The following is a 121,896-nucleotide window of genomic DNA, read 5'->3' as shown; positions in this document are numbered from 1 at the left end:
CTATTGTGTGGCATAATATGAATTGGAGCCAGGGTACTACTTGCCCGTGGAAAGGGGTTGAAGCGCGTCCTAGAACAGGCTAAAATGATAGCTACACCACTTGTATGAATGTCATACCCAGGGGAGGGCTGGCAAATTTTGGCCCAGGGGGCAAGACCTGAACCAGCAGCCTATTTTAAAGGGGAAAATGCAGGTGGCCCAGTGACCCAGCCCAAGTTAACACACTATGGTACCGACCAGGGGGGGGGGGGGGGGGGGGAAGATGCCCCCTTTCCCCCCAGCACAGCCTGCCCCTGGTCATACCCATCCTGGCAGCAAGGCTTGGAGCCCCCCCTCCTCCCTCTATAAATCCCGTGTTTGCCCCTGGCATGATCCACTTCATGATAACTGTAAACGGGATAAAGCAGCAGCCGGCTACAGGCAGGCAGCACGCTGGGTACACTGATAGATCAGACCAGTGCTGGTGCCAGTTACCATGGGAACAGCCTGAAGCGCTGGACGGGTAACCAGCTTCCATCATGCTGTAACCACGCCTCCCGCACGGTGTGATTGGCTGTCCCTGCACAGACCGCCCCGCCTCTCCCTTCCACATCACGTGACTTGTCTGTATCTCGTCTGTTATCTCCCTGCCTGGAAGACAAGATGGCGGCCTGCTGAGGAGACGGACAGTGACGTTTAGCAGGTGCGAGCTGGAATCTACGTGTTTTTTTTGGGTGAGACAGCAGCATTGGATGATGTTTGGGGTGTAGGACATGATGTGGTCCTCAGTATCTGATGTACATGTTACAGGAGCCGGGATGCTGGGGGTAGATGGGTCTATGGAAGTTATCCTATAAGCTGGGGCTGGAGGAGCTGATATCTGTGCATCCCCAGCAGTGATAGATCCATGCATCATACATGTTACCTGCCAGGGACAGCTCATTGCTGGGTGCTACTGGTTACTGTTTTATAATGTCCTGTCATTGTGTACATGTAGAATGCATCCTATCTCCTATGATATCCACACTCCTTATACAGGATATATCCTTATACAAAGTGTATTGAAAGGCAGCCACTAAATCTTTGTGATTCATGCATTGAGGTATATCGACATTCCAGTTGGTCTGTTAGTCTGCCTCTGTATCATTCATTACAGCATGGATGTCCCATGGTATAATCTATCCTAGCGTCCTGTCAGTTTTGTGCTGTTAGTGTAACACAATTTATATGTATATTATCAAATAATAATCTATGTACATGTTGGGTATTGTTTATCTTGGTATGTGTGCATCACTTTTATTATAAGCCTTTAAATGCTTATACAGTATATACATACCCATGCCTATTCACTGAATGACTTGTTTTCCATTGACTTGTCCCCTCCCCTGTGTCTCATCTTGGGCGTGGTAGATTCCTGTATCCTTCATCTTGTCCTTCCTGTGCTTATGATGGATGTTTTATATGAACTGGTTATGTTTTGTAAAATCTATTTATACATCATACCAGTAATAGGTCTGTTGTTGCACAGTATTTTATTTTTTATTTTTTTATTGCTAAATCCAGATTTGTTTATGTTCAAGAATACAAATACAGAGCTGGTTTCATATAGAACTGTATCTTTGCTTTGTTTGTCAGATGTCCTTTAGTGACATGTTAGGCAAAGGCTGGGAGAATGATGTTGTGCTCTTTGTCTCTTAGGTTTACATGGCATTGCTGTTTGTACTAATCCTGTCTATGGGCTGCTTCATAGCTACCACAGGGGGCAAATCTTCACATCCCATCGTATAAAACCTTTCTAAGGGTACAGATTTAATTTAGATCAGGGTTAGAGAATGGTACTGTGAAATTGTGTTGTAAATATCCGACTTCTGTGATATACTATGGAAATCCTATGTATCGTAATTGATTAATTTTGAATTAATGTGCAAAGCAAGTTGATTACTTTTAGAATGAAATGTAACATTTTGATTTTGTTCCTGTGCTTAGGTCTCCCTAGAAGCAATTGGTATTTGTTTTTTTTTATATCCTCTCATTGTTTCCAGTGATCTAGTTTTGTGTTAAAAGATAAAAAAAAAAAGCCACATCAGTTGTGAGCTACAGTTTCCAGGAATGTTTTTTTTTTTTTTCAGATATCCCTATATATCCATCCTTATCTGGACAATCCCTCGTTGCCATGGTGCCTGTAATATGCACCCTGGTGACCAGATCATATCCCCTTCTGAACTCACCAAACTGGAAGCTGGGTGAGATTAGCAGCAGACTCTCCAGTGCATATGTTAGGAACCTGGTTCCCAGCGATTGCAGCTCATATGCACAGTCGAAAGAGCGATACAACCGTGTTTATGGGGGCACAGGATAGCACTAATGGTGGTGGGGCCACAATCTGATGAGACACAATGTAAATTTTAAGTCTTTATTGCATTCACATGAAATGTGGGCACTTCTCAGGCAGAGAGAAATGTGTCCTTGTGCAGACAAGTACAAGCTTTTATACCTTTTAATAACATCTGTTGGCTGGGTACACACTTCCTATGGTAATATTGTTAACGATATTGCAACTACTCAATGTCCCGATCAGCATGACAATTCATGTGTATACAATATACATGTTTTATAACATTTGTCTTCAGATCTGTGCTCTTCATCTGTCATAACCACCGACTGAAAAGATTGTGACTCTGTAAACTCTATGGAGGTCTGCCTACAATGCTGGTTGTGAAGGTGTACAGACTTCAGCATTTGCCCGACAGTGTTACATCATGTATAGAGATTTTTAGTTCGGATATAAAATCAAATCAAACCACACGATCTGCTTTGGTACCATAAAACATGATCGTGGGAGCGTACACACTAATGCGATATCACACCAACAGTCGTTTATGGTGTGATTGGCCTGATAATTGGGTGAAAATCCTGTTGTGTGTACCCAGCCTTACACAATGTAGTGATCTTTACTGTTGTTTACCATATTAGGGAAACTGTAAATAAGTTTCTAATTCACATTTCCTGCCATGAGATGAATAAACAATGTACATCAACATTGTTTAAAGTGTAAATCTTTGTGAATCTTACTTCACCTCATTTTACTTGACCTTTTTCATTGTCCCTTCTTAATCCTAAAAGTAAATAAATTTGTCCTTCTGCCACTCAAGCTGGGTACACACTACACAGTTTTCATCCAATAATCTGCTAAATCAGCCGACATACGACCGCTCGTTCAAAAGACTGGTCAGTGTGTGCAGTGACACGATGGTCGAAAGTCTGCCCAAATGGACGATTGTCGCCTCATTTGGTTGGTTGTACCGTTTAATATTTTCGTTCCAATCTCGTTTCCGTTGTGTATTGTGTATTGTGTATAAACCTCCGACCGATCCACAAGAGTGAGTAAGAAATTACAGTCATTGCTCACAACAACATGGCTGTAAAAAGTCGCTAACGGGACGTCCGCTCTTCCCTTTATCGTACTAAACAAGGCTAGTGTGTATGCAGTCCATGGACCGAGCGATCGGACCATCGATCGCATGTAAAATCGCTCGGCATAAAAAGTTGGTGGAAAATTCTGTAGTGTGTCCCCAGCTTAAGAATACATCTGTTCAGTACAAGTCAACTTTTTATCCCTTCCAGCTGAATTCTGAAGAAGATATAATTGAACACTCTTATTACCTGATGCAGTATTAACCATAAATAGTCAATATTGTGTCACTCGGGTTGGCTTACACACTGGCTATAAAAGTTTATTTATATGCTGGTCATTATTGAAGATGGTGCTGTCAACATGCGTCACCATCATCACCATCACCATTTATATAGCGCCACTGATTCTGCAGCGCTGTACAGAGAATTCATTCACATCAGTCCCTGTCCCATTGGAGCTTACAGTCTAAATTCCCTAACACACATACCAAGTCAGAGAGAGAGACTATGGTCAATTTTTGATAGCAGCCAATTAACCTACTAGTATGTTTTTGGAGTGTGGGAGGAAACCGGAGCACCCAGAGGACACCCACACAAACACTGAGAGAACATACAAACTCCACACAGATAAGGCTATGGTTGGGAATTGAACTCATGACCCCAGCGCTGTGAGGCAGAAGTGCTAACCACTTAGCCACCGTGCTGACTTGTTATTACTAGCTCGTAGTACGGTTACATTATATCAGTAATATATTTCTCTTTGGCAACTTTTGATCATTATAAATGTTTTACATTGTGCATTTATAGAGACAGGACAGAAACTTGTCACTGTAGTTTTTGTGTTTGAATTACATCTCCCTTTATCTATCTGCAGCAAGTGCATGGATTGGTAGTTTGTCTGCTCCTGTATTTTTTATATCGCAAAGTCTCCAATATTCTACTACTTAGCTCTTTGCTGCAAGAGTCTGTTGTTGATTTGCCAAAAAGTATAAACCTGCAGATGCAAACTGTTTAATTATGTAATATTTGCAAAGGGTTTATGAAAAATATTGGACTTTGATCTCATTTGGCCTAGTGCTTTTACCTGTTAACTATAAAATGGTAATTTATTAGTTAGCATGTGCAAGTGGCATTATTCATCTCATTTTATTTGCAGCTTATCTTTGACAATAAATGAATAACAGTGGTAGGATAGACAAGTTCCACATTGGTTATTGTGAATATAAACATGGCCTGGTGCCTGTCAATAAATCATATGTCATAAAACTTTGTTTGTGGACTACACATTCATTGGGGAATAATATTTTTTGGACATCGTTCTCACTACCACTTGCTATTAATCACTTTTAGTAGCGTACAGTTCCGCTGTGATGACATGTTTATATATTGTTCTCCAGTTCATCCTATAGTTTATTGCAGAGTTTGTGATTTGTTTGATGGCATGGCAGGTCCCCCTCTGCCTCCATATGTCTGATTTATTTCTATGTCTTTAGCGTCAGGCAACTCCTAAAATTGAATGAACACAATTTTTGCATATTTAGTGTATTTCCAATTCACATTTCTTTTATCATACAATGCAGACGTAACAGCCAGATTGCAATGACATTTTTGTCACCACTGCTAGACGCACAAGATTGTTGTAGTAGAATGTGTAAAATTGTATTTAGGCAGCTGGACTGCTTATCTATATGGGAGGGGGGGGGGGGGGTTGTCCCTACATAGTGCTCTAAATGCTGTATATTTGGAAGGGAAGGACAATGACAAAGCTGCTGGGATAGTGGTAATTGCTTTTGTAATGTGTGTATTAATTACATGGAAAATGATGCCCATGTTCAGAATGGGACACAGAGAACAGTATGATACCAAAAATGCCTCAAGACCACTATCATTATCATCACCATTTATTTATATAGCACCACTGATTCCGCAGCACTGTACAGAGAACTCACTTACATCAGTCCCTGCCCCATTGGGGCTTACAGTCTAAATTCCTTGAAATGGAGGTTTTGGTAACCACTAACACAGCGCTCTATGATCCTGACTGCAGCCAAAATCTTGGAAAAAGGGTATACAACCTAAAGCAATCAAATAACAGTAATATGCCAAGACATTCAGCGCTATCTGGTTCTCACGAAACACAAAAATAAGTGCAGATACACTCCACCCTAATCACAATGCAAACTTGTTCAGTCCTTCATTAACAAGTATTGTAAAACAGTTCATATATTCATCCCTATCTTGCAGAGATGTTAATGATGATCTTTTCACATCATAAGTGGTTTATTTCAAAGGAATAAGCACCTCCCCATCACCTTTGTGGTAGTAATATAAGATTGACTCCTACCAGATTGTAGAATAATGTGGGCTTGTAAGTATTTAGAGGACTTCTCCCAACTTAGAATTCCTGTATATCAAATATCTCGCTGTTCATCTCCTCTCCAACATGGATGACATCAGTTCCAATTTCCAAAAGAAAAATAAACAGAATCTGGCGTGATATCGTTTAAATGTTCCAAAATGTATTAAAACTACACATAAAATCACAATAATGAGTGAATACTCCTACCAGAGATATGTTCTTTATCGCATATAGGGAAAAAATCAGATGTTATTGGTCCCGGGCTACTTTTCTTCACTTCTATGCCATGCAGTCAGTCTCTAGTAAGCTATTAAAATGTTTTCATAAATCAGTCATACCGCTCCGACGCGTTTCAACCGCCTTGCGGTCTTTGTCAAGGAGATACCATCTCCTTGACAGACCGAATTCTAAGTTGGGAGAAGTCCTCTAAATACTTACTTACATCATTAACATCTCTGCAAGATAGGGATGAATATATGAACTGTTTTACAATACTTGTTAATGAAGGACTGAACAAGTTTGCATTGTGATTAGGGTGGAGTGTATCTGCACTTATTTTTGTGTTTCGTGAGAACCAGATAGCACTGAATGTCTTGGCATATTACAGTCTAAATTCCTTAACACACACACACACACAGACTAGGGTCAATTTTGTTAGCAGCCAATTAACCTACTAGTATGTTTCTGGAGTGTCGGAGGAAACCGGAGCACCCGGAGGAAACCCACGCAAACACGGGAGAACATACAAATTCTACACAGATAAGGCCATGGTCGGGAATTGAACTCATGACCACAGGGCTGTGAGGCAGAAGTGCTAACCACTAGGCCACCATATGCCTGTGTGTTACGGCTGTAATAAACAGAAGATCTTAATTTTGTCACCCACATAAGTAGCCAAAATAGACATTGATCAGGATCTGCCAGAATGTAGCCAGTTAAGTGTTCCTCCAGAAAAAAACATAAACATGATCATGGTTACCTCTAGTTGCTCCTGTCCTCTGTTCAGACGCCACCTGTACGTCTTTCCTGCATTTTGCTGTGGAAGCTTGGAGAGCATAAAGCAGGTAGAGCTGCAATCTGTTGGCTTGCCTCAGCTATACATGGCATGGAGGGGTTGGCCAATGTATTGTTTACCTCTGCCCCTACTACCTTGCAGCAGGGTAAAGCTAACTGGGGATTGACGCTTTTTCCTGGCTTGCCAGATCTTTTACGGGGAAAAAAACTCACGTGCTGATAGAATAGATTAGTGTTGGCTAACCTGTGACACTCCAGGTGTTGTGCAACTACAAGTCCCAGCATACCCTTCCAGCAGTAAACTTCTATATATTGGCAAAGCATGCTGGGATTTGTAGTTTCACAACACCTGGAGTGTCACAGGTTAGCCAACACTGGAATAGATGGTAGTTTCAAATTAAAAAACAAATTAAACAAAACACATGATTAATAGCTATACTATTTTTATTTTTATTTTTTGGTGGGTCTGTGTCTACTTAATGCTCAATTAGGTTTCCTGCCATCTTCCACTCTCCATACTGCGCCCGCCAGTTCGAAACATTTGCATTTTCGGATTGGGAGACCATGCACATTGCAATTTTCATCGCCGAGTAGTCGCTATTTGCATAAATGACAAGTGCTTTTGTACCCATCTGCAAAATTAGCCAGCCGCATGGCATAATTAAGTCTAACAACGACTGCACACCTGAGCATCCAACCACATTTTCCAGCAGTGCTGATTGACATCTGAAAGATCTGGACTGCTATTGGTGGTTGTCTTTGTACACTGAACGTTAGGACCACTTATGTCTAAAACGGTCTATTGACAGAGGAATAAGAGAATGTATGGGCAATGCAGAGTAGAGTCTACCTAAAGATCAATGAATAATCTAGTACATTCTTGGGATACAAATAATGATGAGAACAGAAATAATAATTGTTCCTAATGCATAATAATAATTGGCACATCATCAAAGAATGTAAAAATTACATAGGGAATGGATTAGTGACTATAATGCACTGTTAAAAGGGAAGGAATAAAAATGAATAACTTCATTTTAGAACTCCTGAGAAACCGTAATCAAATGTTTTTCATATGTCGTTTACTTTGGGGAAATACAGCTACTGAAATCTTGCCAGTTTAAGGGTTCTCATCGGAATTAGTTACTGTGAATAGCAGATCTGTTTACCAAATAGAATAATGGCCTAATTACTTAACAGTGATAAACCGTTGAAGTGCTTTGCCTGCTATGCACTGTTGTTGTGTCTAATAAAGGAAGAGATATGTCCAAGCCTTGATGCTGATAAAGAATGTTGAAGAGCTGTTCTTACACAAAGTGCTCCGGACTGCTGGACTGTGTGTGACCGTATCAGTGCTTGTACTCCTGTATTATAATATATATAATCGGTTGTAGATCTGGCCAATCAGTCTAGTTTTATGCTGCTGCATAGACTCTGTAAATGCAGAGGTTTAACATCTTGTTCACTAGCAGGGATAATAATTATAGGATAGGGGTAACTCTTGTATGTTGCCCACAACTGATTAGCATTTTTTCTGCTGTTTACATAGTGCTTACATACCATCAAGTCCATAAATCATCAACACAATTCTCATATTTTGGGCTCTATACACCACCACAATGGATTTGAAATGAAACAAACAAGATGTGCTTTAACTGCAGACATTCAGCTTTAATTTAAGGGTATTTACATCCAAATCAGGTGAACGGTGTAGGAATTACAACGGTTTCTATATGTGCCTCCCACTTTTTAAGGGACCAAAAGTAATGGGACAGTCGACTCAAAAGCTATTTCATGGACATGTGTGGTATATTTCCTCGGTATTTCATCATCAATTAAGCAGGTAAAAGGTCTGGAGTTGATTCTAGGTGTGACATTTACATTTGGAGTCTGTTGCTGTCGACTATCAATATGAGATCCAAAGAGCTGTCACTATCAGTGAAGCAAGCCATCATTAGGCTGAAAAATCAAAACAAACCCATCAGAGAGATAGCAAAAACATTAGGTGTGGCCAAATCAACTGATTGGAACATTCTTAAAAAGAAATAATGCAACGGAGAGCTCAGCAACACCAAAAGACCCGGAAGACCACGGAAAACAACTGTGGTGGATGACAGAAGAATTTTTTCCCTGGTGAAGAAAAACCCCTTCACAACAGTTGGCCAAATCAAGAACACTCTCCAGGAGGTAGGTGAATATGTGTTAAAGTCAACAATCAAGAGAAGACTTCACAAGAGTGAATATAGAGGGTTCAACACAAGATGTAAACCATTTGTGAGCCACAAAAACAGGAACACCAGATTAGAGTTTGCCAAACAACATCTAAAAAAGCCATTACAGTTCTGGAACAAACATCCTATGGAAATATTGTAATATGTAATATTATCAGAGAGAGAACTGTGGAGACCAAATACTGCTGCTAATTTGAACTTGTATTTAGAGAAAATTATGAGTTATTTGACAAAAGTGCTAGGGTGGCAGTATTTTTGGCCACAACCGTTTGATATTGTGAGATAAAGTTGTGATTGTAAGGGGGATTGTTTCTTCTTTGAAGCTCCTTCAGAAATATTTAGTTTTTTTTCCAGAAGTTTCTCAAGCCTGATTTCACATGAAACACAACATGAGTAAACCATTGTACAGTCATTGGGAGGATTGATCTCTCTGCCTGTTGTTCATACAGACTGCAGTATTAATCTGAAGTGTCAGGAAATCGTGCATGCGTTATACTCTGCCGCTCCCGGGGACAGCGGAGGTGTGCGAGCACAGGGATTAATGCTTTCACAGTGGTCTGCTGAAGTCACATGAGTAAGCTCTGCTGAAACCTGCTGAACAAGCGTGTACACAGCACGCTTACTGTCATTAAGATAATCTACAATTTGTGTTATATAAAAGAGCTATTGATATAATTCACAAAAATATAAATTGTATTCACTATACTGCAGATAGATAAATAGATGAAACACTCAACCAGCCAGAAGGACAAACGTTTTATTGACCTTTGACTGTTGCTTATTATGTATCCTTCATAGCAGTGTTTACATGTAAACTAGTGCCAATATTAGATTAGTGCATGTAACTATTGGTCATTCAGGGCCATCAATCATTAAACTAGCTGAATGCAGATTTTGGAAGAAGTACTTAATACAACTTACCTTCAGCAGTTACAGGGGCTATTATTATTATTTATTATTATCGTTTATTTATAAGGCGCCACAAGGTTTCCGTAGCGCCGTACACAGTACAAACAATGGACCGTACAGGGAATAACAGTACAAAACAATAAATGAGTAGTACCAAGACTTCAGAGGCTCCAGGCAAGGCAAATATATTGAAGTGGAGCAGAAGATAAGGTAGCGAGACAGGAGGGAGGAGGGCCCTGCTCATACGAGCTTACATCCTATAGGGAGGGTAGACAGACGGCAGGCACAAAGGGAGTCGGAGGAGGGGAGCAAGTGCTCCCCACTATTGAGGAGGAGCGAAGTGAAGAGAGTGAAGGTGGAGAGAGGGTTAGGTGGAAGGCTGGTAAGCTTTGAGGAAGAGATGAGTTTTGAGTGCCCGTTTGAAAGAGCACAGGTTAGGGGACAAACGGACGGAGCGTGGGAGGTCATTCCAGTGCAGGGGGGCAGCTCGGGAGAAGTCTTGAATTCTGGAATGGGTTGAGGTGATCAGAGAGGAGGAGAGGCTATGATATCGTTTATCAATGGGCTGAGACTTTGCATGGTAAAATCGGTAAAATCCTAATTTTCTCCCACGATAAACTGGATTTGAATTAGTTCCTATGTCTGTATCAAGTTTCACTTAATTGTATTCTGATCCTGTCTAGTGGTCATGTTTGGTATGTGTTGTGCACGTTGTCTCCATAGAGTGTTTTGTACACAACTCAAAAAATTTCACCAGCAAAGTGTGTCTGGTAATTCAGTAATCTCCAGCACCTATTTCTCAGGTGCTTCATCCGGCTGTTTTTACTTGTCACCCAGCTCTTGGAGCCCAAAACAGTCCTATTATTATAGAACAAACCATTGTTTCTCGTATTGGAACAGGCACCATGTGAGCACTACAGCCAGCAGTGTGTGTTACACCACTGACACCAGTCCTGCCCGGTGTGGTCAATAACCTCCTAATATTTTAATATTATTGCAAAGTATTACAACTGTCCACACTCGACTACTCCGTAATGCCACCAGGATTGCAAAATTTTCTGGGGAAAGCAGTGTAATTGTTATGGAATATTGTACATACTTTCCAAAGACTCTCTAACAATCTGTAGCCAATCAGATGATCCGAGTGCTGACAGTAGAGGTTGTTTCAGGAGATAAGTGTGCTGGTCTTGTGGGAACAGTGATTTGTTCACCCATATGACAACGCTGTATATGACTGGGGCAGTGTCATGGTAGGAGATAGAGAATGCAGGCAAGCTGGAAGCAAGAGGCTAAGAATTCGATAGGAGAAGAAGCAGGCTCCTCTCTAATACCAGACACCAGAGTAGTGATTTGGCGATCATACTTATAACCAACACACTCACTGTTTTCTTTACTGAGTTAATTTCTCCTCATGTTATTGCACTCCCTCTGCGTGATGTCCAACTTTGATTAAGAATAATAAACAAAAATGTCATTGTCTTTTCTCCTCAGCTTGTTCCGAGACTCTAGACCCAAACAGTGACCATGGCGAGCCTGGGCAATCAGAACCTCCTATCATATGTAGAAGAGGGCAATATAGCTGCGCTGAAAACTCTCCTGGAAAAATGCAAAGATGTGGATGAAAGAAATGAGGTATTTAAATCCTTATTTTGTCTGCGTAAATCTCTTCTGAGCTGCTGAAATGGTAGAAGCAGTTTAGTTAATTTGAGTTATGATTTGGGATTACTTTCTACATACAGAGCAGCTATCTTCTGTACTTTAATTAAAAACAGATCTTCATGAACAAATTATTTTTGGTAAGTGATTGATCCTCTCTGGTCCCCTCCTTGCAGATTAGAGTGTCACTATAAGTGTGCAGCACTATTCTCCAGCATTACATATTTTGGGAAGGATCATTTGTACAACTCCTCATGTTTTGTCATAGAACGACGCTCACTTGTCTGAGTATTTCGTTGGTCAAATATCAGTGCTGGAAATATTTGTTATAGGGACTCTCCATCGCCATCTAGTAAAACCGGCTTAATTTGACTCAACACAGGAAACCTCACCCGGCCCGGACACGGAAAGGATTGACAGATCTAGTAACCCCCGTGTGTTATATGATTAGTTGTGTTATATGATAACTTGACTACAAGGTGGCTGCAACATTTATCTCTTGTATAAGTAATAATTCTTAGTAGTTCTTATATGCTTCAAAAAATACAGAGAAGTCATTCTGCATATAATATGTTACATTATATGGGGCCTCAGTTAGAAGCAAAGCAAGAAAGGAGCAGATTTGAACATTGGTAAAGCCATATTACACTGCTGAGGGGACAAATTTAAAATGTGAGTAGAGATTTAGAGGTGAGAAGGGAAGTGTCAAAATAAAGCTTTTGTCACTCTTAGGGGCATATTCAATTGTCCGTGGGATTGCCGAAAATCCTGCAGTCCGCGCAGGATTGCCGTAATAACGGTCATCCTGCGCGGTAAAACCGTTAATACAGTAATTTACTCGCTGGATTTCAGCTCGCAGCTCCAGCGAGAGATTACCGTATTAACGGTAATAGTTTTTCCACGCTCGAACCCACGGACAATTGAATACCCCCCTTACATTGCAACATTTGTCCAAGTGCAAATATGCACTTTTACTTTTTATTTTATCTTTTTGTTTTGCTTTGTTTAATTCCCTCAAGGAGTATCATTATATCCATGATTTTTTTTTTTTTTTTTTTATAGCTTGTATAGAAAAATAGGTGAAACAAAGCACTACTTATTCAAAATAAGTGTGTGTGTATATATATATATATATATATATATATATATATATATATATATAATATCCAATAGTATATATAATATCCAATAGTTTGTTAAATTATACACAAACATATAGAGGTATTGTGATTTATATCTAGAATTTGATGTGGTGGTAATGATCCTTATGTATGGTTTGCCACCTACAACTTTAAATCCCAACATAGTTTGTTCCACAACAGCTGGAGCCATAACCCTTATGATAAAGTATCATGGTAACCTACAAAATTACCATGGAATTATCATCATCACAATTTATTTACATAGCGCCACTAATTCCGCAGCGCTGTACAGAGAACTCTCTCACATCAGTCCCTGCCCCATTGGAGCTTACAGTCTAAATTCCCTAACACACACATAGACAGACTGAGAGAGACTATGGGCAATTTAATAGCAGGAATTTAACCTACCAGTATGTTTTTGGAGTGTGGGAGGAAACCGGAGCACCTGGAGGAAACCCACGCAAACACGGGGAGAACATACAAACGCCACACAGATAAGTCCATGGTCGGGAATCGAACTTATGAGCCCAGGTGCTGAGAGGCAGAGGTGCTAACCACTGAGCCACCGTGCTGCCCATGGAATGCTGTGATAATTTGGTAGTTCAGCATTGTGAACCTATGCTTTGTTTTAAACATTTACCATTGTACCTCTCCATAAGCAACCGACTTCCTCCATCTACTATACTCCAGTTTTTAAATGTTTAGGATTTGGTTAGGGGACCTTTGACATAACTGTGTTCATCAGTCTCTTGGATTACGATGAAGCAGTGACCATGAATGCACCTTATTAGATCTAAGTGTAGAAGCTATGGTTAGCCTTCACAGAGCTATGATGGAGGCTGCTTTCTGTACTGTCCGTGTGACGGGCTGACACCACAAGAAGTTATTATCATGTGAGACGGACACGGAAATTCCACTCCTGTCATGTTGGCTATTGGGTAAAATTGCTCATTTCGAATAATCTGACCTTAAGTGAGTAACACTGTTTCCAAATGAATCTGGCCATTCAGTCTGAGTTATTATCATGTGAGCTGACAGTGTGGGCACACAGCTAACTATAGTGTTGTCTTGCTGTTAGCAGTAAACTGTTTTATATGTAAAAATAGTATTATTGCTGCATATATATAATATCTGCAAAAGTGGATAATTTGGTACACACTACACACATTGACTTTTGTGAAAACTGCTAAAATATGCTGTAACCCATAGCAACCTTTTGGAGTTTTGCTGTAACTTCTCAGTTATTAGTAAAGTAATAGACTCTATTGGTTCAGCCCAAAAGCATGGATGTCTAATCTGTGTTGCCGACGGTCTATTTTCGTTGACCTGCACGTCCGAAGGCAACGCTATTACAGTTTAGAGATTAAGTGAACGTGAAAAAGTTAGACATTTTTCTATAAAACAGCTTCTACTTGCACTGCTGGACAAAACTGGACACCGTACACAACACTACTGTTATTCAGGAGACTTGTCACCTCTGACACCCCCCCCAATAGCTGTTTATACAAGTCTGTGACTTCTGTAGGAAAACTTCAGCCAGTGTCCTAAGTATGCGGCAAGCTGTAACAAACAATGGGGGCTACAGCCTGCCACATTTCCCACTGGACCGGGCCTTTTTTGTTTTATATGAGCAACCTATTTATTTTTGCCCATGGGGAATAGGAGTAGTCATCGTTTAGCTGCTTTCGTCAGTGAGTATTTACATGACTTTGACACAAATGGGCTTCGTTTTAGCATTGTTTTAAATCATCATGCAGCTTGTTTGATGTCTTTCCTGTGCACTAGATGGCATCAGCTACACAGGGAAACCTTCACACTATGCGCCTCATGTAGGGTTAAGAACAATCCAGCTATATATGGCAAATGTGCACCTCCACAACCAATGTTGGGTGCAAGGGGTGCAAATGTAGTTTTTATTTTCATTTTTTTTTTTTTTTTTTTTTTTTAATTGTATGCAAAACACTGCTGGTTGTGTACACAGCACAGACATCTTAAGCAGCTCTAGGTTAACACCGCGATTTAGAGTTGAGACAGGATGTGCCCCCCTCACCTGTGAATCTGTCCTCACGTTCTATCCCCAGCATGATGTTGCCTAGCTGCACAACTGCAATTTCTAGCTTTACTTCCAACTCTTAAGTCCTGCAGGCTATTTCTATTGTTTTTGGACAAATAATGCTTTATGAGGAGGCTGGCTGTGCCTTTGTGGAAGACAGCTTGTTTTACATCCACAGGGGTGTAGTGTCTACAGACAAAGCTGCAGTTACACTTAATAATTATATTGCATTTATATCATTTTTACACTGTGTAATCTTTCTGGAATGATATAGTAACTTGAGATGTTGTACATGTTGTGTGCTCCTTCTGAGCTGGTGGTGGTGTAAGTTGTGTGGTTACTTGAGATGTAACTTCCCTGATCGTATCTGTGTCTATTAATAACAAAATTAAAGCAGATTATTTGCTTATATTGCCCATAAATGAATTTGATACTAGAACAGTTTGGTGAAGCCACAGACCGTAGCCTGATGGTGGAAGTGCCCTTTAAGTATTTTGTACCTTTAAGATTAAGGGAGAGATTTCCCAGCCATAAAATATATGTCTAGGTCTTGGCCTGAACACATCTTTTAGTTAGATCAGTGTATGTTGCTGAGAAAATATGGAGATGCACTTTTTCCATGATTCTTCCTATGGTCATTTTCAATTAATTAAAATATCTACAAAAAGACCTCCCAAATGACTTTTTCTCATAAATATAGTGATACCAAACGTGTACATTACGTAAGCTCTGACGAATTTAAAAGCCTCAGAACCAAAGTATTTAATTCCCTTTAGTTCTTTGTCCTGATGTTCGAATACTTGGCACAATAGAATGTAGATCAGTAAGGAGTTAAATATTGATCCCTTTTTTTCCCACAGGAAAAGAAAAAGTTATGTAATCAATCTATGTGTTGTCTGTCTTTCAGAATGGGCAGACAGCACTGATGCTGGCAGCAGAACAAGGCAACTTGGAAATCGTTCAGGAGCTGATCAGAAAAAGAGCCAACTGCAACCTAGAGGATGTGGTGAGTGTCTCCCAGTTCAGTACCCAGGTGTGGGCATTGGTGGTTCAGTGGTAGAATTCTCGCCTGCAACGCGGGAGGCACGGGTTCGATTTCCAGGCAATGCTTGTCCCATAGATTGTATGCTTGTGAGCAGGGTTCTCTTACCTCTCTGTCTGTCTGTATTACCCAGTATTGTTTTATTAATGTTTGTTCCCAATTGTAAAGCGCCACAGAATTTGCTGGCGCTATATAAATAAACGTTGATGAGGGACAACATGTCACTGGCAGATTCTCGCAGTTCTCTATTCAGTTTCAAAGCTTTTTTTTTTTTTGTTAATGTAATAGACCCAATGGGCCTGTTTTGTATATGCAAGTGCCTTCCTAACCGTACCCATTAGATACACACACTCCAGTGGAATATAACCAGCAGTACCTGTAATGTTATTGGTTCCAGAGGCGATCTTGCGTATTTGTGGCTTACATGCCTGGCACCACCCTGGCACTCTTGTACCAGGAGGTTTGTATTTGCTTGTGTTAATAGGTTTGTGCACAATCTCACTCCCCGTGAAAATGAGACTTTTCTGCTGCAGGTGTGTATAACAGTAACCATTCTGGTTATTTGTTTCCCTAAATAGACACAACATTAATCGCACATAAAAGCTTAACTGCAATTGCAATGTACAATTGTTAGCAAATAAACCATTCTCAATGCTATAAAGCTGGGTCCTTCCTCTTTGTAAGGGTTTTGCCTTTATTTAAATGAGCTGTTTGTCAGCTGAAGATCATGTGACCCTAATCTGATGATTTTTCAGAGCCAATCAGGAGCTTGTCCTGAAAGCTGAAAAACTTCCCAAGTTTCTCCTAGATAGTTTCTCCTTAGTACATTGAACATTCTGCTGCTGCCTGGGAAGTCCATTCTCATTAATACTCGTGTATTTCTCACCTGACCAGGAGATGGCTAATCTCTTGCGGACACGTGAAAGGTTAATTTAGGAGAAATTATACAGCTGTAGCACACAACAAATATAACCATATAAGTAATGTTTAGATATGCATTTTATTGTGTCGTTGCTGTACATGTAACATTGTCAATGTTTCTAATCTTTCTGCTGCCTGAAGATAAGTGTGACATTGCACTCTTTCATCGCTACCTTTTTAAAATTGCTGCTCCTATATACACTGCCTATTCTGATGAGCAGTATGTAATCTCATACACAACAGTGGTAACTTTCTTATTATGCCCAGCAGTAGTAGTAATGTACCCTAATGTGAATGCTACAAAGTAACGCTTATGGCTTCCCCAATACAGCAAATGACTGGAAAAAAGAACCGTTCATGTCTCTTTATCAAGTGCTGGCTGTTCCCTCAGTGGATGTCCCCAGTAATATGCCCAAAGGTACCGTATTTTTCGCTCCATAAGACGCACTTTTTCCCCCCAAAAAAGTGGGGGAAAACGTGTGTGCGTCTTATGGAGCGAATACTGCAAAAAAAAAAGCCGTCTAAACCGGAAGTTCCTTTTGTTGTGAAGCAGGGAACCCGACAGAAGTAGGAACCTTTCTAGCACACCAAGTTCCGGACCTCAGTAATAGCAGGTGCACCTGCTCTGTTATACGGCTCTGGAGTAACTTCACATGGGAGATAGAAGTGAGTGTCTCTGCTCTGTAACTGTGGATTAGATCTCTTCCTCTTGCGGAGGGTGTCCAGGACATAAGAATACCTGGTAAGGAGCCATATTTATTATTTCTGCCGGAGGATCATCTTATTAATACCTACCGTGCAGGAAAGCTTCACCTTATTATTGAAAATCTCTCATAGGAGGCACATAATATATCCATAAGGAATGTTGCCTGTCATTTTGTTGCTGGGATCAAGTCTTATATGCTTTTTTAATTAATCTGGACTTTGCATGCATTCCAACATTACATCTGGATCCAGAGTTATAATGGATGTGTGACACCCATTATCTATTCAGCATTTCTACCAATGGGGGACTGTATTGTTCATATCCATTTTTACTTACATTACTAGACAGCACTGTATGAGATTTAGTTCAGAATATTTTTTTTCCTGTTTTCCTCCTCTAAAAACTAGGTGCGTCTTATGGTCAGGTGCGTCTTATGGAGCGAAAAATACGGTACTTCTAATGTAAATCTGGAGAAACACATTGAATCTCTGTAGTTTGAAGGTGTCTTGCTGGGTTACCAGGATGTTTGTTAAGGCTATGAAGCCAAGGTCATATGTATGGATGACAATGTCCTCCATGTCTGCTACATTGAAGCAGTTTTGTATGGATACTACAAGTGTTACTTTATGCATGTGTCGCAAACAATGAGAAGTATTATGTAAATAAACCACTTCTATCCCGGTGATAAGACTTCTAGGTTCTGTCATGTATTTGGGGGGGGGGATTGAAAAAATGCCACACCTCCCTAGTTATTTGGTGAAGGAACGCCTGCCATACCCATGCTTGGTCCTATGAACAGTAATGCCTGGAGATTTATGAGAAGGAGCAGGGCTTGTGCCGATTGGTCAGGCTTCGTAATGTGGCAACATATACCATATGCGTTGCACTCTCCTAAATGGGATCACATGTACTACCCTGTATGTTACATTCTCCTACATGGGACCACATGTACTACCCTACGTGTTACACTATCCTAAATGGGACAAGATATACTACCCTGTGCGTTGCTCTCCTAAATGGGACTGCATGTACTACCCTACGCATTACACTCTACTAAATGGAACCACATGTACTACCCTACGTGTTACACTCTCCTAAATGGGACCACATATACTACCCTACGCGTTACACTCTCCTAAATGGGACCACATGTACTACGCTACGCGTTACACTTTCCTAAATGGGACCACATGTACTACCCTACGCGTTACACTCTCCTAAATGGGACCACATATACTACCCTACGCGTTACACTGTCCTAAATGGGACCACATGTACTACCCTACGCGTTACACTCTCCTAAATGGGACCACATGTACTACCCTACGTGTTACACTCTCCTATATGGGACCACATGTACTACCCTACGCGTTACACTCTCCTATATGGGACCACATGTACTTCCCTGCGCGTAACACTCTCCTAAATGGGACCACATGTCCTGTACGCATTACATGTATTAAGCAGTATACCGTACATTTAGACGGGCGTCTTTTTTTTATTGATTTCTTTTTTTGGGGGTGGGGGATAGTTTTGTGAGTGCCATATTGCATTTTTATTGAGTGTTAGAAATCAACAAAGTGAGAAGCAGAAAGTTATTTTCACATCCGATGCACAGGCAACTGTTACAGTATGAAGCTGTCACAGTGGAGGTTATGTGTCGCCGTTCAGTTTTTAGAAATTCTTTTTTACCTTGTGTAAAATACCAGCACATAAGGACGTGTTAGGGTATGGATATTTAGTGCAGCTAGTGTACTCTTATAACACTCTTTTTCAAATCCAAATAATTTGTCCATAGTTTCTAATTTTGGCTCTTCAAATTACTTACCCAGTACATTTTTTTGAGGACCATGTCCGGTTTTAGAAACATAGAAGTTGACGGCAGATAAGAACCGCTTGGCCCATCCAGTCTGCCCATTGTTACTAACCTATGGTAACCTTATACCTTATTTGATCCCTTATTCTTTATAAAGATATTCTTATGTCTATCCCAAGCATGTTTAAACTGCTTTACTGTATTAGCCTCTACCACCTCTGATGGGAGGCTATTCCACTTATCCACTACCCTTTCTGTGAAGTAGTTTTTCCTCAAATTTCCTTTGAACCTTTATCCCTCCAGTCTCCGTGCATGTCCTCGTGTTCTAATACCTCTTCCTTTGAAGAATGTTTCCCTTCTGTACCTTGTTCAATCCCTTGATCTATTTGAAAGTTTCTATCATGTCACCCTTTCGCTTCTCTGTTCCAAACTATACATATTAAGTTCTTTTAGTTTTTCCGAGTAAGTTTAGGCCATGCACCATTCTTTGTACAGTCTCTAATGTATTTATATCCTTCTGGAGATATGGCCTCCAGATTTGAACCCAGTATTCTAGATGAGGCCGTACCAATGACCTATACAGTGGTATTATTACTTCTTTCTTTCTGCTACTGATTCCTCTCCATATGCAACCAAGCATCTGACTTGCCTTCCTCATTGCTTTGTTACATTACTTACCTACCTTTAAGTCACCTGAAACAGTGACTCCTAGATCCCTTTTCTCCTCCGTAGTTTCCATTATAGTGTCATTTATATTGTATTTAGCCTTTGGGTTTTTGAGACACAGGTGTATGATTTTGCACTTTTTTCTTTGTCATTAATCTGTAGTTGTCACTCTCTTGACCATTCCTTTAGTCTACCTAGAGCATCAGTAATTTGTTTACCCCTCCTGGTGTGTCTACCCTGTTGCACATCTTTGTGTCATTTGTAAAAAGGCATACTATTCCTTCAAATCCATTTGCAATGTCTCCAATAAAGATATTAAAAAGCCCTGGTCCAAGTACAGATCCTTGGGGTACTCCATTGGTAACCATTCCCTCCTGTGAGTGCACTCCATTTACTATAACTCTCTGTTTTGTACCCTGCAACCAAGATCTTATTCATTCAACCATCTTTAAATCCAATCCCAAGCTTTAAAGTTTATTTAGCAGTCTGCCATGTGGGGCAGTGTCAAAAGCCTTGCTAAAATCTAGATAAGCTATATCTCCTTCGCTAACCTCCTTCTCTCTATCTCCCCTCTCTCCACCAGCCCCGCCTTTCTCTCCCTTACTTTAATGGCTCCCTCTTGTGCCTGTTGTTCCACCCTCCCTTAGGATGTGAGCTCGTACGAGCAGGGCCCCTCTCCCCTCCTGTCTCCATACCTGTTCTTCTGCTCAATCTTCACTCATATGTCTGCCCGGAGTTCTGAAGTATTGGTACTTTGTGTTTTTTGCTCTGTACTATGTCACCCTGTATGGTCTCCTGTTTGTATTATGTACGGCGCTGCGGAAACCTTGTGGCGCCTAACAAATAAATGATAATAATCTACAGCCCCTCCTTCATCTATCACTTTAGTCACCCAGTCAAAAAAGTCAATAAGATTTGTTTGACATGATCTCCCCCCAGTAAATCCATGCTGTTTCCTGTAAGTTACTGGATTTGAGATATTATACAGCTCTTTCTTTTAAGAGTGTTCCCATAAATTTCCCTACTACTGATGTAAGACTCACTGGTCAGTAGTTGCTCGTCTCTTCCTTGCTTCCACTTTGTGTAGTGGGACTACATTCACTCTTTTCCAGTCCTCTGGAATTACTCCTGTAGCTAGTGACTGGTTGAATAATTATGTTAATGGTGTTATCAACACCCCTTTAAGCTCTTGTATCCCATCTGGCCCCATTGATTTATCCACTTTCAGTTTTGAGAGCTCTGTTAGGACCCTATCCTCTGTAAATGTACTTGTATCTACCGCATTTTTATGAGTATTCTGCAACTTAACTGTGGTCCCTTTCCCGTTTTTTCTGTAGTGAATACTGAGCAAAAATAATTATTAAGATGATCTAGTATTACCTTGTCTTCCTCAACAAGACTCTCACTCTCTGTTTTTAGTCTTATTATTCCTCCTTATGTTTATCTTCTTTCTCTTATATACCAAAAAAAGTTTTGCCCCCTTTACCCACTGACTGGGCCATATTCTCTTCAGCTTGTGCCTTAACACATTTGTTTTCCTTTTGTCTTACCCGTAATTCCACTTACAGTATGTAACTGCAAAATACTGTGACAGAATCCTACAATTAAAATGATACAGGTTACACTCTGAGACAGATTCTTAATTACCATGTATACCCTGTTTATCATGTACTATGATAGCATCACCGTGTTCTCCGAAAACACAACGTATTCACCATTCTGGGCACTGTTTCCTCTTTATAACGTCACCTATCACAGGACGAAGTATTTCATCTGACATTGGTGAACGAAACTGCCAGATTCAGTATACAGTTTTCATGGCTGTTACATAACTTTCTTCAGAGAAAAGGAAATATTATTGAACATTGTCACAGTTTTTTCATTTATTTTTTCTTTTTTTCTTTTAAAAGGTTTTGATTTAGTATTCTATTTTGGTAAAGGTAAAAATTTGTAATCTTTTGAATGTAAAGCTATTGAATGTTCAAGTGTTTTACCAAGATGGTAAATGCCACTAGTGTCATCTGTGAGAATAGTCCTACTGGTGTCCAGTGGCGGATCCAGAAGGGGGGGGGGCGATCGGGGCAATCGCCCCGCCCCCCCTAGCAGGGGCTTGCTGCCGGCGGCTGCACAGTATGTGCAGGTCCGTTCAGCAGTGACAGTGTGCTGCCCAGCTGCTCTGATTGTGTTTTAAACACAATCAGAGCAGCGGGGCAGCACACTGTCACTGCCGAGCGGGCCTGCACATACTGTGCAGCCGCCGGCAGCCTTAGAAATTAGAAAGGGGGCGGGGCCTAAATCGCCCCGCCCCCTAAAATTACCCGGGGTATAGTAATAGTCTGGATCCGCCCCTGCTGGTGTCCAATCCTTTCCATCCAAAACCACTTGTATAGGAAGCAGTTTTATTTGATATTGGCTTGTGTATTTGTTGTAAATGTGCCTTGACAAATGTTTATGAAAACCATCAACAAGAATCTGAGATTTGCTATTTATTTTTCTATGCAATGAGAATTGTTCCATAGGTAAGACATTACTATTTAACTTCTTTCTTATAGACTCCGTTGGGAATGTGAAAAACAACACCAACGTCTTTGAGACATTAAATTATGCATGCAAAGCCATTTTATTGCTTTATAATAAGGGGAGATTCAATTCTAAAAATATCTGCACAAGGTGTCTCCGGAATGGCTGTGAGCCACCTTGGGCAGATGTTTTTTTCGCAGAAATATCCCTCATTTTTGCTCGCGCCCTATCGGGGTGCGAGCAAAAATTAGGCGATATTTTTACAAACTGTTGCCCAATTGAATTCCCCCTAAATATTTAACTCTTAAATGTTTTTTTTTTTTTTTTTAAACTTTATAGTTTTTCGTATGCAATACACTAATATTCCGCATGAACACAAGCGGGCAAGCACAAGTGATCGATATTAACATAAGGAAATTGATTTCTTTTATTTTTTTAATAAAATAAAAAATTACTGATTGGTTAAAAAAAGCAGCAGCTGTCAATCATTTATCCTATTTTATGTTGCTATACCGACATGCCGTTCTAGAGTTAGGAAGAGATCAGCAAAGCTATGATGAACATGAACAAGCAATACCTCTGTCCTATGACGTGCAGCTAATACGACTGGTAGCATATAGCCTTCCACACCAATGCAGGGAGACTTGAGCAGTACACAGCAGTCTTTAACACTATCTGCTCCACCCAGATTCATATTAATTGTGATTATTCATAGCCAATATGTATTGGTTCAGATTTCAAAGGTGCCCTCTTCTATTTGTCTTGTCGGTTTGGCCTGTAGTTGAATTCTCTTAAGGACATTGAAGCCAAGCAGATATGGGTTTAAGAATTTAGCAATGGCGCGCAAGTAGGTAATCGCAGATTTCTTGTACAGGTTTGTTTTTCTAAATCTGCCAAATGAACCGATGTCTAACGCTGGAATTGTGGTTGTTTCAAAATCAGATACTCAATGTTAAAAATAAATGTAGTACTTCTATTATTAGATTATTATTAGACATTATAATGTTTGGATGATTGCCATCAGGAACACCAATGTAATTTGTAAGTTTGGAGTTTGGCTGCAGTATCATTCTATGTGTGAACTGTGAATTCTGTTGTAGAATCTATTAGTACTTTCAAAACTTAACATACAAGCAGAGTAGCATTGTAAAAACAAGTACAAGTAGTATACTGCTAAAACATCAACTTTATCCTATTATTAGAAATGAACACAACAGCAAGTACAAAGTAATCACGTTAAAAGCAGAAATTTTCACATTTTACGGGTTCACTGCCCCAATTAATAAAACTTATTACAGGAGTGAAGTGCGTCGGGGATCCATGCTGCAATCTGCCACTGGGATGGATGAGACACTTTATTCAACTTACAATAGACTGATAATACCGACACTTGCCTAATAAGTTGGTTGTATATCAATAATGGGCAACCTGATACCCTTCAGGCCTCCAAACGGCTGGATGTTACCCTTAATATTATTAATGAAAGAATTTTTTTTTTAAAAAAGCCCCAAAATGTTGTCAGCACCCCTACATCACATCTCACATGCCAGTCACCTCCTTCTTACCTTATCGGAAGAAGGGAGATGACATGATGCAGACTGTGCTGCTCTCTGGTTGTGCTGCGTGACCTCCCTGCACTGCACTGCACATCGCTGTCACTTTCAAGCTTCATCTTTGACCCAAAGCAGATAATAGGTCTGAGTGGGGGCACTAACATTCTCTGGTGCAGAAGAAAGTAGTTCAATTTATTATATTGACATTTAAAAGTGTATAATTTTTAATGTCACTTTTTACTGTGGATCTGATCAGTTAGTCAGCCAGCATTCATCATAAATATATTGTTTTAATGTTAAACAACCTCACATTGCATCAGCATTTTATATTGTAACCTACATACACATACTCCACTGACTGGAAACTCACAGGAGGAGTAAGTAGAATTATAGGAAACTTGACCTATAGCACATGATACTGGTAAAAGTAAATACCTGTAGAAGCAAAGAATTTTGTTTTTCTACTGCGCTAGAATTTAGAATTTTAATGCCATACCCCCACTTCTCCAACTGCCTTCACTGTAACACTATCACATTACAATCGCTTATATTATCCATACCGCCACTTCTAAATTTCCACTTCAACCACTGGATACACCTGTATCTGGAGGAAAGAACGAAACATTTACTCCCTTAAACGTTTTAATCTTTCTCCTAAAATACTTCTCTGTTTAGTTTCGTTTATATCTTTAATTGTGAGTGAGGGCATATTGAGACTTTATTACAAGTTTCCCTTTACTGTTATTGATGGATTTTATTACTATGATGGAAGTGTCCCTAGATGTAGGTTCTCTTGCAGAAGGACATCTGGTGTCCCATTAAATTGATTATCCAATAGTCTGCTGCCTAGGGCGCTAGGCTTTAGAGGTGGGGGGGGGGGAGCAATTTCTGGGTGTCTAAAGTTATGACAGGGAAAGGTATAAACTAAAAATAATTTTAAAATATAGGAGATTAGTTCTCCAAAGTAAAAATAAATCGGGAAAGAAAAATGTAAGGTGTTAATCTTGGTGTATTCCCATGGTGAAGGCTGAGGACAATGAGTTGGAGAGACAAGTATGGGGACAGGAGAAGACTGACAGCCCCCTCCACCTCCACATGTTCACCCTCGCTGGAGCTTGTTCATGCCTCCGTCCTGCTATACAGTTCTGTATTTACTTAAACAAAATGAGTGACAAAAATGTCTGTGATCATTTTAAAAAGACTGGAACATAAACATTAAAGGAGGGAGTGAAGAAAGCGGAATTTTACATTAAGGGTGGGTTCATTTTTACCTACCACATAGTGGCCTGACATGAAGGGGCAGGGAACGCTACAAGCATGTTAGCCCAGGGCGGCCTAAAACCTCCATCAGGCCCTGGTTAGATCCTCTCTCCAGCACTTAGAAATGGAGGAATAATCGCATGTTCCCTCTGTCGATTTTGTTTCTCCCTTAATAATCTCATCCTACAAAACTAAATGTCAAAGCTGCTAAATAGACGCACGTTTGTACCCAAATAGTACATGGCAAACATTTGCACCCATGCAGACACCACCATCTTTGTTCGCAAATCCATGCTTGTCCTTTGACACTTAAGTAGACGTGTGACGTTGGAGGAGCGAATCTGCGCTTGGGGTTTCCACTATCGTACATGAGGTTGTTAGTAATCTAAGATGTGGGACTAGAAATAGGGCTGTGTGCAGTGAGCATCCAGGAACAGTAAGACGCAGTTCCTCCTCCCTGGCAGCATTTGAATCTCTCACTCTACCACCCTGGTTCAGTGTTGGGGATAATTCCATGAACATTATTTGTTAGGTCTCCCAATTACATTTTACAAGAATGAAGCACCAGGAGTGTCCTGTTCACTCCCAGAGCAGGAGCAGATATTGTGAAACTGCTTATGTTTTCCCCTCAGTGTGTATCACATTTGCTGTGCGCACAATTCTCATCCACCCTGTACTAAAGTATACGTACTGTTGGCCGTATTCACAGTTGGATACAAGTCCAGGTAAAGGCTGTGAATTTCCACCTGGGCAAACCATAATTTTGCATACGGAGAAGATACTGGCTGCTTGTGTGTGTGTGTAGCGCACACATACTAGGCAGCTTTATTGATTTAAAGTTATTCTACAACACACATCTATCCCAACTCTATATTTGTCCATGTGTTTTATATCTAAACCCTTACCCCCTTCCTCCTGCAGCGCAACATGATTTTATGTGATTATTTGTATCTCTGTGTGTATAAAATTGTGTGCAGCAATGGTTAGGCAGGGCACAAGTATACAGGCTCAATTTTTGCTTCCTACTTTACCTAAAAGCTGGTTTAGGGCTGGAATTGTGTAATGCCAGGTAACTGTCTAACATACTAGTTACACTGCTTCTGATTCATATATGCCCATTCTGTGCAATAACCATACTACAACTTCATTCTTTGGAATTGTTTTGATGTATTTTTTTTGTCTGTCTGTTCTTTGTAGAATAGTTTTAGGTGAGCTATGGAAGTGTGCACTAAGTTACATTGTTAGGTGATGGCCCACAGGAGAGGAGTCTTCCATCCATTCTGTTTTTTTATATCTTCTATTTTCTTGTCAGAACACTTCAGACTTGATAATACTGAATAAAGGTGAAGTTTTAGCTCTATCTAAATGCATCCTATAATTTCCCTGTGGGTGTATACTGTCATTATCTGAATACCTGCTGGTTGTAGCCAGCAGTCTCTGTTTTCACACTTCTTCCGAAGAGACGTACACATAGCTCTCTCAGTCAATGTCTACCTGGTATGACTATTTGGTAGGTGTTTATGGTGCGCTGTTGTGGCTCTGTTCAATGGATATGTTTTATTTACTAATCCCCTGCTTCCTTTCTTATAGGATAACTGGACCGCACTTATATCTGCTGCCAAGGAGGGACATGTGGAAATTGTTAGGGAACTCCTGGACTGCAATGCCAACCTGGAGCACCGTGACATGGTACAGTACTGGTGTCCTCCATGTAATTATACTGCAGTTGTATCGTTCTAGTTAGAGATGGTTATGTAGCCAGGCAATGCTTTCCGCTCAGCATGGCTTGCATACAACCATCAGTATTAACAGTGATTGACCCAGTCTAGTCTATATTCTTCTCTTTGTGATCTGGCACTTGCATAAAAATGTGTTCAATGCCAAAATAAAACTATGCACAGTTTATTGAATCTGAATGTCCAGTTACATCTGGATGATGATTTAATTCTCTGGATCGATTCCTATTTTTTATTTATTTATTTTTTGCTAACCAGCAGTGTCCTGTGCCCCTTTGTATACTTTGCGGGATCGTCATTCTTATCAGCTGACTTTAGTGCTGACAGCACTAGTAGAGTTATTAATTAATGTTGGTATTATTTTAATTCTTCTACAGCAGGTTATGAAGTGAGAGCTTGCTCCATAACCGTAAATCATGTGTAAAAATCTATAAAAATGATGTGTACAGATTTAGCAGTGTTGCGTTAAATTTTAACATTAGTCCATGTTTCGTTTTACCTCCGACAAGTATTGATTTAATGCGGGCAAATAATCTTTTAGAGCCACTATTTGCTATGATGTGTTGGATAATAGGAACATCTGTTCCAGAACTTGCTTGTTGGTGTGTCCGATCACATCATTTTCTCACCTTTATCTTCTTTCTCAGGGAGGATGGACCGCCCTTATGTGGGCTTCATACAAAGGATCCACGGAGGTTGTGGAGCTTCTTCTCGAGAAAGGAGCGAACCCAAACATAACTGGCCTGGTAAGATTCCCCTTCTTACCGGATCCCTGTTTATGGTGGTTAAAAAGGGGACCTCGCTTCTCTCCCAGTACATATATTTGTTTTGTGTGATGTACGAACCACATACACGTATAAGGAGTATGAAAAAACATCATTTTTTGTTTTCTTGGAGAATATATCTTCTTCTGCTTTTTAGTAACAAAAATAAGGAGAAAAGGAGGGTAAGTGAATACAGTCTCAATTGAACATTGATTACATTTGTCTAGAGGAGACCTGAGCTGTAAGTCAATACACTTTACAGTATGTTATAATCAAACTTGAAAACATTAAATAATTTGGGGAAGAATTCAATCTGCGGGACAGAGGTCAGACAAGGGAAGACCAGGGAAGTGTTACTAGAGGGGAAACTGCTGTGCAAAATGGCCCATCTTTGGCTAGGTGGGAGCTTGGCTATCATCACAATGTGCGGTCCAGACGAGCCATGTGTTGGAGAAGTGAATGAAGTGATTGTGTTTTATATTGATGATATGCTCCAGTTTGTGTATATCCCAAGTTCTCTTAATAAGCACTTACATGGTGCTCATGCGTGCGTGTTCCTCCTTTTTCCCAGTTAAGGGCCATGAGACACCTAGCTGCAGTGAGGATGTGCCCTATCACTTTTTGTATAGTTTTCGTCCAAAAACATAATTTTTTGTAAGTGATTTAGAGAATGTTGCACATAATTTTTGTGCATTTATAATTTTTTACCCTTTTGGCAAGTATTGTGTTTACCAATGACTCATCAGCCACACCACTTTATCTGCAGTGTATGCCGTCCTATTACCACTGCTTACTATACATAAACCAGACCGCTGTAGCTCCTGTATAAGTACATGTTGACGAGCAGGAACATATTTCTGGCCGTGCTGCTGTTTTTCTGTTATATTTCTCCATGAAGTAATTAATATGAGTATGAAAACATCATCTGTTTCCGCCTCCTGTTCTGGTTTCAGCAATACAGTGTGTACCCGATCATTTGGGCAGCTGGGCGAGGACACTCCGACATAGTCAAGCTTTTACTGCAGTATGGCGCCAAGGTCAACTGCTCGGACAAGGTGGGTACTTGTAAACCTGTTTAAAGACTTTGTATGAGTTCTGATTGGAAACTGACCTCATGTTTGGCGGTATATTGGAAAGCCGGGTGTTTGTAAAAGTAGCTATAGTTATTACCAATTCAACAGAAATTAAACTGTTTGTTTTTTTTCATTTTTGTATTTCATTTTGTCATTTAAAATGGGTAATTGCTCCTTTTAGTGGCGCTAGTGGGATTTGATGACTCATAGTAGAACAAGTATTAAAATGTTATAGTGCTGTAAGCAAATGACTTAGTCGTTAAATGTTTCTGTGGCCTCTAAAGCCAAATAATGCAGTAAAACAGCTCTCTATTCCAAACATAACAGCACTCAAACCAGAGTATAATTACATGTACATTGTATCCATAGCAAATGTTGATGTAAGTGCCCTGATTTTTAGCACAAGCCCAATGTTGTCATACCTGGATTATTACTATACTTTTACATCATTTTCATCATTTCGGTTTTCATGATCTATAAATTGCCCACGTGTACTTGGGTCATTCACGGAGAGGAAGCTAAGGGAACACAGCAGCGTAAAGCGCTCAGATGCCTGCAGCCTCCGCTGGTCACACAAGCTGCATGTTGTTCTGCAGGCACAGTCTTGTCTTGTGATCAGCAGGCACCGGGATCAGAGATTTGCTCCTTCTGTCTTCTGTTTGGAGTACGGCGTTGGCAAATTCTTCCAAAATGCTTGTCTGAGTAAAGCACTGCGCTTAGTGTGTATGTAACTCCAGCGCCCTTTTAGAGAGTTCTCCTCATTACATCTCCCAGACAGGAGAAGCGGAGATTAAACAACTTGTATGAGTAAAGCCGGGTACACGGCTATGTAATTATTGTGCTGATCACACGATTCACAAGTGTTTATTCCGATATTGTAAGAATGTGTACGCTGCCATGATCAGGTTGTATCGTAGCAAAGCACAGAGCAGCTGTGGGTTTGGTTTTCTAAACTTCCTAAAAATCGCTAGCAACGAAGGAGCAATGTCTGGCAAATGTGGAAGTGTGTACGCACTCACAGTGAGCAGTGCAGGCAGATCTCTATAGAGTGTTTTCAGCAGATGGTTGTGACACATGATGATCACAGATCTGAAGGTAGACTGTGTAGGTGTGTACAAATCACATCTGAAGTCGGACTGCATAGGTGTGTACCCAGCTTTACACATTAATAGACACCTCATATATGGGGTTAAAAGAAAAATACATTTAATGTTAAAAGCACAAGATACCCGCTGCGCAGTACAATGCCAGTTTTGGACCTCCTCTGCCCCAGGGGTCTACAGTGGACAATGGCAGTGAGTGCAGAGTATGGAGAATACATATAGACAGTGCACCTCTCTGCACACCGAGACGTACTGGTTCTTTTCTTTGTGATGAGAGCAGCCCATACCTGGAGCTATCAGATCACTTATATATTTATCCAGATCATTTTTAGACCCTGTCTATGACTGAGTGTCAATGACTAATGTAATAATTAGATGAATAACATGTTTTAAAGCCTGCATTTAATCTACAAACTTAGTAAACATATACCCACTTATCATGGCTTTCAAGGGTTTTGAGATTTGTTTGACTTTGTGGAACCTTTGAGAATTCATATTACCATTGTTCTTGTGTCTAGTATGGAACTACTGCTCTCATATGGGCTGCCAGAAAGGGCCACTTGGAGTGTGTCAAGTCTCTTCTCCAGATGGGAGCGGATGTCGATCAGGAGGGAGCTGTAAGTTTCTTTCATCTTACTTGTGTTCTATATTGTAATTAAATAGTTCTATATTGTAATTTAATAGCCATCTATTACTACTTTGGTTATACTGAGTTCACAATCACCACCTTTAAGGTTACTCTCTCATCAGCCAACTTGGAGCGTTCAGTTTAATAAGCAACCACCCAGTCAGAAAGGATCCAGTGGAGTGCATGTGGGTGTAAAGCTTGCATTCATATGATGGGTACTAGTATAATCTGGATCATCTACATATAAGCATCTAACTTGTTCCCAATTTCTGCTACAGAATTCAATGACTGCTCTGATTGTAGCGGTGAAAGGCGGCTACACAGACACTTTAAAGGAGATCTTGAAGAGGAACCCCAACGTGAATCTGACCGATAAAGATGGTAACACAGCTTTGGCTATTGCAGCTAAGGAGGGTCACACTGAGATTGTGCAAGATCTGCTGGATGCTGGAACATATGTCAATATTCCTGATCGAGTGAGTTTTACATTTACTCCTTTTTATTTATAGTTTTTTAATTTAACTTCGTAACAAATAAACATAAGCATGCTGAGCGCAATCAGCTAACGCATTTGATAGGCAAGATGGTTTTGTTACTTCGGAACAAGTGTAAAAATACATCATTGCTGGTTGCTTATAAACCATCTGTAGACTTCAAAACTTTCTGAGATGCTTAATGCATCTCCTACGGTACCTTAAGTCTACAACTGATGTTTGCCTGAACCCTTCCATACCAGTAGATGGACCATCTTTATAGCGCCTTTGAGATCTCATAAACAGACATGAAATATCTGGAAGTGTTTTGTATCCAGGGCCCCATTGGCAATGCTGTACATCATATTTCATGTGGGTCTCGCTTGAAGGCAGATCTGGAGCAGAAGGACTGGGCAAGGATTTTGTGCACCATGGTGAACTAGTTCAATCAATACCGTCTTCCTGAAGGCCAAATACAAGGTCTTTATAGGATGATACCCGGTACACTCCCACATTTAGTCCACCTCTGCTAGGTGTTAGATACTATATTATTGACAAGGCGCAATGTCACTTACATTGTAGCTGTGTTTAAAAATGTGCTGGTTTTGGGAGCACATTGTACTGCATCATTGCATTAGACAATCCATTACTCCCATAAACTTATTTCTTTTATGTTGGTAATAGTTACATTATGAAAACATCACAGCTTAGTCATTGGGGTTATAATTTGCAAACAATCAAGTATTCTATTTAGAGAAGCACAAGAAATATTTGAGAGCTGACTGTGGTTGCCCTATGTTTCCGCACTGCAGATTCATCCCATGCCCTCTATTTTGTGTCCGTCCTGTTTAACTGATATTTTGAGCCCCGTTTTACCCATCGGTCTTTGTTTGTTTTCCCCCAGTGTATATGACACTGATTTGTATTCTGGTTTAAAATGCTTTAAAGCAGCCATAATAATCTAATGAAAAAAGGGTGTTTTCTGTTGTTTTTTAAATAGGGTACAGAATACATGCATGGCTTCAGCTGTTTGTATATTCAAGGTATCATCCATCCAGCTGATGATATACAGGAATCAAGCTAGATAATTGATTCGATTTGGTTAGAAATAAATGGGAAAGGCTTCCATTGGACTGTAATAGTAGATTCTATATGGTTTTCTTTTGGCCTATAATATTTCAAGATGACGCCCTCTACTGGGGTTTTATAGGCATCAAACACTACTATGGAGTGGATGGGATTTAAAGATGATACTCACCAGGTAGAGAGTAAGATGGGAGAGCAGGCTGTCAGATGTGTCACAGATTATTAAATAAGGCGACAGCCATTTAGAATTTTAAGTCATGTCATATGGAACAAAAGACCCCTCTAAAGAAGTAACATGACATATTTTGTCCATTTGAAATAAAGTGGAATGTATCTGGTGTTTGTTTGGACTTCACTCCACTTGAACAATAATCTTTTGTCTCAGACTATTAGTGAGAAATGAAATATTAGTCCATATAAAAACTAATGTTCTTGTAGTGTTCAGAAAATGTAGAAGACTTAGTGTTCTGTTCACATTTCTGCCACATTGTGTGTGTAATTAATACTGTTTGTGTAGAGTACATACGTCATGACATTGGCCAGCATTCCAATATAAAATTAATAGAAATATTTGTTAACCAACACATCAAAGCAATCTAATTGCACGTTTCACCCATCTGCTCCTGTCCTTTAGCCAAAACGCTTGTTTGACATTACCGGGAAGAAGCAGATGGGATTATCATCAAATCCCATAGCACAAAGCTACCACCAATAGAGGTTTGATATCTGTGTGCCCCCTGGCCTGTTTCATGACAAATTGAGGCCTTTAGTTTGCAGTTAAAAATTAATTTGCTGGCAACATACAGGAAACAAGTTTTCCTTTACAATAAGGCGAGTGAAAACGGATTCCTCCAGAGACGCTTGTGCTTAAGCATGCCTCTGTAGGTTACCGGTGCCAACTGAGAAGGCGGCTTACCCAATGATCCGATAGGCTCTGGTGGTTCTATGATACACTGCTCTTTTCTATTAGCCCTCATATTTCCAAGTAGCAGCGGTGTATTTGATACTCCTCCCCAGTGATCTTTTCCATTTATGATGGGTATTTCATGATGCAGTGATAACACAGCATCAGTTTGTGTTTGGAAGAAGCCTGCCCTAGATGGAGAGTGATGTGGAGTGCTGGACCATTGGAGCCTTTGGGGGACCTGCTGAATTTTGGTGGTTGTGGTGGGGGATCCTGTATATTGAACACTAAGTAAAAAAAAAAATCTGTTTTGGAGGAGAGTTATCCTTTTTAATGCTCTATAGTGTGTTGTCTATGAAATAAACTCTTGACACTGATTATTGACTTTCATATCTTTGTAACAGAATGGAGACACTGTTCTGATTGGCGCTGTTCGTGGCGGCCATGTTGAAATTGTCCGTGCTTTATTGCACAAGTACGCGGACATAGACATCAGAGGACAGGTAATTCAATAGTTTTTTCTGTTTGCGCAGCTAATGAATTGTTATGTTTGCTACCTTATCTAAAGGCAATTTTAAAACCTGATTTATATTTTGCTTTTAAACATTGCTGACTATTCACAGAAGTTGGTAACATATTTGGCTATACTTCTATATTGTAGGATAACAAAACTGCATTGTACTGGGCTGTAGAGAAAGGAAACGCTACAATGGTTCGTGATATCTTGCAGTGTAACCCGGACACAGAATTCTGTACAAAGGTAATGGATGATGATTTATCTTTTTCTAATGGTAACTTAAGTCCTACAGTGACTTGTTCCACTAAAGACACTATTATGCTACATGCTGTATTATGCTAAATGCCTGATTTGTTTTGGCAGCAGGTTGAATGACTTCTGTGCTGCACCCATAGTTTGAATAACAAATGTAGCAGGGCATTGTATACCACACTTTAAAGCCTTAATGCTGCTCTTAAGCCGATCCAATTCCCCAATTATCCTAGTTTTGGTTGCCTAGATATTTTGGATCACTATAAACTCTGCCTGTTCTTGTCAACATGTCTACCCTCGGTTCATGACGTTTGTTCCTCACGGCACATGTGTTCTAGCATGGTGTGGTTAGCTGGACAATAGAGGCTTTAGTACATACAGATATATTGTGAATATATCTGTGGCTATCGGTAGACATACATTAAACTCTAGTACACAAGTTGCTCTCACTTTAATTTTCTTTTAAATCTACACTTTTGTCGCTATGGGCCTTATTGATGTTCGAATGTAAGTCCGTTTGCGTAGTGTCTTGCGTGAAATCTCCCAGCGCATCCCCAATAACACACCTTACACCAACATCTGAACGCAGATGACCCTTACGTCTGCTTATGACCTGAGAGGCAGAACAGGGGATGGAAGGGGAGGACTAACATAGGCCATGTGTGCTCAGGCACGGATGTGGCTGGTTCAAGTCCTGTGTGTCTCGTAAGCACGTCTGGTTGGCCCGTACAGGGCAGGTGATGACCGACACGGGATAGTCTTTGATTTAAAAGTTCCACGCATGCGTGTCAGTAGTTATCGCAGAACTAGTATATACAGCTTGTGGAGCTCATCGCACAATTTAGAAATGTTATCTGTGTGTCGTATAAATAATATTTAAAGTGGGAGACTTCCATATGTAAATGCTTAAATCAGAACTGTATGCAACTAAGATATACTAAAAAAAATGTATATTTGAAATGTAATATTTATACAAATGATTATACTGATAACAGTTGTTGTTGTTGTTTTATTTCATGATCAAATAAAAGTTTTGTGTGTTCTGAAGTGGCTTTTTTATGGTACATACACTTGTGCGATCCTGCAGTCTGTTCTGTGTGTCCATGTATGACATGTACTGTTTAGGCAGAGAGTACTTACACCAGGTTCAACGTATCTTGAAATTCGATTGGACTTGAATACAATCAGAAGTACACACAAGTTCAGTGCTCTTTTTAAACACACAACGTACGTGCAAGTTGCGTTTGGACATGAATCAGGCCAGCTATGTCCAGATGCATCCCCCCGATTTCACTTGTATGAGGCTGCAGAATATGTTTGTATCTTCCAAATAAAGATTCGAACTAAAATTTGGGGGCCACTTGGGTACAGATAATTTTGTAACACACACTTTTCTCTTTTAGGATGGAGAGACTCCATTGATTAAGGCTACAAAGATGAGAAGCATTGAAGTGGTGGAGCTCTTGCTGGACAAAGGCGCAAAGGTTTCTGCAATAGATAAGGTAAGATCATGCGGGATACAATCCTGTGTAGGTGACCCAGGTGGACATTTATGGAGTCTTCATCCTCTAATATTGACAGCAGTGGGTGGAGCTATGATGTGCTTGTGCGAGTGTAGTAGCATTATCAAAAATGTTCATGTGCATTTGACTACAGTCTGAGCCCCTTTTTTTGTTCATCTCCTGCTTGCTGGTGTTTCCCCAGTGTTGAGGTGGTGGGCAGGGATAAAACAACCATTAACCAATCCGATATCGGCATGTAAGTGAGAGGAGGGCTGCATGTCACAGGGGCAATGCCATGATGTTGGGAGGGGGGGTGGAGGTAGAAGGGAGGCTACAGACAGAGACCTGCAGACTGGAAGGAGCTCGGTACACAAGAGCACAGAATAGTGATATCTCCTGGTCTAGAAATACATGAAGGTTGCATGTGACAGGGGCAATGCCATGATGTTGGGAGGGGGGGTGGAGATAGAAAGGAAGCTACAGACAGAGACCTGCAGACTGGAAGGAGCTCGGTACACAAGAGCACAGAATAGTGATATCTCCTGTTCTAGAATTACATGAAGGTTGCGTTGACAATTGTATATCTGTATGAATGATCCATACAACAAACCTGTTACAACCTGATTAGGGCCTGCAATGAGAGAACAGATGCACTTTACATGAGTGCAATGTACATGTTGGTTGAGAGCACTTATACAATGGATATGCTTTCCAGAAAGGAGACACCCCACTTCACATTGCCATCAGGGGCAGAAGCCGGAAACTTGCAGAACTGCTGCTGAGGAACCCAAAAGATGGACGGTTACTGTACAGACCCAACAAAGCTGGAGAGACCCCGTACAACATAGACTGCAGCCACCAGAAGAGTATCCTCACCCAGATATTTGGGGCCAGTAAGTATGGAAGAGATATTTGTGACAAAGAATGATAATCCTATTTTATTTAGATTTCATTTTTGACCAATAAAGACACTCTCCTGATCTTTATCATAGAACTGTCGGCTCCACAGAGTGTAGGTATCTGTTTGTGGGGTGGACTGGTGTGCACCCTATCAATTGGGTAGGAACCAGTGACCTCATGGAGGTACGGCCTAAGTTTCACAATGTCTGAAATATAGATCATCATGAGTGTTGGTGAAACCCATAGAATGTATGCCTCAACAGTCTGTTCTAGTCACGTTCAGTTTAGTGGACCTCACATGACATGTATCCCCCCCCAACATTTGCTTTAAGAGCTACTTAAGTTTGTTGTTTTTTTTATTGGAGTGGGGGGGCTAGATTTATTTATTTATTTTAAGATCTATTGTTTATTTGAGCCACTAGTACTGAGGTTTTTTACTAGAGCATTTCTGAAGCACTAGACAGAAGTGGCTATTGTCGTCACTAGTGCCCATTAATATGCCATCACAGTTGTAGTAGATGTGCCTAGCAATCTACATTACGACCATCACTACTTCCTGCAGTTTTACAGACACCTCCTCCTTCCAGCCGCTTGCATCATGCTCACTTCCCGTCCTCTGGCTACTAATTGGCCAGTGCCGAGAGACTATCACCACTTAGGCAGCACTATTAAAGACCCTCACCCAGGTACTGCACATGCAGCAGAGAGGGCCTCAAGTGAAGAGCGGGATTTGGGCACCAATGGTCAGCTGCACACAGAAGATTCAGCCATTTTACCCAAACCATTGCGAATACAGCCTATCCATGCTGTAGGAAGAAGTGATCTCTCAGAGGATAGATCACTATCCTCTGTCACTGGTTCTTAATGAGTAGATCAACTTTATTCTCATTGATTATTGATCTATCCCACAATAATGGCTGCCTCCACTTTGTGAGCGATGACTCCACTAAATAAATGTGTAGTATTCTACTGCTTGTATTCTGGGTTTTATAAAATGTGTTGGCTGTGTGTAATCTGCCTTTTTGTCTCACACAGGGCACCTTTCTCCTACCGAGTCCGATGGGGATATGCTTGGGTATGACTTGTACAGCAGTGCCCTGGCTGATATTCTCAGTGAACCCACCATGCAGCCACCGATCTGTGTGGGGCTGTACGCTCAGTGGGGGAGTGGAAAGTCCTTTTTGCTTAAAAAGCTTGAAGGTAATGTACTTATTGGAATATACACTATTAATCTATTTCTTAAAACCGGTAGGAGGGTCTGTATTGCACACCAAGTAAAGAACTGATTGCATTCCAGATACTAGTAAGAAATTTTAACAGACATTTTCTCACATTTAAGGGGATCTACCATATGAAGTATAACCCAATGCTGCATATGTGCGTACATATGTACTGTATGTTTGTGTATATGTGTTTACAGTTATGCAATCTATATCCTGAAGTGGGGAGGGAACGGAGATTAATGTATTTGTGTAATATAAAATCTGTGTTTGGGGGAACGCTCGTCTCCTTCTTACAGGGTATCTTACTCCGCTCCAGGGCTCCTGTCCCAAAACAGGACAGAACAGAATTCTGGGGTAACAGACTATACTTTCCCAGACCTATCGTCACCCAACCCTTTTGTCTTTCCTCCACCCATTGGCAGCAGAGCTATATACATTATGTATTTGTATTAAGTTCCACTGTCAGGGTATCGGTCACCTGTCTGCTTCTAGATTTAGTACTTACAGGAATATACCCTCTGAGTGAGCCTCCGTATGTTCATTTAACTTCCATAAAACATTTTTCACTTCCTACATCTGGTTCGTATATTGCAGCGCCCTCTTTATTATTGTATTACTGGGGGTTCTCGAGATGGAAGTCTTCGGGACTCCACCATCCTCTCTTCTGCTGCCTCTCTTGTTTCTGGGATGGGACTGAATATTCTGGGGTGGTCACAGCTAGTGGGTTCCACTCCCTCCCCTAGTTTACTTTCCAGTTTCCTTCTCCCTCCATCTGTATTCCCTCCAGGTGTGTACACCTCTCTGTATGATCACGCTCATCCCTCTAGGCTACATCTCTAACTCCAGTGAGAACTCTGCCCAGCTCAAGGATCCAGCTCCCCGGGTTATATATTTTACTTTTCAATGTTACAAGGTCAAACTGCCCTCTTCCTTAACCAGCCACTTTGTACTGCTTGTGCACAACTGCAACCTGTGCTGACCTCTCCTAAGTCTACCGCTGTCCCTGCCAGACCATGAGTGTGCGTACAGTCCATGGAGGGCGTTCAGGGTCCAAACCATCCAACTCAATAACAAGCATTAGATGATTTGCAGTCGTGGTGCAAGAGATGAATCGCCCATTCCCCTTCATCACTTGTCAGGATTCTCTGTGATTGTCCACTCTCATCTGGCCGAGTTGACATCTCAAATCGCAGAGGCCAATTTCTAAACGTGTGAGGCAGTAGCTTGAGTGTTTAATCTGCGTAATCACTCAGCTGCTTTTATTGCTTCTTTCATATGCAGTGCAATAATCACTGGAGGATAGACTTCCCCCTCAGCATGGGGTACAGCAGGTATCTTGTCGAACTCAGGGCTGCTTGTCTGAAGCTAACTTGTCCACCTTAGCAGGACTACCTTCGGACCCTGTCTTTCTCCAGGATAGGCCACTTCAGATGGGGTCAGAATGTATGATTAGCCAAAACAAATGATGCCTGGGTTCTGGATTGGTCCTTCTGGGTGGTTGCTGTACCCCTGAGAGACCACAGAGAGTGTTAATGAAGGTAAGCACTGAGGGTGTTTACAGTCTTACACGGTATCCCTGTGATCCCTTATCCGGATGACCTTCCAATCAAATCTCAGCCCTAGGAGCTGTATAAGACTGGTCTTGCTCTAGCCTTGTCTGTTCTGCTGGTTTATCGGTCCTCAGAAGTCTTCCCTGATCTCTGCACAGAGAATGGAATGTGGTGCAGCCCATACCATGGTCTTTCTTCATTAAGTATTGGCATGTGTATAAATATCTGTCACAGCATTGAATAATTGATGCCTATGCTGAAACAGGCGGTTGTTGTACCCAGGTTTTAAGAAAACTTCTAGCACTACATGTATGACTTTTTATTTATTGATCAGTCGTGCATTTTCTTAACCCATGTGTGCTGTTTCTGCAGAGTATCAATGATTCCTATACTGTGCTGAGTTAGCGCTGAGGTCACATGGGCAGTAAATAGATTTTATGTAGACTGGGCTATAGGTAAGTTCATGGACAGGAAAAGATGACCACATCATTGTAATCATGGTTTCTGATTACGGGGTATACACTGTATATTTGTCTTGATTGCTTGATAGCTTGAAAGTGAATTGTTAGTTTCTGAGGCTTGTTGACCTCTCAGTTATGACTTACTATGTATGTTCTCTCCTCCCGATGTAGATGAGATGAAGACATTTGCCGGGCAGCAGATTGAACCACTCTTCCAGTTCTCCTGGCTCATTGTGTTCCTCATTCTGATGATGTGTACCACTCTAGGGCTGTTGCTGTCATTCACTGTGGATGCCAAGCTGGGCATAGCTGTATCGCTCAGCTTATTGGCGGTTCTCTACATATTCTTCAGTAAGTGTCTAGTGGGCAACAATTCTCATCATACTGATCAGCACTGAGATTAGTGATCAGATATTCCATTGTCATGTTTATTTACTGCACAGATGAACAAAGGTGAAGCTGGTAACAATGTATTTCACAATGCTATTTCATTGTGGTCTCTGCTCACTTAATAAACAGCATTTGTATCCCTTCTACGCACTATATATGATACCACCGTGTTTAGGACCTAGCTCTTTGATCTGGTAGCCACCCTAAAATATTAACTTTGGCATGTGTAATCTTATCAGTGATGAGAATACTTGCAGAGCATGATGGGGATTACAGGTGAGCAATAGCTCGGTGACAAAGATTGCCTCCTGTTCTTAACCTTTGTTCCACCCAATGGGTTTGCAGGGGTTAGGTTACTGGGAGGTCAAAAGGAGAATAATTGCATGATGTTCACAGTCAACAGTTGTCAAATCTCTTACCCTTAAGGTAATCTGACAATTAGACATTCCTGAAAGTTGGTTTACACAGTTTAAACCACTTTCTAGCATGATTTTTGAGTGTTTTTGTATGCCAATCTTCAAACGTTGCAGCCTGATTTTTAGAGATGATAGACTTTTAACACCTAGAACTGTAAGCGGAGGAGTTTCTTATGTCTAGAAAATAAGACTTCTGACCTGGGGACAGGTGTACAGTTTCTTGCTGCTGACGAAACACGGCCCCCAGAAGCTGGTAGAAGAAGTTACAGTTCTATGCTCCACGTAGCAGATTTCCTCATTAAAACATAAGGGTAACTTCATGAAATATGTATAAATGTGTTCTTCTGTTTAATACTGTACCTCTGTCCACAGCTGTAGTGTACTTTGGTGGACGACGGGAGGGAGAGAATTGGAACTGGGCTTGGGTACTTAGCACAAAGCTGGCACGACATATTGGGTACCTGGAACTACTGCTAAAATTGATGTTTGTGAACCCTCCAGAGCTCCCAGAACAGACGACCAAGGCCCTGCCAGTCAGGTGAGAGCCGGATTTATCTCATTGGTTTAAGAGATAAAAGCCCCCTGTCACGAATGCGCAGCCTGTCCCGAATACAGCAATCTTGAAACAGCTGGCCGTGACTGTAGTCACTTTAGTCACTTTACCAATGGATACAACTTTTCTGCAACCATGAAGAATTTACCATGGGGTCCTTGTGTTCACCAAAACTCCTTATTAATGTTTCACACTTAAATCACATACACATGTAGCATGGGCCTCACTTGGCTTCATAAGTTCACAAAGAATATGCTAGGTTAAATGTATTTAATCTGAAAAAAGTTTCTAAGGCTTAAGTACAAGACAGTTAATAACAAGACCTACAAAATAAGTTGCACACATAAGTTTCAGGAATAAAATAGGGAATGAAATCAGAGTCACCAACTTACTAGTTTAAGACTTGGCATGAGAGGAGTACTCTTTGGGAAAGATGGCACACTTCAACCTAGATGACAGTAGGTCTCCTCATAGAATGAACAACATCACTGGCTAAGGCAGCTGATCTAAACCTTGTTTCTAAGAATGACACATGGCTTTTGAAATGAGTTATCCATTTGAGATATAGGTCTGGCATCTCAAAGGGCAGGATTACTCACCTCTGGCTGGTCAGACTGTTTACACGCTCTGTAAAGCCTCAGAGATGTTATCTGTCTGGCCTGGTTACTTTCAAAAGACTCTTGACACTTGCATAGGTCAAACTCATGTCATTCATCAAAGAACACTTGTTACATACAAAATACACGGGCATACATGAATATTCTGAGGAATGTAGTAATCAATGATTAGGTGCCATACATAATCGCGACATTCCCATTCTGGGCCCATAGCAACTTATAAATTGCAATCATAGCACATTCTGTATAAATTTACTTTTTATATGTGTTTGCTTGTAGGACCAGTTGCTAATTATATTTAGTTTATACTGTGTTATTTACAGTTCACCCTTTGCCTGCTTATAGTGGAGGCACCCTGGGATATGACAGTGTGTTAGTGATGGGGCAATTTACTTGACTTAACAGTAGGACTTCCTTCCTGTAGAGTAGGATGTCTCATGTGGACGCAGAACGTGTCCTTATGTTCTGTATTTTCAGTCATTCCCTGTTTCTGTAGCCTTCACATTTATTTTTGTGAATGTCCCAAGTATCTGTTTGAGAATAAGAAACTAGTATGTTATGTTTTACTGGTCTCTTTTAAATACGTTAACAGCTGCCCTGTGGTACAAACTAATTTATCTGTATAGGTTTCGATGTTTCCTGTAGCTAGTGGTCTGTACTCTTTCTACCCATGTCACAGTGATCTCTTCTCTATTTGGTAAATACGTTTTGCTTTGTGCCTCTTCAGGTTCCTTTTCACAGACTACAATAGACTCTCCAGTGTCGGGGGAGAGACATCTATGGCAGAGATGATAGCCACACTGTCCGATGCGTGTGAAAGAGAGTTTGGTTTCTTAGCAACTCGACTCTTCAGAGTGTTCAAAACAGAAGAAACACAAGGTACCTTTTGTAGTACGGCTGAGAATGATGGTGTGGAAATCCATCCTTTATCAACAATGTTACAGTGGAGACCTGTCTTGTGTACATTGTGGAGAAAGCCGGTTTTGTGGTATTAACCAGTATTCATGACACTGCAGCCTATTAATTTATTTTGGACCCAGTGGCATCACTAATGTATGATTCATTAGAATGCAATCTATCCATTCAATTGGAGCCACTCACCCTGGTACAGCTCTATCTTCTCTACCGAGCTGGATCAGCCACATAGCAAACTAGGTTCCTGCATAGGGTTCTGTGGGCACTGAGGGGCCTGGATTACCCTTTACCGTTGGTCCAGCATTTTTTTTTTTTCCTTCATTGCATTTGTGCAGCCACTTATTGCTTTAAAATAGCACTGCTTTATTGCAAGGTAGGTGGGCACACAGCCAGTTCAACAAGCAACAGTGCTGTGCCGTGCCTCTCATTGCGCCTCAGTTGTCAGGGGCAGGAGTCGGAGCTAACCTGTTGCTAAAGGCACTAGCTTTGGCGTCTGTAGTAGGAGACAACTGAGGCCACACGCAATACGCACGCCCTGAAGCAGTCTGTACTGTGATTGGTAGTTTAGCAACCAATAACAGCACAGCAGCCTTCTAAAAGAGTGTGCAGAGCAGGATGGGCAGGTGCAGCATTGTGGTGGCTGCTGGCACTCTCTCCACACTACCATAAAAATAACAGAACGTTACAGACACAAGAGCATTACCAAATCAGTATCCATGGGAAAAGCATTTTGGTATGGACGATTGGGGAAGGGTGCGGGTAAAGCAATATCTTTTGTAAGGCTCTATGGGTGTTTAAATCTGGTTCTGCTCCTCTGTGTGTAGCCAGTGGTTACAATGTGGACCTCTAGGTGTCATGGCATTATGTTTCCACTAGAGGATGCTGTGCAAATCATATGTTTCTGATGCACATTATTATCGGTATGAATATTCCCAAATAACTTGCAACTGTTAACGTTGACTGATGCCTATGTACATTTCATAATGTTTAGGGATGGTAGATAAGGAAATTTGTGAACTGCAGCACTATACAACTATACATACATGGTTACTTTCATGTTCTAAACTTTGAGAGTAATCAGTACAATGTGGTTGTCATGGTTACCACACCCATACTGTTTAGTTTCTGTAAATGTTTCCTCATATTGCGGTATTAAAATACCAGAGCAGCATCATACCACTGTTTTATGTAAATTTCTATTTCTTCTGCCATTGAGCGAGTCCCTCATGGAACTACAAGACCTACCAATGACAGCCACAACCGCAAATTTAGCTGTACTCACATTGGCCCTCACTTAGCTGTCACATAACATAGTAACTTTATACGAACACTCCCAAGCTTTAAAGATTTGTCCCTGGATACGTCCCTGTTTTTCAGTGTTGGCAAATGCACAATATAAATCCACATTTTCATATCAACTGGAAACAATAATTTACAATGAAGAAAAGTGACGCTAGTATGAAAGTCTGTGCATATGACATTACAGGGATTGTATTACTCCCTAGATTGCAGAGAAATGTACCTGCTCAGCAGCTAAGTGTACCTGGAAAATATCTTTATAGTTTTGGCAACTACTTTGATATGTTTTATTCTCAATTACCTTTGTATCTTGCAGCAATGCTATTGTAAAGTCTCTTTGTTTCCTTAGGGAAAAAGAAATGGAAGAAGACGTGTTGCCTCCCATCATTTGTTATCTTCATCTTCATCATGACGTGCATCTTTACTGGTGTCATCTTACTGGCTGTCTTTAAAGTGGATGCAAAGAACATGACTGTGAACGCTATCCTGATAGCTGTGGCCTGCGTGGTCGGCCTGGTCTTAGTCCTGAACTGTCTGACGTGGTGGCAGGTGATGGATTCCATATTGAACTCCCAGCGGAAGCGTCTGCACAGTGCGGCCTCCAGACTGCACAGGTTGAAGAGCGAGGGGTTCATGAAGGTAAGGAGAGTGCTTGCATTTACTTATCCCAGTAAATGGGAACTGGACTGGGGTTGTCATGGGTATTGCTTGTAGTCCCGTGGCTGGGGGGGGGAACCACAAATTACCTCTACTGAGTTGTGTTGCACTTTCTCTTCCAGGTTCTCAAGTGTGAAGTGGAACTGATGGCTAAAATGGCAAAGACCATTGACAGCTTCACACAGAATCAAACCAGACTGGTCGTGATCATTGATGGGCTGGATGCCTGTGAGCAGGACAAGGTTCTTCATATGTTGGACACAGTACGTATACCCTGCATTAGTTATCTTCATTATTCAGCATGACCAGCTAATGATTAACATCTGTCTGATCAGGAATAACTTTTTTTTTAATATGTTAGTAAAGTAAATAGTATGTTTTTTTCTCATGAGCAGAATATGAAAATACATTCGTTTTGTTAATTTCATTCTGTCCTGGAGACACATTGAGCCTGATTCACATTTGGACACAGCATGCACGCAAGTAACGTGCATGGAACTTGAGGGTGGTTCAGACTGTATTTAAATTAAACGGGCAGCACAGTGGCCTAGTGGTTAGCACTTCTGCCTCACAGCACTGGGGTCAGGAGATCGATTCCCGACCATGGCCTTATCTGTGAGGAGTTTGTATGTTCTCCCTGTGTTTGCGTGGGTTTCCTCCGGGTGCTCCGGTTTCCTCCCTCACTCCAAAAACATACAGTAAATTGGCTGCTGGCAAAATTTACACTAGTCTGTGTGTAGTAGGGATTTTAGATTGTAAGCTCCATTGGGGCAGGGACTGATGTGAATGATAAGTATTCTCTGTGCAACGCTGCAGAATTGGTAGCGCTATATAAATAAATGATGATGATTAATATAAGCAGATCTCAATGTTTCCATTCGCATATGGGTATAAGTGCGCTCTGCCTAAACTTGCCATACGTAGACAGACAGAGCAGACTGCAGGATACTAACATGCATGTGTGCAATATAAAGTTCTATAAGAACTCATGTAAAAATATTTAAAAAAAATAAATACTCAATACTAATCATTAATAAAAAATACTTGTTTACTTTATTTTCATTTAAATACACAAATCAGGATGTTCTTAATGTGTATGGTACATACAATGTGTTTTTATAGTCCATCTTGCTTGCATGGGCATGTTTTGTGCTCTCTAGTGGTACACATATGTGTAGTGTTTAATACAAATGTGATGCCATGTCGGTTATCACTATCACACAGCACTTACACCTGTACCTGGTGCAAATGATATGGCTGAAACCAAGTATACTTAGGAGAAACCCAGGACTTGAGTTGGCAGCATCTGCGATAGATCGCCCTCTGCGTGCCCTTACTGTACATTGCCTACGTTCATCCGCCCCTTCCCACCCCTGTTGTTCCCTTCAAGTCGTAGGCGGTTGTAAATGTCATTGGCACTTGGGCATGAATTGCATCCCATTATGATCATTGGCTCACGGTCATTTTCTGAGCATGCGCAGAGCTATGTCACTCAAGATAAGGCAGAGGGACCAAAGGTGAATCAGGCCCATTGACCCTTAGTGATGTTGCTGTATCCTAGTGTATGGATAGACTGCATTCTTAGGAATACCGGTACAACCAAAAAAAACGTTGCTTCCCTATGTCTTGAGCACAACGACACTTTAGTGGGGTAGACATAGCTTATCTTTCTTAAATAATAATGATATAACACATATTCCAATTATTTTCTAGGCTACATCTTAAATCAGCAATCCCACATAGCCATTTAAATAGCAAGCGAAGTACCTTTTTAAGCATGCATCTGATTAGTCCTTTTTCTTAGCTGTCCTACTATATATCATTATCTCCATTTCAAAACCTTTGTTATGTATCTCTACCACACACCCACGGTTGTCTGCACATCATGTGATGGCAGAAGCGGGAGATGGAGGAGGAGGAGGATTTTATAGTGCACAGAGCAGACTAAGCTCACTGGGGCTTTCCAGCCTTTCTGCTCAGTACATCATGTGACTGTGGTTGCCATGGTAGTCCCATGACATTTTGCAAACCCTGTAGAGTTCTAAATCTTTGATAACTGCCTGAAGAAGCAAACCAAATAATGGTAATTACTAAGATTCTTAGCCTGCCACATTGATTTATATTAATAAAACTCACCTTATTTTTTCATGTAATTGCTGCTTTAAGTTAGGACCGGACAAATCCCAGTTGTAGTGTCAATGCTCAGCCTTTACAGCTCCCAGACACAGTGCTTACAACTCAAATCACCACTGCGATTTGTACATGTACATACACAGTGCCAAAGGACAGATATTACAGACCTAGCATTTATCTCTCTCTCTCTCCCTCTCCCCCTTAATAGTAAATTTATTCCTGAAACAACTTTTTTATCTGACATGATTTATGCAAATTGCCTCTATTACTATAATGACTTATTAATGAATGAATAAAACAGTTTCTGCCGTTCATCTTTGTCACCGCTAACAATGAATCTAGGAAATGTAATTTTCCCATTACAGCTGTAATTATTTAACATATAAAATGTATTTATTGCATTAAAGAGAGCCTGTCATATTTGAGCCAAAGTATGTTATATATAGTGGCTTCTGCACTAGTTCACAATGCTCTCTCCATTCAGGAGCGAACATGAACTACAGAATGTCAGATGTAGAGACGCTCATGTTGGTTCCCAGGCGGCTTCCTCGTACGTCATAGCACCGCTGTTACATGAGCGCATAGGAACTGTAGGAGCTAGGTACCCGGGAGCGAGCATGAAATACAGAGACGCTCATGCTGGTTCCCAGGCGGCTTCCTCATACGTCATAGCGCAGCTGTTGCATGATAGCAAAGGAACTGTAGGTGCTAGGTGCCCGGGAGCGAGCATGAAATACAGAGACGCTCATGTTGGTTCCCAGGCGGCTTCCTCGTACGTCATAGCACCGCTGTTACATGAGCGCATAGGAACTGTAGGAGCTAGGTACCTGGGAGCGAGCATGAAATACAGAGACGCTCATGCTGGTTCCCAGGTGGCTTCCTCGTACGTCATAGCGCAGCTGTTACATGATAGCAAAGGAACTGTAGGTGCTAGGTGCCCGGGAGCGAGCATGAAATACAGAGACGCTCATGCTGGTTCCCAGGTGGCTTCCTCGTACGTCATAGCGCAGCTGTTACATGATAGCAAAGGAACTGTAGGTGCTAGGTGCCCGGGAGCGAGCATGAAATACAGAGACGCTCATGCTGGTTCCCAGGTGGCTTCCTCCTACGTCATAGCACCGCTGTTACATGAGCGCATAGGAACTGTAGGACCTAGGTACCCAGGAGCGAGCATGAAATACAGAGACGCTCATGCTGGTTCCCAGGTGGCTTCCTCGTACGTCATAGCACCGCTGTTACATGAGCGCAGAGGAACTGTAGGAGCTAGGTACCTGGGAGCGAGCATGAAATACAGAGACGCTCATGCTGGTTCCCAGGCGGCTTCCTCGTACGTCATAGCACCGCTGTTACATGAGCGCATAGGAACTGTAGGAGCTAGGTACCCGGGAGCGAGCATGAAATACAGAGACGCTCATGCTGGTTCCCAGGCGGCTTCCTCATACGTCATAGCGCAGCTGTTACATGATAGCAAAGGAACTGTAGGTGCTAGGTGCCCGGGAGCGAGCATGAAATACAGAGACGCTCATGCTGGTTCCCAGGTGGCATCCTCCTACGTCATAGCACCGCTGTTACATGAGCGCAAAGGAACCATAGGAGCTAGGTACCCGGGAGCGAGCATGAAATACAGAGACGCTCATGCTGGTTCTCAGGTGGCTTCCTCATACGTCATAGCACCGCTGTTACATGAGCGCAAAAGAACCATAGGAGCTAGGTACCCGGGAGCGAGCATGAAATACAGAGACGCTCATGCTGGTTCCCAGGTGGCTTCCTCGTATGTCATAGCACCGCTGTTACATGAGCGCATAGGAACTGTAGGAGCTAGGTACCCGTAAGCGAGCATGAAATACAGAGACGCTCATGCTGGTTCCCAGGCGGCTTCCTCATACGTCATAGCACCGCTGTTACATGAGCGCAAAGGAACTCTAGGACCTAGGTACCTGGGAGCGAGCATGAAATACAGAGACGCTCATGCTGGTTCCCAGGTGGCTTCCTCGTACGTCATAGCACCGCTGTTACATGAGCGCAGAGGAACTGTAGGAGCTAGGTACCCGTAAGCGAGCATGAAATACAGAGACGCTCATGCTGGTTCCCAGGCGGCTTCCTCGTACGTCATAGCACCGCTGTTACATGAGCGCAAAGGAACTGTAGGAGCTAGGTACCCGGGAGCGAGCATGAAATACAGAGACGCTCATGCTGGTTCCCAGGCGGCTTCCTCGTACGTCATAGCACCGCTGTTACATGAGCGCAAAGGAACTGTAGGAGCTAGGTACCCGGGAGCGAGCATGAAATACAGAGACGCTCATGCTGGTTCCCAGGCGGCTTCCTCGTACGTCATAGCACCGCTGTTACATGAGCGCAAAGGAACTGTAGGAGCTAGGTACCCGGGAGCGAGCATGAAATACAGAGACGCTCATGCTGGTTCCCAGGCGGCTTCCCCATACGTCATAGCGCAGCTGTTACATGAGCGCAGAGGAACTGTAGGAGCTAGGTACCCGGCAGCGAGCATGATTCAGTCTCTGCAGTCATTCAGCACTTATATTTAACGTATGGAGATAATTCATCCTCTCTCATGGGTGGACTCTGTTCACTATGTAAACTGTCCTTCAGCTTAGATGTGACAGGTCGTCTTTTATTTGGGAGAGCACATTCTTTATATTCTACTTACAACTTGCTTGAAAACAAGAATGCACAGGGATAAGGTTGATGAAAGTAAACCTTCATGCAATCAAGGACAAATTCGTTTTCATCCGTGTCTTTCAGGTACGGATTTTGTTTTCCAAGGGTCCTTTCATTGCAGTCTTTGCGAGTGACCCACACATTATTATCAAGGCCATAAACCAGAATCTTAACAGCGTTCTGAGAGACTCCAACATCAATGGACACGACTACATGCGCAATATAGTGCACCTGCCGGTCTTCTTGAACAGCCGTGGCCTAAGCAATGCTAAAAAGCTGTGCGTGGCATCGACTACCAATGGGGATGTGCCAGGGCTGGATAATGCAGGTGAGATGTTTACTTGTGTTATGCAGTGTCCCTTTCTTATATGTGTGATTAATCATATGTTTTAGTAAGCAATGTTCTTTAATAGCGTGGATACAGAATGATGACCAATCAGTCCTGAGTGTAGAGATAAACGCATCTTGTGTTTCTGTACAGTATGTGCTTCCACTTGAATGAACACTGAATTAAATTGAATGCAGTATATAAATATTTTTTGTAGAGTTGCAATGAGAGAAAGAAAGGTTCAAACCCTGAAATAGAAATCTTAATTTGTCTTGTTGGGTTAAAGCATCAGTTGAACAGAATAATAGAACTTTTTCAAAGCAAAGTATATCCTATCACCAGTTCGCTGCTCCAAATTACCACCGCAAATATCCTGATGGATGTCTGTCTGTATCCTGCAGGGCCACATATTTACATACATGGGGGAAATTGGTTGTGTTTATTAGTACTGCCAATTTCAGGTTAGTTCATAGCAGATCTGCCAATCATATCAGTGCTCTGACATACAGGTATGGAATCTCTTATCCAGCAACCTGTTAACCTGAAAGTTTTGAAGATCAGATTGGGAAAAAGGTCAATTATTGCTGCTGTTCAGCAATAATGTAATTCAGAGACATAATCGCAGAAGTTTTTTCTTCCACAGTTACTAAGAGGAGCACTGCTAAACATTTTAGAGGAGATGACTTTCAGGGTAAGTGTGGAGATATACAGGTTTAATATAATAGATTTAAGGCATGGTGGTTAAACCACTGATCTGCCCCAAGCACTCTGGATAGAGAATTCCGTACCTGTATATCTGTAACGGTGGTAGCGAAGACCTTTTCATTGTAAGACTTAATTATAGATGTACTTGATATTATACTCTCTGGCTCATGACATCACCATTAATTGGTGATACGGATACTACTAGTCACCTTTTGACCTTGAATCCCTTTACAAAATTTAGTTACCAGCAGAAAAGCAAAAATCACCGAATATATTCAGTAGAATCCACCCCTGTAATGTCCTCTGTAGACCACTGACTCTCCTTCACTTCCAGCATAACGTAGGTTTCTTTTACTCATTGCTCTTGTACAGATCATTTTATGTAACTGCAGGGCTTATACAATTTCCATGTTTGTTCCATCAGACTGTGCGAGAGTTGAGTTGTATACAAGGTTCTGCAATGCTGCATTATTCTCCTGATTGTCTTCCCATTAATAGCCATATACGATATAGGCAAGACTGGCAACGTGATGGTTTACTGCCATAACTATGCCGACATAATTAATTTACTTTACCTGATCAGTGATCCAACGTGGATCTGGTCCATTGGGCCGACCAGCCGGATTACAATGCTTGTTGCCAGCGTCATAAATGTGTAGTTTAGGCATAAATTGTGCCCTGGGCCAACTGGTGCTTCTCTGCTGGCGATGGGGTGTTAAAGTAAGCACCTCCTCCCCTAACTTATCTTATGAAATACCCTGTCTCCCAACAGTGGGCTGGAGGATTGTAACTTAAGCATAGATCAGTATTACTTGGCTTTTTTTATGTTGTCCAAGAAATTTCACTTTTACATATGGAGACTACCTTGTATGTAACAAACCAATGTTGATGGCCGAAATGTTTACATGTGCGATTGAGCGTTCCATGTACATTTTTCCCTTCCTCCACCAGGGGGCCATGAAGATCTGGATCGACGCGTGTCACAGCACAGTCTCGCGGAGGGCACAAAACTTGGCAGCAAAACAGCCTTGAACAGACGGGTAAGAGGAAACCGATAACTCTCCCATTTAGACATTACTTTTATAAGCACTAAGATCGTGCCTTAATTTGCATGCAGCTTGCTGAGTGTTCATCTGAAAGATCTATATTCTATTTTGGATTAACCTGGCATCTAGGGTGAGATTCAGCTCAGTGCGATGTGTCTCCGAAAACGTCCGCTGAGACATTTCATGCCGGTATCATGTTAGGGCAGAAGCCTCAGCTTGTGGAGATTGCTGCCCTATTGGCTGACTGTGCGTAGCCTGACATCGCGGCGATGTCCGCATGACACAATGCCAGCAATTGAATCTTCCTTTAAAATTGCCAATGTTGCAGAATAATTATTTTCTTTAATGCCAATGGAAAACAATCCCATCCAGCTGACCAGGATGAGGGATAAGTAAGAGCGCACTTCTCTCCGTCTGTCTCACTCGTTTTCCAGCAAACTGTTTTCCTACATGACTGAGATCGCGATTTGCTTTCCGAATATGGGAAATGTAGTGTTTGGGGAAACCCTGCAGTTGGCATTACTACGAGACTGGTCCATTGGCCACGCTGGCTAGATTATAATCTGGTTTGGCACATTCAGAAATATGTCCGCCTCCTAAAAAGTAATCCTGTGAGTAGGCAGTGGGGTTTGCCCATGCCGTTTTGGTTTTCTGTGGCATTAATGAAAAGTAAATCAGATCTTGGAAAAGTTGAAAAATAAAGACAAATAATGTCTGGCTGGCTGCAGATCGTTTCTCTATTAGGGAGGTTGTCTATTTAAAAACTCACATTTATTTGTAGAAAAAATAAATCGGACAAAACGGTAAAAATGGCACTGAGGAGAGAATAACTTACACACTGTAAGGTGTTTTTTTTTTGTGTGTTTTTAGTTTTAAGCAGAAATGAAATCTATAGTATAGTGACCCATTCATCCTGGTGACTTGTTCTGTAATTCAGTAACAGGAGAATCTAGAAACTGTCTGTCTCTGGTCACCTGGATAAAGGACTATTCTTGTGGCTTAAAAAGAAAGATGGCTGCTGCCATATAGTTTTGGAAGGGATTAGAAAATGTTTTTATTGCAGATGCTTTCAGTTTTAGGGTCTGTATAACGTATGGAAATGTATGTATTTCAAAATTCAGAGGTGTTAGAGGGTGCTGATAATTCTGACAATCGGTATAGCGACAAAATAGAGCCGATTTGCAATAATCACGATATAGAGGAAATGCAGCCCTACTATAAATAAGACAGACCACATGTGTGACACGTCTGCTCCACGGCTCCTATACATTCCCAACGCAGAAAATGCCGGCACTTGGAATTGGCGTCACTTACAATGCAGAAAGTGACATTTCCTGTTTTAAAGCATCAATGCCAGGACCCGCCGTCTGGATAAATGAAGCTAAGGGATAGGGTTAGGCTTACGCTCCTGGCATTCATAGGTATTAAGTAGTAATAAGCATAACAAAATGGGAAAGGAGGTCAACAATGGAAGAGCGCTTTGTCAGGAGAATATACAACATATGGGCTAAAGTGTATATTAAATACATGAAACTGAGAGATGGCTGTTCACAAAAATATGGAAGCTTGGAATTTGTTTAAAGAATGGTTACGTACAGGGCAGTGCCGGTGTCGGTTTCATAGATGGGCTGAAAATGCCCCCACCTACTAAACACTTTAGGTCTTCCTCATTTACCCACTGTGTCATGATGATTACCCCCTCTCCAGGATACATACAGAAGGCGGCAAATGCAACGATCTGTCACTCGTCAAATGTCCTTTGATCTGACCAAGCTGCTGGTGACCGAGGACTGGTTCAGTGACATCAGTCCGCAGACGATGAGAAGATTATTAAACATCGTCTCAGTAACAGGTAATTTTCTGCTGGCTAGAACCTTAATTATTAAATATTATTTTTCTGTAAGAGTGTTAGATGCTTGAAACAGACTCTCACATATACACAATTGGTCTAAACACAGGTCTGGCCTTGGTGTGGAAACCTGTCTAAATACTCTTATCACATATAACTGATAGCGGGTTACCCCTGCTGGAGGCTGTGTACAAGGATAGAAGATTACAATCTGATCAGAATGTGACCAGTAGACCAGATTACAGCCTTTCTTTTTTCTCTTACATTTCAATAACTTTATTTTCCAAGTGTTTCAAAAACTCCTTTTTGGTTTATTTATTTATTTTTATTGTTTTCTGTAAGAACAATACAACACTGGTTCCCAAGTGCAGCTCTTTACACTCAGGTTGTTGGGATTCCTGCTACTTTGACAAAATGTATGTTGTACACAGCTATCGGTGGGATACTGTTTGCTGTTACCTTCAATTGCAACATAGTATTTTTGCGCTTATTTGGGGATTAATCATTTTGCTGTAACAGAGAAGGCCGTGGACTTCTTCCTTGTTTCTTTTTCCGGTTCATGTCTGTTTTGTTGACTGCATCTCTTTATTTGTATACTGCGGGACCAAGTGTGTTTATAATCTGCAATATTCGGTACACTACCTCTTCTATGTTTGGATTAATTTATAGAGCTGTAATGGGTCAAAATGGGTGACATTTATGCAGGCAATTTGTATTCTCCGATGTCAGAGTAAATGTTTTAACTGGGTGGTAGTAAAGCTTCCAGCACAGGAAGACCAGTCCAGTCATCTTCGCTTCAAAGTGGGCAGCACGTGTGGCTCAGTGGTTAGCACTTCTGCCTCACAGCACTGGGGTCATGAGTTTGATTCCTGACCATGGCCTTATCTGTGTGGAGTTTGTATGTTCTCCCCGTGTTTGCGTGGGTTTCATCTGGGTGCTCCGGTTTCCTCCCAAACTCTGAAAACAAACTGGTAGGTTAATTGGCTGCTTGGTATATATATGTGTGTGTGTGTGTGTGTAAGTTAGGGGATTTAGATTTTAAGCTCCAGTGGTGCAGGGACTGATGTGAGTTCTCTGTACAGCGCTGCGGAATTAGTGACTATATAAATAAATGATGATGATGACAGTACTAGAAATTGTAGGAAGCCTCTTTTCTGTTGCCACTACCCTCTGAGCTGTGTGATTCCTGAATAAATCAGGGCACACCTAGCCCTCTGTTGGCCATGTCTCTTGTCACCACTTTGCCGTTGATGTATGGCAGCTAGGTGGTGGTTTCTGCTAGCAATAATGTTGCATTAATTGGCTTGTCATGTCAGTATTAAAACATTCGAGCTGGCCTGGTTTGTGATACTGTACAATAGATAAGAATCTGTACCTATAAAGGTGTAGCTCTATTCTTCTGCCTTCTCCAAGTTAATGTGTACCTGTCGCACCCGAAACATTCCTGCGTGAAAACCAATGTATAGTACAGTATACATTGATATTCAGTGGGCGCTAGTGTTCAGTGTTATATACTTGTTGTAGTGTTTTTCTTCCTGTAATCCCTGCTGCGTACACTGAGCACTGTTAAACTATACGTCCATTTGCTGCACCTCCATCTATATTGTCTCTTTTTATATGAACAGATGAATGCTAGCTCTGTGCAACCTCATTTCTTAGCATTGTGGTCTGACATTATTCCGACATATTTTTCTTCCTTTCCATTTGTAGGAAGGTTACTGAGAGCGAACCAGATTAGTTTTAACTGGGACAGGCTGGCCTCCTGGATAAACATTACTGAGCAGTGGCCCTATAGAACATCCTGGCTTATTCTGTACCTGGAGGAGACGGAGGGTGTCCACGACCAGGCAACCCTGAAAACTATCTATGAAAGGTAGGTGTGCCTTTATAATGGCTAGTAAATCTATACAGGACAAGTGTCTCCACCTAGAGGACATTTCCGGCTCTGCACTTACTGGTCAGTGAACACTTATGACCATACTTCCTGTTCTTCTTTTCTCCTTAAAGTAAATTATTTAAATCAAACATTTCACCAGATTCCTCCACAGAAGAGGACAAGATTAGAAAACAACTACAATTAATGTTTGATAAAACAAAATATTAAAGTTTATCACTATGCTATATATATATATATATATATATATATATATATATATATATAGGAGGAAAGCAGAATTTTCACTATACAATAAAATCCTTCCTTATTTGACTGTCAAGTTTGTTTCAGACGAGTGAGGTTTTTTCGCCCTACAAAGGCTACGTGTATTGGTAACGAGTAACATTATCAGGATCCAAACAAAGTCACGTTTTCACCAGTCCTCAAGTTACACTGTAAACACGTCTAGGGCAGAGAGTATAAAGCGTATTGGAGGAGATGTGAGCTTTCATGGGTGTGTGTTATGAGAGGGCAGAGCTGCCACTCACAGCAAGTGTGTAGCGCTGCGGAATCACTGGCGCTATATAAATAAATGGTGATGATGATGTAGAGGAACAACTAAAAAGGTTTGGTAAATGAGAAAGTAGTGTATAGGAATTTCAGCTGTGTTTGCAGTGCACTAAAAGAAATGTATTTAGGTTTCCAGCAGATGGCAGTGTTGTTCCTCTCTATCTTCATATTGTACTTCTGACATATTAATGCCATGTTTACAATATTGTAAATATGCTGATCTGGATCACCCAGAAACATTGACAACAATTAGATTTTTTTTTTAAGCCGTCAAAAGTATTCCAGTGGGCAGTAGATAAATTATCTTTTTTTGTTTGATCTTTTACATGAATGAGTTATCTATAAACTAATTATATAAAAGTAGTCAAATAGATTATTTTTTTTACCAGAAATGTAAAATTCCAGTTTAAACTCTTACCTCATTGCTCGTTAAACTGTTAATTTTAATGAACTTAATCTGTTATTCAATGCTTTGTTAGTGTAACTGATGTTCAGCTATCAGACTACTAATGTGCCTATTTAAAGTGTACCTGCTGTGGGCTGGACCAGTACTCCTAGAATGCCGCCGTTATCTCTCTAAGGAGCAGAGCATTATGAATATTGTGCCCTGCGGTGTCGCACATCTGAGTGTAACAGCCAGCAGAGGTGCAGGCATCATACAGAGACTGAGGACTCTAGTATATCCAGAGTATTGTTTAGTCGCTGGTTTGTAAGGCCGGACAGTGGGGAAAACAGGACACACATAAAACAGGCTATACAAGATAGACATGAAAACAAGGGTGCTGCTCACGAGAGAGCTTACAGTCTAGTTTGAAGAGGGCACAGCTGAGAGGAGTGTGTAATATACTATACAGAAGAGCTACTGTAGCACAAATTGCTGAACAAGTTAATGCTGGCTATGCTAGAAAGGTGTCAGAACACACAGTGCATCACAGCTTGCTGTGTATGGGGCTGCAAAGCCGCAGTCTAGTCAGAGTGCCCATGCTGACCCCTGTCCACCGCTGAAATCGCCTAAAATGGGCACATGAGCGCCAGAACTGGACCATGAAGCAATGGAAGAAGGTGGCCTGGTCTGATGAATCACGTGTTCTTCTACATCTTTTGGACGGCCGGGTGCGTGTGTGTCGTTTACCTAGGGAAGAGATGGCACCCTGAATTGGTAGATGGAATTGCTGTAACCTGAATGGTTTGCGCCTTGCACGGTGTCATCTTAATAATTATTTTTCTCAGTGTTCACTACAGAAAGAGAGGGGAAGGGGCCACAGCTACATTTACAGGGAAGAAGGTCCTAACAGAACTCTCAAAACTGAAAGTGGATAAATCAATGGGGCCAGATAGGATATATCCAAGGATACTAAAGGAGCTTAAAGGGGTGCTGGTAACACCATTAACAGAATTATACAGTCAGTCACTAACTACAGGAGTAATTCCAGAGGATTGGAAAAGAGCAAATGTAGTCCCACTACACAAAGGTGGAAGCAAGGAATAGACAGGCAACTACCAACCAGTGAGTCTTACATCAGTAGTAGGGAAAGTGATGGAAACATTCTTAAAAGAAAGAGTTGTTGAAGATCTAAAATCCAGTAACTTACAGGATTGCAAACAGCATGGATTTACTGGGAGGAGATAATGTCAAACAAATCTTATTGACGCTCTTGACTGGGTGACTAAAGTAATAGATCAAGGTGGGGCCATAGATGTAGCCTATCTAAACTTTAGTAAGGCTTTTGACACTGTCCCACATTGTAGACTGTTAAAGAAAATAGTAAGCTTGGGATTGGATTCGAAAATGATGGAATGGATAAGATATTGTTGCAGGATAGAAAACAGTAAATGGAGTACATTCACAGGAGGGAAAGATTACCGGTGGAGAACCCCAAGGATCTGTACTTGGACCAGTGCTTTTTAATATCTTTATCAGTGATATTACAAATGGTATTGAAGGTATAGTATGTCTTTTTGCAGATGACACAAAGATATGTAACGGGGTAGACACACCAGGAGGGGTAAAACAAATGAATGATGATCTAGGTAGACTAGAGGAATGGTCAAGAGAGTGGTAACTACAGTTTAATGACAAAAAATGCAAAATCATACACTTGGGTCTAAAAAACCCAAAGGCTAAATACAGTATAAATGGCACTATAATGCAAACTACAGAGGAGGAAAGGGATCTAGGAGTCACTATTTCAGGTGATTTAAAGGCAGGTAAGCAATGTAACAAAGCAATGAGGAAGGCACGTCAGATGCTTGGTTGCATATGGAGAGGAATCAGTGGAAGAAAGAAAGTAGTAATAATACCACTGTAAAGGTCATTGGTACGGCCTCATCTAGAATACTGTGTTCAGTTCTAGAGGCCATATCTCCATAAGGATATAAATACATTAGAGACTGTACAAAGAAGGGCAACTAAAATGGTGCATGACCTACAGCACAAAACTTACCCAGAGAGACTAAAAGACCTTAATATGTATAGTGTGGAGCAGAGAAGGGAAATGGGGGACACGATAGAAGCTTTCAAATATATCAAGGATATAACAAGGTACAGGAGGGAAACATTCTTCAAAGGAAGAGAAGTATTAAAATATGAAGACATGCACTGACACTGGAGGGAAGTTGGTTCAGAGGAAAAACTACATCACAGAAAGGGTAGTGGATAAGTGGAATAGCCTCCTATCAGAGGTGGTAGAGAGTAATACAGTAGAGTAGTTTAAATATGCCTAGTATAGACATGATATCCTTACAAAGAATAAAGGATCAAATACGGTTTGAGTTTACCATAGGTTAAAAATTGGGCGGTTCTTATCTGCCATTAAATTCTATGTTTCTATGTCACCAGATTGGACATTTGTTATTGATCGCTGCCGCTGGGGCTCCCTGTAATTCCTTCTTCCCTTCAATTACTTTAGTGAGTAAATAACAGGTTTAACCAGGATTTTTGGCCTGCGAGGCATTAGTGAATAGTAAATAAATAAATATAAACTCTCCATCTGGGCATGTCTGCGGCTGCTTTTCCCCTTGCCCAGAGCAGATGGCAAATGACCGTGCTTAAAGTGGATGGTTATGTCCTGCAGCTCCGTCCTTGTCCTCCTCTCCTTTCACATTTATTGTACACGTTGGTTATTAACATGCAGGGATTCGTCTGTATCATCAGAATGAGCAGATGAATCCTTTAGGGAAATGTACACATGGTGCGTGGGGCTACCCCTCCAGTGGTGGAGCTGTCTATCATAATCCTATACTGGGATCCAGTGCTGGGGAGCAGCAGGAGAGAAGGTGTCTGATAGGCAGACTACAGTGACTGCAAGCTCCTGATTGGATGAGTGCTGCACCCAATCAGACTGGAGCCTTATGTAACACTACTTTCATATAGAGAGATGACGTAGCGCAGACAGAAGTTTTCCTGTATGGGCGAACAAAGGACAACTGCATTTGTATGAAATGCAAGGAAAGGACACAAATTATGTACTAGTCTGGGAAAAGATGGGTGGCTGTATATCTCCTTCATGCTACCTCCAAAATAAATACATCCACTCCCACGACACTTGTTTTATAGGACAAAAAGCTGAAATCATAAAGCTTAGGACATTGGTTATTCTTGCTGCAACTGTTCCTCCCTCTGTATGAGTCACCTAATCTGGTGCCTCTACAGAGCCCTGTTTCTTGAAAGTCTGCACGTGATTTTTGCATCCATGTGCTTTAACAGAACATTGTTTTGCTGCCCCGCCTATATCATGTTTACTTTGGTATTTTTACAATGGTAAACGCTTGTATTTTAGTAGTGAATTAATTTTGCCTTTAAGACTATGAAGAAAAAATTCAAAACCACATGACCATTATTTTGCAGTTTAAAGCGAGGAATGCTTTGAATTAATGAACTGAATACTTGTTCACAACAAAATGGCTGCCTCCACTGTGTGTTGGTGAATGGTCCACTTTAAGTCCTTTATACCTCAACTATATTAACGATAGATTTATTGTGTGTGTGTGTGTGTTTTCCTCTTTGGGCCCTATCTGTGCCCACCACGCTGTGCCCATGCCTGGTACAGAATAGATACCTACAACCCCTCCCGCTGTGCAGGCAGCTCGGCTAGAGATAACGTTATAAAACTCCCTGTAACAGCTCATTGGCTGGCTGCATCATTATGACACAAAGCACCATAATTCTGTCTGAGACATTAGCTGCCCTCTGGAGGTCCATGCAGCTCTGTTAGAGCTCTCTCATGGATTCCTGCGCCAGTTGCTGGACTGATAAGAGGAAATAACTGTATCCCAGTATCCTACAATAAATCATTGTATGCATTTAATAAAGAGGACAGCAGTGTTCTAGCCTCATACTTATAATGTTGTAACACTGGAATGTGCAGTCAGATCTGTCTGGCTCGCTGCATGTGAAAGACATTTAATATCCGACCAACATTTATGGATTGCGTTCTTACTGTATCTTTATGATGGTTAAGTGAAGTAAGGTATATCTCTATACCTTAGTAGTTACTAGAAGAGTGGGCATCTTTCTGTGTTTAGTCATTGTCTACAATACACAGAGCTTTACTGACTGTTACTAGGGATGTTGGTCCCTGACATAGATGCTCAGTATATTTTTATTTCACTTAGTGTCACTTCATATATTAGTTTCCTTAGTGGTGTGTTCACTGGGCAGGAGTTTTATATAAACATCCCGGCTGTCCAGCATGCGTACACGGTCCCCTGTTACACGATTGTTCCCCCATGATGAGGGCTGGCCGTGTTAGCCATAGACCACTGTTACTAATGATCTAATGTTATTAGAAGATTAATAAATCACTCATATTTGGTGTGAGTGTACTCATGGGTAAAACCAGATTACATTGTGGGGTACATTTCAGTGACTGCCTTAATTGTATTATTGTAACTAAGGGAACAAGTGTGGAAAACCGTATTATGTTTTGTTTTTTTTAAATAAAAATATGTTTGCTTTCCCTTGGTAATGCTTATAAAATAAATTATATATTTATATCAATTTGCTATACAACTCAGTCCCCGGCTCGCCATGCCGGGCAGCCATGCACCAGAGTCCCCGGCTCGCCATGCCGGGCAGCCATGCACCAGAGTCCCCGGCTCGCCATGCACCAGAGTCCCCCGTGTTATGTGTTCTTCTCACTTTCTGAATGCTTATGTGCTATACAGAATACACTGAGTGGTAAGTCTGTTATGCCAATGTGATGCAATCTATGTTAATACTTGTGTAATGTAGCCTGTGAGACATTGCTGAAAACAAACAAAAATGCCCTAGAAGAGAAGACTGGAGGGAACTATACAATTTTACTACATTTGTCTTAAGTTTATCCAACCAGCCAGCGTCTGCTCTGCAAAGGAACAGCTTCCTGTCTGATAAGTTGCTGCTCTATTTTATACACAGCATTAATGCAAAGATACATACTTACATTACAATTATTTGCTCAGCCCTGGGCTCTCCAGTCTACCCCCACCTCTCACCTCTCACCCTCCAGTGCTCACAGCAGAAAATTTACCCTCTACAATATTAACCATACACACATCTGAGTACCATTGTTAACACTGTGAACCCCCTCTCAGTAGTGACACCCCCATACATACATACATACATCAAATATCACCCATATATCGCTACAGTAACCCCCAACACAAACCACTAACCCCCCACATTAGGCTCCCATTGTCTGCAATAATGCACTCTCTTACTTTCAAAATTCCATTATTAATCTTTTCATTAAAAAATTAAAAATATAAAAGATGTAGAAACCCTGATTATATCTGTGTACATACAGGGTTGGGAAGGGTCAGCACTCATGTCTTGTACTGTGACAGAAAGAAGGCACCCATCCATTGACGTTCTGGCCACCGGGTTAGAATAAGGTTATTGAAAAGTTAGCGCCAAACCCAAATTTACCAATTATTGCCTATGGGTTCCCCAGTCTACAGTGTTTGAATCTTTACCAGTGTCCAGTGCAGGGACCACCCCATCACCTCTGTTCTCATGTCTTACTGGTTTATGGATTACAGAGAGCCAACTGAGCTTTGGACCTCCTCACATGAAGCTGGTTGTGTGAGGGTGTTCTAGTAATGCCATCGCAAAGCACAAGTTGCCAGGACCTTAGCCATTATCTCATCAGTGGTCAAACATGATAGAGGCCTGTATGATTCACCAAAGGATTGATTTTTACCAGGAAGTACTATAATTATTGCCTTACAAATGGAAGGATGAATTAAGAGTGTGTAAATAGTGGCTGCAGGTAGCCCTCCTGATGCACTTTATATATTTCCAGATCAGATAGATTTACAAAGTAGACACAGTGTCCACTAGAAGTTTAACTAAATTATTTGATTTGCCTTTTTTTGTATAATTTATTCTCTGCAATCTAAAGGCACAGTGATGAGACTAAAACGTGGTTGTTCGTCCCACATGTCACAATGTTTATTCAAATCATATAATTGATATTACTATATTGATGGATTAAGTTATATTGGTATAATAATGTTTGATTAAAAATGGTATATATTTTAATAACGTGTATATATAATATATATATATATATATATATATATATATATATATATTTATTTATTTACATTTTAATTCTTTCCATCTCCTGTCCTGATTAGAATTCCCAGACAGTGGATAAACTCACTGCACCAGAAATAATTTTATTATCTTAACCTTTAAGTGTACACACCTGTTTTTGATAAATATGTTTAATAAATGCAGTTGGGTTCCTCATAGTAGTAATGTTCAACCATCCAAAGAAAACATACTTTTTATATGTGACACTCCTAGGGCAATAATAAATTGTGTTCTATATGGGACCAAATACTAGATGAATTTCATTACCAACCCGGACAAAAAAAAAACACTGAGAAGATAACTTTTGTTAGGTACCCTTTAAAATAATTAAAGTTTGTTTTAAAAATGGTTGATTACAGCCTCCCAAGAATGCTTTATGAGCCATGGATTTACTGAGATATTTGACTGTAGCACATTTTTTATTTTCACATTTTATGGTGCAAAGACGGCAAATATGCAATCCTAGATCACTGCTCCTTCAGTGATCCTTTCTGGATCCACCTTTTCTCTGATTGCTATATCAGTTGGAGTACCATAAGGCTCAGGCCTAGATCCTCTATTTGTAAATTCACTCCTCTTCGTAAACCTAATACGCTCCATTGGATTTCAGTATAACCTATTTGCAGATGACATTCAGATATATCCATCCTCTGGATGTCTCACCGTCTGTGCTTTTCACCAGCTAACAGAAGCTATCCAAGACCTCTCTATTTCTGTTGCTAACACAGCAATAAAAGACTACCTCCAAACCTCACTGTCTATACATCATTCTTCACTCTTCTTTATTCCCCACATCCATTCTGTCTCCCAAATCTTGTTACATGGATCTTCAGAACATTTCCAGAATATGCACATTTACAAGAAACTTATGCAACATTTTCGTTCATGCGCCATACCAGACTGTATTCAGTTTATATTTTACACACCGCACAAAGACTAATTCTCTTACTAAATGTCCTTCTTTTGCTGTTCTGCTCTGCCAGTCCCTAGATCAGTAGGCTATACTTTCCAGAAGACAATTTCAAATCGTTCTAAGATGAAAAGCTATTAACACAAGTACAACATCCATCACTTACCCGGAATAATCTCCTAACTTGATATCCTGCTTAGCCCAAGATCTGCACCTTACATGACTTTTCTTGGCATGCACCCACTCTGTGGAATTTCCTTCCAAATATAAAAGGACTTTCCCTTAGCCTCTGAACCTTCAAGGGTTCCCTGAAAGCCCATCTCTTTTGCTAAGCTTATTAAATTCCTGAACCACCCTCATAACCACTCTAAAGTACTCTATCAAATTTCCACACACCTACTCGGGTCACTCAAAATGTGCCTTTATTTTCTTTCTATACTCAAATAGTGTAATGACCCCCAAACCTGACCAGTATGGAGCATGTGGCATCTATCCGCATATATCCAACTTCTATTTTCCGGTAGATGGTAAACTTGCAAGCAGGATCCTCTTACCTCTTTGTGTGTTTAATATCCGGCCTTGTTTTCTTATGGTGTTTAGTTCCAATTGTAAAGTGCTGTGAAGTTTGCTGGCATTATATAAAGACACGTTGATGATAATTTATAACACACGTAGAATCTTCCCAATTTGCCCATTAATGATCAATCGTATATGGAATTCAAGCCATGGGATGGATTAGTGTGCCTGACCCATGGCCTGGTTTTTGGATGACCCTACATGTTGACTGATTTGTCATGTTTCTTACCAGATTATGCTTCATGTGGACATTCTCTCCAGTGGCGCACACAGGGGGGGTTTCTGGGTCTCCAGAAACCCCTCCCCTCCGCTAAAAAAGTGCCCTATATAGCGGCACTGTACTATACAGCAGCCGCTATATAGGGCAAAGAAGCGGCGCTGTCAAAGAAGCGTCTGCGGCAGTGCTATACTGTATACAGCACCGCCGTGGACGCGTCTTTGACAGCGCCGCAGCTGCTGTACGGTACTGCCTAAACGGAGCTGCTGCGCTTTTTTTTTTTTTTCGGAGGAGGGGAAACACCCCCCCCCCCCCTTAAAAATGCTCCATGCGCCCCTGCTCTCAGAAACAGGAAATCAGATCTCAGTTAGTATTTATATCTGTCACATGATGAGGATAATTAGTGAGGTTGAGGCCGCTTCCCGGTTTTATTCCATGGATAAAAAAAAGAAATTTGCTTTCTGTAGACTCCGTGGGTCAACATTACTTAATACATAGACTAGTGTCCATAGATGTGTCCAAGCAAAATAAACAGTATTTATAAATAGCACACATTTGTCCTGCGTATTTCTGTAAAACACCAATTATGTGGTTGTGTCCTCAGTATGTCCCTGTAGTGCTGTCACTGGTCACTCTGTTTCCAAACTTACTCAGGATTGCAAATATAGAAGAACACTGTTGCATAATGAGAAACCACAATCTCCAGCTGTTCAATACCGTGGCAGTAAGTCTGAAATATGATCCTAGCTGAGTCGCTGGGGGACAATCCAAAACAAAAATTAAGGCTAAGGTAAATGCAGTTAAATATTTAAAAATATGATGAATCACATAGATGTGAAGTACCCTATAATATAGAAATGCATCATTAATACCTCCTATTTGTAAATGCAACTAAAGGATTTTGAGCCTGTTTATTACATCTAGAAATTAAAAATCAAACAAAAAGAGTCAAGAAAGGAATCCCTGCAACAATTGAATGTGAACTCTTTGCTCTCCAACAGTCTTTGTCTCCATGTTCTGAGTGCCTGCAGCAGCACCCATTTATTTTTGGGTACTATAAATGTCACAGCTTATACCCCAACAGTGAACTTATCTGAGCTTTTTGGGAGTGAGAGTAAAGCCTTCTGATCCTCTGCTCACTCCCATGAGCCTGATGCAATCTTATAAGGAGATGCTTCCTGCACCCTGGTGATATGCCGGAACCAGCTAGGAACTTTGTTCTCCCCCTGGGACAGAGATGGCCTTCTAGTCACCGGATCACTCCCCTGAGCCATAGCACCGCTGTTCTGTGTGTGTATTGCTGCTTGGAAGCAAGATACTGCCAACAGGTGGTGTGTGCCCAGGGAAAAAACAAACGTGACAATGTGGCTCTATGATAGGGAGAAAAGAGGGTCAGGGAAGCAGCACACCAACACACACATTAACTTTATTAAGCATCACCTGATTGAATGGCTATGGTCCCGGCGCAGTCATGTGCCACATCCAGTTTCTTCTGCCCGGCTTGTCAAATTTGAAATCCTGATCCTGTTCACGTCACTGTGCTGACTGCTCTGACTGTTGTAAAATTCTGTGTGTACGTGCCAATTATAAGGTCTCTTTGGGGCCCCAGTGGAAACCTTAGTTGAAGTGTTATGTGGGGTAATGGAGCACTACAAAGGGTTGTCCCAAAGTAAACAATTCTTTTTATTTGTGTGACTGCAAATGATTAGCATGCTACATATGACATAAACGTTACGAATCGGCCCCTCTCTACTGTCAGGTTCAGAAGACCAAGATATGCAAACCTGTTATGTTATCTCAAACCTTGTGTTGTACTACTGAGCTACATATTATGCCTGAAATAACTACTATGTTTATAGTTAAAGAACTTACCTAAAAATAAATATATGGTTCTAGGGGAAGTTAATATGAAAATAAAAACTGCACTTTCTGTGGTATCCCATAGCTGTAACAGTTCCACGCCATATTTCTCTCTCCTTACTGTGCCGTGTGTTTAAAGCAGGGACGCCAAGAGAAATTGGGGGGGCCCCTTTACAGCAACTCCTTGGGCCCCCTCCACAGGCGAGTGGCAAGGGTGCCATATGCTGCAGCGGTGGTGCCGCCAAAGGGGTGTGGCCACATAATGGGGGTGTGGTGAACACTCTGCACTTCTTTAGACATGACCTAATGGTGGGGGGGATTCAGTTGTCGGCGATGGGACATGCAGACATCACGCACATTGCGGCAATTACAGTAGAAATCTCTCCACTCATTTTACCTCGCACCCCATAGAGGTGTGGGGAGCAATGGGAGGAAATTTCTGTCAAATCTATGCCGCAATGTGTCCCGAGGACGTTCCAGGGACACTTTGTAGCTAATTCAATTCCCCCATTATGTATTAAAATGGTGTTACCCTCACCTACCTGTTGTTGCAGCTTTCACAACCTGGTACTGGGTTCTTGCATGGATCCTGGAATATTGGGAACTGTTGGAAAATATAAATATCGAAAACTGAGCAATAAGTGAACACAGTCGATAACACAGATCACACAGTATATAATACATACATTATAATAAAATATTACATTTATCACACCCTCCCCTGCCACATCACGCCACCCCCCCAGACACATCTTGCAACCCCCAGTTATATTATCATGCCACCCCCAAGACATATTTCACCCCCAGCCCACTGTACTTGCATATGCTGATGACAGAAGCCTTCCTGCAGAGTGAGCAGGGAAGCTGTGAGTCTCGTGAGATGTGGACCTCCTGGCTTGCTCTGCAGGTTGATGGACAGTGTGTGTGACACACTGTGGACAGCTTCTCCCTCTTTAAAAGTTAGCTATAGTGCTCCAGTGGGGCCCCCGGGCCCCCCAGGCAGGCTTGGATAATTTCTACCTGGCACCTCTGCTTTAAAGATTTAAAGAAAGACAAGCTGGTGTAGATGCTTCTCCTCTATGAATTTCTCATTTGCTTGTTTTTATACCAACAGAATGGTATGGGGAGGGAGTATGGCGTCCAACGGTTACAGGCACTGGGGGGTCCCAATGGATCTGTCAAACAGCACATCTAAAGAAAGTCCAATTTTATTTTATTTTACTTTTTTTGTTGCATTGTGCAGTAACTTAAGTAGAGTACAACTTTCTTAGGAGGGTGGTGATTCTCTGTCTTCAATCTTCAACAAAGGAATAAATGATAAAGCTGATTTTTCTCACAGGTTATAAATTCATGATCACTTTTTTTAATCCTTTGCTGTTCTCCACAGTTGTATTTTCATCTAAAACGGTTTTAATGTGCAGATTTTTAGTACTTAAAGTTTAGATCTTGTTTCCTACTTCTGAAGTATATCAGACCTTGATTTGATAACTAGCCTCTCCTTGCTTGAGGTCTTTACAATCCCTTCATTTCTGAGTTAGAGTACCAAGTGATGTTGTAATGAGTCGCACGAGTCATTGCACGTCTGTACAACTCTTCCCTTTATTACTTCTAAGAGTCCATTTTTAAATGTACTCATACAGTGAGCTCCTTGAAACATGCTAGTTAACTTGTGGTTCTTCCAAGATCCGTGCACTGTGGTTACATATTCTCTGACAGCGTGCACTTGCCATAACTAGTTTCAGACATCTACCTGTGAATCATCAACCTGCATTATGGAAAACATTTTAATGATACTATACACAGATCTTCCTTAATGTGTGCATATGGATTGCCCGACAGACCGACTAGCCCCAGTTGACCAGTTTAAATTCCGCAAAACGTGTGAAAATGTAACAAAACTTGAAAATTCAGAACCCATTTTTTACATGGGAAGCGTAACATTTTGCCCATTTCAAACTTACATTCCATTAGATGTAATGCAGATGGATGGTTAATATTTCCATTTTTGCTTGAGTGCTTTGTAATGTAAACAAATTGCCCAGCTGCATTGCAGGCCATATAGCACCATTACCTGCTTCTGTGTATAACGCATTAAATGCATCCAGTCACCATGAATTATAATCTCCTGTCTGAGTTTATCATCCTGTATCCCGTGTGTCTCTTGTATAAACGTGGGGGCAGGAAACTCTTGTATTTACAGCATGCTAATAGCGGCAGGAGATAAATGGTACACATTTTTTATTATTAAGGAATTCAGATTTGGTAAAACAATTACAAAATTGTATTTTTTTTCCCTAGCGCAAGTAGTAAAATTTATTTTTTCCATAAAAAGCCTCATTTATTTTTATAGTAATTTGATGACACATCTGCTTGCTTTATTCAGCTGAAGAGGGAAATGTTACTACTTGGTGTTTTGTAAAATTGCTTGGTTAAATTATTTTCTGAATCGTTCAACTTTTAACAAATGACATTTGATACCAACACTGGAAAGTAATTTCAGCTAATTAAGTAGATCCTTCTATAAACCATTGGAACATTAAGATGACAAACTGTTCATTCAGGATTATTTTAATTGGTACAATTATTGTAATTTTGATGCAATTATGTGTTGAGTTAAAAGCTTTTGTCTGAATTATTTCAGGGTTTTTTTTTTCGTGTTTTTTTTTAACATACAAGATAAAAAAAGTGATGTAAAAATGAAGATTATCTGATAGCGGTGGGATTGAAAAACATGCAGTAAAGTCCAATATTATGAAATAATATCCCAAATCTATGAATTTGTCATCGTCCCCCAATTACTAACAGTAATGCATATATTATACTGGTGGTTATTGTTCTGATAAATATGTTGACATTTTATTTACTGTATTCCTAATGAGTGTTTTGTTCATCTGTTAAATCTGTATTGTGCTTATTGATACGTTCAGGTATTGTAGATGTAGGTTAATTGGAACTTTAGTGTTTTTTAATTGGCAGAGTATCACTGCCAATTAATACTATATGCTCCTTCCTTATTAAATGCACTTGTTCGTCTACACACTTATTCACTGTCGACTATGAATTAACTTGAAACCAATGCATCAGTAATATTGCTGGTTCCAAATGCATTCCTAGGGGTAACCTTTTATAAAGGAAAAAGTGAACATGTTTCCCATAGCAACCAATTAGATTCCAGCTATCATTTTCTCAAATGTACTAGATAATAGCTAGAATCTGATTAGTTGATATGAACAGCGCCTCCACTTTTGCTTTTTAGAAGTTTTAGTAAATCTACCCAATAGACTTCATTTTCACGAATAGTGCATCCCACAGTATGTAGGTGATGGTGTTCTTTACCATTGTTCCTGCTATTGTATTTTGGAGTATTCTATGGCCGTATAGACTGATGATGATGATGATGATGATGATGATGATGATTTTTTATTATTATTATTATAATATATTAGTCAAATATAATTTTATGGTTAAAGGGACACTAACACTTTAATTCAATTTTTTCTTACCTTTTTTTTTTTTTTTTTTATTGGTCAGTATTTAGATCAGTTTTTGGATCTCAATAATTATGCCACCATCAAACAGGAACATGAATGTGGTATAGAAAGTCAGTGCTCTGAATAGCAATTATATTTTACACCCACCATAAGGAATGGATCACTAAACATAGAGCAATGCTCAGACGATATTTTCACGTGTGTGTGTGTGTGTGTGTGTGTGTGTGTAAACCTGCTCATACTGTGACAGGGACATGAGACCATGTATAGAGATATCTGGACAGGAACAGGAGACTGGGTGCAGGCAGCTCTGGACAGGAACAGGAGACTGGGTGCAGGCAGCTCTGGACAGGAACAGGAGACTGGGTGCAGGCAGCTCTGGACAGGAACAGGAGACTGGGTGCAGGCAGGGAGCTCTGGACAGGAACAGGAGACTGGGTGCAGGGAGCTCTGGACAGGAACAGGAGACTGGGTGCAGGGAGCTCTGGACAGGAACAGGAGGACTGGTGCAGGGAGCTCTGGACAGGCACAGGAGACTGGGTGCAGGGAGCTCTGGACAGGCACAGGAGACTGGGTGCAGGGAGCTCTGGACAGGCACAGGAGACTGGGTGCAGGGAGCTCTGGACAGGCACAGGAGACTGGGTGCAGGGAGCTCTGGACAGAAGCATAGATGCACATTGCAATGGCTTTCTTTAAAAGCAGAGAGAAAAATATATCTTTATAACATTGTTTTCTTTAGATCTCAGTCTGCATTTTATCGTTTTGCTATCCATGTAAAGGTTTAAGCTGGCCACAAATAATGCTCTATAGTCTCCTTGTCCCAATGTGCAGATTGCACAAATGCCCAGCCTTTTATGCACAGTGGCTATACCTCACTGTACATCTTTCTGCAGTAATCAGATCAACTCACACGTGTTAGTGAATGTCATTGGCTGGCTTCATTACTATCCTTCTACTTGAGCCTGCACGTGGTGCAGTGGTTGAGTAATACTAATATAACCAGCCAGTACTGTTACTATTCTGAAATGTGTTTAAGATATTTTACAGAAGTCTTTCTTTAAGAAAAAATCCCCACATTTTGTTACCATCTGTTCTGAATCCAAATATTTGAAATGTGTTTAATTGAGCCAAAACTTTGTTTTGACCGCATTCTGTAGTGTGTAGTGTGTACAGCCTCACTAGAGATCACTGAACATATTTGCTGTAGCGTTTCCATGTGCTGAGAATGCATTCAAAGTACTAAATAACGTCTCCGATGTGTACAAGGCCTGATCGTTGTTATAAGCAGTAGCACGGAATCCAGGACACTTTAATTATCTTTTTGCTTAACAATCCCCAGCAGCTGAATATTGTATAGAACAATTGTTCCAGAATTAGAGTTTGTTTCAATGTCTTTATTTTGTCTTACCGCACTGTAAGCTGTTGTCCTCTGATCCTTGGCACTGACTGGCAATATGCAGGACCCTCCACTGTACAATTGGGGGCCAGTTCAATTAGCTGCAAGAAAAAAAAAAGGGAGTATTTCATTACGGTAATTGCCGGTAATATCTGCATAAACACAGTCGCAAGGTTCCATAGTAACACCATGACTAACTGAATCACCCCCAAGGAGAAAAGTGTATGCCGGTAGCTGGAGTCTGACCTGTATTTAAGGTGAAAAGTCTAGAATGTAAATTAAGTCCTTTCCATTCCTTTGTATTTCCTAGTGACTAGGAAATATTAAATAAATCCCATTTTTGGGATGTGTGGACAGGTGTAGCAGTAGTTTTTCCCATTTACAGCAGAAACCCTCACCCTATTGTGTATCTATATTGGGTACACATTAATTGAACGTGAAGGAAGGCTGTGTTTGACAGTGACACTTATTGCTCCAGATATGGCTGTCTTATGGCCAGGGAGAACAAGCAGTTAATCCCATCTTGGAGGCACATTTCCCATTACCCAAGAATGTCCTTAATACCCTACTTTCTAAGATTCCTGTATGACCCTCCAATTTCTGTAAATGTTAACTCTGCAGAAAACACACTTGTGGGTCATACTGTGCCTTAATAAAGGTTACATTCTCTTCTCAGGCTAAAAATGTAAATGTTCTGCCAATTTGTGCAGTGCTAAAAAGAAGCCTTATTTCCCTCAAGCTGGCTGAAGTATCTGTGGTGTTTTCTGCACAGAAAGCTTTTCAGGGCCCTTTAGCCTAATAGGCTTTAGCATTTCAACAGCTGGTGAGCCCTTTCACTGCAGCCTTTGTATCAGTAAAAATGCATCGAGTGGCAATCGTTTTTGTCAAGATAGCTCTATTTATCAAAATATAGCTTTCCTTTGTTGCCCTTATTGAGATAAAACATTAATTCTTTCTATTCCTCAATCCCAGGCATATGATGGCATTCTCGCTCTTCCTGTTTCTCATGCTAAATTCTAAATCAACAACAAGCCCTCCTTGTACGCTTTCCAAAGCTGCTTGTAACAGACTTCACTGCAAACTCAAGTGTGGCCACTGAACAGTGCTGCAGTATAGTTCTTGTACTGTGTGGGAGTTGTCCCAGGCATGCGAGATACTGTGTAATACTGTTAAGGCTTGTGTGGTTAAAACACCATATCGTGAACCCAACTCGAAAAATGCTGGAGAGAATATAAATTCCTTGTTGGACTGCACAGCCATTTCTGCAATAACCCCCTCTGCAGAAATATCCAATTGCTGCAACACTATTTAATGTAGAAATAGGATGTGTTTCGTCAGTACCGTTGAAGAAACGATTCTCTCTCCACCTTTTGTTAATCAGTACCTGTGTCTAGAGGTGCTATAGAACTTGTAAGAGCAATGCTATTACCAATTTATATAAAAAAAAAAATATGTATTTCAAGAACTGTCAGATAAGGAAATTTTGGAATAACGTTTTTGTAATGTTACCATTAAGGAAACTACTTAATGTCTTAAGATTTTATCTGACACGTAGATTGCACATAATGCCGACCACGTCTGATTCCTGCATTAGATGTTGTGGGCCGGGCATGGTATCACCTATGCTGGGAATACCCCAAGGTGTTTGTCTTTTGGTGGAAAGTTTTGATGTTCATGTCAGTTCCTTCTGTTCTGATGGCCACTGGAAAGCCCCGTGCCTCCCTTTATGTACTGTCCAGAACAGAGTAAACAAGATAAGGGTCAGGGAGTCTTTGGTACAATATTTTTGGATTGGAACAGTTGTCTGGCTACAAAGTCCCATCAGGGTTTTCCCTGAATATTATTTCAGCTTTATAATCGGAATATACTGGTCTTTGTCAATACAGGGTGGCTGATGTTGATTGATGCGTCCAAGTCTAAATGACGACCAACTTGCAAACATGTTCAAAAATCTTTATGGTTCGGGTGTCCGTCATCCTCCTCATCATCCGCTACTTACACTTAATTACCAGCAAATAAATCTGCTTTTTCAGCATTTGCTGCGACTATGTCTCAGTCTGAATCTGTACGCATCTGCTCGAACATGCCCTTCTGTGCCTATGTTACAACCCCTTCCCTTCCCCGTCATGTCTTTTCAGGTGTAAGGAGTCAAACGTACCAAAAAGTTGTCTGGTCTAAATAGCTGCAGTTCTGTACGTTCATGTGCAGTGTGAAAACCGCTTAGCTACACAAACGGCTCTGCGTTTAATTTGAAGCTCATACTAGTAGTTTATTTATATTTTAATCCTCTTGTTCTATACAATAAAAAATGATCAATGTATTTTGCTTTCTTATGGAAATCTGTCACCTCCTCCAGCAATAGACTGCAGTTTTATTTTACAGACCCGATTAAATCCGTCTTTTATTTCTTTTCTGCTTATTTGTCCTATCATCCAATCGCCTCTTTTACTTACCCTCCAATTATTGGGATTTGCTGCTGCATTTGTTGCCATTTTCCTGTTTAATAAATGTATCAGGTCTGTGTGAATGCATAAACCTTTTTTTTTTTTTTTTTTTTTTTCGTGCATGCTTTAATTTTCACATTTAGCTGTCAGCCATATTTTAGCCTGACCTTCTATAAGCACAGCTTCCTGCTAGGGAATGGGCGGGTTTCCGATAAAAGATTTCAAGACCTGGTTGTTTGGCAGATAGTGCTGCTTGTGTGCAGCGTTTTAAGAGGTTTAGTGTCTTCTATGACTTGTCAATGTGAGTCCCCATTGATTACATTGTGTCTTCTCAAGTTGCAGAATGCTGCATTTTTCTGCTCAATTAACCTGAGTCAAGTTACCCAGGCCCAAAGTGAATGGAAAAAGATAGGTCTCAGTTGGTTACTAGCTGCTGTGCCAGGGTTTTGTAGAGTGACGGATTCCAAACTGCTAAAACAGGAACAAAAAACCCCATCAAGTACAGAACACACAATTTACTTGTTATAAGGGGTGTTTAGGACAGAATGAATTAGAAGCCAGGCATGAGAATGTTACAGTAGTCAAGGAGGAAGATACTGAGAAACTTGGTTTAGCGTTTTGGTATCTTCAAGGGTGAGAACATGTCTAATCCTGCTGATGCTTCAAAAGGTGGAAGCAATAGACGTGTGTGAGCGATTTGATATGGGGAGGAAAGGATGACACTCAGGCTGTGGACGTGCGGAGCAGAGTAGTGTTGGGTGTTGCCCAATGGAAGGGAATGAGAGAATCTGGACGAAAGAAGATGAGATTGATTTTAGACATGTTGAGCTTTAGGCTAGCATTGGGAAATTGGTGGAAGTAAGGCACACTTGAATGTCATCAACATTGAGGTGGTACTGGAGCCTGAAGGGAGGAGCTGTACAGTGAGCGCTCAGGAGAGAGGCTTGTGGGACCCTATCATCATCCAGTGCCACTAATTCCGCAGCGCTGTACTCCTTCACATGAGTCTCTGCCCCATTGGAGCTTACAGTCTAAATTTCCTAACATACACAGGCAGAGAGAGAGAGACTAGGATCAATTTTGATAGCAGCCAATTAACCTACCTGTATGTTTTTGGAGTGTGGGAGGAAACTGGAGCACCCGCAGGAAACCCACGCAAACACAGGGAGAACATTCCACACAGATAAGGCCATGGTCGGGAATCGAACTCATGACCCCAGTGCTGTGAGGCAGAAATGCTAACCACTAGGCCACTGTGCTGCCCTAACGGTTAGAAGAGGTGGGGCGGAAGACGTGGTGGTAGAGGTAGAGAAAGAACAGTTTGAGATGTATTACATGAACCAGGAGAGCATAAAACCAGAAAGGTCTATGAAGTAAAGGGTGTGTAGGATGTAAGGGTGGTCCATGGTGGTGCTCAATATCCCATACAGTCATTTTTCACATAGTGTTTGTTTATCTTTTCTTTGCAGTGTGTTTATTTAATTGCTCCTATATGTTTTGTTTTTTTTGTTTTTGTTTTTTTTACCTCAGACCCTCCAACATGACCCTTTCCACTCTATAGAAATGTTTTGGAACTTCCCACTTAATTTACTACTGCAGTAACCTGTGCTGAATTAAAGGTCCACTAACCCTAAAATGCACATGGCCCTAGGTAAAAAGAGCTGCTAATAATATAACTTGCAAATATGTGTAAACTTTTCCCATACCTTCATTAAACTTAAAAGTGGCTAAAAAGCCAGTCTGCTGTGTCCTTCAGTGGGATTTCTGACAGGAAGTCCGATGATTTCTGCACTCGCTGTGACAACTTTATCTCACATAAATTCATTTTTGATAGGCTCCTGATACTTTCACACCTATATATTTGGAAATGATATCGGCAATAATTTTTATATAAGCCAACTTATTTTTAAAACTTAGGTGTAGTGGCCCTTTGTTTGATAATAAACGAAAAGCAGCAGAGCATTTTGTACAGGGTGCAAGCACCAAGGTACGGCTCAGTATTGGCATGTTAGGGAAACTGGTGCTTTAAGGGAATAATTAAAAGCGTATGTTCCAGTAGTCCAAATATTAGGTGCCAAGTCTGTCATTTAAAGAGAGCAAGTGAATGGGATTCTCCTTTATGAAAGGCTGTGAATTATTCCACACTCCCTTATGACTCACTCGTAATGTTTATGGCAGATGGCAGGCAGCACTTTTATGGTCTGACTTGAACGTAGTTCATAGATACTGCAGAATATTTGGGATTTGGAACTTTCAAACTGGGATCACAGTTTAGAACAAATTGAGCCTTGAGTGCTTACCACAATTGTTTCCATTTAAAACTTATTAGTGAAAATGCCTTCTCAAATGCCTAAGATTTCCCAAACAAGGAAAAAAATGGAGACATTTGAAATTCCTCAGTCGGTCATCAGTCATTTTAGGTGCCAAGTATTCTCTGTTTGTTGTACCCTCTAATAGGGGAAACTGAAATTTTGTGTGCATAGATATCAAATCCTTCCCCCTTTTTTAAACCTTTAGAAAATAAATAAAAATTCAGCATTGCCAGTTGTTCGGTCGGTTTCACTAACAGTGTTTCCCCTTAGCGGTGAGCCTGCATGCTGAAGCTGATTAGGGTGATTTCTTTTTTCACCCTAATTGGAACTGTAGCTTTAAATGATTTCCATTTTCTTATTAAAAATAAATTGCAATCTGCCTGTTTGGTTATGTATCTTTTTCTGTGAGAATCATTTTGTTGCTATTCATTATATTTGTTGCTATTCATTCCTACGGGGGCCTCTCCTTCACCCACTCCACCAGACCGGACGAGCGTCCAGGAGGTGGAGTGGGCCTCCTCCTGTCTCCTAACTGCACTTTTCGGGTCCTTCCCACCTTACCTTCCCTCTCCTTCTCCTCCTTTGAAGTTCACTCCATCCGTCTCTTCTCCCCTATCCACCTCCGTGTCTCCGTCATCTACCGTCCCCCTGGCCCCACCTCCCTTTTCCTCGACAACTTCGCCGCCTGGCTCCCCCACTGCCTTTCCTCTGACCTCCCCTCTATCATACTTGGCGACTTTAATATCCCCATTGACAACTGTTCTGACCCCGCCACCATCAAACTTCTCGCTCTTTCCTCCTCTCTTGGCCTTACTCAGTGGACCTCCTCCCCCACCCACTGTCTTGGTCACCCTCTTGACCTTGTCTTCTCTCATCTCTGTGATCTCTCTGACTTCTCCAACTCTCCCTTCCCACTCTCTGACCACCATCTCCTCTCCTTCACTCTATCCTCTTCCCCTTCTCCCGCCCCACCTAAGGCCACCCTCACTAGGCGCAACCTTGACGCTATCGACCCCACCTCTTTCTCCTCCTCTATTGAAACTCTCCTATCACCCCTTCCCTCTCTGGCCTGTCCAGACCAGGCGTCCTCCCTCTATAACCTCTCCCTCACTACTGCCCTTGACGCGGTCACCCCGGCCTCCTCTATCCGCCGACGCCGCCTTATCCCCCAACCATGGCACTCCAAACTCACCCGCTTCCTCCAAAAGTGCTCTTGCATTGCCGAACGCCTCTGGAGAAAATCTTGTTCCCTGGCTGACTTCCTTCACTTCAAATTCATCCTCTCCTCTTTCTGCTCTGCCCTCTCCCTCGCTAAACAAACCTTCTTCAAGTCCCTCATTTCTTCTCAGTCCTCCCATCCTCGTCGCCTCTTTGCCACCTTTAACTCCCTACTCTCTCCCCTCCCCCCTCTGTCCCGCCTTCCCTCTCCGCTTCTGACTTCGCCACCTTTTTCTCGTCCAAAATTGAGGCCATCAGACTTAACACCTCCTCCTCCCCTTCCCCCGCCACCCTCATTGCTTCACCTCCCCCCAACAACCAACTCTGGTGCTCCTTTTACCCCATTACAGGTGAAGAAGTCCACTCCCTTATTCTCTCCTCCTCACCCTCTACCTGTCCTCTCGACCCCATCCCCTCGCACCTCCTTCGCTCTCTCTCCCACTGCCTGTTCTTACCTCGCTCACCTCTTCCACTTATCACTCTCCTCTGGTATAGTCCCCTCCTCTTTTAAACACGCTCTTATCTCCCCTATCCTCAAAAAACCCAATCTCGACCCCACCTCTCTTGCTAACTATCGCCCTATCTCACTACTCTCCTACGCCTCCAAATTTCTTGAGCGGATTGTCTGCAGCCGCCTCGCCAAACATCTCTCTGACTATTCCCTCCTTGACCCTCTCCAATCCGGCTACCGTCCCCTCCACTCCACCGAAACTGCCCTGGCCAAGGTTACTAATGATCTCCTAACGGCCAAGTCCAAGGGTCACTTCTCTATACTTATTCTCCTCGACCTCTCCGCAGCCTTTGACACCGTGGACCACCCCCTCCTGCTGCAAACCTTCTCTCTCTTGGCCTCTCTGGATCTGTCCTTGCCTGGTTAACCTCATACCTTGCTAACCGCTCCTTCTCTGCATCTATGTCTGGCTCCTCCTCCTCCCCCCACCCTCTCCCTGTTGGAGTCCCGCAAGGCTCTGTTCTCGGTCCTTTACTCTTCTCGCTCTATACTTCCTCACTTGGCGCTCTCATCTCCTCCTTTGGTCTTCAGTATCACCTCTATGCTGACGACATTCAACTCTACATCTCTTCTCCTGACCTTTCCTCCACCCTCCTCTCTCAGGTATCTGACTGCCTCTCTGCCATCTCCTCCTGGATGTCCGAGCGTTTTCTTAAAATCAATATCTCCAAGACTGAACTCATTGTCTTTCCTCCGCCCAGACTCCCATCCTACCATGACCTCTCTATTGTCGTCAACAACACCACCATCTCGTCTGTCACCCAACTCCGCTGCCTAGGTGTCACCCTTGACTCCTCTCTCTCTTTTGCCCCCCACATTCATTCCCTTGCCCAGTCCTGTCGCTTCCAACTATGCAACATCGCCCGCATCCGTCCTTTCCTCTCTCAGGATGCCACCAAAACTATCATCCACGCACTCATCATCTCCCGCCTGGATTATTGCAACCTTCTCCTCACTGGCCTCCCCCACTCCCATCTTTCTCCCCTCCGCTCTATACTCAACGCGGCTGCAAGACTCATCTTCCTCTCACGCCGCTCCTCCTCTGCCTCCCCTCTCTGCCTCGCCCTCTTCAAGCTCCTCACCACCACTTACAAGGCTCTCTCCCACTCTACTGCCCCCTACATCTCTAACCTCCTCTCCATACACACTCCGGCCCGCTCCCTGCGCTCAGCCAATGACCGCCGCCTCTCCTCCTCTCATCACTTCTTCCCACTCCAGAATCCAAGACTTTTCCCGTGCAGCCCCCCTTCACTGGAATGACCTCCCTCGTTCATCCATCTCTCTCCTACTTTGTGCCGCTTCAAACGTGCACTAAAAACCTCACCTCTTCCGCATAGCCTACCAACCATCTACTTAACCCCTCACCTCCACTACTCGCTCTGCCTTCTCTCTTCTGGCTCCCCTTGTGCCTGATTCTGTCTACCCTCCTTTAGGATGTAAGCTCACATGAGCAGGGCCCTCTTCCCTCCTGTCTCCTCACCTGTTTATTCTGCTCCGTGCTTATTGCAGCAGCCTGCCTGGAGTTTCTGAAGTATTGGTATTTTTGTTTATTGTTCTGTACTGTTTCACCCTGTATAGTTTACTGTTTGTACTGTGTATGGCGCTGCGGAAATCTTGTGGTGCCTAACAAATGATAATAATAATTATATCATCTATCTTCATCATCATTCATTCAGCAAATTCCCAAGCGCTTTACAATTTGGAACAAACACAATATAAAACAATACTGGGTAATACAGAGAGAGGTAAGAAGGACCTGCTTGCAAGCTATGGGACTATCTCCCTCTTCTGTTATAAGCTCCTTTCAGCCATAGGAAACATACTGAGCAGGAATTCTAGTAATAATATACAAATTCTTCTTTCATATCTGATTGCTGCCACCAAAAAACAGTGGCGGCTGAGTGACAGTCATGAGAACCCAGCATATCATTTCACTGGGTGATAAATCGACACATGGTGCACACTAAGGGGCATATTTAATTAGGTCCGGCGATCGCGATTAACCGTGGCTGTGTGTGTAAAGGGACAATTTGGTACCACAACATTGTGGATTTCCCTTCGCAACCCTATGGGGTGTACTCAGTAATCCGCGATGTTGCGGTAACGTGTTGTCAGTGGGAGCACATATCCATGAACTTTAGACCTAATTGAATATGCCCCTAAATGTTCTAGGGGCCACTGTACAAATATTGTGTGGGCCACCCTGGCACATTTAATTATGGCTCATTTGCATCATGACCAGTATATCCCTTAGACCAGTGAGGAGCAACATGAAGTAGCTGGAGGCCCTCCTCCTCCTCTGGGTTATGCTATGGGACCTCTCTGCAAATGTGTAGAGGAGGTCATGTGACGCGTAATTTGGCTGCCTTTTATTCTAATAAGATAGGGAGCATCCGGCTGGGTTGTGGCAAAATAAGGCTTGGTGGGCCACCTTAGACAGTATACCTTGCCCAGTTTAGCCCATGTGGTGTGTACAGTGTAGCGTATCTCCCTATGTTTTATCTGTGTACCTGGAGAAAGTGTGTGCCACTGTAAAGAGGGCAGGGTCTTGCCTCACTGGTGATACTTTTGAGGTGTTAGGCAGCCTTCAAACCACCTCCTCTGAAAACACCCTCATTGATGCGGGTACCAATGACAGGAGAGCAAGTGCAAACAGTGATGGAACTGTTCTGCCTAAACTGGGACAGGTAAGATGAGTGTTATAGCCTTTTATAGGGTCGCCAGGTAAGTTGTTATCTTTATATGGCGCCACAAAGGGTCTGCAGCGCTATACAGAGAATATAGGACGAAACAGAACACAGCATACAGGGGAATACAAAAATGTGCAGTTAAATTATTAATCCAGTTGAGAGCAGGTACATCAGGCAAAGAGGTATAAGTGATTTCCAGAACACCTAGAAGCTATAAAAATGGAAGGTGGGGAGTGACCTAAAGCAAGCTGAACCTGTGCCCTGGAGTGTGGGCACAACTAACAGAATCAGAGCCTGCGATATGTAAAGGCAACTGAGAATATGAGACCAAGGGCCCTAGGATAGGGGTGCAAAAAAATGAGGTTAGGGTGCCGAAGGCAAAGGTAACAGGAGAATGAGGACACGAGAATTAGAGGGCTCTGCTTGCTGGAGTTACAATCTGAAGACGAACAGGAAACACAACATGGGGAGTCAGGGTGAGGGGACTAGATATCTGAAGGAAAGATGAGCAGCAGTAGTATAAGAAACAGAGGAACAATGAGGGTGAGGTGTACAATGATTACTGAAGAAGGATAATGCAGAAATGGGTTGGGCAGGGGATAGGTTAGACAGAGGAAGAGTAGGCTCTCCTGAACAGGTGGGCTTATAGGGATTGTTTGAAGTTTTGCAGGCTGGGGGATAGCGCGAAGGAGATTGTTCCAGAGAAAGGGGGCAGCACGGGAGAAACCAACTGCAGGTATGTAGCATGCATCTGAGCTAATTGCAGGTCAACCAGGCATCTTGTATATTTCATATGTCTGGGTTAAATGTCTGACCTGGCAACCTTGGCTCTATTGGGTTATAAAGTACAATATACACTTTATTGCCCTCAATAACAGCACATATTTTGTCCCAATCCACAGTGCCTGGTGGTATGTGGAAGTGAAGCACCTGGCGCTGCCTCTGGATGTACTGTGCCCCCTCCATTCAACCTATGTCAACTGTGATTGGCAGTTTTGAGTCTATTGGATGAAATACCCATGTTGTACATCCTCTTCCAGTGCTCTAGTTAAAGTTTGAAGAAGTTGAGAAGGCCTCCTACATAGCACCAAGCATCAGTGCTTGTGAGTGGACGTTACTAATGGGGCACACCTTGATTGTGCTTCTATTAAACTGGTCCTCCATGAGCAGCCATGTTGTTACTCATTTCTGGAGAAATGAACGTGGGTCCGTTCTCGAGGCACCTGAAATCCATCATCCTCATGGTGCATGGAATTCATTTTACGGCTTGCTACATTTTCTGTTTGACTCGAATGTTTTTGTAATTCGATGCATTGGTCTTCTATATATTGACGCCAATTGTGGAAACTTAGAATTCAGCCCACAATCTGCTCCAGATACTGATCTCTCTGTGCTTTGATGCATGATTTTGGCACTGCACTCTTCTTGCTGTCTTTGATTATCTATAAAAGCATTCCCACTTTGCAAATATTTTTCTTAATATATTCCAGTTCTACCCTCCGATATATTTCAGCAGTGTCTTTTTCTGTAGAAAATAAAATATAAGGTTTAATATTTTATTTTTGCTTTTAATGGCTGACTGCATTTTGAACTTGATAAGCGGATTCTGTGATCTCAAAACATTGACTGTGTAAATGTTCTGTTATATGAAGACTGGAATGCTCAGTGGTTTCCCTCATGATAAATGTTAACGTATATTTATAACATTATATCTGAGCTGTGTTCTATTGCCGGAGGCCCTAATTGCGATCTTCTCATCTGTTTCATACTCTGACACAAACATTTCTATTGCCATTATTTTACCACCAAGCTAGACAGCACATTTCCCTACTCTCTCTCTATATATTTTTAAGAGATGGATGGGGGGAGATGAGAGGGCAAAACTGCTGCCTGAGTTTTAGCATTCTCTTCTGGATAGTGCCGCTGGCACTGCAGGTTGGACTTAAATGCAGTTACGTCATTGGGATCTTCCTAGTTACATTGCCTGCCAGCCGATGTGTTGCGATAATAGGTTATATCTGCAACATGCAAGTATGGCTACAGTGGGGAGATCACTACAAAAAAAAAAAAATATATATATATATATATATATATATATATATATATATATATATATATATATATATATATATATATATATATATATATATGTGTCAGCATTGCTTGACTGATTGCCTATACTTATGGCTAGCATGGATGCGAGAGGACAGACCCGTCAGTGACTTGGAAAGAGGGGTGATTGTTTGGGGTGCTTTTGGCAGGAGTTAGTGACCAAGGCAACTGGACTTGCTAATGTTTCACAAGCAATGGTGTCTAAGGTGATGTAAGCTTGGAGCTCTGAGCAAAAATGTCATCAGTGATGGGCAACAATGGCCAGAAGGGTGTTCTCTAGGCTTAATTTAAATAAATTTACAGAGCGGGATATTATTTTTGGGTTGCAGTGCATAAATCACTCCTAAAACCTGGCACGGCACATTTTACAAATTCAGTGGTGCCAAGATCACAGGCTGCCGAGCAGTGGAGGATGGCGATATGGTCAGAAGAATCTTCTTTCGCCACGTTCTTGACAAATGGTGCATGTGTGGTACCATCCTAAAGAACACTACAGCTCTGAGCGCTTCTGCCTCACAGCACTGGGGTCATGAGTTCAATTCCCGACCATGGCTTTATCTGTGTGGAGTTTGTATGTTTTCCCTGTGTTTGTGTGGGTTTCCTCCGGGTGCTCCGGTTTCTTCCCACACTCCAAAAACATTCTCGTAGGTTAATAGGCTGCTAGCAAATTGACCCTAGTCTGTGTGTTTTTCTGTCTGTCTGTTTGTGTTAGGGAATTTAGACTGTAAGCCCCAATGGACAGGGACTGATGTAAGTGAGTTCTCTGTACAGCGCTGCGGAATTAGTGGCGCTATATACATAAATTGTAGTGATGATGTTCCATAATGCTGTTTTCCTGCCATGGTTTACGCGGACATTATTTTAGAAACAATAACAGTTTTAATCTCATAATAGTACAGAGTGATCATTTTCACTCCATGTTGCAGCATTTTTTCCTGAGGGGGGTGGTGTGTTGCAGGATGACAGTGCCCCCTGTCCACAGAGCAGGAGTGGTCACCCAATGGTTTCTTACGTCAGGTGTCAGTTGAGCTACTTTCTTGTGGAAGATTGGTGCTGTATCTGTCCTGTAGAATTCCTGACATTGGTAGACTCAGTGTTCAGGGTACATCGCGAGTGGTGACCAAATGCTCTATTAACTGACTTTATATGAGTGTTTCCATCTTCTTGTTCACTACCTGTAATCACTGGCTTTTGTTTGTGGGTTTTTTTTTCTTCGTACAAATGATGACCGATAAGACAAATCTGATAAGGTAATATGAATGCGCTGGACCTCTCTAGGCCAGTTATCCAAAGCTCATTCAGATTCAGAATAAGTAGCTAATTAAATAATATTTCATTGAGCCGAGTGGCTGGACTGAGCAGTATACAAATAAAATAAACTTGATTTGTGTTGACAATTACCCTTTCTAAATGAGATCCTGTGACACGAAGAAGCAATCTGAATTCTGCAGGCTAGTTCTGCCGTCTGCCCTGGGCTACAAAGCAAATACTTAGAGACTTCTGCTATGCCTGTTCTGCGACCTTACGGCCATCTTTTAATAAGGCAAGCTGTTGGTGAAACCTAATTTATTTAATGAGCATATGCGCATCACATTTTGTGTAGCCTGTAGATACACAAATACAATTTCTATGAATATTCTGAGCAGCAGTATGGCCTTTTGGCTGCTGTCATTTTGTATTGGATGCAGTGAAATAAATTTAGTTTTCCCTAACAACCTGTGTCTGCGGAGGTCCTAACATGCACTGCTTCTGTCTTCATTTGTTGTGGATCTGCAAGATGTAGGCAACCAACATGGAGCTACATGTTCCAGCATGCAGTGACTAGTGGTGTTATAGCAGCTGGGGAACCATATGCTGCCTTCCTCTTGTGTAGCTATGTTTCCCATAAAACTGCTCTGTTTCCACAGACCTAATGCACCCCCCTCCCCCCCACACCTCTGATTGCTTGTACCTTATAATACAGTTTCTCAAATTCAGTCCTCATTCTTGATCTTCTTGTTTTAATGACTTTACTGCTGTAATTTGTCAGCAGTGGTAATATGACATTGGATTTGGGCATGCTGGAGATGGCATATGATAGGTGTATGGCATGCTAGTGGTGGGAATAAGACAACAGATGTATGGCACCCTGGTGGTGGGAATATGGCTGGTGTTGACGACAGGTATATGGCGCTGTGGGGTGGGAATATGATGACGGATGTCTGGCATGCCAGGGGTGAAATATATGACGACTGGTGTGTGGCACGCCGAGGGAGGGATTATGCCATCATGTTGGTCTGCAAACATATGTTCTTCGCCATGAAATGGTGCAGACGTGCAAAAGTACATGTGATGTCACAAGGGTTTACGCTGTGGTTTTGCTCTTTTGTAGTTTGGAAATCACCATTTGCTCACAAAGCAGCTATGTCCACAATGACGCTAATTTGACGAGGCCTCCAGTACAGATATGGGTTCTCTTATCTGAAGTCCTTTTATCCAGAGGATTCCATAATACTTAAAGGAAACGTAGTACATTATTGCTGTATTCCGAGGAGTTTGTCATATGCAGAGACAGACCTGACCCACCCTACATTATTAAAGATAGAGTTTAATGAGGGGACTACGAGGGACAGTGTGGGGCAAGGAGGGGGTCATTTATTTAATGTGTTTTAGTAGATTTTAGAAACAGTACTCCAAATTATAGAACAAAACCTAATCAGGGAAAGTTCTACACATTTTGGATAATAGATTGTATACCTGTACATATTTTCCTGCATTTATGCTTCTTAATTTCTACGGACCGTTTAGCCGTTTGACCTCTTTAAATCCGTTCATTTTCGTTCCCTATCAACAATGCTTGTATTGTGCTTTATAATAAAGCTTTGTGCTAACAGGTTTTAGCAGGACTGGTATTAGAGGAAAGCTAATACGCTTCATGTGACTCGTCAGCTGGGGGCTCTCATTCCAGTCTTTCACGTCTTATCTCTTTTGGATTTGGTGCATTTCCGATGCCAGATGGGAAAATACTTTTCGTCTCCTACCACTATATTCAATTAAAAAGGCACTCGGGAAAATATAATGTATAAAAAGGAAAACTAGATGTCCACATTATCATTATTGTTTTCATTGACACAGGAATTCTGGCTAATAAGTGTGTCAGGGGGTACGTATGATTACAAGACCCCATTACACACACCCATTTGACCACGTCATGTTTTATATAGCATGAATGTCCAGCATATTGTATAACACCAGTAGACCGCACCTCAATATACTCTCTCCCATCTCTATTACTAGTCTACTATGGCTGCCTCTCAAGGGTCTAGTGATTGGCTGCTGTTCTGGTAATCAGTAATCAGCCGCTTGCATTGTGATTGGTTAACATTGTATGCACTAGAGACAGCCCAAAATAAGTGAGCTCCCGACTCCTAAGAAATGACTGTATCTGTCTGCTGGTACTGTAACCTATAGCAGCCAATCAGCTCTCTGCCTTTAGCCATCTAGTGTGTTTAGGCTAATGGAAAAAGATACTTGGTTGCTTTGCTACAATATAATTGCACTAGTTTATTCAATAAACCTTTGTGTTTGTAATATGTTTACTTATGTTATAATATATGATGATTGCAGGGCCTGACTATCCAATAGGCCGACCAGGCTGTAGCCTAGAGCGCAAGGCTTTTTGGGGTTCAAAATTGTGACCTGGAGAGTCAAAACTGAAATTAATTCTAAAATTTAAGAATATTTGTTCTCCAAAGTAAAAAGAAAATATGAAAGAAAAATGTAGTAGTTTTAACGTATTCCTATGGTAAAGGTCGAAGACAAGGAGACATCCTTGGGCTCGGTGCTTGAGGATAAGCGAGTAGAATGGTGACAGCCCCCTTCACATCTTCACCCTCAGTAGCACTCGTTCATTTCTCCATTATGCTATACAGTTCTGACTTTAATGTAAACTAACAAAGATTGCTGTGACCCTTTTAAAAAGCCCAATTTGAGCCAAGTTTCAAAGACATAGGAACATAAACACTTTACCTACCGCATATTAGCCTGGAGTGGAAGACGAGTGATGAGGTTGGGGCGCTACGAGCTTATCCGCCTAGGCCTCCTGAACCCTTAATCAGGCCCTGGATGATTGTTACATGTTCCTGTGACATTACGCGTCATCCTTGATTCAATCACATTCTGTTCATCCCAGAAATCATATGAAATGACATTTGCTTTACAGGTACTGTGATCTCTGTACTTAGAACAAAGAACATTTGTATTATGGTGATGCTCTACTCTAATTTTATTTTTCATTTAAAGTGTGATCTTCAGATAAAGGTCAGTGACTAGGGATTGGGGCAAACTTCATTGCACATTTCCATAATCCTATGGAACAACTTGAACCGGCTATTCTGAAATTCCAATACGCATAAAATAATACTTATCCTTTTCAAAATATTCTCTCGGCACTCTGTTGTCCTTTTAAGACTATTATGAACCTGGCAATTAAATTACATTTTTGGGTTTCTTTGTATTGCCATTAAAAAGTTAATGCATATCATTGGCCGGCTTGCCAGTGTTGTAGAATCAATCATTGGTTAGAAATGTCTAACCATTCCTAAATGTCTGTGCAGACATATGAAATTAAAGAAACTGAGACTATCTGCCTACAATTAGTCTGTCAGTTTTCTAAATAGATAAATCCTGCAGGATAGAGGAGAGTAGTACAGGTCAGAATTCACACACATGATGATATAAAGAAAATACACACACTGTACGTTGACTGAATTTATTATTGTTTGTAGAAAGTCTGTTCTTAAAGATGAAACCAAAAATGTTTAATAATGTTATTATTAGCTCTTTTATATTCAAAGTACTAACCCTGTTTTTGTTTTTCGTTTTCTGTTTGCAATTGTCTAATAAAACTGCTTGCAGAGTTTACCATGTAGCAGAGTACTCTAGTCTGTGTCTCTCCCATAATGCCTTGTACCCAAAGATTTTCTGTCAACTCTTATTTTTGATGTGTTATGATCCAGTCATATAAAAGTGTTGTGAGAGTGTGGTCTAGTGAAGGATCGGCTCTTATGTCTACATTATAGGCACGGCATGTCATCGGTTAAACGGAGAACAGGTGGCACAGTGGTCAGCGTTGTTGTCTCTCAGCACTAGGGTCAGGAGTTTGTTTCCCAATCATGGATCTGTCTGTGTAGAGTTTGTATGTTCCCCCCCATATGTATATGGGGTACCTCAGGGTGCTCCTGCTTCTTCCCACGGTATAAATACATACTCCTAGGTTAATTGAATGCTGTCTAAAAAATGGACCATAGAGTGTGTTTGTAGGCAGTTAGACTGTAAGCTCCAGTGGGACCGGGGCATGAGGTGAATGGCAAATATTCTCTATACATTTCTGCGTATTAGGTGGCACTATGTAAATAAACAGTAATAATAAAAAACAAATGTGAGATTAGTGCATATGTTCTAGTCCCCATTTTTGTGGGATTGTCCTGATTCTCAGACTTGTAGGGGGGGATGAGGCTTTGCTGGGCAGATCTATGTGTTTTTGGGTGGATTATGGGAGGAGATTGTTGTTATGGATTTTCTTTTTAAAGCCGCACTACCAGCCAGTAATCATGTTTTACTAAGGTGTCCCAAGCCAGAGCCACAGAACGGTGCTACCGTCCTCTTATAACACCTGCTGGAAATGTGGGAGTACCAGTCACCGGCCATCGCCATTTAAAGTTCAATTAGATGATTAGCCAGCAGGGCCTGGGACAAACGTCTGCATGCTAAGTGCTACAACGTGGAGCGATGAATCCCATGACATCTCCTTTATTTCCTAGTGCTAGTACAAGACTCTATTGCAGACAAGCACATTTGGATCTTTGGTTCCTGTCCGCAGTCCCTATCTTGGAGAGTTATTAGCTGCTCCAGTGAAGTGTTTATTTAATAGACTTATTTTCTCTAGACTATATGATGTGACCCCACGTCTATAACAAAGTGAATTGTCGAGAATCAGCACAAGTGGACTGCTTGCTTTGCACATTTTTTTGCAACAATCTGTATTTATTTATTTTTTTGCTCCCTTTGGTAGATGTTATTGCTTGGTAGTTAAATTTGGATTTACTGGTTTAGCCATAAACATTATAGCTTATTGCTCATAAACTCATTAAATATCCTCTCATTTTCCATTTTCTACTGTTGCTCATTTCTCTGCTTCAGTATCCCATGTTTTGGACACGATCTGTTCCATTTTTCAAGACTGTGCAAGTGCTAAACAATATTTGTTGAATCGTTCATCTGTTTCCCCAATATGTTGGGAGATTAAAGCAACTAAATGAGTTTATTGCAGCAAAAGTGTCTGTTTAATCCAAAACTGAAACTCCGCATTACAATTTACTAGAACATGTCGTCATATCATTGAGCGGACAAGAGTGATGTGTTACACAGTGATTATCCACATGGCGTACGTGGCTGAAGTTAGTTGTGGATCTATACATAGCGGGTTTTATACAGAACTCTGTAATCAGTCAAGGAAGTGCCTGCAGCAGTAAAACCGTTGAAGCTTCTATTAAGGATGTTTCCATGTTTAAGACCTTATAATTCATTTATGGATGAAACGATTACATAGACCATTGTGGTTACAATACATTCGGTGGCATGGTAGTCACTAGGAAAATGGACAATGGCTTCATGTTGACATCACTGTTGTAGATAATACCGGATCCTAAGTTTGCTATATATTTGTCTACCTATAATATGTCTTCACCTAGGCCTCCGTGGTGATGTGTGCTGCATCTGTTGAGCACTTTTGAATTAGTATTAATGAATCTGTTAACCTTGTGTTAATAACCTCCCGTGCAATGGATTTTCTATAAGCAGGTAAAATCATGTGTATATACCAGTGGTTCTCAAACTGTGCGCTGCGGCTCCCTGGGGTGCCACGGTAATCTCACAGGGTGCCGCGGCCATGGCCGGGATTAAGCAAGGCAGGGGGGCTACTTAGGGTCTCCATTTTTTTGAAGGCACCCCTAAGCCAAATAATTACTAAGGGTACCTCGAAATAAGAAAGTTTGGGATCCACAGGTATATACATCATCATCATTTATTTATATAGCGCCAACATATTCCGTAGCGCTTTACAATTGGGGACAAACACAGTAAACTAATAAACAAACTGGGTAAAACAGACAGAGGTGAGAAGGGCCTGCTCCGTAAGCTTACAATCTATGGGATTCTGTTTATTTTATTTCTGCACCTACTGAGTCCATCTGCAGTGTCTCATTTGCATACAATGCCAGTGGCACAAGACAGAGTAATTATTTCAGGTACAAATAATTAGTGGGATACCTGTGTAGCATGTGGCGTTTCTTTTGAACCAGAAGGTGTGAAATATGATGACAGTTCCACCTTAAGTCCAACGGGAGTCATGGCACAGAAGGGGGTTCTAGAGGTGGCTCGGCACACTGGTTACGATGACCTGTTGTAGATGTGCTTAGAATTAGTTTGACATATAGAAACCCGCAACATAAACACTTTTTTGAAGACATTGTTTATGTAACTACTGTATTCACCATAAGGGGGGAATGCAATTGACCGCGTTACTTGTGAGAATAACGCGGCAAGTGCACTATTACCACTATTAGATTTCTGCTCGTGGCTCTCATACATTATGTTGCATTGAAACAACTGTGGTTCTTAAACAAATCTTTTTTCTTTTTTTTTTTGCCTCCAGAATTTCCAAAAATATCCCCACCACAAAGGATGTGGAACCATTACTGGAAATTGATGGCGACATTAGAAATTTTGAAGTCTTTCTGTCGTCCAGGACACCAGTTCTTGTGTCACGAGATGTTAAGACCTTCTTACCATGTACAGTAAATCTGGATCCAAAACTTCGCGAAATCATTGCAGGTAAATATATAACGTCCATGACCAGTGTAACAAGGGAATATTGTTGTCCAACAGTCCGCTGGCCTCTTTTCTGTTTTTGATACATCTTGTGATGTCTGTAGTGAAGTCATCGGACAGAGGGGTGTAATATTGTGAAGAATTTGTGTCCGTCATGTAGCAATTATTTTACTCATGTGACTCCTAACAAAAGTCCTCTGACCCATGTGATCTTCTGTAAGTCTCTGTTATCCTTGGGTTTAGAAAAGTAATATCCGTTTACAAGAAGGGAGGCTACAGTGTGTTTGTCAAGGTTATGGATAAGCCTTTACATGAAGTTGTGACGTGTCGCTTTCAGTCACACGCTGCTTTTGTGTTTGTATTGTTGCGTTCTGTTCCAGTGTGTTCGTTCTGTTTCAGTGTGTTCCGGATGAATTGCACATAAAGCAGGAATGTGACCATTTATTCCATTCTCTCAGGCTTATGTCAGCATGTTGCTAGAGCCATGCACCAAAATGTTACCTGCAGGATTAAAAAAAAAAGTGTGTTATGTTCTGTCATTAATGACTATATTATTAACAGGTGACATTCATTTTTTTTTTTTTTTTTTAATGTACGTTTTGTGACTTTATATTCCACCTATGTATTGGTGACGTATCCTGCATTGTCCTGTCTATTAGAGCAGAACGGACCTAGAACTGTATTCATCACCAGAGATATCTTCACATCCGCTCCTTGTTGAACACGATCGCCTGATTTATGTGTTTTGAAAAAAAAAAAAAAGCATAATACGTTTTGTGGGGGGTTTTTTCGTATAAGGTGTTTATGGATGTTATTAAATACTCCCATTGTCTGATCCCTCTGACCAGCGTGTAGAACCCTACAGCAGCCAATCAGACATTTGCTTTCAGTGTCTTAGTTGCTATTGTCCAGGGCTCCGCAGTCCCATCTTTGACTTATATGACACCACATCTGTTTGGTAAGCTATTAGCTGACATTGTCCTGTCTTCCGGCTCCAGGTTGTACAAAGCACTTTGTTTCTAATTGTATTTTTCTTATTAGTTCCTCTTTCTGAATTCTTTCTTAAATGCAGCTTACAGTTTATTTCCCAGAACCACTTTACCTGATGTCTCTGTTTCAGATGTGCGTGCTGCCAGAGATCAGATGAATATCGGAGGCTTCCCTTACCCTACGTTGCCCTTGCAAGATGCCCCACCCAGGGCAACCTCCGTGTTTAGCCAGCCGTCCTCCGTCTGCTCCTCCTCCTCGTTTAATGGGCCGTTCCCAGCTGGCGTTATGTCCCCTCAGCCCCCCAGCAGTTATTATAGTGGTATGACCGGTCCTCAGCACCCATTCTACAACCGGGTAAGTAACACCAGGGATTCTTTACTACCATCAGCCGTGGTGGGTAACGCTTTTATAAACGTATCCAGAGATAATCACAGCTACTACGAGGTGTATGTGGTTTCTTAGTATTCATCAGTCTTTATAGTAATCCATGATGTAACAGGTGTCACAAATGGAACCTATCCGGAATACAACACACATTAATATTGATAAAGACGATATGTTCAAACATAGAGACAATAAGTGTTTTACCATAGGTGTGTTTAGCCAGTAAGCTTTACGTTTAGGAGTGTATTAAAGGATGTTTTATAAGACTGGTGCGTAGGAAAAATGTGTATTTATTGCAGCTTATTATATGTCTGGGGGTTTCATAGTGTTTAGGCCGTTCCCACGAACACTGTGTGACCTGACTACACCTGAGTCACTGGTCCTCTACACCATGTTGGGTTATTCAGGGCTGGAGGTGATGGCGCTTGGCATACCACATTATTACACATGTTAAACCTTAGAGAAAACATAATGGAATGTGTTCCTTGCATTATACCTCCAGTATAACTTAGTAACTTTGGCCATACAATTTATTTTACATTAATGGTTTTTCCTCTGCGGCACTGGCTACTAGTCTTGTCGGAGTTTAGTGGTCATACATATTTCCTCTGTGGTATTCAGAACATACAGCGTTTATCAATATCTGTCCTAAAATGTAAAGAGAAATTATTTTGTTGTAAACTACAAACGCCGAGCACTGTCCACTCCTGTAAAGTCTTTATTAAGCCCTAATTAGCTGGTGCCTTGTCTGATGGTCTGTGGTTATTCCTACAAATGGACTGGGAGCCGTTCACATCTATCCAGTTTAGTGTGTGGGACTAGAATGTTTAAATGGGTAACCACCTCCCAGCCAACACGGAGTGTGGCTTCTGCCTTCTTGCCCGCTCCGGGTCATATATGGTGCTTCCTGGATCTAGCTGCACCCCCTTTGGCAACATCCTCTCCCCTCATGATGTTACTCCCCACCCCCACCAGCTTTGGTCTTGTGAAAAGGTTATCACACCACCAGAAGACTGACAGATGTGCGCTGGGGAGTGGAGGGGAGAGAAACAATGGTACCTCTACTTAGTGTTCAGCTTACTAGCACATGACCAAAGCTTAGGTACATTCCTATCACAAAAAAATATATACATATATATATATTTATCCCATAATAGTTACTTTAGACGAATATAAACTGAAAATAAAGTGTAAGGTTAGCGTCCTCTTAATAAAAAGACCTTTTTAAAGACAAAGATATCTCTCTGGTTTTAGGGGTGTAGTTTAAATCCTGCCATCAGTAAGTAGAGAATAAAGAGGCTTGTATATTGTGAGATGTACATAGTTCTGTACTCCCTATCAGTAAGTTCCAACTTCCAACACCCCCCCCCCCCCCCCCCCCCCCCCCCCCGAGCAGTGGCTGGGGCGATCCGTGACCCCTACTATCAGCCTTGGCATGGTAGATGCTCCTGACAGTATTTCCATATAACCAGTTCTGTCCCACCACCTGATAATGAGCAGAGAGCTGACCCCCAGACTCTGCTTAACGGGATACTTGTCGTTTTCAAAACTAGATTGGTATTTAGTCAAATCCCAGTTAATGTGTATGGCAGCTATGTCCTGTTTTAGTAAGCGGAAAGACTGTAGAGTAACGTGACGCATGGTCACTGGCCTTACTATGAGAGGAACATCTGTTTATATACCCTATGGTTCAGTGTTACATTATTATTCATTATTTTCTTTCCCTGTGTTAATGATTATTTTCATTCACAGTTACGCTTCATTCATATACCATCATTATTTGCTTTGCATCATGGTTTTGTTATGATTTTTTATTTATTTACCTTTTGTTTTTATTCCTGCATGTATTTTTGTTTTTTTTCCCATAGCCATTCTTTGCACCTCATGTTTACGTGCCAAGGTATTACTTTCCAAACTCCCAACATCCCATGTCACGTCCATCCGTAAAAACCAGTTTATCCAGAGATCAGACCACTGGCCTAGTAAGTATGGAGAGGAATTGACATGACACTAACTGGGGAGAGGGGACCTTCCGCTCTTGTATTTCTCCTGCTTAACAAGTCCCCACCCTGTCTGGATGTGTCTTTACAATGCTGGAGATTGCTTTTATCAATCGGAGTTATGCTAAATTATACCAACCCTTGTAATCCATAAAATAATGTGATCGTGGGTGGATGCTGAAATGATGCTAGGCTTTCAGTTGGGGATGTGATGCTGAGGAAGATGGACTGAGTCAATGTAGTGTTTTTCAGTGGTGGCTCTTGGGTAATGCGCACACCCTGTTTCTGTGTCTATAGTACAGGAAGGTTGAGCTGAATCGGCTGCTTGCTGGGATGTAGCTTAGACCATTAATCACAAGTAATCGTATTTTACACGACGACTTCTATGTCCCCATAGTGACCAATTTACCCTAGTTCATATGACCTTAATACCCTGAATGTGGAAGCAGAGCCAGTTGTATACAGTGAACCATTTTTGCGGTCAGGACAAGTATTTATAGGAACCAGTGACAAACTGAGCCATGGACTGACTAACATTCATGAGGCCGGATTAATATTCATGTGGTCCTGGTTCCTAGTGCATTGATAGGCTACATTCTCATAAATATTAGTTCAGCTCAAAAGAAATGACTGCTACTATGTGTAGGGGACAGCTCCACTTCTGTATGGGCCTCCACTGAAGAACACTGCTGAGTATAGTGTATATCTAACATTAACAGATATTTATGTTCATTTTTCTTCACAGGGCTAGTTCAACTTTAGAACTGAATGCTGTAGTTGATCTGTCGTGTTTTCCCCCTAGCATCGTGTTACAGTGCTTTGTGTGTGCGGGGTGTAATTTGTGTTTGAGGGGGAAGATTTTCAGACTGTGCACATTATTGTGTTGCTTAGGACATTATTGAAGAAGATGCAGCGGAGGCCTTGTCTACTCCCACACACTCGCCTCTGGTAAAGCCTGTGGTATTGTGGTGGTGTGCTGTGGCATCCCATTGCTTTAGGATCAGTCCCATTAACACTCGCATTACTAACCGTGCATCAGTATAAATGCAGTGGACTAGCTTAGAAACTAATGGAGTGGCTCACTGTGTTATATATTGACTAATTCTGTTATTCAGCCTTTACGACTGTCATTTTATGTTGTAGAGTAATGTTGTGATGGCGAGTGTATGAAAATACGTTCTATGTAATAAGTTTTCTTCCTTCAGCCGCTTTCTACAATTGGTAGCGTAGTATTTTATCATTCTCGTCTGCTGGTGGGCATAGGGCACTACTAGATTGGATTTGCTTGTATTACATATCCACAATGTGAACGGAATAGCAGGAGATTGACAGTTCTTATGGCTCGCTGATAGGAAACCAACACTAACTGTGATTATGAAATGGTAATTTTATAACTGATCAATCATTAGAAATGCAGCAGTGTAAGTCTGTGCATACATTTGCCATGTTGGGATGTGCACTTATAATACTGTATATTCTTTGTGTGAGTAAATACATAACGGAGCATCACTCTGAACACTAAGCTGTATTTACAAAGACAGTGTCCTCATACACAACAAAAACCAGATGATGTGTGGAAGGGATGGAACAGGTCCACGTCACACAGACTGATGGGAGCTGGTAACAGGTGAAGGGACAGGATGTAGGATACACATACGATACACCCACCCGCTTCCATTTTTACCAACATCTCAATTCCCCACACCTTAAGGCTAAGAATCCCTGCTCCAAATAGTAATAGTACATTAATATATTGCATTATACAGTATATTCAGTGGGAAGTATCTACATATGAGTTACCAAACTGCAGGCAATGTACATTTAGTTATTCCAATGCAGTTTATGTAACTGTATGAAATATGTTCTAATCATGTACTTTTAGTTCCGTCACATACGTTGTACATGTCACTAACTGATACTGTTGTTGTAGAGTTTAGAACAGTCCGTGGTGGCTGTGATTAGCTCCAGTTACACTGAGATCTCCTGGGCTTGTAGTGTCTTACACAGGAGTATTGCGCGCTGGTCTCTCTACAGCCGCCCATGTATAAGAATGATCAGGCTCAGGGAAGAACCTGTTCACGTTTCCATGCAAGTTGACTGAGCTTTTTTTTTCTTGGGAGTAAACAAGGCTGTGTCAGCCAACGTATAATGATCATGAAATCTGCTAGGTCTTACATTCCTGGTCGCCGAGAGCCTGTTTTCCACATTGAAACGAGAACATAACAGCCTCTGTCTAGTGCCAGCATAACCCTCTTACTGCAGTCATTTGAAGCAATACTGCTGCTGACACCGTGCCTGAGCGGCTTACAGCCCTCGCCGGGCCTGTTCCATGGCAGGGATTATACTTACAAAGAGCAAACAGCACAAGTAATGGGCACATGCTTTCTGTATAGCACAGTGATGGTCACTGTGGACGGGTATCGTTCTCCTGAAATCCATGGCGGTGCACATAGATATTTCTTCTTACATCTTGCAGAGCTGGGTTACTGGTAATGATAATTACAAGTGCGTTATGTATAAAGACTTGACAGATGACTGGACAAAGTGCGATGCTCATTCAGACAAATGTAGCTGGAGAACTAGTAGTTACTATATCACTTTTACCGGTATTGGATAGAACATACTGATGGTTCTGAACTGAAAAGCATGGGGTGTGTAGAAATTATAGGTAGGTGCAAACTGAGCCTCTCATAGTAACCAAACCTACAGTAACACGCACCTAAAATAAATGTAACCTCGCCCTGCATCTTGTTCTAGAAGGACATTGGGAAACATTGGTTTCATGATGAAATGGTTATATATTTATACCTCCCTAAAATCCTATCTATTGTGAACACATTAGGGCACATTCATTAACATTTGCCTAGTGTAAGTTAGATAATGAAAGCAAGTGTCTAATTGGTTGTTCGGGTTTAGTGCAAATGTTGGTAGTCATCATTTATTTATATAGCGCCACTAATTCCGCAGCGCTGTACAGAGAACTCACTCACATCGGCCCCTGCCCCATTGGGGCTTACAGTCTAAATTCCCTAACACACACACACAGAGACACACAGACACGGGTCAATTTTTTTGTTAGCAGTCAATTAACCTACTAGTATGTTTTTGGAGTGTGAGAGGAAACCGGAGCACCCGGAGGAAACCCACGCAAACACAGGGAGAACATACAAACTCCTCACAGATAAGGCCATGGTTGGGAATTGAACTCACCACGTGTCCCTATAAAATGACCTCTGGTTCTACGATACGTGACTCTATATTTAAGGAGATCAGCACATTTGTTTTGCAGGGCAGCCCCCTCATGTTTTGGGAAAACAGTGAAGATCCCTAACATTGCTGAAAGTGCCAATCAGCATTACTACTGTAGCAGCCAATCAGATATGTGCTTTGTAGAATTTGTGCTAGACAGAGAAAAAGGCTAATCGTTGATTGGTTGCTATGATTTTAATGCAGATTTGTACTATTAACCAATTTAATAACCAGCAATATCAATATTTCCAGTCTCTTCAGTTTCAGGCAGAACCTGTGTTATAAAACAGGTTAGTTTGTGTTCCTCTACCATATCTGCCGCCTGGTATTCCTGGTAATGAGTGTGGATATTACCGATTAAGTGGTTTTGATTACAATATTTGCACGTATGCACAAGAGGAAAAGTAACACCATATACCACGGCTACAGACCACTGAAAGCACCATAGGCGCAAGTTGCCTTATATTACCGGTCTGTTGATAACATGAAGAAATATATATGTAAAAGTTTCAGAGGCTTATCAAAGTGAGCAGACGTATGGATTTATGACACAGCAGAACCATTACTTGAAGCTGGCCCCTCACACATATCTGCATAATCAGTATACAAATTAGGCATATACAATATAATCATTTTAAATCTGATCATATTAAGTCAGAAAAGAATATTGGATTTGTTGTCGCCAACATACATGTCTATTCTCAATGTCCCAGGTGTAGACACCTCTCGCAGCTCCTAACTGCTGCTGGTCAGTAATGTGGCTCCCCCTGGTGGTCGGTGATAACCAAGCCCAGGGTGTCCTTCAACCTGTATCTTCCGGGAAGTATTTCTTCAATGCACAGCAGTTAGGGAACATAACGCATATCACCGATAAAAGAAACCACTAGCTTCCATAGTGACTGATAACAGTAAATAATAGCTTGACAAGACTAAGAATACAGACTTACACGTTTCAAATCCTGTCAAGGATGGAAATGTATTTGTGTTCTCGATCTTCTGTATATTTGCCCCTAAATAAATCCAGTATTTTCATAAAAATGAGGCTGTAAAGAAAACATTCTCTTGAATGTTTATCTCATTTTCCTTTCCATCCAGCCATGTAAATCAGCGCCAAGTAAATGAAAACCGGTAGCGCACTTTCCTTCAATCTCGCTGAGCCGGGGGCACGTCGGGGCCACATCACTCGCACTCTTTCTACTCCTACAGTTTTCAGAAATTGCTTTTCAGAATTGTATAGAATCCGAGTCTGTAACAAAACATAAAATAAAATGGAGAGGGAGAAATGTGTGATTCAGCTTATTCTCTTTATTTATACATAACAAAGTGAGGAAGGGCTGTTAGATAAAACCTTGCTTGTGGGAAGAGATATTGATCTGCATATATAAAATGGATGGTACTTGACATAAAATCGTTATATAGCAAATTGTTCATCCGGCATTAATGTATTGTGGGCAGATTGCTGTTTGCATACTAATACAGCGTGCTGAATCAGCAGCTTAACCCTGTATCTGGCTCATGTCTAACTAAATGAATAACAACCCTGTATGGCAGGGAGGGCTGTAATATACTTCTTCATAGTCGTCTTGTTTTGTCAGTGTTGTTTAAAGAGCACTTGTCATCTGCACACAGGAGGCAGCCATTTTGTGCGCTGTGCCAGTGTCCATGAGAAAGCGGCCTATAGACTTGAACCAGTGCCATTGCTGAGGCACAAGGGGACTTCCCTTACATTAAGTGCCTCAGTGATGTCACTGGTTCCTAGTGAATTGATAGGCTGTGTTCTCATAAATGTTGGTCCAGCTCACAAAATGGCTGCCTTCCCTGTGTTGAGTAAGACAGGTGCACTGTGACTCCCAAGTCATTGTAACCAGTATGGTTTGTCCAACAGATGTCAGCCAAGTTACAAAATCCCTGTGTCTTGTTTGTGTATTTTTTAAGTTGTGGCTAACTAAGAAGCATGTGTGTTTGTAAAGCTGCACAGCAGTGACTGGTGAGCCAGCTGACCTCCAATAGACCACCACTAGGCTTGCGTCCATACGTGCTGTGCCTCTAGCCAGGAACTTGCTTAATCCACTTCCAGTATGAAATCTTACGGCAGCTTTCTCAGTAATTATCTACACATTGCTGCGGGTTTCTTCAGAATTGTTGTACAACCTGAAGAGGAAATTGTAACACAACCGTTATAGCATTGAGAAGATTCACGTTTGGCTTTTAGTTTGCTCGTTCTTTTACCTCAATAGATGTTGATTGACTTTATTAAATAGGGATACAACATGGTGGGGTGGGGAAAGGGAGAGGGGACACATTTAGGAAGGGGGTATAAGGGGGTAGGGTACAGTAAGGAAACATTTACAACAATTACACACCGGTGTGAAAAGAAACGTTGAAACTGATCTGGAAACAGATACTATGGAATATTAAGGCTGTTGGTTCAGTACATAAACATACCTGTGATGCCATTTAGTCAGTGGGGAAGATGCCCCTGTGGAATATTTGAGACCAGCGGTTCCATCTTGTAACGTTTCTGGATCTTCGCTATAATCTTGGAGGGTAGGGTTAGGTTTTGGGCTCTCCAATGTTGAGCTAATGAGGCCTAGTTGCTACAAGTATTTGTCCAGACACATAGTTATGGTGTTGCTGGGAAGCATTGGGGATAGTGAAGGAAAAAAGCTACTTCTGGAGTACTCGTCGTCCAGGAGATTAAGTCAGAAACTGCTGAGGAAAGTGGTTTCATTAACGAGCAGTTCATAAAGATGTGAAATAAATCCCCAACTTCACCACAGTGACGCCAACAGAATTTGGCCACTTAGCTCGGTCTCCAAATAATGTCCAGTCCATAGTCAGGTCAGATTGTAGCACACGTATGACTTGGTGTCATGAAGCCCATCATAGATGTCCTGTCGCAGCAGAACATCGCCCTCTCTCATGTGACTCCACACCTCACTCCTCCTTACAACGGGAAACACTGAATCTCAAGTCCATCGCTTTTATCCTACGTTTGAGCGCTATTTCTAACCAGTACAGAACTGTAGCCCCGCTTCCGAGGTGTGTTATTACTCGCCACTACGGAATGTTTATTATTATGCTAAAGCGCTGACATATTTCCTGGAGCTGTGCATTGCTGGGTTCATGATACCAATACATAACATACAATGACATGACACAGAAGGTAAAGATGGCCCTGCCCAATTGAGCTTACAATCTAAGAGGTGTGGAGAACACTGGATACAAGCAGGTGTAAATGATACGCTCCCTAACAGACGTATAGGCGGCTCTGCAGGTCTGCATGAGATACATCCTTTCTGTACTCTGCCTGTGTTTATCTGCCCTTCCCCTCTCCAGTTGTTTGTGTCAGATATGCTGCATGTCCATGTGTTACACCTGGCATAGTACCCTGCATCAGCCCCCTTGTATACAGGTCCTAATGATATGGGTTTAACCCTTGTGTATTGTATGATATAACACATGTGTTGTTAGCCAGTGAGTGCACACAACTTGTTGAAGTTGGACAGAGCTAACCCAAAATTCCCCTCTGACCTATCACGTACGCTCGCTCTGCTCTGGCACCGGCCTGGAGTGTTTTCCATCAGGCACACAGAACAGCTAGGAAGGAAGACATTACAGCCAGCTTTCAAGTACACGAGTGCTTCCTACTGATGGTGCCACCAGCCTCTGTATACTCATCTCACACCCCTGCCTTGTTTACTGGACGCTTGTGCAGGGTTTAGGTGCGGTAGGGATGAGTTGTGCCTGTGCAGTGTCTGCTTATTAGACTGTATAGTGTGACATGCAGCTTTTGTACATTGCTGACTATTATCTAATATTTTACCAGTATGCCTGGGGCTATGTACTGTGGTCCCTCCATGTTCTTGTCTCTCCTCCAGTATAAACTTATTTGGAGGAAGTGTCAAGAATTATGAAGAAAAAAACATTTTGTAAGCCATTTCCTGCTGCTCAGAACATGATTATTGTCCTTGCTGGGAAATAACTCCTTCAAATATCATTAGACTCCTGAGTGCGCAGGGACTGTGTACGCCTCTGTGTAACAGGGCAGCAGGTGACCCTGGGCCAGATTAGGGCCTCTGGCTGGCTTGTGCAGGAGACTGAACCATGTATTAGATGAGACCTTCAGATAATACACAGCAGCTGGTTACATAACATATCTGCATTTAGTAATACAAGCATCTTCATTTATCTTATTATTAGTTCTGTTCAATGTCTGCTGCTGAACGCTGTACATCATCAGATGTACGAATGTGGACAATTGGGACGTGTGTTTTATCAATAGCTGCTTTTAGGAACTTTTTGTGTAAATCTGGCAATGACCACACAACTGATAGATCATTAACTTTATTATTAGCATTAGATTGCCAAGATTAAGATATTTAATATCATCACAAATGTAAAGTGTGTCTGTCACCTACAAACAATAGAGGCAGCCGTTCTGTGTGCTGCCCAATAATCTGTTCTCAGTGACGTCACTAGTTCCTAGGCTAATCTTGGTACAGCCCAGAAAATGGCGGCACCCGCTGTGCAGCTGATGGGAACACTTATAAAGCTGTACATACAGCAGATGGACAGGTTACCAGCAATGTAAACTGTCCTCATTCAGAACGGTTTATAGCAGTGGTTCCCAAACTTTTGCAGTCCGCGGCACCCTTAGTCTCCAAATTTTTTGAAGGCATCCCTCCAAAATAATTACTGAGCAGTCCTGTTTTAGAAGTAGTTGGGTCAAAAAATTGTAATAAGTATTTAGGTCACGACAGAAATACTTATTTAGTTGTATGCAAAAATACCCCCTCTGCAACCAGGCACACTGCCCCCCTCCTCTGCAACCAGGCACACTGCCCCCACTGCAACCAGGCACACTGCCCCCCTCCTCTGCAACCAGGCACACTGTCCGCCCTTCCTCTGCAACCAGGCACACTGTCCGCCCTTCCTCTGCCATCGGGTCCGCCCTTCCTCTGCCATCGGGTCCGCCCTTCCTCTGCCATCGGGTCCCCCCTTCCTCTGCCATCGGGTCCCCCCTTCCTCTGCCCCGCGCCAGGCGCCAGCCCTAGAAAAAAGCAAGAAAACAGAAACTTACCAATCCGCCGGGCGCCGGGACCCAGCAGCCTCCTCTCTCCCGCAGCTGTCCCTGAATATCGACGTCAGTAACAAGCTGCTGCGGGAGAGAGGAGTCTGCTGGGTCCCGACGCCCGGCGGATTGGTAAGTTTCTGTTTTCTTGCTTTTCTAGGGCACCCCTGGGAGCCGCGGCGCACAGTTTGGGAACCGCCGGTTTATAGTGATCTCCATTAATTAGACAAGAAATGTGCAGGAATTATGCAAAACTGGTGCACAGGTAACTGCTCCTATCAGGCGGTTTCTAAACTATAATAGAAAGAAAAGACACACCCGGTTTTGATTAGTTTTCCTGAGAGTGAAGTGTCTTAAGTATTGGTTGCAGCGGTGTGATACTGGAGAAAATAGGCTAGGGATATAGGTTAGATAGTGAGATGTATTCCCGTGTTAATGTGATCTGTCGCATTACTTCCAAGTATCATATGAGGTGCGAGTGTTAAGGCCAGAACGTTCTGTTTTGTAATTAACCCTTCCATATTTTGTTAAAATCCCACACCACCAAGGGTTACATGTTTAGCAGAGAGCAGCAACAAATTCTGTTCTGGTGAGTCCAAGAGAAGGGAGCGAGGGTTCTTTAAAACTGAATTTTGATTATTCATGTCCGCTGAAATCTCCACGTCAGAAGTAGATAGGTTAGAAACACGGAATTTAAATTTTTTACCAGAAGGCTAAGTTATTGTGCAAATTTAATGAGGGTAGCTTTCAAATCGATGGACGTAAACTATCAATCCATCTATAAATTGCGTGTCATTCCCTTTTGATTTGGTTTGATTGAATATGGTTATTAATAAAGATTTCGGTATGTTGTCAAATGTAGCTTATCATTTTAGTTTGTGCTGTGATTTTGTCTTTGATCATTTGTCCTTAAGTAACCTTTACCTATGAGGTGGTTATACATTTATGGAACAGTTTACTTTCTGTAAGACTTTGCCTGTAAATGAAGCCTTGTTTATTAGAAGCTTGTGATTACTCTCTTCATGTTTACATAATCCACGTTACTATCACTCTTCATTCGGCAGTTGGCAAACACGATCCACAGGTAAACATACCCCGTGTTTAAGGCCTTCTTCCCATTAGAAATTCAGGTCATCAGAGTGCTATCTCTATGTTGTATAGTCCCTGTAGCTTGAAGAGAAAAAACTCACTGGATACTTATACCTAAATACAGCAAGGACCGCGTAGTATACGCAAGGTGTTTGCTACCTGTGCTAGTGATAAATGGTTTAATACACTCATGTTTTTTATTACATTCTGAAAATAATGATACATTATCACTAACACTTAAAAGTCACAGCCACCTATGCAAGTAGTGGGAGCTGCCATTTTGTGGGCGAACCAATGTTTGTATATGTATGAGGTTGCCGCTTCTTGCTTCTCAGTGATGTCTCCTGGTGGATATTGGATGAGCCCACAAAACATCTGCTTCCACTATATCTAGGAGCAAGGTCTGGTGTACTTGAGGCCTTATACCAGTTACTTATACAGTCTCCTCCCCTGCAGGTTTCCAGTGGCAGCGTTGTAGGAGCGCACGGTTCTGCTCTGGCTTCCATGAACGTAGACGCTGTGTGCGAAAAACTGAAGCAAATTGAAGGCATTGACCAGAGCATGTTGGCTCAGTACACGGCAACCATTCACAAGGTGACTTTGGATATTTAATTGACAGGATGTAATCTTCTCTTTGTGAATGAATGTAAGAATTGTTACTAGCCCTAGGCTCATTGAACTTCACTAGCTTTATAAAAATGTATGTATTATTTGTGTCTCGCATTCCTCTGTCCATACATTGTAGGGAACACAATACATTGGCCATTGAATTAACACCAGCATACATATATTTGGATGAGTTCCAGTTATCTGTATGCTTGAAAATATTAATTATAGGAAAATAACTTTTGTAATTGTTGAGCGATCTACAGTGTGGTGACCAGAATCTGTTTGTGAGCGTGCGGCGCGAGCCCCCGGAGTGTGCCTGTGAGCGTGCGGCGCGAGCCCCCGGAGTGTGCCTGTGAGCGTGCGGCGCGAGCCCCCGGAGTGTGCCTGTGAGCGTGCGGCGCGAGCCCCCGGAGTGTGCCTGTGAGCGTGCGGCGCGAGCCCCCGGAGTGTGCCTGTGAGCGTGCGGCGCGAGCCCCCGGAGTGTGCCTGTGAGCGTGCAACGCGAGCCCCCGGAGTGTGCCTGTGAGCGTGCGGCGTAAGCCCCCGGAGTGTGCCTGTGAATGCACTAGCTCAGGGTCACGTACTCTCCCAACCACTCACTTTCCTTCTCTTTCCCCTCCAGGCGAACATCAATGGCCGAGTCCTGACGCAGTGCAGCATGGATGAGCTGAGGAAAGAGATGAACATGAATTTTGGCGATTGGCATCTTTTCAAAAGCGCAGTAAGGATTGTAGTTAAATTTCCACTAGTAATACCAGGTCCATAACCTGTCACATGGTGCAGCTCTGTGCGATCTCAGGCAGTGTTATAGAGGCCTGCCATGCTTACCTGTCACCATGTCTTACATGGGCTTTCTATTTGCGCAAGGTGTCACCTATAAGCAAAAAGATTGTGTTTCTCTGGATCCTTGTTCACCCTGGAGAGCGCACATAATAGAGTGCAGTCTGAAGCCGGTTGCTTGACTCCAAGCATAGTCGGGCTACCTCTATACACTGTGCTCTCTCCCATAGAGGGTGCCCTTTAATGCTCTCTCCCCAGTGAATAGATTAATAATGCAGAATAAAACGCCAACATAGGACATGCGGCAAGTTCTATTCATGTATTTGTCCTTTTTAGGTGTTTTCTTGCATGGGGAGGAGGGGGGGTAAATCAATATTGTGCAGCACCAATGTCACTGGATTTATGGCTATTTTAAAGAGGGAGTATTACTTTTGAATGATTTCATTGTTCCCCATCACGGTAACATGTTTTCTCAATAGATAGGACAACTCGTATGTTAGCAGTGTGAATACAATGCTTGTAACAGAAGTATATTGTGCAGATATCTGTTGCATGCTGTAATAAGCATGTGACTGTATACTTACATTAAAATAATTTAATCTAATCAGCTCTTAAACAGATTGACTTCAGTGCTTGCTTTAAAGAGATTAAGTATTTAAAACGCTGCAAATGACTGTAAGAAAATGATTCGGGCTTAATTGTTCTCTTGAAAATGTTTTCCTGGAGCCTTTTGTCGGGATCTCTCCATAAACAGATGGAGTCATAACGCACAGATTAGTTTGGAATAAGTCTGTTCTGTTTTGACTTTCTTATTTTTTGCCTGTGTTTTGCGGAGGGAGGAGGGCGGTGTACTGGGGAGATGTCATTTGACATAATTGTAAGGTAATTCTTGCTGAAGAGTTTTGGCTTTGTGCAAAATAACGATATCAATGTTCTACTCCCACAAAAGCTTCAGGAGATGAGAAGCTCTGACATGCAGATACACCCCGAAGAAGCCCGGATGATGACTGAGCCGGTAAGAAACACAGCGGCGCACGTTGAGGGCGGCCGACGTACCGTGCCAAACCCAGAATTGCCACACACTGATCTTGCTGGTCAGAACTATGACTTCAGCTTCAGCTTCGAGGAGCTAAACACAATCGGTTTTGAAGAGGCGCCACGACACGTCGCCATGGCTTGGCAGGTACCTATCCGGTTATTAGTATTACGGTGCTGCACCTGAGGGAGGTTTACATTGCACACAGATGACAGGAAGACCTTGCCGGTATGAGCTTCTTATATCAAGTGTTCCGGAACTTTTGGCAACCAATCAAATATTTGTTTTCAGCCGTCTAAAACTCCCTGTGTTCTGGTTAGAGAAACCTGTGGATCTTCTGCTGTTGTGAAACTATGTCTGAGCAGGACCTGCAGGGTATGCTGCAACTTGTAGTTCCACTGTAGAGCCACAGGTTGCTTACATTTGCCTCCGATTATGCAGATATATCCTATATGGATCATGTTAAGAAATCAGCATTTACTTTTACAATTGTAGACATGGCGTAAGATTTCGGGGTCAACGCTTGTGACTTAATGTAGCAGATTAGTCAGTTTAGATTGTGGACTCTCAATTACACTCAGCAAGAGAATACATTTATTTTACTAGATTAGGCTGGGTACACACTACAGAAAATTTCTCCCGATGCAATATCGTTAAAGATTTTACCAATTACTGAAAAAAAACAAAAAACGATCAGCATGACGATTCATGTGTACACACTAAACACGTTTTACACGATTCACCTTCAGATCTGTCATAACCATCTGCTGAAAAGATGGTGACTGCACACCCCATAGAGATCTATGGATACTGTCAGTCCTTAGTGCATACACACTGCAGGATTGGAACAACATTGTTCCATTGTTGAAGGAGGTTTTTAGTTCAGTTTACAAATCAAATGAAATGATACGATGAGCTTTGGAATGATAATTGTTCATTGTTGGAGCGTACACACATGAATGAGATATCGGGACGGACGGTCGTTTATCGTGTGTTTGGCCCGATAATCAGCAGAAAACACTGTAGTGTGTACCCAGCCTTAGTCATTATTCCATCTCGTGACTGAACAATGCAGGAATAATACATGGACCCAGCAGTGTAAATGTCCTCAGGCTCACCAGAGTGTGGACACTGATGGTTATATCACATTGGCAGCACACTCATTCCACTTGTGCTCCTGGTAGAGCCACTGTTGGTGAGGCCCAGGGGCAGTGAGTTATTGTAGCATAAGAATAACAAAGTATTAAGTGCGGAAGATTAGATAAATATGAACTGGAATGGCACTACAGAATGTATTACTGGGAGAAGATGGCCCAATTAAAGGCAATATGGAAGTATACAATTATTTGTCAACCTATGAAACGGTGATATCCAGAAAACATGGCCTCATCTCCTCAATCAGGACAGGGTAATGGGCAGCTCTGGTGTAATTCAAGAATAACTCTGAAATTTTTTTTACAAATTAATAGCTTTATTATAGCAAAATCGTGCATTTTTAATTTCAGAAATTCTAAAATATAAAAATCTAGATTATTTGAAAAATATATTATTCAGACTATGCTAAACATACCTATATGTGCAGCTTCCACAACTGGAAGTTTGTTCCTGTCAGATTTGATAAAATCCACCAGCCGTGTAGTGAGAATATTGAAGCCAGATATTTTATCAACATTATTTTTTTTTGTCCTATTTTAAGTAATGTTTGCGTTTTACATTATGATACATATAGGTCAGGCTTACATAGGATGATATGAGGTCTCTAACCTATTCATGCTGACATTCCAGCTAGATTGAAGACCTGTGATTGGCTAACAGGTAAGTTTATAGAGGTAGTGTGATTGTCACTGCAGAACAGTTGTTGGGGGAAGTGTTCAGGATGTAGTAACAGGTGATAAGATGTATGAGGAAGTCTGTATGTACCCCCAGCTCTGTAGTCCAGCAATGATGCCAGTCTTGTTATCAATCCCTTTTACAAATGTGTGACTGTGCATTTACATTGTTGCATTTAATAGTCCACTAACGGACCAGTATCTTCTGTGTTTCTCTTTCAGGGACGGCCACATAGAACCCCAAGTTTATCCAGTCTTAATTCCCAAGACTCCACTCATGAAATCTTAAAGCTGACTGATAAAGTACAAGCAGAGTACAGAGATGCCTACAGGGAGTACATCGCTCAGATGGCACAGATTGAAGGTGCCGTGAGCTCTACTACAAGTGGCAGGTCTTCTCCAATGAGCTCCAGTGCCTACTACATTGGGCAGAGCACTTCAGTGAGCTCCATTCATTCCACTTCAGAGCAAGATAAAGGGAAAGATGGAGATCCGAAGCAGGAGGAAGGAAGAAAACCCTTTTTGTTGAAGAGAAATGATGTTGTTGATTACACATCCTCAACGGTTTCTACCAGCGATGCTTCTCCTCTGGACCCAATCACAGAAGAAGATGAAAAGTCTGATCAGTCTGGATCTAAACTCCTTCCAAGTAAAAAGAATACAGAGAGAACAAGCCTCTTCCAAGCAGCCGATATGAAACTTAAAGGAAATGGTCTGCGCTACCAGAAGCTACCAAGTGACGAAGATGAATCTGGGCCAGAGGAATCCGATAACACTCCTCTTCTTAAGGAAGGCAAAGACAAAAAGCCAGATACAGCTACAGACAAAGTACCTGACTATGCACCTGAGCACGTCAGGACATTCATCAAAGCAAAGGAGTATCTGTCTGATGCTATCCTTGACAAGAAAGACTCCTCCGACTCTGGTGTGAGGTCCAACGAAAGTTCACCAAACCATTCTCTCAACAATGAAGGCACAGATGAATCCCAACTTGAAAAAGCTAACCTTATTGAGCTTGAGGATGATCGCTTGCGAGGGAAGAGGGGTATACCAAATAGTCTGAGTGGCCTTCAGGATCCCTCCATAGCTCGTATGTCAATCTGCTCTGAAGACAAGAAAAGCCCATCTGAGAGCAGTCTCATAGCCAGCAGCCCTGAGGAGAACTGGCCATCTTGCCAGAAAGGCTATAACCTCAATCGCACTCCCAGTACAGTGACCCTCAACAACAACACTGCAAATCAAAACTTTGAAGCAACAGAGGAAGCAAAAGAAGAATCTCCAATCATAGTCGTTCCTGGGTCCAGCCCTGTACACAATGAGAACCTCAAACGCTTGACCAACAAGAGAGGTCAACGTTCGGGATACAGCCGGTTGGCAAAAGATGCGTCAGAGCTGCACACCGTCAAAACCTCTGACACTGCTGGCTTTGCGGAAGAGAGAGAGAGTATCCTTTAAACTCAGTCTTCATCTGTTCAGTCCATTCATTTTTTATTTTTTTTTACTCCTTTCTTTTCCGTAACCATTTTTTGCCAACCTCATCAAACACTGAACTCTAATAGATTGTGGTCCTTAACACTGCTTTCTTAAAATGACCTGGAAAATATTTAAATGCACACACCAGCAAGTAAACTAGTAAAGAGCACTGAATCCTATCAGCCGCCGTAGTTCCACTTCGCAGATCTTTCTACTGCCTTTTCCATGTGAAAGGAAGAGAAGATCTTGTTCCAGGAATCTTAAGACCACTAGATTTTGTGCTCTTCATTAGCCTGTTTGTTATTCCATCATTCCCACATTTCTAAACATGCATTATCAGAAATTCATCACCCACTCTCATCTACAAATGCCAACGAGACCATAACTATCATATTACAAGAATTGTATGATGATATGTTTATTGTTTCTGAATGAATTTCCTTGTAAAAGTCTTCACAACTCCCTACGGTCAGGTATGTTACCCTCCAATGTCACTGTGGGTCACACAGGGTAGGTAAAACTTGGTGAGCAACACACTGGGGAGTGGTCTGCATTTATCTTGAACAAATAATTGTAAATTTGTTTAAGTGCTAACACTTTACCCCTTTTTTTATTTAAGTCTTAGTATAAATACTTTCAGTTGAAACAGTAGTAAATCTAACTGAAATCTAAATAAAAGCAGAACCCAGCTGCCAAGATTCTCTATAAAAAGGATCATTTAAATTGAGGGTATGTGTTTAGATGTAAGTAACGGAGGCCCACAAGTAGCTCCCAAACCGCCATTTTTAAATACCCAGTGTATGTCATAAATGTTATAATTAACACACATCAGGATTCTGGAACGTAGGTGTAGGTTTCACCAATTGACAAAACACGTTAAATGGCAATTTAGCATATTGGTGATAAAGCACCCATGACATTTTTTTTTCGTTACGAACCCAGTTTATTTTTGGGTGGGCTAAGGGTGTGAAGATTTTTACAAGGCCCTTGATGTGCTGGGCTGAAAGCCTTTGTCATTTCCCTCACTGTAAATCCATCATTGTATCTCTTGGTTATTAGAATGGATGTAGGCTTGTTTGTCATTTGAAGAATTTCCAGCTTCATCTCTTGATTTGTTCTGTATTAAAATCAGCAGATTATTCCTGTTATTCGTCACAAGTGTGTTTTGTAACCGTATAAAAGTGAGGTTGTCTAGTGCCATAATGCTGACTATACAGTGGTTTAGTGCTTGTGATGCACACCTTGTGTACAGTGTCTGTAAGTGCATGCTCTAGAGGTGTATTCATCATCATCATCATCAGAACATATAGTATCCACTGTTATCCTAACCTGGCGACACGTTACAGTCTGATCATTCAATACGATTGTTTATTGCCCAATCCATAAAGAAATGGCACGCTTGTGAATGACAGTAGATTCGTTACAGTCAAATGTAGATGTCGTAATAAGTAGATAATCCGATTGTTTTAGATGGACGATTTTTACCAAAACAATTACAGATTAAAGTCTTTGTATTGTAATTATCCGATTAAAGTGTAACGTTCCTGTAACTGCTGTACAATACACATGCGCTGGGAAGGTAGTTTATCTTTGTTAGATCCAAATTTTAATGTGTGCTCACTCCGTTTTTGGCATGCGACATGAATAAAACTGATCGGGTTACACAGATGTGATTGGAACGTGTGTGTGCTATCACTGTGTAATGATGTGATGGCATAGAACACCAGAAAATACTGTTTCCTAGTCTGTGAAGAGGGTTACACACAGTCTGATGGTAACTGCTTTATATAATGGTTTGTGGGATTGGATAATTTTGGGATATCTCCATCATTCAGCATAACAGGTTACAGTTATCTACCCCTGGGAACATGTGGATTATGTCTACAGCAAATCATGACTGCCTGTCCTGTCCCACGTGTAGATGTACATGTTCTATACACAGTGTAGTGTTGTTGTAGAGTGCTCCTAGGATACATAGCCACAAGGGCTGGTAGAACAGCCCCTTACTGTACACACAAGTGTCGTGGTAGTTTAGTTGAAGGAAGTAACAAAACCCTCCGTTTCCGGGTTAATATGCGCCAACCTAACCCGGCACAGTTATGGGGGCAAGTACTGGTCACCTCTTATCCTTGATGAGTCACTTTAGGGTTAAATTAGCCTGGAATATCTGGTATTCTCTAACGAGTAATCGTACTCATGTGATGTTGTCTGCATAGGGCACATGGGAAAGCTTAACTTCCTTTTCTAAAAAGAAGTCTGACAAGTGCCCCAGCGGCTCTCCCCTAAGTGGTATAATGATCCCAGGTCAGCCCCGTCTGCACGCCTGTAGTTGCTGGACATCACACAGCAGTGTCCATGTGTGAGGAATTGGAGAGAGATCACTGTATCAGAGTGTTACAGGCATATCTACTACATGTTTATGGAGCTTGCATGACAGTATTTCCAATCCACACAGTGTTGTTAACGGTTTGTGCTGTATTAAACATGTGGAAATAAAATAACTTGCACGCATTGTCTTGTTATGTGTTATTAGAAGTTTGAGCAATATATATTTTAATTGTTTGATATATTCCTGAAGAGAGGATAAAGTAATATTGTATATTTATCTGGGACCGCCGTAATGGAGGAGCTGCAGAGGACAGCGCCAGAATGGGGAGGTGCTGCATTCGTCCAATCAGGAGCCAGCCGTGAGCTTTCAGATACAGCAGCTGCCTGTTAGGCCTCACACACACTGACTTTTTTCCCTCTGTTTTTTAAAATGCTAGTAAAGTCATTTTGTTACTGGAGATTTTACTTGCATTTGGAGCCCAGTAAGAGCAAACAGAACGCTTCCACAACACCAGTTACTAAACAGTGGTGGTAGTGTGACACTAGAAACAATGGGCCTGCTTCATTTGTGTATTTTACAAGAACTAAAATGTAGGACACACCAGCGGGTATGAGGCCTTACAGTGGAGGCGTCCTGCCAATGGCAGGAGGAGGAATTCACAAATCTAGGTGAAGTGGCGGTTGTGTGAAGGTCTCCCCCTAGTGGAAAGCCACAGTAATGTTTATAGACCCAGTATAGCAGAAAACATACAGCCTTCTTCTCAGATTATGGGCTCGTAGAGAGGGTTTTTATATCTTTATCATTTGGAGAATCATGGAAACGAACAGTCGAGCTGCTTACTTGTGTGTCCATTTATCTGGCTATGGGGTACCTATAACTCGTTCCTCACACAAACACATCCATTCTGGGGTAAACTACACTTCTATTAAAACTCCACATACGTCAGGTCAAAGGTGATCTAATTCAGTGTAAAGATGCAGAGTGACACATATCACAATAGTGACACATATCACAATAACAGGTTTAAATTTACTTTGTGTTTCTAGAGCTGTCATGATATTCCAGAAGAGATAAGCGTATGTGCTTCCACTGCAGCGTATTATAGCACATTGTTTTTACTTTTTATGTAAGAATTCGGCACTCCCTAAGGCTGTATCTGTGTTTGGTTGACCTCTCTGCAAACTGTTTCATCACAGATGGATGAAAATTTCAAAACAATTATGCTAAATATTTAGTTAATTTCAAAATGTTGTCTTACCCTGATCAGACCACACGGCTTAATGAACTGACCACTGTTATCCCAGCTCTATTTAAAACTTCTGCAAAGCGAGAGGAACTTGAAGATTGTATCGCTGTCAATTCGCACCACTGTGAAATGCTGTGAAATGTCTCACTTATCTCTGATGTTGTAACATGTACTCCATTCCACAACACAAAACCTCTTTGTAACAACAACATGTCTGTTTGCATTACTACTTCCAAATTGGCCCATTTAGACGTTCCATCTTTTAAATTAGTACCTGATATCTTGTGAATTTTTAAGCCTGCACATACATAGGGGACATGTGCTTTTTAATTTGTGTCTCTTGTCAAACTTAACCTTCTATATGAGATTGCTGCTTTAAAGTATTCTTTTTTTTAATTCAAATGGCAAGTTTAAATACCATTTTTAATCGTGCATTGGTGCATTATTTTCTTAGCTGTCTTCCTACAAAACATTATCTCCTTTTTAAAATCTCTCGGGGCTGCATGTCATGTGAAGGTATGGGGGGGGGGGGGGGGGGTGGTAGAAGATATTTACAGTATAAATGGTTCAGAGGAGCATTTCAAATCCCCTCTGATCACTACATCTTGTGACTGCAGAAATATAAACCACTAATAGCAACCTGAAGAAACGAAGTAAGGGAAATTGTAATTACTAAGCTGATTCTTAGAGCTTGCCATAGTGATTTGTTAAATAATAAAATAGATGTTGTTTTCATGGGATACCAGATACCAATGTGGATTTTAATGGGACTGTTGTGTCTACTGTAAAGAATGTTCAACTTATTTAATGGGTTAAATGTGCAAAATGAGATCTAAACGACCTTTCTCCCAATAAAATACCTGTTAGGTGTAATTATTTGTTAGATACTCCTATAGCAGAATGTATCTAGCATTCTTCCTGCAGTCTTGTCCTTCAGTGGCTCCAACCGTCTTCATCTGGCTGATGTCATTGGCTAAAGGTCAGTGACACAAAAAGCTGGTTGTAGTATTCAGCTTAAGTCCAGTTATGTTGTGTTTGGGAGGCTGTGCATAGACCGGCGGTTCCCAAAGTGTGCGCCGCTGTCACAGGGGTGCAGCGGGCCAGCCATTGAAAAAACATACACCACAAAAACTTACCAATCCATGCGGCGCCGGGACCCAGGATCCGCCTCTCTTCCGCAGTAACAGCTGCATGAGAGAGGAGGATGCTGGGTCACGGCGCCGCACAGATTGGTAAGTTTTTGTGGTGTTTGTTCTAGGGCTGGCGTGCAGCAGAGGGGGACAGCGTGAGAGGGGCAGTGGAGGGGGCACAGCGTGAGAGAGGGGAGAGGAGGGCAGACAGCGTGGCAGAGTGGGCAATTTTGCATACAACTGAAGAAGTATTTCTGTCCTGATCTAAATACTTATTACAATTTTTTGACCCAACTACCTCTAAAACAGGACTGGTCAGTAATTATTTTGGAGGGGTGCCTTGAAAAAATTATGGAGACTCTAAGGGTGACGCGAACTGCAAAAGTTTGGGAGCCACTGCCATAGACCCTATACAGCATACGCCTCGCCCACTGCAGATGCATAATGATGAGGATTAGTTTTGCAAAGTAACCCTTTAGATTCTGTTGCACATTTAACCCCCTATTAAATGAAAGTGGGGGGGGGGGGGGGGGGGCTGAGGTTGACAAAGATGGACTAATACTTAAGTGTGTGCTGGCCAGTTTTAAAATCGTGTATGACAAAATAATTAAATTTAATGCAAACAACATTTTAAATAAAAATTATTAAGTTTCCCTTCATTTATACATGTGAATACGGTTGCACAATCTGGAAGCGCATGAGTGCAGTGTACCGTGGTCTCTTACCGTATATTTTTACTAATGAGGGAAAAATAATCACTGTCTGCATACCAAGCGCACAGAATGTCACCCGAATAAATTTGCTGCTCTCTGTCACTGATAACTCTGTGCGGTGTAATGTTTTTCCTACAATATAAGTTGCCAAATTGTGTATCAAATAATAATCCGCCTTCTCTGTGAAAATAATTACATTCATTCCTCATGTCACACGCTGTAATTCTTTGCTGCTGTACATTGTGATCACATTCTGGTTAATTTATTAGCAACCTCAGGTCATTTTCCATTACACTGCTGCCTTTTCTCTCCCTCTATTATAATTGCCTGGTGTCTGATATATTGCTTGCGTTAGTTTGTATCACAATGCCTCCACCCTCTTTATATCCAGTGTTCCACTTGTCTAGGTCACTGGGGTGATTACATGACTGACCTGGAATCTATTCCTCTACATAATATGCTTCATGGACAAGGAAGACAAAATAACACAATAAACAAGTGTCTACAAACGCAGTAGAGATATATTAAGTATCCACTTTATTAGGTAAACCTTTCTAGTACTGGGTAGACCCCCTGAGTTCTTAGTGGCTTGGATTCAGCTAGGCCAGGGGTAGGGAACCTGCGGCTCTCCAGGTGTTGTGAAACTACAAATCCCAGCATGCCTTGCCACCTCTCTGCTGGTTATCTACTGGCAAAGCATGCTGGGACTTGTAGTTTCACAACACCTGGAGAGCCGCAGGTTGCCTACCCCTGAGCTAGGCGCTGGGAACATTCCTTAGAGATCCTGGTCCATGGTGACATGATAACATCTCACAGTTACTGCAGATTTGTCAGCTGCACATTCATGCTGCAAATCTCTTGTTTCACCACATCCCAAAGGTGTTGTATTGGATTGAGATCTGGTGACTGTGTAGTTTACTAAAGTACATTTAACTCCTTGTCATGTTCATGGAGCCAACTTGAGATGACCTGTGCTTTTGTGACATGTCGCCTTGTCCTGCTGAAAGATGCCATTTAAAGATTGGTAGATGTTGGCTATAAAGAGATGCACACGGTCAGCCACAATGCTCAGGCTGTGGCATTTAAACAATTTTGAAATGGTATTAAGGAGCCTAATGTGTGCCAAGAAAACATTCATTATCATCAACATTTATTTATATAGCGCCGGCAAATTCCGTAGCGCTTTACAATTGGGAACAAACATTAATAAGACAATACTGAGTAATACATACAGACAGAGAGGTAAGAGAACCCTGCTGGAAAGCTTACAATCTACACCAATACACAACCACTACCAGCCTGCACTGTTAACACAAGGCAGGATCGATCCATGGATTAATTTGTATGGTAAATTCTAATCCTACCATCTGCATTTTGCAGCAGAAAATTGTGAGTCGTCACACCAGACGTTTTTCCAATCATCAAATATCCAGTTTTGGTGAACCTGTGCCCACTATAGCCTCAGATTCCCTTTCTTGACCATGGCTGCATGCTTTCATGCATTGAGTTGCGGCCACATGATTGGCTGATTAGAGCTGCACTGGATATCTTATACCCTTCTGCTGTACAGTATGGATACAATACATATAGAACATGAAGTAATAATACTTGCTGCAGTCTGCCTCATTAAATCACCAGGTACAAACTATTATTTAACAAAAATACATGATTTTCCAATAGACATCTATATGACAAACACTTAGAGCATCAGAGACACTGGAAGGGGCCGTCCAACACGTTTTGCATACTCAGCACTTCCTTGAGAATTCAAATGTTTATTTTATACTTTTTCTCTATTACTGAATTTCTTTGGTTGCATAGTGGCAACAGATACATTAATGTGCCCCACATATATACATACAAATAGTATTCAGCAAATTTGTTCTTATTGTTAGAGGTGATCATACTTGGGGATGTCTGTCTATAACACTAGTACCACAAATCTGCATTTTTCTAGTAAAACTTGTAGCGGCTCATTCAGCTGCAGGATGTTTTGCTATAATACCACCCTTTTATTATACACCAACTGAATTGGTGCGAAAGGGGCATACTTGATCTATTGGTGCACCTCTTTTTAGTAGTATCTTTGTGGTCTAACAATAGCTAATCCGTCTGTTCTCTTATATCCTCATACGCTGCATGAATACTTTGTCCAGACTACTGTAGCCTCTCTGTAGAACCCTTTATAGAAGCTAATATGCCCTTAATTCCTATACTTGCCAATTGGAACAGCTCATTATAATCCTCAGAAATTGCCTGATTGCAATGCTGCATATAAAGGAAATGGGGCTGGCAAGTATAAGCTTTGAATATATTATTGTCACTATTAGATTTATAAATATCAATCTTTATAGCAACATACGATTTACTATATAATGTAAGGTCAAAGAAACTAATGGAAAATTGATTTTTCCCCACACTAAATATGAAATTAAAATTAGTATGGTTCAACCAACTCTTAAATGTATTAAATTCGTCTTTTGATTCCTATCAAATCCCAGTTAGTTTTTTTTGTTGGTTTATAGATGACCTATGTTCTTTATATAGATGACCATTTCCCACCACCCCATAAATCTATTGCATAAGATGGCACAAATTTTACCCCCATCACTGTACCTTGTTTTTGGAGCTGGCATAGACTGTCAATCAAAGTGATGATTAAGTAAAATAAACCATCAGAACCTCATTCTGAGGACATTGCTACAATTTATTGCTGGTGGGTAGCTTAGATAGACTATAGCTGGTCTACAAGTGGCACCAAAAAGACTTCTTTTTCCTTCCAGTAGTCAGAGGGACTCCTCTGTTATAAATAAAATAATCTTCCACCATTCACGGAGGAGAGTGTGAGTGTGAGATGTCGAGAGGCGGCAGGATATTTGGGTATCTATATTAAGTTTAACCGATGATGTCATAATCTTTGACAAGTGAGTGCTGGGCTAACTTTTTATAAGTGGGATTCATATTATAATTCAGGATATATCTGGACAGGTGCATTGCCAGAACAAGCTGAAGGACTGCCCATTTCATGTGCCACTTGAGCAGACTTGTTCACAAGAAACGGTTTGCATTTCTTTAAATCTGTCTCTGTTAGAAACAAAGACACTACATGTCGTAAACCATGATTCAAGTATGGTTGCCAAAAAGTAGTTCAGTATGCAAACCCCTGGGTCCTGGCAACATGAAAAAATAACTTGATCTACAAGGCCAAGATACTTGGAAGAATTACTTCTTTTCATAGACGTCTTCAGATTTTCCAGCTGCTCTTCCACTAGTTTAATGAGTGGTATGACTTGACTCAGGCTGAACTCATTTCCCTTGTTACTATTTCAAAAGACTGAAGTATGTTGCATAAAATCGAAAGGATTCTCCAGTGTGTTGGAGTAAGGTAACCTCTCCATGTCTCACGGCTTGCTGCATCATTCGGGAGATCTTGGTGCTGTTCCTTAAGTTCCTGACGTACAGTATCTAGAGAATTGAACACAATGGCAGTGGAACATCTGGCAGGGCTCATCATTAGTGATAATAGAATTAATAAAGCAACCTTATACAGGCTTGGCTTAAAGCATCATCTCTATGCTATATGATACCGTTGTTGCTTCTCAAAGACAATTTACATAATTTAGCAAATTCAAATAAGATTGCGGTAGCGCATTGGAGCTAGATGACAGTCAAAAGTTGGCTCAATACTCTTAAAAAGTATTAATGTATGACTCTGGATACAAGGTCCCTCGTCTAGCTTTTCCCATTGGTGTCAGCACTCTGCTCCACATGATGTGGGCTGGAGGACACTATGTTCCCTATATGATGGACTCGCCCAAAGATTCAACACTTTTAGAGCCAAACCTATTACATGATCAACACTAGTCAAAGTTAGATATGCTGTACCAAATATCCGAGACAAAAAGCCAGTCAGTGAAGCTAGCATTACATAGAGTAGCTTGTCTGTGAATGATCTGTTGTTGTGTGTTAGAAGAGTGTTTCTTAAACCTGGTCCTCAGGACCCCTAACAGTGCAGGTTTTCCATACCTCCTTGCTGGAGCACAGGTGTATTCATTACTGACTGACACATTGTAACAGATCCACAGTTGGTATAATTATTTCTCTTGTCCCTGGAAAACATGCACTGTTAGGGGTCCTGAGAACTGGTTTGAGAAACACTGCCCTTGAAGCCTGAAAGGATTGGACATTGCACATAGGACAGAGATATAATGCTAACATCCGCTGTGCAATATGATGCTGGATGTAATTCTTGGTTCCTCTTGCAAGGAATTGTTTCACAGTTGTTATTTTAGAAGTCATAACATGACTCTATTACTTGTAGACAATGCTTAGCCTTAGATGTTCTCCTCATTAACTGAGGTTTAGCCTCAGCAACAGCAGCCTCAGTGACCAAGGATTTTTCTTGGGAAGACATGTTTGTGTTGAAGTCTATTTGTAATCGCAACTTTGCAGGACTTGATAATGTTGAAGATGATGAAGACTGGTATCCAACAATGCTACCATTATCTGATGCTAGACTACCTGTTGCTATTTGAGACATTTTTGCCTGTGAGAAAACTCATGGACTGAACTCTGCAAATGACGATATAGGGAGAAGGTGCGTAGATGGACTGGATTTTTACCTTACTTGGGATAAAATCAAGTGATAGAGCTGTGTCTTTGGAACTGGCAAGTCAATACACTTATCTAGGACATATGGTGGCACGGAGGCTGCCTTTTAACTTCAACACACTCAACATCATCCTTAATTTGTTCAAGCTCGAAACAAGCAGCGGCGTTATCCTCTCCACTATCATACTCCTCAAACTCCACCATAAGAGGAACTTCCAAAGTAGCATTCTCAAGTTCTTAAACCATTAAGTACTTTTAAAATTCCAACTGGTTCAGATGTTGGGGAAGTGGGGCAAATGTTTCTGCAGCGAAAGCCAGATTGGTTCTTCAGCCTCCGTGTTCTTCTGATTCTTTGATGTGCTTGTTTTGGAGGTGATATGCCTATACTTACAGCTAGACCATGATGCAGGTTTCAGAAGATGCTTGACCTTGATGGGCACTCACTTCGGTACTTGGTATTCTAGTATGAACAGGAGCAAGACTAATACTTGGCCAAAGTGTCCATGGTCAGAGGCTTTCCTTGCCACTGTGGGTAGTATATTGGATCAGGGACGGAACAGGATAGCTCAGTAAGTATGCAGGATGATGCACTTACCAGGGCACCCCATGCCGATGTGTCCCCTTGTTTCCATTCTAAATGGAATGGGTATCTGAACAAGAGCTGGGGTATAGGGGTGTGTGAAGCACTGAGGGGTGTAGTTACGCCATGGACGTACCTTCCTGGTCGTCGGAAAAAACTCGCCATTGTTAAGGATGGGAGGTATGCTATTTGTTCAGTCCCTGAATTATAGTTACTTATACAAACATATTCTGAGTATCAGGTTACTGCAGCCGGGAGACATGAGGCAGTTTAGAACTAAACATACATTTAAAGATTTTATTTTTGCAAGGGTCAACCAAAAGTAACAATCAGTACAGCACTGTGTTAAAAACATCTGAGGAATACATATGTATTAAAATATACAGCGTCTTGTTAGAAACGAGTGTTAATAAGGACGTTGACCCAATTTTCCAAGAAAGCAACAATTTTAGAAAAAGAAATAAGACTGAGAAGAGTAAGGAGGAGGGGGGGGGGGGCGTGGCCGACTGCCTGAGAGTAAGAGAGAGGAAAGAGTGTAGTAGAATATGGGAGAAGATAAAGAAAGAGAAGAGATGGGATGGAATAGGGGAGGGAGGAAAGGAACCAGATGGAATGATATTGTAGAATCACATGAAAAAAGGGACTTGGATTTGGAAGTATGACGTCCACGGTGCCCAAAACTTAGTGAATGATTTAGAGGTATTACGGATTATACATGTCATGTATTCCATTTGATAACCGTACCAAATCCTGGCAATAATCATCTGTAGGGTTGGAGCATTGGGCTGCTTCCAGTCCGTAGCAATTTGGCATAGGGCAGCAGAGATTACGTGGCGAAACATTTTCATTTGATGCTTGGTGGCCGATGGAATCCCGAGAGGGAGAAGGAAAAACCTGGGAGAGAATGGGATGTCAAGCTGTAGTAGCTGTGAGGCAAAGTCAGAACTAAACATACATTTAATTGAAGTAATTCAATATGTCCAGACAATCGAGGCAGGTATCCTGGATAGGAACAACGCAGAGATGCAAACAGACAAGGCAAAAATGAGACAAGGCTGTAGATTACTGACAGGATAGTGAACAGTGGAATGTCACTGGCGCAAATAATATATTGCACAGTATAAGATAAGTCACTGCCACAGATAGTGAATGGCATAGTAAACTGATATGCCAGTAAGACAGTGATTATACCATCTGTTGTTGAAGGGCTGAGCCCAACCAGCAGAGTTCAGTACGAAGAAATTTATGTGAAATAGCGGTTACTCCTGAGACAAGTCTGAAACCGCTCAGTGTGCATCACGTGAATCCAGACACCGCTAGTAAGCACACAGTATAGTGAAGGTAGGGTACCTGTAGGTTTCTGCAAAGAAGGAGTAGTGTGTATACAAGCCAAAAAATCGTCTAGAATTCACCCAAAGAAAGTAGTCGGAGCCAGAAATCACAGGAAGGTGAGTAGGCTACGGAACTGAGAAGCCAGTGTAGGAAACGCCATCACTGACAATGGCTGGATAGGTCGGGTCTTGTATCTGAGAGATCCCCAATCAGGTAAGGAAGAGGACACAACTCCATCATTTATATTGAATTTTTGCAAGGTAATTAGCTGGGTATGGAAAAAGAAGGGGCAAGACACAAGTGGAAGTTACTCCACAGGGAGGGCACATTCTTAATATACACAATGGCAGTAAAAAGAAATAATAAAAATGAGAAAAATTGTATACATTATAAAAGAGGGATAAAAACATACAACTTAACGCTAGACCATAGTCAGTTCGCACAATCAAGTTCTTAATAACGTTAAACCATTAATGTAGAGATTCAGTTAGGTCAAATGATGAGGGATCAGGTGGAGAATCAGGAACTCCTTGGGCCGAGCCCTCTCCATTCCACTTGACAGGAAAAGAGGAGTAAGGCATATCAAGTGTCTCCATGTCGAAACTGAATTGGAACTTCAAAATTATTTTGGCTAAAGTGGGAGGAGAGGGATTCTTCCAATTCTGAGCTAGCGCAGCTCTAACCGCTAAGACATATCTATTCTGTTTTAAGACGGACATTGGGTAGATGAGAAGTGCCAAGGCAGGGTCAGGAGCAATGGCCTAGCCTTGGACAGTAGATATTAAAAGAAAAATGTCTCCGCATAGCAGTTGAATGAGTGGACAATTATAAAAAAAAAAAAAAACATGCATAATGCTGGACTCCTGGGTACATCGTTGCCAACATAATTTAAAGTGGTGAGGCAAAATTGTATGTAATCGAGCGGGGGTTACCTATTAAGTAATTTGACCTGTATTTCCGTATGGTTAATACATTTAGACATACAAAGTGAGGTAAGATCTATTTTCTCCCATTGTTGTGAGGAAATGGTCAAATGAAGGTCTGTCTCCCAGAGTAACTGTGAAGGAGCCTTAGGGGACTGATCCATAGAATCTAGGTATTGGTACCAAAACATTATTCATCCCTTGCTGTTACCCCTCGTTAATTTTTCCAATAATTGGGCAGAGGGTAAGCGAGAGAAAGTCTTAGAGGTGTCTACCACCAAATGCCAGATTTAAAAAAATATATACACGTCTTTAGATGGGATACCAAAGCGATCATGTAGTAGATTGAAGTGGAGACGTAAATCTTGGGGAAATCATTTAATGAGGACAACCCCAGGTTATACCAGTTCGTCAAGATCAAATTAGGAATCAGCTTTGTTAAAGCATTGAAGATAGAAAGGAGTCTGCAATTGGACAAAGGACGCTTGCCTTTCGGTATCCAAAGGAGATTGGCCAACTGGTACTCAGGACATGAGGCTTTTTTCAGATCCACCCGTGGTTTGGAAGAGGGAGGAAAGCACTAGTCTCTAAGATGTGTCAGAATACAGGCCGCCCGGTGTTTTAGGTTAGGAAGCATTAAGCCGCCCCCTTTGTTTAGGTAGGATTATGCGTTTGTAAGCCAAGAGGGGATAGTTCTGTTTCCAAATAAAGGGCTAAAATAGAATGTAGAATATCACCTTGTAAGCTAAATTTAAGAAGCACTTCCTGCATGTATCACCAATGGAGCCTATCAAAGGATTTTTCTGTGTCTACAGAAATCAGAATAAGCTCTTTCCGTGTTTCAGCAAATAGATTGACAGTATTCAAGATACGGCGAGTGTTATCAGATG

The 121,896-nt window shown here is 41.6% G+C and overlaps 1 protein-coding gene across 5 annotated transcripts; it reads left to right on the top strand.

Annotated features, from left to right (window-relative positions):
• Positions 1-589: 589 nt before the first annotated feature.
• KIDINS220 (kinase D interacting substrate 220) lies at positions 590-110,653 on the top strand. 5 transcript variants are annotated; one of them, XM_075201466.1, is made up of 30 exons: positions 590-682; positions 11,398-11,538; positions 15,665-15,763; positions 26,832-26,930; positions 27,625-27,723; positions 28,695-28,796; positions 30,436-30,534; positions 30,824-31,021; positions 33,413-33,511; positions 33,670-33,768; positions 35,181-35,279; positions 35,995-36,172; positions 37,215-37,379; positions 39,585-39,764; positions 40,592-40,757; positions 42,117-42,268; positions 43,953-44,242; positions 44,383-44,523; positions 49,154-49,397; positions 51,054-51,142; positions 52,856-53,000; positions 54,708-54,870; positions 89,454-89,632; positions 90,750-90,973; positions 92,872-92,985; positions 93,895-93,951; positions 102,872-103,009; positions 103,647-103,745; positions 104,754-104,987; positions 106,892-110,653. In XM_075201466.1, exons 2-30 carry the CDS (start codon positions 11,431-11,433, stop codon positions 108,122-108,124), a joined length of 5,292 nt encoding a protein of 1,763 aa, XP_075057567.1. In that variant the 5' UTR covers positions 590-682; positions 11,398-11,430; the 3' UTR covers positions 108,125-110,653. The 5 variants fall into 5 exon arrangements, with proteins under 5 accessions (XP_075057567.1, XP_075057569.1, XP_075057565.1 ...); XM_075201468.1 differs by having other exon boundaries at positions 614-713; positions 104,754-104,819; XM_075201464.1 differs by having other exon boundaries at positions 614-713.
• Positions 110,654-121,896: the final 11,243 nt, after the last annotated feature.

Source organism: Mixophyes fleayi, chromosome 3 (genome assembly GCF_038048845.1).
Source record: "Mixophyes fleayi isolate aMixFle1 chromosome 3, aMixFle1.hap1, whole genome shotgun sequence".
NCBI lineage: Eukaryota > Metazoa > Chordata > Amphibia > Anura > Limnodynastidae > Mixophyes > Mixophyes fleayi.
Note: the sequence above shows the minus strand (reverse complement) of the source record. Positions and strands in the feature narration are given on the sequence as shown.

Bases quoted from the DNA above. Each gene is read 5' to 3' on its own strand.
- KIDINS220 (XM_075201466.1), top strand. From the start codon at position 11,431: ATGGCGAGCCTGGGCAATCAGAACCTCCTATCATATGTAGAAGAGGGC. The intron at 26,931-27,624 runs GTACAGTACTGG...CTTCTTTCTCAG, and splicing joins ACCTGGAGCACCGTGACATG to GGAGGATGGACCGCCCTTAT. The intron at 104,988-106,891 runs GTACCTATCCGG...TTTCTCTTTCAG, and splicing joins ACGTCGCCATGGCTTGGCAG to GGACGGCCACATAGAACCCC.